This window comes from Kogia breviceps, chromosome 3 (genome assembly GCF_026419965.1).
Source record: "Kogia breviceps isolate mKogBre1 chromosome 3, mKogBre1 haplotype 1, whole genome shotgun sequence".
NCBI classification, from domain to species: domain Eukaryota; kingdom Metazoa; phylum Chordata; class Mammalia; order Artiodactyla; family Physeteridae; genus Kogia; species Kogia breviceps.
The window spans coordinates 29330838-29470647 of NC_081312.1; the positions used below are offsets into that span (position 1 = coordinate 29330838).

Sequence of the window (139810 nt, forward strand, 5' to 3'; positions counted from 1 at the left end):
AGAACCTCGCTATGAGGCTCTTTGAGGTTCGATGGGCTGATAACTGGGCCTCACCCAGCACCTCAGAAGAAACCCCAAGTGCTAATCCTAGAAAACTTCTGTTAATACCAAGAGATAAGTGGCAAAGTCTGCGGTTTTTAAAAAGTGCGCACATACATGCACAAAGCTTACGTGCTGGTAGGGCCAAAGAGGCGGCTAAAACATGTTTGAAATTCCTAAAACGTCCTGTAAAAACATTTAATACAGCTTTCATTCTGTAATGTAAACGTGCTAAAAAGAATTTCACTTATTAGATTATTAAAAATAAACTAATCAGGAATGATTAAGTTATTCAGTTTATGGACTATATGGTCAGTATCTATTTTACAGGCCTTTGTTTCCCAACTGCTTGCTTCTCAGAAGCCTTATAACTTATTCAGTATACAGTTATTGTGCCAGTATACAGTTATCTTGGTGCTGGGAGTATGGTAAATAGGAGGGAGACGTTATCTTTGTTCGGGAGAGCTGCAAACAACGCAGAATCGATGACAAACTCTGACTACTGCATATAAAATTGAACATATCGGTATAGTTCCTATCAGCTTTTCCTGTTTAGTATTACTCTCTCACACTTTCCTTATTTATTTTATGGTTTGTCTTCACATACCCCACTAGAATGTAAACTTAAGGAGAGCGAATATTGTGTTTTGTTCACTGCTGTGTATCTCCAGTGCCTAGAAGAATGCCTGATACATAACAAGGGCTCAAAAAATATACGTTGAATGAAGGAAATGATTATACATGGGTACCAACAGAACGTAAAATGCAGTGGGAGACTAATGTGAAACGCTACCAGTACCACCATTTGTAAAATTTACATCCATCTGTATTTCGGCTTGCTAGGTTTGTTACCATTAAGAAAGGTTAATAATACCTACTCCCCAGAGCTGTTTTAAGGGTTAAATTAGCTAATGCATGTGAAAATACTTTGTTCAGTAAAGCGCTAGTCAAATGCTAGTTATGTTTTCCAAATAAAAAGAGTTTGTGCCTTTTTTTTTTACAACCACAAGCATAAACAGAAATCCTTTCAGGTTAGGTTACTCTGTATCATAAAACAAAACCTTAGAGAGGGAAGTTGTCTCAAGCAACAGTTTGCTTTCCTGTAGTTGACATTTGTTGTTTATGTTGACCCAGCATCCATTCCCCAGCCTTTGGTAAAGGCACTCCAAATTTCTTAAAATAAAACATCCTTCCACTACTCCAGATCTTTGTAGTTTGGATAGAAAGTCCCAACCTTAGCCAGAACCCTTAGGACATAGGGGTGGACTTATGACCCAATCAGAGGTGGTAATTTAGCCCTTGCATTGTATCGGGCACTATTTTAAACATCATGCAAACATCAGCAACTTTAAACCTCACAGCCACCCAGGGAAGTAGGAGCTATTGTAATACAGATGAAAAAAAATTAAGTCTTGAAGAGGTTAACTAACTTGCCCAAGATTATAGGAATAGTAGGTAATTGAGGAACCAACCTAGTTCCTGAGTCCATGCTCTCAACCACTACACTATGTGCCTCATCCTATCAGGAATAATGCTTAAAGGGGAGAGGGGGAGGACTCCCTTTTTTCACTTAGTTTACATCTGGGAGGATTTAAACTTACAACTGGTGCGTATAAAATGAAACCAGCACAGAAGAAAGCAGAGCTAAGAGAAGGTGAGAGAGTTTTGACAATATCATTTGAAACCATGGATTCAGCCATTCTTTAAGCCAGTTATGCTTCTAGACTTCTTGATACATAAGCCAATAAATTCCTTTTCCTAAATCAGTTTGAATTGAGTGTTCTATCCCTTCAGTGGAAAGAGTCCTAAATAATACATTTATATATCACTTGTAGAGCATAGGCCAAGCCATTCATTTGTAATGATCCTCAGCCCCCTCCTGAGGAGTTTTTATCATAGGCCCTTGCTGAGGAATGTGGCTGTAGATAATTAATTTGGATATTGCTAACTGCATTATGTACATTCTGGCCTTATTCCTACTGCCGTATCTGAGCCAACTGGTCATCAAAATATCAGGTCACCTATGAGAAAAACATTATTTAGCTGGACCAAGCAGATCCTCTCAATTTAAACTGAAAATATATTGGAGTCAATGAATTGATAGCAGAGGAGAAATGCAGGGATTTCCCTGGCAGTCCAGTGGTTAAGACTCCACGCTTCCACTGCAGGAGGGGCGGGTTCAAACCCTGGTTGGGGAATTAAGATCCCGCATGCCAAAATAAATAAATAAAAGAGAAATGTAGTATAGGTGAGAAAGTAGGTGAATTATGTCAAAAACAGGTCAGAAGAATAGGCACCTTTGTGCCCTGGATTGAGAAGAGGAAATTATTGGAATTCTTATCAAGGCACCTGAGCTGTCATCAGAGCTGCTGGAGCTAAGGTGGTATCCTGATGAAGCTCTATTCTCCCAGAGGCCTACCCACGTAGCTTCCTGTATGATAGTCATCTGTTTGTCACATAGTTTCTGTATTAAACATTGAATTCCCTCAAGGAAAGGACCATGTGTTTATTCATTTTTAAATTGCCAAGCTAAATACATAGATTTTTAAAAATCACAGCATATCTTTAAAATACAGGAAAATAGTTTTAAACAACCAGATAATCAGTTTTTCTTTACATCTCTGCCTAGAGCTCCAATTTAGGCTACTTTGGCATCAAGATTTAGACTTTCTGTGAATTCAAACTGCTGTCACTTGGCATTATTAAAATATATATGTAATTATAGAAGATAGAGATATCCTTGTGTAAGGTCTAAAATTATCAAAGAACAAGTAATAACATTGGGTGGAAGAGGAGATGGGTATAAAAAAGGGCAGTCTTCTATATGAAATGATGAATTAGACTATGCTTTGGGATATAAAGAAGAGATAGTCAAGTAGCCTTGAAAAATGGAGGGTTTGTTAAAATGTAATGATAGAAATATGCAAAGTATTAGTAGCAGCACTTAGGTTAGCCTGAGGATCTGGGGAAGTCAGGGAAGGCTTCTAGGAGGAAGTATTATCCTGAGCTATGTTTAACTAGGACTGCAGAGGGAGGACAAATAATGAATAAGATATGAAAATTGTTACCATTTATTAGTAATCATAGAAATGCTAATACCATAGTGAGATATCTTTTTTTTGTTTGTTTTTTTGCGGTACACGGGCCTCTCACTGTTGTGGCCTCTCCCGTTGTGGAGCGCAGGCTCAGCGGCCGTGGCTCACGGTCCTAGCTGCCCCACGGCACGTAGGATCTTCCCGGACCGGGGCACGAACCTGTGTCCCCCGCATCGGCAGGGGGACTCTCAACCACTGCGCCTCCAGGGAAGCCCCATAGTGAGATATCATTTTAAAGTCGTTACAAAGTATGTAGAAAAACAGGAACACTTACGGATTGCTGATGGAAATGTATATTGATACAACTATTTTAGTATAACCTAGAAAAATAAAGTATGTGCTTTGTCTAAGACCCAGCAGTTCCACTCTTAATTTTATAGAGAAACCTTTGCATATATGCACCAGGACACATGTTCAAGAATGTCCATGGCACCATTGTTCATAAAGGAAAAAAATAATGGAAAATACTCAAATGTCTGACAGAATAAATATACATATTTTCAAAAATTCACATAATGAAAAAAAAAAAAAAAAAAAAAAATTCACATAATGAGCATTGTATAAAAATAGAATGAATAAACTACAGTTACATGATGTGTTGAGTAAAAAAAGTCATAAGTCTGTATATTGTATGATACCATTACTATAAAGATTTAAAAATGGTATAAGTAAGAACCTGGGACTTCCTTGGTGGTCCAGTGGTTAAGAATCCATGCTTCCACTGCAGGGGGCACGAGTTTGATACCTGGTCAGGGAACTAAGATCCCACATGCCATATGGCAAGGCCAAAAATTAAAAAAAAAAAAAGATATAAAAAGGGCTTCCCTGGTGGTGCAGTGGTTAAGAATCCACCTGCCAATGCAGGGGACACGGGTTTGAGCCCTGGTCTGGGAAGATCCCACATGCCTCAGAGCAACTAAGCCCATGCACCACAACTACTGAGCCTGCGCTCTAGAGCCTGCAAGCCACAACTACTGAGCCCATGTGCCACAACTACTGAAGCCTGCACGCCTAGAGTCCATCCTCTGCAACAAGAGAAGCCCCTGCTCACCGCAACTAGAGAAAGCCTGCATGCAGCAATGAAGACCCAATGCAGCCAAAAATAAATAAATAAAAATTTTAAAAATGGTATAAGTAAGAATCTATTGTTTAAAAAAACATGGTAAAACTATACTTTAAAAAAAATTAATGAAAAATTCAGAGTAGTGGTTACCTCTTGGAATTACTATTTCCCTTTTGGAGAGAGCGAAGGTGGAGATTGGAAAAGAACATATAGGTAGTGTCGATGTTTTGTTTTGTTTAATTTTTTAAATAAATTTATTTATTTATTTACATATTTTGGGCTATGTTGGGTGTTCGTTGCTGCGCACAGGCTTTCTCTAATTGTGGCGAACAGGGGCTACTCTTTGTTGCGGTGCGGGGCTTCTCATTGTGGTGGCTTCTCTTGTTGTGGAGCACGGGCTCTAGGCATGTGGGCTTCAGTAATTGCAGCACACAGGCTCAGTAGTTGTGGCACACGGGCTTAGTTGCTCTGCGGCATGTGGGATCTTTCCGGACCACGACTTGAACCCATGTCCCCAGCATTGGCAGGCAGATTCTCAACCACTGCACCACCAGGGAAGCCCAGAAATCTGCCTTTAAAACTGCTGCATTGTATTCCATAATACGGTTGTGTCATAATGTCTGGACCAGAAAGTTTTCAAAAACAAGAAACAAACAACTCACTCAACCTGGCTTAGCCAGTAAGGAAATGTACTGGCCCATTCGGCAGAAAGACTAGCTAGGCTGCCCTTCAGGGCTAAGTAATCCAGAACCTCAGTAATTTTATCAAGAATGAGGTTCTTCCTGTCTTTATTTTTTCCTACCTCTCTGCTCTACCATCTACAATGGGGGCCTTGTTCTAAGGCTAGCTCCCCTCATGGTCATACATGGCTACTTTGAGCCCACGTGCTTTTTAATTTAGGAGAAAGTATAAGTGGATTTCAGAAGTTCTTTTTAAAAAAAATTTTATTGAAGTATAGTTGATTTACAATGTTTGGTTAATTTCTGCTGTACAGCAAAGTGATTCAGTTAGACATATATGTATATATATATTTTCGTATTATTTTCCATTATGGTTTGTCACAGGATATTGCATATAGTCCCCTGTGCTATGCAATAGGACCTTGTTGTTTATTCATTCTATGTATAATAGTTTGCACCTGCTAATCCCAAACTCCCAATCCTTCCTTCCCCCACCCCCACCCCCATTGGCAACCACAGTCTGTTCTCTGTGAGTCTGTTTCTGTTTCATAGATATGGTCATTAGCGTCATATTTTAGATTCCACTTATAAGTGATGTCATACGGTATTTGTCTTTCTCTTACTGATTTTTTGTTTTGTTTTGTTTTTTTGTTTTTTCGTGGTACGCGGGCCTCTCACTGCTGTGGCCTCTCCGGTTGCGGAGCACAGGCTCCGGACACGCAGGCTCAGCGGCCATGGCTCACGGGCCCAGCCGCTCCGCGGCACGTGGGATCCTCCCAGACCGGGGCACGAACCCGCGTCCCCTGCATCGGCAGGCGGACTCTCAACCACTGCACCACCAGGGAAGCCCTCTCTTACTGATTTTAAAAAAAATTTATTTTTGGTTGCGTTGGGTCTTCGTTGCCAGGGGATTCTCATTGTGGTGGCTTCTCTTGTTGCAGAGCATGGGCTCTAGGTGAGTGAGCTTCAGTAGTTGTGGCACACAGGCTCAGTAGTTGTGGCTCATGGGCTCTAGAGCACAGGCTCAGTAGTTGTGGCACAGGGACTTAGTTGCTCCGTGGCATGTGGGATCTTCCCAGAACAGGTCTCAAACCCATGTTCCCTGCATTGGCAGGCGGATTCTTAACCACTGTGCCACCAGGGAAGTACTCTCTTTCTGATTTACTTCGCTTAGTATGATAGTCTCTAGGTCCATCCATGTTGCTGCAAATGGCATTATTTAATTCCTTTTTATGGCTGAGTAATATTTCCATGTTTTATATATATATATAAAACATATATATATGTATATATCACATCATCTCTCCATTCATCTGTCAATAGACATTTAGGTTGTTTCCATGTCTTGGCTATTGTAAATAGTGCTGCTATGAACATATGAATATAGGGGTGCATGTATCTTTTCAAATTATAGTTTTGTCTGAGTATATGCCCAGGAGTGGGATTGCTGGATCATATGGCAACTCTATTTTTAGTTTTTTAAAGAATCTCCATACTGTTCTCCATAGCGGCTGTATCAATTTACATTCCCACGAACAGTGCAAGAGGGTTCCCTTTTCTCCACACCATCTCCAACACTTATTATTTGTAGACTTTTTAATGATGGCCATTCTGACTGGTGTGAGGAGGTACATCATTGTAGTTTTGATTTGCATTTCTGTAATAATTAATGATGTTGAGTAGCTTTTCATGTGCTTCTTGGCCATCTGTATGTCTTCTTTGGAGAAATGTCTATTTAGGTCTTCTGCCCATTTTTTGATTGGGTTTTTTGGTTTTTTTGTTATTGAATTGTATGAGCTGTTTGTATATTTTGGAAATTAAGCCCTTGTTGGTTGCATCGTTTGCAAATGTTTTCTTCCAGTTCGTAGGTTGTCTTTTCATTTTGTTTATGGTCAGAATTTCTTCCAGAAGGTCAAAAGAGAACTTTCTAGAAGCCTCAGGAACCTGAATTGAATCACATCCTAAACTAAGTTTCTTGTTCTTGCCTAAAATAATAATTGGCAAGATAGATGCAAATACCCTTAGAAAATCAAGCCTATCCCTTGACATAAGAGTGAGATTGGCTTTCTATGAAATCTAAGGTCTGTGCTGGGAGAATGTGGATATTTGAACAAAATTAGAATTATGTTAGAAAAGAGAAGGAGGGAAATGGATACTGAGAAGGCAACCGTAGTCTACTATACAGTTTTTTAAAAATCATTTATTTATGAACATTTGTTTCCAATTTGTATGCATTTAAACAGTCCTGCAATTACCATCTTTATACATGTTTCCTTCAAAATATGTGTCCATAATTCTCTAGGACTGATACCTAGGAGTGGAAAGGAAAGGTGGAAGGGTATGCTAACTTCTAAATTTGAATAGATACTACCAAGTAGTTCTTCAAAGGGGCTATACCAATTACTTTTCTACAAATAGTTTAAACTTAAATACACATGTATACATATACATATATATGCACTGGCTCTAATGGGAGACAATGACATTTAATTTAGTTTAACGTACATTTCCCTGACTTCCCCTAGTGGAGGTATCTTATCCTACAATTGTTATCTCAGTCTGTTTCCTACCAATTCAATGAAACTATGCCTAATTTTTTTGCTAAGTCCAATGGACATTTCTTAGTCTTTTTTTTTTGGCCTTGTGGTATGGCATGTGGGATCCTATTTCCCCACCGGGAATGGAGCCTGCGCCCGCTGCACTGGAAGCACAGAGTCTAAACCACTGGACCGCCAGGGAAGTCCTAGCCTTTATCTTATTTTACTCCTCTAGTATTTAACACCTCTGACCACTACCTTTTTTTTTTTTTTGACCGCGCCACACAGCTTGTGAGATCTCAGTTCTCTGATCAGGGATTGAAGGCAGGCCAAGGCAGTAAAAGCACCGAATCCTAACCACTAGGTCACCAGGGAACTCCCTGACCACTACCTTTGACAAATCCTTTTTCCTTGGTTTCCATGTCCCAGACTCTTCCTCCTAGCACACTGCTTCCTCCTTCTCAATCTGCTTCGGAGGGTCCTCTTCTTATTCTCATATCTTAAAATGTTGATCCTCCTCAGTGTCCTGTTGCAGGCATTCCTCTCTCCTTATGCTACGTGATTCCACAGCCGACTCATCTACTCTTAGGGCTTCAACAATAAATCTACATATATAGATCTATTTCCAGATCTATATCTGTAGCCTAGATCACATGAATTCCCTTCTCTTACTGGCCAGCTACCTACTGAGTATCTCCATTAGGGTATTTCCTGGGCACCTCAAACCCAACTTAGGCAACACTACCCTCATTATAGTCTCCTCTGTTGTTTTGTTTTGTTTTAAAAGTAGAATTCACATAAAATTCACAATTTTAAACATTCTTAGGTCTACAATTCAGTGGCATTTAGTGTATTCACAATGTTCTACAACAATCACCACTAATTCCAGAACATTTTCATACCCCCAAATAAAACACTGTACGTTGAGCAGTCACTCCCTATTACCTGCTCCCCACAGCCCCTGGCAACCACTAATCGGCTTCTTGTCTCTATGGATTTGCCTATTCTGAGCACTTCCTATAAACAGAAATATAGAATATGATTTGTGCTTGGCTTCTTTCACTCAACATGTTGTGAAGTTTCATCCATTTAAACCATGTGACAGTACTTCATTCCTTTTTATGGCTGAATAACATGCTGTTGTATGGATATGCCAGATTTTATTTATCCATTTATCAGTTGATGGACATTTGAATTGTTTCCACTGTGAATAATGGTACTATAAACATTTGTGTACAAATTTTGTTTGAACATATATTTTCCATTCTCTTGGATATATCTCTGAGAGTGGAATTGTGGGATTATATGGTAGCTTTATGTTTAACATTTTAAGGAAATATCAAACTGTTTTCCGCAGCAGCTACACCATTTTACATCCCCACCAGCAAAGTTTGAGGATTCCAGTTGCCAGTACTTGTTATTTTCTGTTTTTTTTCCCTAATTATACCTGTCCTAGTGGATGTGAAGTGGTATCTCATTGGGTTTTGATTTGCACTTCTCTAATGAGCATCTGTCCATGTGCTTGTTGGCCATATGTATATCTTATTTGGAGAAACGTCTGTTTACATTCTTTGCCCTTTTTAAATTGGGTTATTTGACTTTTAAACTTTATTTATTTATTTTTGGCTGCATTGCACCTTCGTAGCTGTACGCATGCTTTCTTTAGTTGTGTCGAATGTGGGCTACTCTTCATTGCGGTGCATGGGTTTCTCATTGAGGTGGCTTCTCTTGTTGCGGAGCTCACAGGCTCTAGGTGTGTGGGCTTCAGTAGTCGTGGAACGCAGGCTCAGTAGTTGTGGCTCATGGGCCTTAGAGCGCAAGCTCAGTAGTTGTGGCGCATGGACTTAGTTGCTCTGCGGCATGTGGGATTCTCCCTGACCAGGGCTTGAACCTTTCCTTTTGTGACTTTAATTACACATACACTAGATTGCTTGATATTGTTCCACAGATTGCTGATGCTCTGTTCATTTGTTTTTCCAGTCATTTTTGTTCTAGTGTTTCATATTCAGTACCTTCTATGGCTGTTTTCCACCCTCTGTGGTGTTTAATCTGTTGTTAATCCTATACAGTATATCTTTCATTTGAGATAGTGTATTTTTTTTGAGATAGTGTATTTTTCTTTTGAGATAGTGTATTTTTTTAAATTATTTAATTTTTTTTGGCTGTATTGGGTCTTCATTGCTGCACGTGAGTTTTCTCTAGTTGCAGCGAGCAGGGGCTCCTCTTTGTTGCAGTGCACGGGCTTCTCATTGCGGTGGCTTGTCTTTATTGTGGAGCTTGGCTCTAGGCATGTGGGCTTCAGTAGCTGTGGCACACGGGCTTAGTAGTTGTGGCTTGTGGGCTTAGCAGCTCTGCGGCATGTGGGATCTTCCCGGACCAGGGATCGAACCCATGTCCCCTGTATTGGCAGGCAGATTATTAACTACTGCGCCACGAGGGAAGTCCTCTAGTACCTTTTTAACAGAGAAAAAAGTTTTAATTTGTTAACATCTAATTTTATCAATTTTCTCTTTTATGAATTGTGCTTTTGCTATCATGTCTAAGAACTCTTCACCTAGCCTAGATCTTGAAATTTTTCTCATATGTTTTCCTCTTAAAGTTTTATAGTTTTGCATTTTACTTTTAAATCTATGCTCAGTTTTGAATGAATTTTTGTGTAAGGTATGAGATTCAGGTTGAGGTTATTTTTTGCCTATTTTTTGTCCAATTACTCCAGCACCATCCTTCCTCTAAGATAGAGGAAAGACTTATCCTTCCTGTAAATGAATTGCTTTTGCAACTTTGTCAAAAATTAGTTGAGTGCATTCTCAAAGTTGAGAAATAGAGAAGGAAACAAGGTCCTGAGCATGCTATTTGACTCCAAGATTGAGACTTGGCAGAAATTTTAATCACCAGATTGTTCAGTTATGTGAGCCAGTACATTTCTTTTATTGATTAAGGCAGTTTGATTTGCAATTTCTGCCTTAACTACTGGAAGGAAAATATAGCTCATAGGTCAGTGGACTCGATCATAATCTGATGAAATATATTATCATATTTAAAAACTACCAACCAGAGTAGAGTAAGTAATTCATTTAAGTATAGAAAAAGCAAAGTCCTCTTAGTAAAATACAGGATTTCCTCTTTTGGACACTTGTTGTTATTTTGCAGTCCAACATCCCACCTCCTTTCCTATTTGTAGGTAGTCTCCCACTATATCATGCCTCCTACTCCAGAACTCAAGAGAAAAGATCCTACCTCTCTCCACTTTCCTTACATCCAGGCCAAAAATATGTGATCCATGTGAGCCAAGTAGATTTCCTGCCTAGGATTTTGAAGCTTGAGAGATATATAAAGATGCAGAGACAGTTAAAAAATTATTCAAAGCAGCACTGCTGTATTAGTTTTCTGTGGCTGCTGTAACAAATTACCACAAATTTATCGGCTAAAACAATATAGATTTATTATCTTACAGTTTTATATGTCAGAAGTCAGATATAGGTATCACTGTGCTGAAATCAAGTTGTTGGCAGGACTGTGTTCCTTTCCGAGGCTGTAGCGGATAATCTGTTTCCTTACCTTTTCTAACTCTGAGAGGCTCCCAGCATTCCTTGGCTCATGGCACCCTTTCTCCATTTTCAAAGTCAGCAACTCTGACTCCTGTCATCACATCTGTCTTTGACCACATCTAGGAAAGGTTCTCTGCCCTGTGATTAAATTGGGCTCACCTGGATAATGCAGGCTACTCTTCCTGTCTCAAGGTCCTTAAACTTATGGGATGAACATAAACACACTACTATATATAAGATCGATAACCAACAAGGACCTACTGTATAGCACAGGGAACTCTACTCAATATTCTGTGATAACCTATAAGAGAAAAGAATGTAAAAAAGAATGAATATATGCATATGTATAACTGAATCACTTTGCTGTGCACCTGAAACTAACAGAACATTGTAAATCAACTATACTCCAATAAAATTAAAATATTTAAAAAAAAGAAACAGGACCTCCACAGCAGTCCAGTGGTTAAGACTCCACACCGCCACTGCAGGGGGCGTGGGTTTGATCCCCGGTCAGGGAACTAAGATCCCATGTGCCGCACAGTGTGGCCAAAAAAACAAAAACAAAAAATATAAACCATATATACACATATATATACATATATATGTATGTGTACATATATATATATGTATGTACACACATAAAGAAACAAACAAACAAAAACTCTGAGGCGGGTGTAGCCCCCCAAAAATGAGCAGTGACCTGCCGGCCTCTTCTTCTTGCTCCTGGCGATAACAGTGGCAATCCTTTCGCCAGAGCTCCAGTTCCCTTACCCCGCCAGTCCTCACCCTAGTCCAGGGTGCTGTACGTGGAGGGGCCCCAGAAGTGCCCAGTTTTGAGTGACTGATGAAATGAACTAACAAATCCTGGGGCAGTGGCTCCACCTGCTGAGGTCTGGGGCTGGGCGTCCCTCCCTGAAATGATGGCTACTGGTCTTTGACGAGATGAACACAGAAATCGGAAGGAAGCATCTAGAAACTTTTATAGCAATTTGGCAGAGTCATTTTATTTCCTTTGAATCTAAATAATAATTTTTTAATTGAAAAAAAAAGGTCCTTACTCTTAGTCACATGTGCAAAGTCCCTTTTGCCATGTAATGTAACGTGTATACAGGTTGTCAGGGTCTGGATGTGGACATATTTGGAAGACCATTATTCTGCCTACCACAGTTGCCATCACTGAGAATGCAGTGGTGGCAGTAGCATAGAATGTACTGGAAAACGTCTTCAGGGGAGATGGTGCTAATGATGGTGTCCCACCTTGACCTCCTATGGTGAGAATTTGGTTGTGATTCCACCTAACTGCCTCCCTTGACTAGTTTTTGAGCCAGGTTTCCCAAACTTCTCAACAATTCTAAGATACCTTATAGCCTTCCAATAAAATAACTTCTTAATTACACAGAGTGAATTTCCAAGCTCTGTCTTAGTGGATAGCCATGTAATGTCAAGCAGAAAGGTAACTTTATATATATATATATATATATATATATATTTTTTTTTTTTTTTTTTTTTTTTTTTTTTGGTTGTGTTGGGTCTTTGTTGCGGTGCAGGGGCTTCTCATTGCAGTGGCTTCTCGTTGCGGAGCATGGGCTCTAGGCACGTGGCCTTCAGTAGTTGTGGCTCACAGGCTCAGTAGTTGTGGCTCACAGGCTTAGTTGCTTGGCGGCATGTGGGATCTTCCCGGACCAGGGCTTGAACCCATGTCACCTGCACTGGCAAGCAGATTCTTAACCACTGCACCACCAGGGAAGTCCAGAAAGGTAACTTTAGAGGAATTCAATTATTCTGGTTCCATGGGTAGACTCTATCTCTAACAGGAGGTCTATACATGTTAGCCTTTTATCATAAATATTCAATTGATTTGAATACTTCCCTCTTGGTTCTGATTCTGTACTCACCAAGCACTTTTTCAATAGGTTTCTCCTATAGGACTATTATCAGAGGAACTAATGTGCTGTGTTAATTTTGAGCATTCCAGTCTGGATAATACTAATATGTCATTGTAAACTATTGGCTTGGCATCCTCAGCCTGGTATACTTAGTGAGTGTCTACTGCTAAGAGATGGATCCATCTAGGTAGGTGATAAAATCAAATTTCTGTGTCTGCAAGGCCGAAGGGTGGATCTGGGCTCTGACAAACTTACCAAGGAAATGAATACCATCCCTTAGCACCATTTGGGAAACAGACAGCTTAATCACACAGGATACCTGGATATAGCCACACAATTTAGGAGTGTGTATTTTAATAGCTAAAGACCAGTGGTGTGTGTGTGTGTGTGTGTGTGTGTGTGTGTGTGTGTGTTTGTACTGAGGACTCCTTTTATGGGGGAAACCTGAAAACCTTTCTTCTACTTGTTTTGTATGTCCTGTTGTGGTTAAGACCTTTAAAATGCTGTGTTGAGTGACCTAAGGAAATTATTAAGTCCAAAAGCTTGGTTTGCTTACTTTGTAGATTCTACTTTCCAGTCACCTTTTACTTTATTCATTTTTTTCTAATTAAAAATTTTTAAATTTTATTTTATATGGTGAGATATGCAAATGGAAAGTATGAAAAACATATAAATTGTTGAAAGCAAAAGTATCAAGTGAACATTGGTGCAGCCACCACAAAGGTCAAGAGTAGAACACTGCCTGTGACTTTCTGTTTGAATAATAACTAAAAAAAAGAGTAGAACACTGTCAACAAACACCCAGATGTCCATCATGTGCCCTGATCATATTGGCTCCTCCCTGAGCTAACCACTAGCTTGACTGTTCTTTTTTGTATAATGGCTCATAATATGGCAAATTGGCCATCCTACTGGAAACAATGAAAAATGCTGGTAAAATAGTGAAGAGTCAATAAGAAGACAAGGAAAAATCAGACCAAAATCTAGGTGAAGGCAGGATCTAGAGAGTAAATAGAGCAATGATGTTACTTTTACCCTAGGGCACATGTCTTACTTGAGAACGTAAACTTTTTTTTTTTGTCTTTCTCTTACATGGCTTTTTTTTTTTCATATCCAGTTTTATTCTTTTATTGTTTTCAGGGCTCCTTGAAAATATATAATTTTTATTTTATTTATTTATGTATTAAAGTACAGTTGAGTTTACAATGTCATGTTAGTTTCAGGTATACAGCACAGTGATTCAGTTATACACACACACACACACACACACACACACACATATACTTTTTCAGATTCTTTTCCCTTATCAGTTATTACAAAGTATTGAGTATAGTTCCCTGTGCTATGCAGTAGGTCTTTGTTGGTTATCTATGCTATGTATAGTAGTGTGTATGTGTTAATTCTAACCTCATAATTTATCCCTCCTCTCCTTTCCTCTTTGGTAACCATAAGCTTGTTTCTATGTCTGTGGGTCTATTTCTGTTTTGTACACAAGTTCATTTGTATCTTTTTTTCTTTTTTTAGATTCCACATATAAATGATACCATATAATATTTGTCTTTCTCTGTCTGGCTTGCTTCACTTAATATGATAATCTCTAGATAAACCCATGCACCTATGGTCAATTAATCTATGACAAAGGAGGCAAGAATATACAATGGAGAAAAGACAGTCTCTTCAACAAGTAGTGCTGGGAATACTAGACAACTACATGTAAAAGAATGAAATTAGAACATTCTCTAACACCATATACAAAATTAAACAAAATGGATTAAAGACCTAAATGTAAGACCGGGTACTATAAAACTCCTAGAGGAAAACATAGGCAGAACACTTTTTGACATAAATCACAGCAATATTATTTTGGATCTGTCTCCTAGAGTAATGGAAATAAAACTAAAAATAAACAAATGGGACCTAATTAAACTTAAAAGCTTCTGCACAGCAAAGGAAACCATAAACAAAATGAAAAGACAACCTACAGAATGGGAGAAAATATTTGGAAACAATGCGACTGACAAGGGATTATTTCCAAAATATACAAACAGCTCATACAGCTCAATATCAAAAAAACAACCCATCAAAAAATGGGCAGAAGATAATAGACATTTCTCTGAAGAAGACATACAGATGGGCAACAGGCACATGAAAAATATGCTTAACATTGCTAATTATTTGAGAAATGCAAATCAAAACTACAATGAGGTATCACCTCAAACCCATCAGAATGGCCATCATCAAAAAGTCTACAAATATTGGGCTTCCCTGGTGGCGCAGTGGTTGGGGGTCCGCCTGCCGGTGCAGGGGACGCGGGTTCGTGCCCTGGTCCGGGGGGATCCCACGTGCCGCGGAGCGGCTGGGCCCGTGGGCCATGGCCGCTGGGCCTGTGCGTCCGGAGCCTGCGCTCCGCGATGGGGGGGTCCACAGCAGTGAGAGGCCCGCGTACCACCAAAAAAAAAAAAAAAAAAAAAGTCTACAAATATTAAATGCTGGAGAGGGTATGAAGAAAAAGGAACCCTCCTACACTGTTGGTGGGAATGTAAACTGGTATAGCCACTATGGAGAACAGTATGGAGTTTCCTTAAAAAACTAAAAATAAGAGTTACCGTATGATCCTGCAATCCCACTCCTGGGCATATATCTGGAGAAAACTATAATTTGAAAAGATACACGCACCCCAATATTCATTGCAGCGCTACTTACAATCGCCAAGACATGGAAACAACCTAAGTGTCCATCAACAGAATGTATAAAGAAGATGTGGTGATATACACAATGGAATATTAGCTGTAAAAAAAATGAAATAATGCCATCTGCAGCAACATGGATGGACCTAGAGAACTTAAACTTGTTTTTTCTCGGCCTAGGGGGCAAGTAGGACAGAAGGCTAAGTCCAGGGCCTGGTCGAATGGGGAATTCTAAAGCCGGGACCTCAGTGTAAGGGTGAATTGCAAGTAAACACACCCCCACCTAACAGATTGTAAAGAAAGTTGTCTTGGAAGGGGTGATTGTGGGGAGCTGTAGAGGGGTACTGTACTCATAAGCCAGCCCTCTCAGGGATATGTAGCCTAATATACATCTCTTGGTGGTTTAAAAAAAAAAAATCCCAAACAGTGCTAGTTTAAAGTTATCTCTACTGGCAGAAGCAAAACTAAATTCTCTCAGGAGGAATGAACGTTTATCTTAGCTTTCAAAATTCCCACAAATTATTTTCCAAGGAAAATGCAGCTCATAGTAAAAAATAACTAAGCACACAAAGAATGAGACTGAGTAAAACCACCCAACAACTGAAAGGGATCTGATAATTCCCATGATCTATTACAAGAAATAAAAGTAAAATAGTTTTTTTTCCATTATTGACATATTGCACTTAAACAGTAAGAAATTTCAAGAGTATAACTGTGTTTAAAAAGTCTTTCTTTTTCCTCACCTTAGTTACCTTCCTTGGAGGCAACCATTTTCCACAGTTTTAGGGGTTCTTATTTTAACTTAAAAAAACTTTAAAATGGGCACGTTGGGGGCTTCCCTGGTGCCACAGTGGTTGAGAGATCGTCTGCCGATTCAGGGGACACGGGTTCGTGCCCCAGTCCAGGAAGATCCCACATGCCCCGGAGCGGCTAGGCCCGTGAGCCATGGCCGCTGAGCCTGCGCGTCCGGAGCCTGTGCTCCGCAACGGGAGAGGCCACAACAGTGAGAGGCCTGCGTACCGCAAATAAATAAATAAATAAATAAAATGGGCACGTTGGTTTTAAAAAGGATTAAATACCATTTTGTTCTCAGGATATATTAATAGCCTTATTTTATAATTAGGAGTATGAAGCAAACTATTAAGGCTACAAAAAATTATAGTGGTAGGTTAGGAACAAAACCTTCGAGGGAAATTTTATGCTATGCTGGCCAGTCACAAGAGCCTAGCTCAAGACCTGTTATCTTAAATTCCTTTCTAAAATCCCTCTTTTCCTCTTCTCCCCTTAAAACTTCGAAATTGTAAAGTACTACAGATAGCTTAGGTCTTAGTATCCTTGTTTGTGATGTGGCATTTCTCAACCATTGTGCAGTTAGTCCCACTGTTGGCTATCTGCCCAGTCTTGAAGACATAATTTTCAGCAATATAACCCTCACACATGGCTGATTCATTATTATGTAGGTTTGGTTTTACTATTGGTCTAACTATGTCCCTTGAATCATAGTATACAAAATTATCTCAGTTTAAGTCAGGAGATGGGTTCTTGTCCCAGCTTTGTCAATAATTTGCTTTATGAGCTTGGCAAGTCACTTAACCTTTGTTTTCTCTCCTGGGTTAACAATTATCAAGATAGAATCATAGAACATTAAAACTGGCAGGGACCTCAGCGTTTACAGGATATAATCCTTTTATTTAATGGAGAGTTGTGTGATTTACCCAAGAGCTTTCTAGAACAAGCACCCACTCTTCAGCATCTCAAACCAGTGCTCTTTACATCAGGCTTTCTTTCAGTGTTCTAAGAAACAAACGAAAAAAACAAAAAATGAAAGCACTGAACAAGTATAAGACCATTTACGAAAAGCCAGATAACGGTGTTAACCATTAGCCTTACTGTAGCCTGAAAGCTTACTTGAATAAATGTACCCTAACTAAAAGACGATTTAAAATTTGGAAGTTCTTCAGGTATGTAAGGAAAAGTCAGAAAAATAAATTAATGGTTGGCTTGCAGAACACTCTTGAAGGGAAAACAAAACTCCCACAAGAGTACTTATATTCTCTTATAAATTCTTTCTGGTCTTTTCTTAGTGCAAGATGAACTTGGGTAAGAGGAGACTGCCTGTTTTTATACATTCCTGAAGGAATGGTGTGCATTAAGGGTTACTTGAAATCGAATTATTTGCCTCGCCTATAGTACATATTACATCAGTTCTCTAATTTAGTGCCACTCCTTCGCTGGCCACTACCCAAAACAACGTGCTGAAACCTGCGGAAACCACAGTCACCGCAAAAACTCCAAGTCCCATAATGCTCGAAGGGCAGTCTCTACCGCCTCTTCGCAAGAGCAGCGTTTTCGGTACTGGGAGTTGTAGTCATTCAGGGGCTTCACTTCCGGGAAGTTGGGGAAGGATGCGCCCCCGGAGAACTACACTTCCCAGGAGGCTATGGGTATCCTCCGCCCCCGCCTTGTCAGGCTCCTCCTCTCCTGCTCCTCCCTCACTGGGCTGCACCGCTCACGCCTTCCTGTTAGTCCGAGCAGGGAGAAGTTCACTCAGATCAGCTGATCCTAACTGACAACAGGAGAGGAGGAAGCCCGGGAGGCAGCGAAGGAGGAGGGGGGGTGGAGATGGAGAGGAGGATGGATCCACCGGTGCCCTGAGGAACAGCCCCCGTTTCCACCGGCGCCCCGGGGTCTCCCGACGCCGCCTCGCCGCAGCAGAGCTGCTTCGTGGTGGGGTTCCCGGGACGCCGCGGTCGGGGAGGGAAGGGCACGGCCCTACGCTGGACGGGCGCTAGCCCTGGAGCTCCCTCCTTCCCCGGGAGGAAGGGGGGGGCGGGTGCGGCGGGGGTGGAGGTGGGGGTGGGGTGGTATAAACAATGGATTCGTCTCTGGCCTCTGCCGGAGTGGGGGGGATTTGGGGGGACCTTCTTTGTTCTTAGACCTTGCTCCTGCCCCTCGGGTTGTGGTGGTGTTGTCCGGAAGGAAGGAAGGGTGAGGAATCCCCGGCTGGAGAGAGGCGTCGAGGTGGGAGGCCGAGTGGGCAGATTTTTGCTTGGGTCTGGAGGGCGGAGAGGTATCTTTTTGAAGGTTGGTTTTATTTTTTTCTCAATTGTGACAAATTTTGATTTTTATTAACGTTGTGTGAGCTGGTTGGGCACTTCTGTGATTAGGGTGTACATAAGGTCTCCTAGTCACTCCTTTCACCTTCCTTGTTTATCTAAAAATAAGATGGATAGATTGATTACTGTATGGGAGGAGTGAATACCCGAAAGGAGGGCTTTACATTTCCTTGGAGCGTTAGTTTGGGTGTCGAGGCGAAGGGGAGTTAGGAATATGATTGTGACAAAAAGCCCCTTTCTTGCCCCAGTTATCTATCTTTCTTTCTTTCTTTTTTAGTTATTTTAAAGTTGGGTTTTGAGTGACAAAGAAAAATTATTTGTTTTAACTCACTTCAGGCCTGGCTTTGCAGTGGGCCATAGTGGAGGAATTCTGTCTCCTGTTGCTCCCTTTTTTTGCAGTTAGACAAAAGGAAGTACAGTAATTGTTTTTAATTGTTTTTAAACATGGAATGGTGACTCTTGTTTCCAGGTTTAGAGTCGTTAATAGGCGTCTGTCTAGAGTTGAAGCAATCCAGTCACAGGGTTAATTGGATCTGCGCAGGACTTTGATGGAGCTAAAGTTTATTATTATTGTTTCTTTAGCTTTTTACAAGCGTCTTTCTCCACCTCTCCCAATTGTGGGGTGCAGGTAGGGGTGCAGAGGGTTGTCCCTCCCAGGACTATTTGCTTAGTGCTTTTGATGCTTAATAACTGAGGGAACAGAGAATTTCAGTCTGGGAAATAAAGCAACACAGTCTCTTAAATGCCTTGAGACTAGAGGTAGTGGTTGTTTTCAAAAGGAGCGGGCTTAACCATGATTTTGAGGAGAAATTTCTAGGATCAGAATGAGCCAGTGTGATTTTTACAAGCGAGAGTGAGAGTTCTCTTGGGAGTTTTGGCTTATTTAATCACAATCTTTTTTTTTTTTTTTAAGGTGCATTTTTGTTTTTAGATGAGTGAAATCCTTTTCCTGCCTCTATTCTAGGTATCCTTTGAAATACTGACTTGAGCTGGATAATATTGAAAAGCTCCTGACCACTCTCTTTCATTACCAAAACCTTGTGTCTGAGGCCTCATGCATGCGCCCACCTCAGTGAACCCATCAGATCCCTCTCAGATAGCCATAACAGACCCTCTCAAGTTAATTTTAACCACATATTTGCCTGCACTTTATGGAGGATGAAACTATCAAACCACGTCAACGTTGCTGCTGATTCAGTAGTCTTGGCAGCAGGAGATTAAACATCCGAACATTTGTAAATGTGTGAAGAATTCTAATAAGACATCGAATGTTTTTTTAAAAACATTTTTTTAAGGGTGTTCAGAACCCTGTGGAGGTGTGCTCAGTCTTCGGACTCAACGCCTTTGTCTTCACTTCTGGGGAAAGCCCAGGTACCGTTATATGGTAGGTGCTTTCCTTCCCGGTCTGAATATGAGTGCGCAGACTTCCCCAGCAGAGAAGGGCCTGAACCCTGGGCTGTTGTGCCAGGAGAGTTACACCTGCAGCGGGACTGACGAAGCCGTCTTCGAGTGTGACGAGTGCTGCAGCCTGCAGTGTCTCCGCTGTGAGGAGGAGCTCCACCGGCAGGAGCGCCTGAGAAACCATGAGCGGATCAGACTCAAAGCCGGCCACGTCCCTTACTGTGACCCCTGCAAGGGCCCCAGTGGGCATTCTCCAGGTATGAAGCAGAGGGCAGTCGTGAGGTGCCAGACCTGTAAAATCAACTTGTGCCTGGAGTGCCAGAAGAGGACTCATTCTGGGGGTAACAAAAGGAGGCACCCTGTTACTGTGTACCATGTGGCTAAGGTCCAGGAGTTGCTGGAGGAAGAAGGGATGGATGAGGACACCAAGAGGAAGAAGATGACTGAGAAGGTTGTGAGTTTCCTCCTAGTAGATGAGAATGAAGAAATTCAGGTAAGCGCTCAACGGTAGTAGGATTCATGTGGTGGCGGAACAGATCTGATATTGGCAGCTGGCTCTCAGGGGAGGTCCAGGAGGAGCTCGCATTTTAATCAGTAAGAGGCAAGACCCCAGAAAGCTTAAATCTAAATGGAGTCAGATTTAGTTTCTTACCAGCTGCATGACCTTGGGCTGAATTACTTTACCTCTCTGAGCCTTAGTTTTCTTATTTATAAACTGGGGACAGTGCCTAGTTCATTGGGTTGTAGGGAGGATGAAATGACACAGTGTTGGTAAAGCCTGTTACCTAATAAATGCTCAGTGTGTGGTAGCTGTCATTATTATTTTTAGGATTATTATCAGGAAGAACTGATTTAGAACCGTTTTCTCAGTGAGAGTACTTTGGCAAGTTGTGAATACATGTGAATGAAGAGGGACTGTGTGTGTTCAGGGAAAAACACTGACTTCTGGTGGGTCCCATAGGAGTGCAAAGCTATAAGTCGTCACCCTGCTAACTCCATTTAGAGACAGGTGTTTGAAAAGTGGCTTTTTGTAAGGGTAGTATCCTCTCCCGATGACCTCTTATTTTCATGTATTGGCTTCTGATCAATAGAAGCCAGTAAGGGCATCTGGGATTACAGAAGGACTGGAGAATATTTGATTTGATTCTGAGCTGGGGAGAGGGTGGCGTCTGATAGGAGCAAGTTGAGGAGATGGAAGTGTTTGACAGGGGCGATCGGGAAAGGGGTAGTAGAATGTTTATACTTTGCAGTGAAGGTAGTACAGTTATCATGTCTATACTTTCAAATGAAGACTGCTTCATTTCACATCCTGGTGTCACTCACTGGCTGTATAACCAAGGGCAAGTTATTTAAACTCCATGCCTCAGTTTTACTTCTACATTGCAGCTGTAGTTGAGAGGATTCAAAGAAATTAGGAATAGAAATAGAAAGGCCCTTATCACAGGGCCTGGCACGTGGAGTCCAGCACGACTTTGTTGTGTTTGTCAGTATCAGGGAGTGTTTGTGGTACATTCAATACTTTTAGCTTTGATGACTCCTCAAGTCTCCAGATTGGAGGAGTACCTTTGTAAGTTACCGACCGCTGGAAAATTTGCTAATTACCCAGTGAGTATTTTTCATCTGTCTTTTTCCGCCTTATATAAGGTTATGGAAATGAATTATGTCATGATTTCTGTGTACGTCTATTGTCAGATAAATACTTTGCTAACACAGGCTTTCTTGCTTGGTTGAGAGGAACTAATAGAGTTATGGAAGAGTGAGCCAGATCCCATTCTGCCTCCCTTGCTAGCAATAATGTCTCCTCGATGGATTCTGCTCTAATTGGGTGACATTGTGCACTAAATGTTTTAAAAATGGAACACTTTGATTTGGATGATTGGCGGCAAAACCAACAGTTCTTTTTAATGTCAGCCTTTGGAAAGTCATACTTCGAATTGTTGTCACTTTTGTAAAATGAGAGGAAGATTTGGGATGAACCAGTGGATATTGTGTTAGCACCAAAAAGAGTATTTTTTGAGGGGAGGAGGATGTATTTTCTTTTTTCTTTTTGTAGCACTGATACATATTTCTTAGCAGAGAATTCAGAAAATATAAGGAAGTGTACTGAAGCAGACAAATCCATCGTTTTTTCTTGTAGTGTGTAATGTGTATATAATTAGGTTGTTTTGTAAAGATTTTTCCCTTCATAAATATTGACCACTTTCCCGGAAATAACAGTTTATTAATTGTAAGAATCACTGGTTGGGACTAATGGATTGGACAAGAATTTTAGGTGGTGACTTGTTCTCATAGGGTCATGGTGGAAGAGTACTTGAAGAAAATATCTAGTTCACTTTTCTAATGTGAATGTCTAAAACAATTAGAGAGATGATTGTCTGATATAAATCTAGATGATGAATTCAGCTAAATTGTAGACTCCTGGAGAGCAGGACCATGTCTTGTGCCCTGGATCACGTACAATGGTGGGCATGCTGTCAGCGCATAAATATTTGATTGGTGATGTCACATCTCAACCTCAGTTTTTTAGAAATGAATATCACACACATACTTAGTAAAAAAACAAACGAAACTAAAATAATTTGAAAGGGCATACAATGACAAGTTTCCCTCCTATTCCATACCCATAGTCTCTTTCGTTAGAACAATCACTATTAACAGTTAACTACATGCACTTCTAGAGTTTTTTACACGTATACTTACGAATATATGTATGTATCCTTTTAATTTTTCAACAAAAAGGGAATCTGATATACTTGCTGTTCTGTCCTTGGCTGTTTTTCACTGAAGGATACATCTTGTAGAACTTTTCTTATCAGCACATTGAGGTCTACCTCATTATTTAAAGGCTGCCTAGTACTCTGTTGAATGGTTTTTCTATAATTTTAGCCTATAAGGGATGTTTGAGTTATTACAACCAAGGGTGTGTTGAATATCCTATAAATCTATTTAGAAATGGAATCTCTCTGTCAAATGATATGTACATTTTAAATTTAGATTGATATTACCAAATTCCTGAACCTTATTTTCTTAGCTTCTGCAGTACTTCTCTGAGTCTCCCCTGCATTCTGGTCTTGGCTCATGATAGTTAAAATTTAAAGAGCTCTTACTGTGGTGCTTGGCACTGTTCTTAGCATTTGAGCTCATTGAGTCCTGATGAGAGCTCTGTGTATTAGTTTCTTACTGTTGCTGTAACAAATTACCACAAATTTAGTGGCTTAAAGCAACACAAGTTTATTCTCTCATTGGTTGGAGGTCAGAAGTCCTAAAATGGACCCACTAAGGCTGTGTTCCTTCTGGAAGCTCTAGGGAAGAATGTGTTTCCTTATCTTTCTAGCTTCAAGAGGCCTCCTGTGTACTTTGGCTCGTGGCCCCATCATCCAGCTTCGAAGCTGGTAGTGTTAACATCTTCCAATCCCTTTCTCTGTCTTTTTTCTTCTGTTATCACTTGCCTCTCTGTGGCCCTTCTGCCTCCCTCTCACAAGGGTCTTTGGGGTTACATTGGATCTGCTTGGATAATCCAGCATAATCTCCCCACCTCAAGGTCCTTAATTCAGTTACATCTGCAGAGCCTTTTTGCCCAATGAAGTGACGTATTCACAGGTTCTGGGCATTAGGATGTGGACATCTTTGGGAGTGGGGTGGGGTGGGGGGCAATTTCAGCCTTCCACACCCTATGAAGTAAGTTGTATGTCTTAGTCAGTTGGGCTGCTATGACAGAATAGCATAGATGAGGTGGCTTAGAAACAACAGAAGTCTATTTCTCACAGTTCTTGAGGCTGGGAAGTTCAAAATCATGGCACTGACAGATCCAGTGTCTGATGAGGGCTTGGTTCATGACAGCTGTCTTCTCACCGTGTCCTCACATTGCAGAAAGAAGCTCTCTGGGGTCTCTTTTATAAGGGCACTAATCCTATTCATAAGGGTTCTACCCTCATGACATAATCACCTCTCACAGGCCTTACCTCCTAATGCCATCACCTTGGGGGTTAGATTTCAGCATATGCATTTCAGGGGGATACAAGCATTTCGTATATAGCATTGTATTTTCTAGATGAGGACACTGAAGCACAGAGAGGTGAAATGACTTGCCAAGATCAAGTTACGATTAGTGGCAGAGGATTTGCCATCTAAGATCCTTGCTTTATGATACTCCTGTCCTGTCTCACCAAGTCATTTAAACTTTCTAATCAAACTTCATTCTGGTCAATAGCATCAACTCACCAGTTCCTCATGGCTGCTGTGAGAATCAAATGAAACATAGCTCTATATAAATGCAAGATGTTACCATTGAAGAGCTCCTTCCTTGTAGCAGTGAAGATTCCATGATTTAGGCCCCAGCTTTGTTTTTCTTTTCATATTTCTAGGCATTTGTGAGTTTTGATCATTTTCAGTTTAGTACATAGGGATTATTTTAGTAGCTTGTAGGCTGTTACTCTTATGTGTGGTTCCCTCAAATTCTCTGGCCTAGAGTCTCCTAAGATTTGTTTGTGATTTGAGTATTATTTAGTTTCTTTTGGAAAGCCTAAAAGGACAAAAATCTTCCTTTTGGTGGTGACAATTTTATCATTACCTTGTTGCCATTTGAGTGTATAGTAGAATGGCAAATTTTTTTTTAAGATGTTGGGGGTAGGAGTTTATTAATTTATTTATTTTTGCTGTGTTGGGTCTTCGTTTCTGTGCGAGGGCTTTCTCTAGTTGTGGCAAGTGGGGGCCACTCTTCATTGCGATGCGCGGGCCTCACTATCGCAGCCTTTCTTGTTGCGGAGCACAGGCTCCAGACACGCAGGCTCAGTAGTTGTGGCTCACGGGCCTAGTTGCTCCGCGGCATGTGGGATCTTCCCAGACCAGGGCTCGAACCCGTGTCCCCTGCATTAGCAGGCAGATTCTCAACCCCTGTGCCACCAGGGAAGCCCTAGAATGGCAAATTTGAAGAGAGGTTGACTTTTGGTCTCAGAAGCAGGAACTCATTGGTGGCTTTTAAATGGACACATCTGGCCTACTAGCCAAAGACATTCATTCATTCATCACATTTACTGAGTATATGTTCTGGTGCCAGGCATTTTCTAGGCTCCAGGAAAGCAGAGTTCACACATGTCAAACACATAAAAAGGTGGTTCAGATGTATAATCAAGGAAGAGTGACTGGAAAGTCACTTTTGCTGGATAGTTAGGGAAGGTTTCATTGGATGGTTAATACTACCTGGGGAAATAGACCTTCAGACAGAAGGGAATGAGAACAGAAAGCAGGTGGGATGGCATGTTTGAGTAGAGAATGAATGCCTGTGTGGCTGGAGTGAGCTGGCAGAGAGTGGTGAGGATAGAGGTGCAGAGGTAAGTGGGTGCCAGATCCTGTGGGGCCTTGTAGGCCAGGGAAATAAGAGTGGATTTTAAGTGTATTGGGAAGCACCAGACTGCTTTATGCTAGAAGGTCACAGGAGCTGGTGTGAAGACTAGATTGTAGTGACTGTGGGAGGGCAAGAGGGAAAGCAGGGAAACCACGTAGGAGTCTATTGAAGATGCTGAGGGGAGAGGTGGCTTCAATTTGGTGTGGTCAGTGACATGGTGACATGGAAAGACATTGATGAATTTGGGACAAAGTTTGGATGTAAAAAGGGAATGCTGGAATATTGGGTGGAGGGGTGAGGGAATGAGAGAACTCAGTGGTGACTCCTAGGCATTTGGTTTGTGCAAATAACACCTGCTTAATACCCAAGGTTTTATTGACTTAAATTGATAAAACTTTAAGAACTCAATTCACACAATAAAGAGAGTTAAAATAATCTCATTTGGTATTGTCTAAAACAGTAGTTCTCAACCAGGAGAGATTTTGCTCCCGCAGGGGGCATTAGGCAATGTTTGGAGACATCTCTGGTTGTCACAGCTGGGGGATGGGGATTATGTGCTACTGGCTAGTGGATAGAGGCCAGGATGCTGCTAAATACCTTAAAAGGCATAGGGCAACCCCCACATGAAGAATTATTTGGTACAAAATGTCAAGAGTGCTGAGATTGAGAACACTCATCTAAGAGATGAAGTTTCGGTGTGATAGGAGATCTGGATTCCAGTGAAGTGGAAAACATTTAACCAATACGCCACTTTTTTCTCCCTCTTTTGGTTCTGTTTGTTCTTCAGAAGTAATTTAACTGAAATCAGTATTCTCTTTTGGCATATTTTGTAACCTTTCTAGTGAAATGGTTAGACTTTCTGTGTTGTATTCATTGATTTTTCTAGACCTTAGTGGAACTGTACTTGGAAAACCAAATGACTCATGGACCCATTATTTAGAGCCACAATAAGTAAATGATCCACACTGACAAGTCATCTATAGTCTCTTGAAGTTAGAGAGGACACCCTTAGCAAATAACTCAAAGGTTAGAAGAATAAAGTTCTAACAATCAGAGTTCTTAGTGGAGGTAGGGGGTAGTATTTTCCTATTGGTTGAGTCTTGTGAGGGATTCAGACATCTTGTCTTACCAGAATATTTCTAGTCACAGAGAAAAGGTGAAAAAAATCATAATATGTGTATAATAAAATTATATGTCTATATGTAAGTTTAATATATATATAAATATTTAAACCCCATACAAGTTTTTCTTTCACAACCACTTTATTCTCCACTGTCTCTTTTCTACAAACCTCCTATAACTTCCCTCTTTCCAAGAGAATAGAGCAGCACACTGGCAAGCAATTGCCCCTGTTTCATCTTCATGCTGACTGACCCCTGATGGTAGCAGATCTGTGGAGCTTTTCATGCCAAAAGACTCCTGAAGTTAAATCCCTCCTGCTGAACATGCAGGGTGATAGGGAAGCCCAGTGACCCAGGAGTGGTCAATGAGAAGCTAAGAAAGTGTCCCCTGGGGCAGGCCCTCCTGGACTCAGAAATAGACAGCCTTGGGCCCTGTCTGAAAGGGAAGGCCAAGGTGAGTCTTCAAGTCCTTCCTACAGTGAAGTCACTGGTGGACCTCATCTCACTGAGACCGTTCCTTTAAGAAGACCCATCACGTTGTTTGGCTGCTTCACTTGTTTACAGTCCCAGAATAGTGTGGCTCAAAATACTGGGACTTGGCTTTTTTTTTTTTTTTAATTGGCTAAAAGAGACATTATTCTAGTGGGATTCAGGAATAGCAAAGAGCAGAGGATGTTTTTGTACTGTATGAGAATCCTTGACCACAAACTGTCTATGCTGGTCTGCCCCATTTCTATGCTTCTTCTGTCTTAGACTCCCCTGCTGGTGACCCCTTGGCCTTGTCTTCCGCTTCCTGGTCTAGGGCACCTTTCTGGGGCTTGATCTTTCCAGGATCTCTGTTTCAAACAGGCTGGCAGAAACCCCTCAGGACTTAACTGGTCAATAGGTCAGGAGCCTGGGGATCATAATCTTCTAAATTGTGGAAATTCCCCATTTTTCTCTTTGAATGGTCAAACTTTTATAATGTAAGGACTAATTTTGGTTCTGTGGCTGGTTAGCCCTCTGGCAAATTCTGGTCAGAACACAAATAAATTTACGTTCAGTTATTAGGTGCCATGTTAAAAAATGTAACAAAAAAATTCCTATAGATCTGCTTAGGAGCTGTCTGTCAAAATAATAAGCAGTAGTTGGTAGAACAGCAAAGGCTCCCTCCACCTCCCCCACCTTTTACTCATAGAAACTCAAGTAAAAGCCCCTTTTGTTTAGTAATAGTAGTAAGGGGAGGGCATTGTATGTATTACTAGGAAACCAGGGTTGAGGATGACTCAGACAAACAGGAAGATGAAAGAGCCCCTATTATATGCCTCTGGTTTCTGCTCAGCATCTTCTGAGCTCTCTCAGCCTCGGGCTCATTCAGTTGTAACAGGCTCTTGGCATTTAACCTGGGAGGCTATTTTGTTTAGTCCAGGGCTGTTTAAAATTTGACGCATACAAGCCATCAAAACCACTGTGAGTCAGCTTTTCAGGGAACCTATCTTTAACTATTTCAAGTTACCTCCCGTTGGTGTGATTCTAATTTTTTCTGGTCTGTCAGTTCCTTGAAGTGATTGATTTTTTTCTGGAATTCAGCAAACATTTGGCTTTTTGAGTCAGGGTTAATATAAAAGGCAGATTTCTTGTTAAGTTGACAGTGTATGTTTTCCCTGTGGATGCATCTCCTGGCTGTACCGCTCTTGAGTTTATCCTGCAGATTGTGTCACATGGAAGGCTTCTGATGGCTGGCTGGACTTTTCAGGGGGGTCCTGCCTGCTTTGGGAAGAGCTCGCAAGAGATTATCTCTGGCTGAGGTTAGAACTGCTTAAATGTATTGAGCACATTTGATCAGTGAGGGGCAACCAGAGGAAAGCTAATGGGCGAGACCACAAAGGAGGGAAAGAAAACAAGGATGTAGAAAGTTCCAGGCAAGAAGAATTGGAAACACCTATGGGAAGGGACACAGAGGAACTTTTGGAGGCAGGAAAGGGTGGATGTTTCCCTGGAGGATGTTTTGTTCATTTTGTCCCTCTTTTCAATGGCTTTTGGCCAGTAATTAAGAGGCTCTCTTTGACAAGTTTGTGAGGTTAGCTTGGTGTCCTTGGGCAGAGAAGTATGTATACCCGCCATATGTAAGCACCTGACCTTTGGCTTGACTTCACTGGAGGATGATCTGTTTTCTGGTAGCTTCTGGAATTTTTTTTCCTCCTTCCTGATTTTCTTCTACTTGTTGACTGGATTATTGCTGTCTTTCCCAGGGAATTTGACTCTAGATGTTAGAGTAATGGAAGAGAACAGACAGAGCCCGATTCTGGCATGTAGACACAGACACCCCAGGTTCAAGTTAAGAGAAAACATAATCCCGAGCAATTCAGCAGTCTTAGAGTATTCTAGAAATTCCTCTACTTCTCAGCCCATTCTCCTGCCTGGCGAATATGTCATCTACATGGCTAAACTGTTTTCCATAATTTCTCATGACCTTTTCTTTCAAAGAGCTTAATTCAGTTTACATGTATCATTCAACAGCAGTCATAAACATTTATTGAGTGTCAATTATATGCCTTATTAGTTTGAGTAATCTCTTTGAAGAATACTTTAAAATGGAAATTCAGCAGTTAAGCAAGACTGGGGAGGGATGGCAGAGGCCTTCATTCCTGGGAAAGCCCCACTGTCTCTTACACTTGTCTCTGAGTAGAGGCTGTTTGAGAATCCTGTAATTCTTTCTGCACACCCTTTCTGGTCCTTGTGGCCAGTAATTTGTTCCACTGTGTGGATATACCGTGATATCTTCACTCACTTGTCGATGGACATTTTGTATACCATATATATTGTTTGATTATTGTCTTTCTTCTCTCCATTACAATGTAAGCTTTATGAGGACAGTGATTTTTTTATTGGGGTATAATTCATGTAACATAAAAGTAACCATTTTAAAGCAAACAGTTCATTGGTATTTGGTATATTCACAATGTTGTGCAGCTACCACCTCTGTCTAGTTCTAAAACATTTTCATCATACCAAAAGAAAACCCTATACCTGTTAAGCAGTCCATCCCAGAGGGCAGTGGGTGGTTTTTTTTGTCTTTTTTTACAACGTTTATTATTTTCCAATTATAAAAATAACATAGACTTATCATGTTAATATACTGAAAATACAGAACTACAGAAAAGTATGCAATTTTATCTTAATTTTACAATAGAAGAAAGCCACTAGTATCTCAATCCTTTTTAAGGTTGCATTTACTTTTTTCAAAAATAGTTTTATTGAGATATAATTCACATACCATATGATTCACCCGTTTGAAGTGTACAGTTTAATGGCTTTTAGTATATTCATAGATCTATGCACTCATCATCACAGTCAATTTTAGAACATTTTCATCAGACAGTGATTTTTTTTCCCCTTCTGTTCATCCTTATCTAGAACAGTGTTTGGCATATGGTAGGCACTCAAATAATATTTGTCGAATGAATAAAATGCATTAATGAGAATAAATCAGTTTAATCATTATTCAGCAAACATTTAATGAGTGCCTACGATGTGCTGACAACTGAGGGAGATAGAAAGTGGAACTAAGACACTGAACTCCACCATGAGGAGAGGACAGTCGAGCGGTAATAGAAAACAAATACATAGGGAATTCCCTGGCGGTCCAGTTGTTAAGACTTGGACTTCCACTGCCATTGACCCCGGTTTGATCCCTGGTCGGGGAAATGAGATCCCACAAGCTGCTCGGTGAGGAACAACAACCACATACATAGACGTAAGGTGGGGCTTCCCTGGTGGTGCAGTGGTTAGGAGTCCGCCTGCCAATGCAGGGGACATGGGTTCCAGCCCTGGTCCGGGAAGATCCCACATGCCACAGAGCAACTAAGCCCGTGCGCCACAACTGCTGAGCCCGTGCACCACAACTACTGAGCCCGCGCTCTAGAGCCCACGAGCCACAACTACTGAAGCCCATGCGCCTAGAGCCCGTGCCCTGCAGCAAGAGAAGCCACTGCAGTGAGAAGCCCGCACACCACAACGGAGGGTAGCCCCGCTTGCCGCAACTAGAGAAAGCCCGCACAGAGCAACAAAGACCTGACACAGCCAAAAATAAAATAAATAAATTTAAAAAATAAAAGAAATAAGGTGAATGACCTCAGAGCAGTACAGAGAGGCCATTATGGAAATTCAGAGGAGGGTGATATTGCTGGAGTGGTTACTATTGTTATTTAAATAGTTATATGCTATACTGTTACTTCACTAGGGCTCCACTATCACATTCCATGTAGAACAGAAACCAGGCCCCTTTCAGTGTCCACCTCAGACATCAAAGATCTCCTTATAAAGCTGTGTCATCTATTAAGATCTTCAACATAAACTGTGAGAAAGGCATTTTAGGGAGTCTCTAGTGTACTAATAATTCTTGGAATCATGTGACCTCATTGCTATGAAGAGTGAATGCTTTCTTATGCATAATATATGCATTATGCAATCTTATAGCAGCTTTTTAAAAAAAATTTGCATGCTGCGTGTGGACTTTCTCTAGTTGCGGTGAGCAGGGGCTATTTGTTGTAGTGTGCAGGTTTCTCCAGAGGAGGGATCTCCAGATCCTTTCCAAACAACTGAACATCCTCTAATAAGGGCTAAAGAGGGATCTTGGGTACATTTGACATAGCTGCTGCCACGAGGCATGACTAGCTCAGAGGCCACCCTTCAGGATCATCTCCTATTCAATTTGTAAGAAGGTTTGTTTTTTTTTAAAAATTTATTTATTTTGATGATGATTATTATTATTATTGGCTGTGTTGGGTCTTTGTTGCTGTGTGCAGACTTTCTCTAGTTGTGGGGAGTGGGGGCTACTCTTCGTTGCAGTGCGCAGGCTTCTCATTGCGGTGGCTTCTCTTGTTGCAGAGCACGGGCTCTAGGCGCCTGGGCTTCAGTAGTTGTGGCTCGCGGGCTCAGTAGTTGTGGCTCGCGGGCTCTAGAGCACAGGCTCAGTAGTTGTGGCGCATGGGCTTAGTTGCTCTGTGGCATGTGGGATCTTCCCGGAGCAGGGCTCAAACCCGTGTCCCCTGCGTTGGCAGGCGGATTCTTAACCACTGCGCCACCAGGGAAGTCCTAACAGCTTTCTTTTTCTTATTTTTTGCGGTACGCGGGCCTCTCACTGTTGTGGTCTCTCCCGTTGCGGAGCACAGGCTCAGTGGCCATGGCTCACGGGCCCAGCCGTTCCGCGGCATGTGGGATCTTCCTGGACTGGGGCACGAACCCATGTCCCCTGCATCGGCAGGCGGACTCTCAACCACTGCGCCACCAGGGAAGCCCCAGCTTTATTTTTCTAATTGACAATATACATCCTTTTGAGGGAGGGAGTGGTATGTGTTGAGTAAGTTTCTTCCTTGTCCCATTATCCCTGATTCTTTAATGAGGCATTTATTGGAAACCTTCCCTCAGGAGGGTTTTTGCTTGGGATAGATAATGTAATGAAATTCTGCTGTGGTGGTGATGAGTGTGGCCTAGAGGCAGACTAGGGCAACTGCAGCAGTAATGTCAGTCAGCACTTCTCTCACATTTACTGCATGCTTCCACTGCGCTGAGTGCTTGATGTGCATTAACTCACTTAATCCTCACAGTGACCCTGTAAAGTAGATTGCGTTGTTACCCTCATTCTACAGGAGAGAAAACAGAGGCCCAGAGAAGTTAAATAACTTCTTTTTTCTAAAGTCAGTGAGTGGTCGAGGCAGGTTGGACCCTTAATGGTAACACTACGCTGTTCCCTTCCCCAGAGGGAATATAGCATTTAGACGTTCTGTGCTGTGTCCATTCATTCATTTAACAAATAAGTGGGGCTTCCCTGGTGGCACAGTGGTTGAGAGTCCGCCTGCCGATGCAGGGGACGCGGGTTCGTGCCCGGGTCCGGGAAGATACCACATGCCGCGGAGCAGCTGGGCCTGTGAGCCATGGCCACTGAGCCTGTGCTCCGCAACGGGAGAGGCCACAACAGTGAGAGGCCCGCGTACCACACACACACACACACACACACACAAAAGCAAACAAACAAAAATAAACAAAAATAAACAAAACAAATAAGTGTAGATTTCCTGTTATGTGTCAGGCTCTGTGCTAGGGCTACAGTGGTGAACAACATGGCCCAGACCCTTGCCAGCCTGGAGTACATTGTAGTGGGAAGCTCGGAACCAGGAATAATGGGAAAATGTTATCAGAGATGGTGGGTGAGGAATGGAGGCTGTGAGCAAGGGTTGAGTAAATTGTCTGTAGTGTGATCCAGGCAGAGGTGGATCTGAACCTAGCTCTTTCTTTTTTTTTTTTTTCCACATCTTTATTGGAGTATAATTGCTTTACAATGTTGTGTTAATTTCTGCTGTACAACAAAGTGAACCAGCTATATGTATACATATATCCCCATATCTCCTCCCTCTTGCATCTCCCTCTCTCCCACCCTCCCTATCCCACCCCTCTAGGTGGTCACAAAGCACCGAGCTCATTTCCCTGTGCTATGTGGCTGCTTCCCACTAGCTATCTATTTTACATTTGGTAGTGTATATATGTCCATGCCACTCTCTCACGTCGTCCCAGCCTTCCCTTCCCCCCTGTGTCCTCAGGTCTGTTCTCTACATCTACGTCTTTATTCCTGCTGTGTCACTAGGTTCATCAGTACCATTTTTCTAGATTCCATATATATGCGTTAGCATATGGTATTTGTTTTTTTTTTCTCTTTCTGACTTAGTTTACTCTGTATGACAGACTCTAGATCCATCCATCTCATTACAAATAGCTCAGTTTCGTTCCTTTTCATGGCTGAGTAATATTCCATTGTATATATGTGCCACATCTTTGTTGGTTTTTTTTTTTTTTTGCGATACGCGGGCCTCCCACTGTCGTGGCCTCTCCCGTTGCAGAGCACCGGCTCCGGACGCGCAGGCTCAGTGGCCATGGGTCATGGGCCCAGCTGCTCCATGGCATGTGGGATCCTCCCGGACTGGGGCACGAGCCCACGTCCCCTGCATCGGCAGGCGGACTCCCAGCCACTGCGCCACCAGGGAAGCCCTGTGCCACATCTTTATCCATTCATCTGTTGGTGGGCATTTAGGTTGCTTCCATGACTTGGCTATTGTAAATAGTGCTGCAGTGAACATTGTGGTGCATGTATCTTTTTGAATAACGGATTTCTCAGGGTATGTGCCCAGTAGTGGAATTGCTGGGTCCTAATGGTAGTTCTAGTTTTAGTTTTTTAAGGTACCTCCATACTGTGCTCCATAGTGGCTGTATCAATTTACATTGCCACCAACAGTGCAGTAGGGTTCCTTTTTCTCCACACCCTCTCCACCATTTGTTGTTTCTAGAGTTTTTGATGATGGCCTAGCTCTTTCTTCTTAAAAAATTAAAAACATTTTTCCATTTGGGTTTATTATAGGATGTTGAATATAGTTCCCTGTGCTCAGCTCTCGTCTTGTGTCTAGCCTGGTGTTGTTACTGCTAGGTCCTAGAGCCTTTAACAGAGCTTGTGTCTGTTTTTATAGCTGGCCAGATATGGGTATGCTATGCCACTTAAAAGGGGGCCTCCATCTTCCATCTGGAAGCTCCTTGGAAGAGTTCCTTGAGGATAACGTGGATCTTGAGGATGACTTGGTATTTCCAGATTGTCCCGAATTCAGCATGGCTTTGGAAAGCTTTTTATGGAGATATAAATGGAGAGCTGAACTGGGTGAGTTGGGTGAAGTCAAAGAAACTGACCATGGTGCTAAAAATGACCCTTTTAAAAAAATTTATTTTGTGGGTCATCTCTACAGAGAAACATTTCTCTTTCCTGATAGAGGAGGAGGGGAGCTGCTGGCAGCACTGTGAGGTTATGTGTCAGAAGCACCACTGGTAGTTAGAAGACATGGGAGGAGAATTCCTGACCTCTCAAGTAATGGAACTCTTTGGGGACACTGGAGTGGATGAAAGTGATCTTTGCCCTTATCAAATGTGCTCCATGTGTTTGCGAGGCCAATCTTGTGACTTCAGCAGTCTTAAGAAAACATTTGATTGAGAAACAGTTGTTTTAACATGAAACTCTATTGACACATACATGGATAAACACAAAAATATACACTCCTTTGAGAATAGAATGAAAGGTAATTTTCTGAACTAGTTGGGTTGGGGGACACAGGCTTACTAGAACTTCCTGGCAATAGGAGTTTGCTATTGGAATGGAACCTCCTTTGGTTTTGACTTTAAAAATGAAGTGGCTACTGATCTGTATGACACTGTTTAAGTAAAATTCTGCCTGAAAATTAGGCCATGGACTTAAATCATTGGCTGGAGTTAGAGTTCCCTCTCTTTCCGCTTCTCCTTTCCTTCCCACAGAAGAAGGAAAATGTTACCTAAATTCTATATTTGTGCTGGTCTAACATCATTAGGTCATTGCCAGACACTAGATGAAGCTCAATACATGTCTGTTGATTTGCAGACTGAAAAAAAAACACACAGCCTAAAAGCTGAGAATTGTGTTTTACTCCGTGACCTTACTGAGGACTATAGCCTGGGCCACAGCGTCTTAGATGGCTCTGAGGAACTGTTTCATAGGGGTTAAGGGAGGAGCCAGGATATATGGGAGTTTTTGCTGGGAAAAAAATCCCCAAACCTTGTCATCCAACATCAAAAGATTACTGCTAATCGCAAAGAACAGACACCTCAAGTTAATGATTTTAGTGCTTTTCTGTGTATGGGAACATGCAAGAGCCTGGGCTTACAGAAATTATTCCTTTGATATACATCTTCACTATCTAGGGTCAGTATCCTGTTTTTCTCCATCCTGAATCCCCCTCAGGGTGAACCACTGGGGGAGGGGGGGAGGGGTGGCTGCAGTGACTGATGGCTTGATGGGGGCAACATTCCTTGTTTACCAGAATGGCAGGCAGCATTCTTTGTTTACTGAAATGGCAGGCAACTTTTTTTTTTTTTTTTTTTTTGTCTACAGATTAAATGAAGTAATCAAGTTTTAGTTTCCTTCTGGAATAGTGGTCCCAGTTCTGACAAGATCGAGAATCTGTTGGTTTCTTTGGGTTCTGTCTCTTCCTCTGAACTCAGGCAAAAACGGAATGAAAGAATAACCCACAGACCGTCACATAAAAGTAATTAGTGGGAACTTAACTTTGGGAATAATTTATTAATTTAGATTAATTTTAGAATCTCAATGGAGAGATAAAAAATCGTCTTTGTTGGCTCAGGGGTGGGATTTATCATGAGCCTTAGGTTCTGGTGGGGAGCAGCCACGCTTCCCTTAGCCCTTTCCATTACTTTGGGGAAGGGGCTGATTTTTGCCCTCAGTTAAGGGAACACCATAAAAATTTAGAGGACTGTCTGATTGTCGTTGGTACAAATCAGATTCTTTTCACCCAGAGAGACCAGAACTGAAAGGACCTCAGTGCGGAGCTTCTTTCCCTTGGAGTGTTTGCGGGTGTCTTTGGAGTTTAACTTTTAGTCTCTGTGCTCTGTTAAACTTTCTTCCTTCCAAGGCTTTTTACTTCAGTTTCTATCCCATCTCTTGCATTTCCCTTCCCAGGCCTCCTCAGAACAAAAAATGACCATGTGGTCATTCTTCTTGGAATAATTCTCTGATGGCTAAGACGGAATTTCTTTTTTGTTAAAATTTATTTACTTTATTTATTTTTGGCTGTGTTGGGTTTTCATTGCTGTGCACAGTCTTTCTCTAGTTGTAGTGAGCAGGGGCTACCCTTCGTTGTGGTGCGTGGGCTTCTCATTGTGGTGGCTTCCCTTGTTGCGGGACACAGGCTTCAGTAGTTGTGGCATGCAGGCTTAGTAGTTGTGGCACGCAGGCTCTAGAGTGCAGGTTCAGTAGTTGTGGCGTATGGGCTTAGTTGCCCTGCGGCATGTGGGATCTTCCCGGACCAGGGGTTGAACCCATGTTCCCTGATTGGCAGACAGATTCTTAACCACTGTACCACAAGGGAAGTCCCTAAGAAGGAATTTCTTGAGGGAGACTGTCATCATTCCCATTGCCTGCTTGGGGCAGAGGCGAGACACTAGATGAAGTGTCTTCGCACTGACTTTGCACTGCTGTAAACTGCTTTGAACTCTGAATTGGAACAGTGGAGATGATTGAGTACTGTTACATTTCATTTTAGAAACTCTCCTTGGAACTCTACACAAAGTGAAAAGCTTTGTGGGTGAGACAGTGATAGAGAGAGGGGTGTACTGTTTGGTTTCTTCAAGATGGATATGATATTAGATAGTACCTTGACTAAGAGTCAGCTATAAAGTCAGTATTAATAATACTATGTTGCTTTGCTTAGCGGGAGTGGAATGGAGTTACCAGGAGCAAGCAGTGAGATCTTTCATTTTCAGATAGAATCAGTTTAGATCTCACCACATTGGCTACTTTAGTCCCTGGATGAGCAACTTCAGAGCCACAAGCAGGCCCGGGCCCTGCTGCCATGCCCCTGGAGGCTTTCCCAGTGGGCTCGACTTTACAGATAATGAGTGATATTCATCAAGTGCCTACTGCTGCCAGGCGTTGTGCTGTGCCCTTTGTGTGCTTTATCATTTAGTCCTTTCAGTAGTATCTGTTATTATCTCATTTCCCTGAGGCTTCAGGAGTTAAGTAGCTTTTCCAAGGCCACATAGTGGCAAAGATGGGAGTGGAATTTGGGTGTTTCTGACTTGCTTGAGGTCCACGCAAGCTGGAGGAGGATGGAAGGCAGAGGTTGGGAAGGAGCCGCTTTGGGGTGTTGCTCCTGCTTTTGCTGTTATGTAAGGGCTGAGGACTATTTCCAACATGTCGAGTTGTGTGGGCTGGCCAGTTGGCAGGACTCAGAGTCAAGCAGCTTATTTCACTCCAGGAATGGAGCAAAGTGGGATCATTGATTGCGGACAGGAAGAACGAGTAGAGCAGCAGCCTAGTTCCCTCTGGCTCCTTCCTTCCTTCATCAAAAGGAATCTTCTTATCTTTTATTTTTTTAAAATAAATTTATTTATTCATTTACTTTATTTTTGGCTGTGTTGGGTCTTTGTTGCTGCGCACAGGCTTTCTCTAGTTGTGGCGAGCGGGGGGCTACTCTTTGTTGCAGTGCATGGGCTTCTCGTTTTGGTGGCTTCTCTTGTTGTGGAGAATGGGCTCCAGGTGCACAGGCTTCAGTAGTTGTGGCATGTGGCCTTCAGTAGTTGTGGCTCGCGGGCTCTGGAGTGCAGGCTCAGTAGTTGTGGCGCACGGACTTAGTTGCTCTGCGGCATGTGGGATCTTCCCGGTCCAGGGCTCGAACCCGTGTCCCCTGCATTGGCAGGGGGATTCTTAACCACTGTGCCACCAGGGAAGTCCTTCTTATCTTTTCTTGACCTCCTCCCCTGATTGAAAACCAGTCTTGCTACCACCTAGGCTGTTCTCTCCTTCCTGGCTCCGGGGAAAATGCCCACAGGGTAAGGATGAATTGAGTAGTGTAACAGGGAGCAAAATAATGTGAAATGCAGAAGGAAAAATGAAGCATGGTTTCAGTTTGCCAGGCATTTTCTCATTCATCTGTTGATTTGATTAGCAACCAATACCCAGTCAGGGAAGGCAAAGATGATTATATCCTCATTTTACATGTGAAAAAGTGCTATCAGTGCATATTAAATGATCATCGAGGGGCGGGCTCCTTGGTAGAAAAATCGGCCTGAGGTTTGAGCTCCACCTCCCAGAATTCTTTGCACTGGACCCATCTGCACATGCCCAACACATGAACTTGTATGTTTAACATACCCCAGGACACCTGATTCCAAAATAGTATCCCCAAATGCTGACTCGAGTGAGTTATTTCTATATATTATGTATGTCATTTGGTGGTACTTAATCAATATGAATCTTGAGACACTTAATTCTGTACCTAACGGCTCCTACAGGCCCCTTTACAGGTGCCCACTCTTGAGTATCCTGGATAGTAGTTGTGTTTTTTTTTTTTTTTTTTTTTTTTTTGTGGTACGCGGGCGGGCCTCTCACTGTTGTGGCCTCTCCCTTTGAGGAGCACAGGCTCCGGACGCGCAGGCTCAGCGGCCATGGCTCACGGGCCCAGCCGCTCTGCGGCATGTGGGATCTTCCTGGACCGGGGCACAAACCCGTGTCCCCTGCATCGGCAGGCGGATTCTCAACCACTGCGCCACCAGGGAAGCCCAGTTGTTGTTTTTTGGGTAACAGATTCATGAAGGAGTAGATTTCCAGGGGAGAAAACTCCTGGGTTTAGTCTTCTTCCCCAGGACTGTTTCATGGCTCTTGCAGCGGGCCACTCTGACCTTATCTGACTCCTTGCTGGTAGAGGTTTATGGAGATTTTGTTTTGTTTCTTTTGTGTCCAGCTTAGCAGCTTGGAACAAGGCTGACTGAGTGACACCAGTCCAGAATGGGCTGTTCTGTGTAACTTCTTGTTCCTCTCGGTTGCTTGGGAGATCAGTGAGCCCATTATCAAATGCTGCTGTGTGTTAAGCCCTGTGGAAGATACACGGTGGAGAAAAGTGGTTAAAGTACCTAGCAAGGTGCCTGGCATTCATTCATTCAGTAACTAGATATTGAACTCCTCTTATGTGCCAGGCTGTGTCCGAAGTACTAGGGATGTAAAGATAGACTCAGTTCTGCCCTCATGGATCTAGTGAAGGGCACTGTCACTGCAGTGGGCATTCAGTAAATGAAATTATTAATATTATCATTAACATTAAGGCTATTAATATAGCAGTAGTGATTTATTAATAGAATAATGAGTGGTTTACCATCTTGATGAAATTATGAGAAATGAAGACATCATATTATCACACCCAGTGGTCTGTCTGCATTTCTCTAACTTCTCTTTATCAAACCAGCAGACTCTTGAGAATCAGGGTCCTGTGTGAGTGACTTATTGTGGGTGGTGTAGGCAGGATGCAACCAGGCCTCCAAGGGCCACTCCAGCCTGGCCCCCAGGGGAGCTCTGGCATGTGAGTGGCCTCATAGCTTTCATGATGTTTGCAGCCATAGGTCATTTCCAAGGGTCATCCTCAGGAGCCGTAGCCTGATAACTGGCCTCTGAAGAAGAGTTGCAGGCGTGAGCCTTTGGAACAAAAATACACACAGAAAAGATTTGGGACCTGGGGAATCCAGCCGGAGAACTGACAGGGCCCCTCTGATTATGACTTGTACTGTATCTGACTGTGAAAAGACCTTCAGAAAGGGATGGCCAGCCTTCACTTCTGCCTTCCAAATTTCATGCACTTTCCTCTACGATTTCATGCACTTTCCTACGATTCTAACCCAGAATCGTAGGAGGAAAGGGATTCTAGAAATTTAGTTCCCAGCTGAACCGTGTTAATGACAGAACAATGACAGTGACAGTGACAATGACAGCAGTGTTTTTTCTCTTTTGGCTGGAGGATGCTAGGTGTAAAGGTTCATCACTCCTTTAGCTGGAGTAGAACACTGCCTATTTGAATTAGGAGCTTTGACCCTGGGGTTCTGTATTATAAGAGTCAGAGACCCTGAGTATCTTTCTGGAGCTGCAGTCTGGGATCTCACTGACACCAGGTCTCTTCCTTCCTGGCATGACTTTTTTTTTTTTTTTAAGATTTATTTATTTATTCATTCATTCACACATTCATGCTGCGCCGGGTCTCAGTTGTGGCACATGGGATCTTCATTGTGGCATGAGGACTTCTTAGTTGCAGCATGCATGCGGGATCTAGTTCCCCGACCAGGGATTGAACCTCGGCCTCCTATATTGGGAGCGTGGAGTCCTACCCACTGGACCAGCAGGGAAGTCCCCTGGCCTGACTTTTTACAAGGACTGCAGTGTTCTTTAAACTGTACAGAGGAATTATGGGTGGATGAAGTTTGACTAATAAGTTCTTCTTTTTTTTAAACAGTTTTATTTAGATGTAATTCACATACCATGTATTTGTCATCCTTTTAAAGTATACAATTCTACAATTCAGTGTTTTTAGTATATTTATAAAGTTGTACAGCCCTTAGCACTATCTAATTCCAGAACATTTTCATCACCCCAAATAGAAATCCTGTACCATTAGCAGTCACTCCCTATTCCTGCTTCCCCTAGCCTCTGGCAACCACTAACATACTTTCTGTCTCTATGAATTGGCCTGTTTTGGACATTTCATATAAATGGAATTATAGAATATGTAACATTTTGTGTCCGGCTTCTTTCACTTAATATAATGTTTCTAAGGTTCGTCCACGTTGTAGCATATATCAGTACTTCTTTTATGGTTGAATAATATTTCATTGTATGATATACCACATTTTGTTTATCCATTCATCAGCTGATGGACATGTGGCTTGTTTCCACCTTTGGCTATTATGGATAATGCTGCTATGAACATTCATGTTTAAGTTTTGTGTGGACGTGTGTTTTTAGTTCTCTTGGGTTTATACCTAGGAGTGGAACTACTGAGACATGTGGTAAGTCTATGTTTCACTTTTTGAGAAACTGCCATACTGTTTTCCAGAGTGGCTGTGCCATTTAACATTCTCACCAGCAGTATATGAGCATTGAAATTTCTCCATATTCTCACCAAAACTTGCTATTATCTTTTTGATCGTAGCCATCCTAGTGGGTGTGAAGGGATATCTCATTGTGGTTTTGATTTGCATTTCCCTGATGACTGTGGTGTTGAGCATCTTTTCATCTGCTTATTGACCATTTATATATCTTCTTTGGAGAAATGTCTATGCAGATTTTTTGCTTAATATTTAATTAGGTTATTTTTTTCTTGTTGAGTTATAGGAATTATTTCTATATTCTGGACCACTAGTCCCTTATCAGATATGTGATTTGCAAATATTTTTCCCATTCTTTGGGTTGTCTTTTCACTTGATGGAATCCTTTGCAGAATAAAAGCTTTTAATTTTGATGAAGTTCATTTTATCTTTTTTCTTTTTTTATATTGCTTTTGGTGTCATATCTAGGAAGCCATTGCCTAACCCATGGTCATAAAATTTCCTCCTGTGTCTTTCTTCTAAGAGTTTATAGTTTTAGCTCTTTCATGGCCACTAAGTTCTTATACTGACTGAGGCTTTAAAAGTTCCCATTAGCTGTTTGCTAGGGGTAAGTGCTGGGTGAGAGGCTTTTTATCCTGGGACTTCTTTTCCTTGCCACCTTGACAAGTCAATCAAGGGGCCCTGGGAAGCACTTGTTCTTCTTGCAGGTGTTTCTGGATATTTTGCAGTTTCCATATTTCATTGTCTTTTTTTTTTTTTCCTTTTTTTGGGAAGGTAACGAATGAAGAGGACTTTATTAGGAAATTGGACTGCAAACCTGATCAGCATCTGAAAGTGGTTTCCATTTTTGGAAATACTGGGGATGGGAAGTCTCATACCCTCAACCACACTTTCTTTTATGGCCGGGAAGTCTTCAAAACCTCCCCTGCCCAGGAGTCCTGCACTGTGGGAGTGTGGGCAGCATATGACCCAGTCCACAAAGTAGCAGTGATAGACACAGAAGGGCTCTTGGGGGCTACAGTGAATCTAAGCCAGAGAACACGGCTGCTGCTTAAGGTCCTGGCCATCTCAGACCTCGTCATCTATCGAACTCACGCAGACCGACTGCACAATGACCTCTTCAAGTTCCTTGGGGACGCCTCAGAAGCTTATCTGAAGCACTTCACCAAGGAGCTCAAGGCTACCACTGCCCGCTGTGGCCTGGATGTCCCCCTGTCCACTCTGGGCCCTGCTGTTATCATTTTCCACGAGACTGTGCACACACAGCTGCTAGGCTCTGGTGAGTAGACGGGGTACTGTGTAACACATCGACCTTCCTGTGTACATTGGGCTGCAGTAGCAACTTGGTGGTGGTGGATTGCCCAGAAAAATTTCTGCTTGGGCAAGACATAAGGAAGTGTCTCAAGAGGAATGGAGTGATTAACTATGTGAGAATCTGCTCATGATCAGGATGTGGATTGAGAATTGCCTGTTGGCTTTGGCGATTTAGAGGTCCTTGGGAATCTGGATAAGACTGTTTCTCAGGGATGGTGGGCATGAAAGCCTAATCAGAGTGGGATCAAGAGAACAGAAGGAGAAAACTTAAGGCAGTATAGTCACCTCATTCAAAGAGTTCTTTCTATAAAGCGAAGCAAACAAATGAAGTGATAGCTGGAGGCTGATTTGGGACTCCAAGGAGTTTTCCCTTTTTAAAAATTTAAGATGTGAGGTATTGCAGATACTTGTGTACTGATGGGAATGATTCACTAGAAAAGAAGTGCAGATGTAAGGGAGAGAGCAGGAGTGAGGTACAGGTGGAGGGTTGACTGTCGGGGCATGGACAGTTCATCCATAACAGCAGGAGAGAAGGTAGATTAGATGGACATGGTTACCGGTAAGTAGGTAGATGTGGTGGATGTGTGTGTGGAAGTTGTCTTATTGTTTCTATTAAAGAAATGGGAAGCAAGAGCATCACCTGAGTGGGAGGACGAGGGAGCAGGTGCAGTGACAGTGACTGGATGCAGGTGGGGACCGTAGTGTGGTTCATTCAGTCAACAAAGTCTGTTAAGTGCACAATGTCATGTGCTGAGCACTGGGGCCCCAAGCTGAAAAACAAAAAACAGTTCCCACCCTCGAATAGCTGATAGTCTAGTTGGAGAGACCCACATGTGTTCTGTTCTGTGATGGATGTAGGTCCTGGAGCTGTGAGAGTGCAGAAGAGGGATCCTTTACACCTCCTTATGGGATCTAGGAAAGAGGAAGTGACATTTGAACTCTAGAGACTCAGCTAGATAGAGGAGGGGAGTAAGGATGCTCCAGAAAGAGCAAACCCCTAGTGTTTTGAAGAGCTCATTGTGTCCAGGGAACTGTAGGTAGTTGTACAGTGAGTTCCTGGATTCCATCCTCACCCTCTTCAATGCGTCCTCCACAAAGCATGAGGAGTGATGCTTTTTAAAAGCTTAATTTATAATTTAGATCATGTCATACTCTTGCTTCAAACCTGCCAATAGCTTTCCACTAAATCAAAATAAAATCCAGGACTTCCCTGGTGGCACAGTGGTTAAGAATCTGCCTGCCGGTGTGGGCGACACGGGTTTGAGCCCCGGTCCAGGAAGATCCCACATGCTACAGAGCAACTAAGCCTGTGCGCCACAGCTACTGAGCCTGTGCTCTAGAACCCATGAGCCACAGCTACTGGAACCTGTGCTCCTCAACAAGAGGAGCCACCACAATGAGAAGCCTGCGCACCACAACAAAGAGTAGCCCCCACTCACTGCAACTAGAGAAAGCCTGCGCACAGCAACAAAGACCCAATGCAGACAAAAATAAATAAATAAATAAATAAATAAAAATCCAGGACTTCCCTGGTGGCACAGTGGTTAAGAATCCACCTGCCAATGCAGGGCACATGGGTTTGAGCCCTGGTCCTGGAAGATCCCACATGCCACAGAGCAACTAAGCCTGCGCGTAGCTACTGAGCCTGAGCTCTAGAGCCTGCGAACCACAACTACTGAGCCCGTGTGACACAACTACTGAATCCCGCGTGCCTAGAGCCTGTGCTCCACAACAAAAGAAGCCACTGCAATGAGAAGCCTGTGCACTGCAACGAAGAATAGCCCCCACTTGCTGCAACTAGAGGAAGCCCATGTACAGCAATGAAGACCCAAAGCAGCCAAAAAAACCTCCAAACTCCTACTTACGGTGTCCTCACTCTACCTCCTGCCTGTTTCTGAACTCTTTCTCTAGTTACCCCCTTTCACTCTCTCCACTAGCTATACCAGCCTTTTCTCTGTTCCCATCTTTGCATATGCTACTCTGTCTGCCTGGAACAGTCTTTCCCCAGTTAGCCATCCTCTTTCAGATTCAGCTCAACTCTCACCCCATTGGAGCCTTTCCCAAGTGTCTCCTTTAAAGTGGTCCTTCCTGCACCCTGGTGGTCACAGTCTTACTGCTTCACCTTGTTCATGTGCATCAGGGCACCCGTCGCTGTCTGAAATCATCCTGTTTGTTTGCTTACTTTTTTTGGCCTTTTCTCCTTGGAATGGAAATTCCATGAAGGCAGGAACCTTGCCTGTCTTATTCACTGCTGCCTTTGAAGAGCCTGGATGAGTGCTTGACACACAGTAGGATCTCATCAGATATTTGCTGAATGAAGGGGTTCAGTGTGTCTGAAGCATAGATGGTGTGGGAGGGAGTAGTGGACATAGGGATCAGATCATGTGTGGATGGCCTTGATTTAGGTCACAAGTATGACAAGAGCCCCTGAAGGATTTTAAACGGGGAGTTACGTGATCAGATCTGTATTTTCAGAAGATCCCCGGCGGCCTTTTGCAGGATGAACTAGAGAGGCATGCCTGGAGGCAGGGAGATGGCCAGAAGGTTATCACTGTACTAGGTGAGGAGTGATGGGGCCTGAGCCAGGGCAAGGGCAGTAGGCGGGAAGTGGACAGACTGGGACTGTATTAAGGAGTTAGAATCTGAAGGACCTGGGTCTAGTGGGAAGATGAGAAATCTAAATATTCCGGAATGGAAGAAGAGCCTCGTTAGCATGTGACTCTGAGATAAGGAGAGAGGGCTGGAAATGCTGACTTTAGGATGTCTCCTGTGATCAGCATTTTTATGCCACTTTGGATCTTTACAACTTTGGTGAGGGGAAGGTATAACTTCCAGTTCAGGATTTTGAAATAACTAGCCTTTCAAAAGTAACTTTTTTTTTTTTTTTTTGCTGTGTGCCATGCACTATGCTAGGTGTTTGTTCATTTGTTCTTTAAAAAATAAATGCTGAGGGCTTCCCTGGTGGCACAGTGGTTAAGAATCCACCTGCCAATGCAGGGGACATGGGTTCGAGCCCTGGTCCGGGAAGATCCCACATGTCACGAAGCAGCTAAGCCCACGTGCCACAACTGCTGAGCTTGCGCTCTAGAGCCCGTGCTCCCAACAAGAGAAGCCACCGCAATGAGAAGCCCGCACACTGCAACGAAGAGTAGCCCTCACTCGCTGCAACTAGAGAAGGCCCACACGCAGCAATGGAGACCCAACGCAGCCGAAAAAAAAAATGCTGTATAACAAAAATGACATTTAAAAATATTTTTTAGAATTTATTTTTTTAAATTTATTTTTATTTTTTGGCTGCGACACGCAGCAATGTGGGATCTTAGTTCCCTGACCAGGGATCGAACCTGCACCCCCTGCAGTGGAAGCGTGGAGTCTTAACCACTCGACTGCCAGGGAAGTCCCAACACTTTCTAAAAATAAATGCTAACTTAAGATATCTTTGTTATTCAACTCAGTAAACAGCAGCCATATTTTACAGATGAAGAAACTGAACTCAGCTTAGGTTATGTAACCAAGGAGGTTCCAGCTAGCAGGTTGCAAAATTGGGATTCAAAACAGTCTCTAACTCCTAAATCCAGAGTTGTTTCTGGAATACCATCACTGTTTCCTGAGACCTTGAGATGGAACCAAGACAGCCAGAGTTTATGCAGGATAGGAGAGGTGCCAGACTTGTGGGAAAATGGATAATTATATATTTTTCTGTCGTGTAGACTTTTGGATTTTGTTAGATCCTGGTCTTTTCCTGGACAGAGGATTCCTAGGTGGGAGTTAGTAGGCAAATGAATTATCTCTGTTTTACAGATGAGCAGACCAAGCTCCCATAATCATTTGGGAGCGATTACTTGTTCAGGGACAAGCTGTGAGGTGATGTTGGGAGAAAGTGAAGGTGGTTAGGCTTCTGGGTGCCTTTGGGAGAAGTCACTTGCTGATGGGCTGCTCCTTCCTTCAAGAGTGACTCACAGGAAAAGTTCAGGAGGAGATAGGGTTAGGGATTGACTGCAGAATTTTGGCTATTTCTCTTTGATGACTGTACCTTTAAATATGAGTTAAAACCACATTTTCAGTGTTAATTGGAGTGATTTTGTTGTTAAAGTATTAAAGGAAATTGTTAAAGTATTAAAGGAAATTAAAACAAAAAGTCATTCCAAGTTTTACCTCCAAAATATTTATTGCATCTGTTTATACTGCTACTCCCCAAATTTCTGGATAAATGTTGGTGAAACTATGGGGAGGCTGATACCCTCACACGTTGGCAGTGTGTCCACAGCTTCACCAGCATAAGACCAGCACTTTCAAAGTAGATTTTTATTTTATTTTATTTTTTATTTTATTTTATTTTTTGTGGTACACGGGCCTCTCACTGTTGTGTCCTCTCCCGTTGCGGAGCGCAGACTCCGGATGCACAGGCTCAGCAGCCATGGCTCATGGGCCCAGCCGCTCCGCGGCATGTGGGGTCTTCCCGGACTGGGGCACGAACCTGTGTCCCCTGCATCGGCAGGCAGATTCTCAACCACTGCGCCACCAGGGAAGCCCGCTATTTATTTAAAATGTTCATTCGTAGGTGACTGGTGGAATACGTCCATAGAATGGAAGACTGTGTAGCTGTTAAAAAAGAATAAGGAATGTCTCAGTATAACGTGACAAGGGCACATATTTACAGTATGTTATTAAGTGATGAAAGCAAGTTGCATAAATGTGTTGGTAACTGAGTAGGAAAAGAAAGTCTGAAAGGGTAAACATTGGCCTGTAGTTACCTTTGACGAGGAGGAGGAGGGAGCAGAGGATGTACATTTCTTTCCTTTTATGCTTTGACATGTTTGGATTTTTTTAAAAAAATTTATTTATTATTTCTTTTGGCTGCGTTGGGTCTTCGTTGCTGCATGCAGGCTTTCTCTAGTTGCAGCGAGCAGGGCCTACTCTTCGTTGTGGGGTGTGGGCTTCTCATTGTGGTGGCTTGTCTGTTGCAGAGCATGGGCTCTAGGTGCATGGGTTTCAGTAGTTGTGGCACGCAGGCTCAGTAGTTGTGGCTTACGGACTCTAGAGCTCAGGCTCAGTAGTTGTGGTGCACAGGCTTAGTTGCTCTGTGGCATCTGGGATCTTCCCGGACCAGGGATCAGACCTGTGTCCCCTGAATTGGCAGGTGGATTCTTAACCACTGCGCCACCAGGGAAGTCCATGTTTGGATTTTTTACAGTCAGCACATTTCTTTTAAAAAAGGCACTTCCTTGAAGTGTAACATACATACCAAAAAGTGCACATTATATCAAAAATGTATATGTGATGCATTTTCACAAGCTGAGCATACATGTGAATTCAGTACTAGATCATGACACACCAGCATCCATGTCCCAGCTTGTGCTCCCTTCTAAGCAAAGGTAACCTGAATTCCAAGAGCATAGATGAGTTCTGCCTGTTTATGTACTTTATGGAGTCAGACTATATATCCCTTTAATAATGAAAGACAGGCGACTTTTTTTTTCTTTTAAAGAGAGGCCACTGTTCACGTACCTGTTTCTGCTTGTCCAGATCACCCCTCCGAGGTGCCCGAGAAGCTCATCCAGGACCGGTTCCGGAAGCTGGGCCGCTTCCCAGAAGCCTTCAGTTCTATTCATTACAAGGGAACGAGGACATACAATCCTCCCACAGACTTTTCTGGTCTTCGGCGTGCTTTGGAGCAACAACTAGAGAATAACACCACCCGTTCTCCCCGGCACCCGGGAGTCATCTTCAAAGCCCTGAAGGTCAGTTGGCTTCTGCCCCAAGTGCTTCTCATTGGGGTACCAGTGGGTGGTAAGAACACTCAATTCTCCAGCTTTTGTCGGTGCTGGTGATTAGAAATCTGGGCTTGAAAGAGAGGATATATGAAAGGAAGGTCATGAGTGGAGTTTGCACTTGTTGAATGGCCTCATCTTGCCAGGAACACGAGTACGGAGGAATCTTGGATGATAGTTAAAAGGTGACAGGTCCTCATCTTGGAGAAGAACCTTATTTTACCATTCTTTATAATGAATTCAGCAAATCAGTTCCTGCCGGTTCTGCTTCCTTTTTTGCAGTTTGCTTTGTGTATACCTCTGTGTCACCATGCCTGCAGACTGAGTACAGAGGAGCAGGGAGGGAGCAGGGCCTTTGAGGCAGTGCTGGGAGTGTGGGATTTGGAGAAGGGACAGGCAAGTGTGGACATGAAGACTTGAGCTAGGGATTTGAGGGTGCCCTGAGGGTTAGGGCATAGAGCCTGAGACTGGAAGGGATAGGAGGAGTGCTTTTGCGTAAAGATAGGTCAGCCCTGGATTACCCAGGAACAAACTTTGGGCATATGCTGATTTGCTTAATCCATTGAGTTTAAAAAGTTTTCAGTGGGACATAATGTAAACAATTTATGAATCTGGGTAAATTGTATATGGGAGTTCCTTGTACTATTCTTTTTTATTTTTTTTTATTTTTTTTTTAAATTTGCGGTATGCAGGCCTCTCACTGTTGTGGCCTCTCCCGTTGCGGAGCACAGGCTCCGGACGCGCAGGCTCAGCAACCATGGCTCACGGGCCCAGCCGCTCCGCGGCATGTGGGATCCTCCCGGACCGGGGCAGAAACCTGCGCCCCCTGCATCGGCAGGCGGACTCTCAACCACTGCGCCACCAGGGAAGCCCCCTTGTACTATTCTTGCAACTTTTCTACGAGTTTGAAATTATATCAAAATGAAAAGTTAAAAAGAAAAAGGGGGGGTGATGGATGAAAAGTTACCCCTCAAAAAAGGTTTATGGTTTTTGCATAGTGCTTGGTAAAGGCTGGATGTTTGTATCCTCCCAAAATTCATATGTTGAAATCCTAATGCCCAATGTGATGATATTTGGAGGGCTTTTGGGAGGTGATTGGGTCATCAAGATGGAGCCCTCATGAGTGACATTATAAAAGTGCTCTTACAAAAGAAGCCCCAGAGTGGGATAGGGAGGGAGACGTGAGAGGGAGGGGATATGGGGATATATGTATACATATGGCTGATTAACTCTGTTATACAGCAGAAACTAACACAAAATTGTAAAGCAACTATATTCCAACGAAGATGTTAAAAAATAAATAAAAAGAAGAAGCCCCAGAGAGCTCCCTAGCCCCTTCCACCAAGAGAGGACACAGTGAGAAGGCACCATCTGTGAACCAGAAAGCAGGCCCTCACTGGAAGGCCACCATGTTGGCACCCTGATCTTGGACTTCCAGCCTGCAGAACTGTGGGAAATAAATTTCTGTTGTTAGTAAGCTGCCCAGTCTGTGGTATGTCGTTATAGCAGCCTGAGTGGACTGTAAAAGCTTGGGCTTTGGAGTCAGACAGACTTGTGTTAGAATCCCATTTCTGCCATTTACCTGCTGCTTGGTCTTAGGAAATTAGTTTGTCTTTTGTTTATTCATTCATTCAACAAATAAACGAGTGAATCTTTGTGCCAGGTAGAGTTTCAGGTGCTGGGAATACAGTGGAGAATAAAACAACAATCCTTGCCCTTATTGTACTTCTTCAGACCTTTTTCCATGTCTGTAAAAAAGGGGCAATAGTAGGATGTTCCTAATGAAGTTGAGGAGGGGATTAAATGAGAATGCATACTTTAAGAAGCAAAGTACTTGGCATATAGTAAATGTTCTATAAGTATTAACTAATGTGAACAATGTTAAGGGAAAAAAACTATGAAAAATGTTTATATTTGAATAATTCATGAAATACATATTTCTAATTAGAATTTGATGTTAAAGTATACTTAGATTTATTAGCTAGTGTCCATGTAATGGCTCAAAGGTAGTCAAGTGGAAGATTACACCCAAGTATTGCAAGCATTCTTAAAAGAGGCCGAATCCATGCTGTGTTATACAAAGGGCTGTAAAATCTGATCAATATGAATATTGATGACTAGGCCAATGGCTGGATTATAGAGTTCCTTAGGTTTTCTCAAAGCTATCCCAGCTTAAAGTTTAAGTAAGACCTTCAGGGACACTGAGTGCTCTAAGCAGTAGTTAGTGGTCAGGGATTCTACCCTCAGGTGTCTTGGATGTCCTACTCCAGGCCAGTTTGTTAGGTACTTAAAAAAAATTATTTATTTATTTATTTATTTATTTATTTATGGCTGCATTGGGTCTTTGTTGCTGCACGCAAGCTTTCTCTAGTTGTGGCGAGCGGGGGCTACTCTTTGTTGCAGTGCAGTGCGCGGGCTTCTCATTGCGGTGGCTTCTATTGTGGAGCACGGGCTCTAGGCACGCGGGCTTCAGTAGTTGTGGCTCGCATGTGTGGCTCGCAGGCTCTAGAGCACAGGCTCAGTAGTTGTGGTGCGCGGGCTTAGTTGCTCTGCGGCATGTGGGATCTTCCCGGACCAGGGATCGAACCTGTGTCACCTGCATTGGCAGGTGGATTCTTAACCACTGTGCCACTGGGAAGTCCCATCATTAGGTATTTTTGAGAAAAAGAGTTATAGTGTACTCTTATGAGGTGATATGATTCATGAAGCTTTCTGTGATTAAAATGAGTCTGGTCAGCTGGAGTTTTGAGGCTTCTTGGTAACTGCTGTCCTCAGAATTTACCTGGCTCCTATATTTTCTGTTCTCTGAGGCAGGGTCTGTGCTGTACTGAGATGTGGGCCCACTGCTCTGTGCATGGGAAGGAGTTACCTGTTTAAGCATGTGTTTTGGGCTCTCCCCAGGGTGTGGGCTCTTGGAACTTACTCAAATCTTTGAAAAAATTGTTTTTGCCTTTTTCTGGTTGTTGTTTTGTTTTTAATCCTCTTCTTTAAATTAGAAGTTGTTAATTCTCTGGTAATCACTCTAATAGAAAACTACCTTTAAAGTGTGCATTAGGCAAATTGACCCAGGAGAGTTTTATTGCTGTCAAAATACACTCTTCATAGTTCATAGCAGTGGATAATATAATGGTCATTTATTTTTCTCCACTTATTTTTTGTTTTGTGTTGTATTTTTTTAAAAAATAAGTAGCCTTGAATCCTTTTTGGATCAAAAGAGTAGGGATGGGGCTTCCCTGGTGGCGCAGTGGTTGAGAATCCGCCTGCCGATGCAGGGGACTCGGGTTCGTGTCCCGGTCCGGGAAGATCCCACGTGCCGCGGAGCGGCTGGGCCCGTGAGCCATGGCCGCTGAGCCTGCGCGTCCGCAGCCCGTGCTCCGCGACGGGAGAGGCCACAACAGTGAGAGGCCCGCGTACCACAAAAAAAAAAAAGAGTAGGGATGGTCATAAGCAGATAAATTATCAGTGCCAAATAACTTGTTCGGCTTTCTGTTTCTTCCATTTTTTTTCTTTCTCTCCTGGTATTTATGCTTTACCTTGTCCAGTTCCTCACTAACTCACTGAGTAAACACTTCAAGAAGCCTAGGAATATATTCCAATATGATTTTGTTTCCTATATGATTTTCTTTTTATTTTACATAAAATATGCAGGAATATTGTTAGGAAAAAATGTAAAAACCTTTTGGAAAAATGGAGAGACAAATCACATGGCAGTAAGACTGTGATGCACAAATAAAAAAATCTCAACTCTCTAGTAATCAAAGAAATTAAGACCACAACCATGCAAGGGCAAACACTGACAAGTTTGGCAATAAAATGTCAAAAAGGCTATGAAGCAATGTGAACTCTTACGTACATCCAGTGGAAGTAAAATTAGTACAACCACTTTGAAATGCACTAGTATAGGTAAAGATATTCATAATATATATTCTAACCATATCATTTCTAGGAATTTGCCTTAAAGAAACTCTCCCACAGGAACACAGAGCTATGTGAGGAAGTTAATAGCAGCATCCTTGTAATAGCAAAGAAAAAGTGTGCAAAAAATAGATAAATAAAAATGGGGCATTATATGATTCTTTGCTACTTACTTTAAAAAGAGAATTGGGGTTGTGATGTATATATGTACACTTATATACCTTTTTTTTGGTGGAACATTGAAGCCTAGCATTTTTTCCATGCTATTAAATATTTCTATGAAAACATTTAAAAAATAGCTGCATGCTTTTTCATTTATATGAATGGATCATTTTTTACATTTAGTAATTCTGCCCTTATTTTAATAGTAGTTTCCCTTTTTCCTTATTATAGTTTCCAAGTATTTAAAGGTATTGCCCACATTCTGCCTATTTCCTTAGGATAAATGACAACTCCCAGTACTACTGCTGGCCAACCTATCTGGAGTGTTTACTAATGCCATGTACTGTGCTCTGCACCACACGTGTATTCATTCTTTTAATCCTCATACAAACTCGGAGGTGGAGAAATGGAGGCACAGAGAGGTTCATTGATTGGCCTGGGATGACTCCTCTAATAAGTGGTGGAGAGTTTGAACCAGATAGTCTGACTCCCAAGTCTATATAACCCTGTGTTGTATTCCTTCTCAGTAGTTACTCGACTTTTAAGAAGGTCAGAAGGTGTGGTCATCTTTAAAGGTTCCTGATGCATATTGCCAGTTGCCTTTAGAAAGGACATTCTTATAAGTTGTATTTGTGTGTTTGGTTAATTTAAAAAGTTATTTTTTAAATTAGAAAGCAATGTGTGTTTGTGATAAACAACTCAAATAATACAGAAACATGTAAGGTATGACTTAAGTCCCTTTCTCTCCTCTCCCCTCTCACTGTATGATAACTGTTGTTAATACTTTCTTGTTTATGCCTCTAGAAAGTTTTGGTGCTACATAGTGCATACAGAAGTATATGTATATAATGTATATGTATATTTTCTCCCTAAATATATTGGATCCTAGAGAAGTTAAATCTTTTTTCCTTCTCCATATTCTATTTTCATGTTCCTTATTGAAAAGGAAATGTGATAATGAGAAAGATTGAGGAGTTTGTAGCATGTGAGTGTGAGTGTGTGTGTGTGTGTGTGTGTGTGTGTGTGTGTGAGCGAGCGTGAGTGAGAGAGAGATCTACAGTCTCTTTCTGCTCTAGCTGCTTGCCCCTGTGTTTCCCGATTCATCCTGCTGACCTGATCACTCTTCCTACCATTTAGCCATGTTGTGGTCCAGGCCCCAGTCCCTTTTTTCCAGCTGGGTTATTTCCCCCACTTCTTGACCACTCACTCCTTTGCTCTGTTTCCACAGTAGCAACAGCCCAGATACCTACCAGCAGGGCATAGTCTCACTGATCGAGTAAGTCTATTTAAAGAAAAGAGATGCTTAGGTCCCTACTGAATAAGGGAATTGAATATTGAATTAACTATTGTTGCCTGTATTTACAGTTCTGAATAATGGAGAGAACCATTTTAAAGTTGAATTCGATAGGTTTTATGTAATACCTCCTTTAGCCTCCGATCTCTAAATGTAGAAACTCTGACTTTCTAATTCTGTCACATCAGGAATCACCTATTAAGTATTTATAGTTATTATATTTTGGGGGGGTGGGTGGGTGGCATCATGGATTACATAAGAGTCTCCATTTCAAATCAGAAAATTCACTGCTAGCCTTTGGTGACTGGGGCTAAACTTACAGGTTCAGTAGTAAGAGCCCTACTGTTGCCAAGGTGACTAAAGTTCAAGATCATCTGGCCTCCAGGCAGCCTTTTTCAGATTGGCCTCAAGTGCTTTCCCAAGCTCTCTCAGGAAAGGTCCTTCCCTGCCTTTTAAGGCTTTGGACCTCAAGAGGAGAGCCCAAGAAACCCTGGAATGATGTGAAGTTTGGAATTTTTGAAGGACGAAGTATATGGATTAGGTGGTCATGTCCATGCTGGAAAGGAACAATCAGGTTATAGAGGAAGGAAAACAGTGTCTCTTCACCCTTGTATCTAAAACACGTGAACATCAGATTTTCTTTTTAACAGTTACTGTTTTATTCACATACTCATGATTCAGTAAGTCCTCCTGATGCTTCTAAGGTCTCATTCATTACTGACTGCCAGCTCTTCAGTGACTTGTGAGGGAAGTGAGATGCTTGTGTTACCCAGCATTTGAGAGGATGGGTGACCAGCATCGGAAGTGATGAGCCTGGTGGGTCTAGGAGTTCTTCTCTTTCTGATGTCACAAGAAGTTACTGTTGCCTTGGCCAACATAATGTCTAGGGCAGGTGATGATGGTGGTTCTGTGGAGATTTGTCCCATGGGAATCAGGCTGCAGATCGTTCACGCTGAGCCTTGAGACACTTAAAAATGCCCCCATTTTTCTGAAGAACTTTCAGAGAAGTGAACCAGGCCACTTGAATTTGGAACAGAAAAAACCTTGTGCTTATCACTATTATTGGGCTGCAATTTTATATTTATTGGGGAGTGGCATGCCTTCTGAATTCAACCCAGCTGTTGGATTCATGCTAAATTTGATATTATTTTTCCTAAGGAAAACTAGTACTTAGGTTACCCTTTCAGTTACCTGGGGCTAAAAATGCTCTTTGGTTTTCCGTATACTTCTTTAGTAACTTCTGCATTTCTTAGTTAGCTCTGCGTTTTTTCTTTCTTATTTTAACACTGATTTAGGTACATAAGCATCTTTTTGCAGCTAAATATTCACCGACAAATGCAAACAGCCATGAAGACCAATGAGCCATCATGGAAAGGAGAGAAGTTCTTATATCCCTTGTGTTACCTGAATTAGTGAGGGTATCCAAGGGAGGGAATAAGAGAATTCTCAGCATAAAAAATAAAAATGATATTAATAATGGCAGCTAACATTTTCTGAGCTCTCAGTCTATGCTAAGTGCTCTACATGAGTAACTTCATTTGATCTTCACAGTGTAATCCATGGAGACCCCTACTGAGGAAGGTACTACTAGCACCCCCATTTTATAGATAAGGAAATAAAGTCACAGAGAATGCAGAGCTGCCACCTGCAAGCTGAAATAACTTTGTTGGGGGTCTCATGTTGTATTTATGCAAATTTTCCATTTAGTTTCATACTGTATCCATGGTTTTTTTTTTTTATCTAAAAATAACTTCCTCCCCAAATCTTTCAACAAATTGTTGCATTGGGAAGATAATGCTCTATTTTTCCACCAGCTAGCCCCAGAAAGTTATGCACACAGCTGTTTGAGAAGTACAGCCCTAAGAGTTATCAGTGATTTGGCCAATCAGCGAGTAGTTAGCCATAAATTAGAGAGGGCCCATGGGCCTGGGATGAAGCCTGGCACAGAGGCAGGGCCAAGGTGAGGAGGAGAGGGCAGGGGTTGGTGTGCACATGGGGGTTGGTGCTGGGGCACTTCATTCCAGAGGTCCTAGTTGAGTGCTTGTTAGGACATTTGCTAGGAGTGAGAGGAGGATACAAAGGTAGGAAATGTCTTTCACGGTGTTAGTGATCTACTCTGGGAGGTAAAATACATATAACAGGCTCGTGGCTTTTGCCTCATCACCTCATCACTCAGTACCTGGTTCAGATGTTGAGGATGGCAGGTGCTCAGAGAAGGCAAAGTGTGGTCTTTCTAGAGTGGTTGGGAAGGCTTCATGGAAAAGGTGAGACCAAAAAGATCCCCGAAGGATGGGTCACATTCTGAAGTAAGAGGAGGACTGTGTAGGCTAGTAAGTGATTCTACTTGCCTTGCTTCTCGTTTATTCTCTTTAATATTCATAGGTATATGCCTTTATAGTCTCTCTCAAAATCTTAGTTGTTTTCCCTAAGTTACTCTTTACAGAATTACCCCCAAGAGAACAGGACATATATGTATTATTGTTAGACTGGTTTTTTTTTGGTCTGAGTCAAGGATTGGCACTTGGTCGGCCATCGCTGGCAGATGGTGTCTTATGAGCCTGTGCATTATCCTTGCAGGAGCTGAATTTTAATGCACGTGGGTGAGGCCCTCACCCTTAGTTTGACACATTCTTTGCCGGTACTCTTGTCTGAACACCTGACCTGGCTCAACGTTGAGAGCATGTGCTTTTGTAAACACTTGGTTGACAACTCAGGGTATTAGGTTTCACTGAAAAAAGGGAAAGGAACTTTAATAAATAAAAAGTTCTCCTTAAGGGAAATTCCATTTAGAGCTTGAGAACCTTAGTTTAAAACCTAATCTTCCCCTTTTCCAAGTCTCATCTTAAAATTTCTTTAGCCTTTTTACTAAAGGAAGTAACATTTTGTTTTAAGCTACTGTTCCTTCTCTTCCCCTGAATAGTGCCTGGCTGCCTCAGAATGAGAGATTGAGAGAAGCTTGGAATTGCGAGCATTTCATAATTTTTAAAGCCTGGAAAGCCCATTTCTGTTTAATTTATGTAACTTTTTCCACTGCATACGAGTAAGGGCCTGGAAGGAAAAAAAGCCAGCCTGAAGAATACTTTCAATATAAAGTAGTGAGTGAAAACAGAGGTTTAGAAATGGAAGCTGCCTTTAAACATAAAATTTTCAGTTTGTTTCTGCAAATACTTTTATCTTTCTTCTTAGCATTTATTTTGGCCACTTGCTGTCTTTTACATTACTGTAGTTGATAGAAGACTGCCAGAACCTATAATAATTCCTTCTTGCCTTTTGGCTGATAACTCTTACTCTACATATAGTTCTGTGGTTTCATCAACTCCAGTGAGCACCTTTGGTTAGAACTGGTGGAGATGCCCAGGAAACTCCCAGCTCGCTTCTCCGCTCTGCCTGCCTCTGACTGAAAGACAAGCCACCTTCTTGAGTGTTGGTTTCTTGGTCCCAGCTTCACAAAGATGAAGTGGGCATTAGTCAGTATCTGGTGGTTTTGAATGAAAGAGGGGGAGTGTGTGAGCTGTTTGTAACTTCCATGGTAATTAGGAGAGAACAGTAACTTTGTTTGCTTACTTCTGACCTCGTGGGAAATGGTTCTTTCTGAGGTTTCCTGTGGTGAGGATTGGTGCAAGTCGGGCCAAGAAGGTCTAGGGTAAAGAGCAGAAGTCATTGGCTTCCCTCTTCTAGCTGTGGAGCCCATAAGAAATAAGCCAGCAGTGAGGGCATATCAGAAGGGCAAGCATTGGGACTTCCCTGGTGGTCCAGTGGTTAAGACTCTGCGCTTCCACTGCAGAGGGTGTGGGTTTGATCCCTGGTCAGGGAAGTTCCACGTGCTGGGTGGTGCAGAAAAAAAAAAAAAAAGAAGAAGAGGGCTTCCCTGGTGGCGCAGTGGTTGAGAGTCCGCCTGCCGATGCAGGGGACACGGGTTCGTGCCCCGGTCTGGGAAGATCCCACATGCCGTGGAGCGGCTGGGCCCGTGAGCCATGGCCGCTGAGCCTGCGCGTCCGGAAAAAAAAAGGCAAGCAGTGCAAGGGCCAGAGCTCTGGGTTGTCTTCCGTGTCCCTTCATGTATCACCTTCCCTCCACACAGGCCCTGAGCGACCGCTTCAGCGGTGAGATCCCCGATGACCAGATGGCACACAGCTCCTTTTTTCCAGATGAGTACTTCACCTGCTCCGTCCTGTGCCTCAGCTGCGGGTAAGTCCCCATCTTGGGCAAAGAGACTCAGAACGGTGCTTCGCAGACTTCACTGTGCATGCAGATCATGTGGGGTCTGGTTAAATTAGATTGTGATTTAAGGATGGGGTGGGGGCTGAGATGGGGTACTTCTAGCAAGTTCCCAGGTGATCCTGATGGTCTGGGGACCATACTTTGAGGTTGCGGGGGATCCCAGGACACATGGTTATGAAGAATCCCCTGAAGATTCCAAGCTGGTTTAGATGTGAAATTGACTGGTTTGGGTAATTTTTACCACAGAAAACTTTAGGTTGCCTGTTTTTCTGTTTCTCTCACCAGAGCTTTCAATGGTAGTCATTCCATCCATTCAACTAATATTTGGTAGCCCAGTGTGTGCGAAGCACTAGGGTAGGTATCATTCCTAGTTGACTGCTTTCACAATGAGGGCAGATGCTTAGAGCACATTAGAATTATCCAGGGAGCGTTCAAAATTATTGAGGCCTGGGCCTCACCTCCAGGGATTCTCATTTAATAGATCCGGGGTGGGGCCTCAGTATTGGTGTATTTAAAAGGCTCCTCAGGTGATTCTGATACGTAGCTGACTTGAGAGCATTGAGTTAGGGCCGCATTCTCAAACTTTAATCCGTGTATGCGTCACCTCAGGATTTTGTTAAATGCAGAGTCTGAATCAGCAGGTCTGGGTGAGATTCTGCATTTCCAACAAGCTGCCAAGTGATAACCCGTGCTGCTGGTCCATGGATCACACTTTGTTACAGGGGGAACAGAGCAGTGATTCTCAAATGTTAGCATGCATCAGAAACACCTGAAGGACATGTTAAAACAGATAGTTGGGCCTTGCCCCCAGTTTCTGATTCAGTAGGTCTGATGTAGGGCCTGAGAATTTGCACTTCTGATAACGTTCCCAGGTGATGCTGATGTTGCTGGATGGCGACCACACTTTGAGGCTCACTGGATTAATTTGAGCTGTTAATGGCTCTTCAGTCACAGTCTAGTGACTTGTCTGATGGAGCCCAGGGGATTTAAATGCAGTGTGTCGGGGTCAGATTGCAGACTCTGTCTTGCAGACACTCCCCCAGCTCTCCATCCCCTTCACCACTGCAGTGTCTCTGCTCTCATCAGGACTTCTGCTCCTGTCCTTCACATTCGTCCATACGGAGGAGACCTGAACCTTTTCTGTTATGAAAGGCCTTTTGGCATTGACCCCTGTAGTCTACCTGCTGGGTCACCACCTTGGCTCTGGGTTTGTAAAAAGGACTTGGCTCTTGGATTATACAGTCTGGGCTACGGAGAACTGGGCATTGTCTTGGAGAGGAAGGAGGGATGGTAATTGCCAGCGTGACTTGCCTTCCTCTAGCGGGCCCCATGAGCCCAGCAGGAGGCTTAGGCTCTGTTAGATCATCACTTTTCCATGCTAACTGTGCCTCACTGGGGTTTCCAGAACTTTCCCTTCTATCACAGTGAAATTCTAAAGTCCTGATCCCTGGTTTTGTGTTGTCAGGATAGCAGAGCTCACTGTTCATTTGGAAGGTTTTCTTGTTCAGCTTAAGCCTCCTCTTAATGCACTGCCAAATTTTGAGGGTCGGTTTTTGTTTTACATCTTGGCAGCCTGTTCTGGTTAAACTTCCCATTTCATGCTGTTTGGATTTTTGAGTTCCCTGAGGGCCATTCAGGTTTTATCTCTGGTCAAAGCGGTGTCTTCTGGCTCCTCCGTTCCTAGTGAGGGACCAGGTGGCTTTCCAAGAAGAGATTACTCCTTTGGCCCTTTCTCCTCACACAAGAGTAATAGTTGCTTTACCTGTGTAGTGATGTTGATTGCAAATATGAGAGAGGCACGTGGGTTTCTGAAACAAACTGCCCTCTCTCTGCTCAGTATTCAGGGCCTGGTTAATTATGGAGCTCTGGTTTTGGCCCTGGGTCTGGCTCAGGGTCAGAGACTCTTCAGCGTTAAGTGGCGCTGGCTCTTTTTAGCAGCTTCATTGTCAGCTTTTGGGCTTCACTCAGGGCTGGATGTAAGAACAGCATGAATCACGGGAAAGAAGGAGTACCTCATGAAGCCAACAGCCGCTGCAGATACTCTCACCAGTATGACAACCGGGTTTTTACCTGCAAGGTGAGCACCCAGCTTCTTCTCTAGCAGCTGGCTTGCTGGCCACACTCTCTTTTTGGGAAGACTGGCTTGGGACCATTCTTTGCTGCATCCCCAAATATTTGATACTCAAATTGAATATCTCTGGAATATCTCTGGAATATCTCCAGCTCTAACCATAAGAACTCACATGTTTGTTGCTGGAGACTCCTTGGTTTATTTTTTTAAGCTTCAATCCCCCTTATTTGTTGAGCTTATATATGCAAGGGTCATCTACATTGACTATCATTCTTTTCTTTCTTTCTTTCTTTCTTTTTTTTTTTTTTTTTTTTTGCCACACCACGTGGCTTGTGGGATTTTAGTTCCCTGACCAGGGATGGAACCTGGGCCCTTGGCAGTGAGAGTGTGGAGTCCTAACCACTGGACCACCAGGGAATTCCCATACATTGACTATTCATTCTTAAGAGCAGAATTGCTGTTCAGAAACCCATTTTTTTTTTTTTTTTTTTTTGCAGTACACGGGCCTCTCACTGCTGCGGCCTCTCCCGTTGCGGAGCACAGGCTCCGGACGCGCAGGCTCAGCGGCCATGGCTCACGGGCCCAAGCCGCTCCGCGGCATGTGGGATCCTCCCAGACAAGGGCACGAACCCGCGTCCCCTGCATCGGCAGGCGGACTCTCAACCACTGCGCCACCAGGGAAGCCCCAGAAACCCAATTTTGATGGATTTCTCCTGTCTGTGACAGGGATATAATTTATAGCTCAGTTTTGGGGCCCGGGATGGGTATACATTCAATTCATAATCATTTAGGGCACTGACTTCCTTTTTTTTTTTTTTGAGATTTTTTTTTTTTAACATGTTTATTGGAGTATAGTTGCTTTACAATGGTGTGTTAGTTTCTGCTTTATAACAAAGTGAATCAGCTATACACATATACCCCCATATTTCCTCCCTCTTGCGTCTCCCTCCCACTCTCTGTATCCCACCCCTCTAGGTGGTCACAAAGCACCGAGCTGATCTCCCTGTGCTATGCGGCTGTTTCCCACTAGCTAGCTATTTTACATTTGGTAGTGTATATTTGTCAATGCTACCCTCTCACTTCATCCCAGCCTACCCTGCCCCCTCCCTGTGTCCTCAGGTCCATTCTCTACATTTGTGTCTTTATTCCTGTCCTGCCCCTAGGTTCTTCAGAACCATTTTTTTTTCTTTAGATTCCATATATATGTGTTAGCATACGGTATTTGTTTTTCTCTTTCTGACTTACTTCACTCTGTATAACAGACTCTAGGTGCATCCACCTCACGACAGATAACTCAATTTTGTTTCTTTTTATGGTTGAGTACTATTCCATTGTATATATAGGGCACTGACTTCTTTAGAGAAAGACTTTTTTCTGCTGTGCTAAACTCAGGGTCTGTAAACCCTCAGCTGGTCTGGTTTGTGGGCAGTGGGGCTGGACAGGGATGTGGAGAGGCCAGGGGGTCTGGTGGACAGAGCAGAAGCTGGCAGAGTGCTCCATGTTTCAGGCCTGCTACGAGAGAGGCAATGAAGTCAGCGTGGTACCCAAGACGGCTGCTTCCACCGACTCCCCCTGGATGGGTCTCGCAAAATATGCCTGGTCTGGGTGAGTTTCAGCTACCGGTTGTTTGGTGTGTTTGTCTCTCCAGGCACCTGGTGGGGTTACAGTATCTATTTGCCTTCCTTGTAGGTACGTAATTGAATGTCCCAACTGTGGCGTGGTCTATCGTAGCCGGCAGTACTGGTTTGGAAACCAAGATCCTGTGGATACAGTGGTGCGGACAGAGATTGTGCATGTGTGGCCTGGAGTAAGAGCTGTTTTATTTTTCTGTTTTCTCTTGTATTATCCAGTCCTATGTATGGGAAAGCAGAACTTGTTTACAATTAAGGTTAACCGTGAATTTCAATATACTGGTGGTTTAGGAAGGTGTGATCTGGAGAGCCTTTCTTGTTCTAGACCCTTGAATTTTTTCCATTTCTTCTTGCGTAAATATTAGAAGCACAACTTTATTTATTTATTTATTTAAAAAAATTTATTTATTTGGCTACACCGAGTCTTAGTTTCATCATGCGGGCTCTTAGTTGCAGCATGCGGGATCTAGTTCCCCGACCAGGGATTGAACCCAGGCCCCCTGCATTGGGAGCATGGAGTCCTAACCACTGGACCACCAGGGAAGTCCCTAGAAGCCCAACTTTAAATAAACTAAAAATTGCTGTATAGTTATATTGCCTTAGCAAATAAAACTTTATTTTTTCATATTCTCACTCATTTTCGATATGTGTATGTTTGTATAGATGCAGTTACAATTTATGTGCCACTTAACTGCTTTTTTCTCATACACAATTTTGCTTTGTTTCTACATTGTTTTCACTTTTCACAGTTCTCATTTGTAATCACTGTGTAATATTCTGTCTAGTATTATAGTTTGATTTCGTTCATGCTGTTTATGATTTTTTTTTATTATCGAAGAAAATGCTATAGTGACCATCTTCATGTAAGAGAGACTTTGTTTTGGAGTATATATTTTTTTTTTTTAGTTTCTACATCTTAAGGTATTTTATTTTTTAAAAATTATTTTATTTTATTTTATTATTTTATTTTAATTTTATTTTTATTTTGGAGTATATTCTTCTTAAAGTATATTCTGAGAAGTGGAATTACTATGGACCTTTACTGTTTTTAATTTGACTTTTGAATTCCAGATGTTGGAAAAACAAATCTGTTCATGAGGCAGTGATATGGTGCTTTCATTCTGCGTTAAAACACAATTCACACTTGGAATTACCCATCAATCACAACACATCCAAAACCTTTTTCCTTCACGGAAGAAAGATAAGCGATTTTCTCTAAGGGACTTATTTTACTTGGTGGTGTTCCCCTTGCTGGGTGATTTCCGAAAGCCACCAGTCAGCCTAATAGGCCTATCTGCAGATCCACCTTTGAGCTTTCCTGGATCCTGCAGATACCAGAGAACTGAAGATTTCCTTATTGTTTTGTCATCTTCTTTCCAGTTTCCAGCTCCACTGGAATTGGTTACTGCAGTGTGGTCTCATTTCTGCAGGCTGCCCCCTTGACATGATGGTCCAGGCCATTCTGTCCCAAGGATTTAATATGGTCTTGAGCTAGTATAACTTTCTCAGTAGACTTCTTTGATCAATATCTTTTGTCTTTGATCTGTGTTCTTTCTTGTAAAAGCTGTCATCCTTGTGGTAGTTTATATTCTAAGAAAACAGTAATACCAGTTTATTTTTAGGCTGTCTTCTTCATAGTCCTTGGGATTAGGGAATATAGGCTCTTCCCCTTCTCTTTGTTCACTCATTCATCACCATACGTTGTTGAGTACTATGTGCCCAGAATTGAACTAGATACTTACAAAAAAGAAAAAGGATTATTGTTCTCAGTTCAGTCTAATAGGAAGTTGGATGCATAAAGAGACATTGCACTTACATGTGGAAATAGGATTCCTAGAGATGTGCAGATATTAGAGGAACTGAGATGAAGGGTTCCTAACCCAGCCTGGGGTGGGAAGTCTCCTGGAAGAGGTGTCCTCTTTTTTATTTTTAAATAATTTATGTTAACCCTCTTATTTATTCACTTATTTTGGCTGCGTTGGGTTTTGATTGCTGTGCTCGGGCTTTCTCTAGTTGCAGCGAGCGGGGGCTACTCTTCATTGTCGTGCGCGGCTTCTCATTGTGGTGGCTTCTCTTGTTGTGAAGCACGGGCTCGTGGGCTTCAGTAGTTGTAGCACGTGGGCTCAGTAGTTGTGGCGCACGGGCTTAGTTGCTCCACAGCATGTGGTATCTTCCCAGACCAGGGCTCGAACCCGTGTCCCCTGCATTGGCAGGTGGACTCCCAGCCACCGCGCCACCAGGGAAGCCCCCGAGGTGTCCTCTTTACGTAAGTATTTCCTGGGTTGTGTATCTCACTTACAGGCAAAGTAAGTTCTGAATTGAACAGTTGTGCACCAAGTCTTATGGTCACCTTGAAGAGAAGAATAATATCAGCAATGACTCATGGGTGTGATATTGTCTAGAAGCCAGAGGGATTCCTGGCCTGTCCCCATTCTTCGCTGCCAGGGAGTTTGTGGTTCTCAGTTGGCTGTGATGAGTGTATAACTTGTTTGAGACCCCTCCCTCTCCTTCCTTTTACTCCCTTCACTCAGAGCATGATGGGAGCCTGCATTTTCATTTCAGACTGATGGGTTTCTGAAGGACAACAACAATGCTGCCCAGCGCCTCTTGGACGGGATGAACTTCATGGCTCAGTCGGTGTCTGAGCTTAGCCTTGGGCCCACCAAGGCTGTGACGTCCTGGCTGACAGACCAGATCGCCCCTGCCTACTGGAGGCCCAACTCCCAGATCCTGGTATGGTGTGGCAGGTTGCCCTGCATCCCTGGCACGGCCCATTCTGCTTGTGCTGCTTTGTCCTGTCCTAAGCTTGCTCTGTGAGCGAGGCTCTGCATTTCTCTCTCGGATCAGCTCTCAGACTGTTGGAAAGGGTGGGGTATGTTGAGGCAGCCAATGTCCTCTTTGCCCACTGATTTCCCTTTGTTATTTTGCAAGTATTTTCCTTGCGGTGGATTTTAGTTTCTTTCCCTGCAAGGGCCAGTTATTATTGGTCAGATGTCTGAGGTCATACATATAGAATGTGGAGGAAAAGGGGCCTTTAGAGGTCATTTAGGGTCATCCTCAGCTTGAGACATAAACCTCATGGCACTTACAGCAAGGGAGCACCCAGCTTTGGCCCAAGCACTTACGACAGGAAACCCGTTCCTCATTCGCTTCCCAGAGGCTCTTTTGAGAAGCCGTGAAAGCCGTGAATCCTCATTGCTCTCTTAGCTAGAATTGGTGTAGTCCCTTCTGGAACCCTGTAACTCAGCCAGATGGATTTGGTACCTTTCCAGGCACTTCTTGGAAGAAAACGTTAATCACAGCTGTGCTTCAGTAGGGGCATTTTCATGTGGCTGGAGATCTTAGGTCCCATCCTTTGGGATCATTGGGGTCCTGCCATTCCCAGATGGTCCTGGGCATCTCCCCCGGGTTGACTTTCTCAGCTGAGCAGACATGAATGTTACCTGCCTCTCTGTTTTGGGCTTGGAACAGAGCTGCAACAAGTGCGCTACATCCTTTAAAGATAACGACACCAAGCATCACTGCCGGGCCTGTGGGGAGGGCTTCTGTGACAGCTGTTCATCCAAGACCCGGCCAGTGCCAGAGCGGGGCTGGGGCCCTGCTCCCGTGCGGGTGTGTGACAACTGCTATGAAGCCAGGAATTCCCACTTAGGTAACGTGGGGCCCGGGAACTGTAAGGGTGGAGGGGGAACCTCTCTCCTGGGCACTGGGTGTTGGGAATGGGACTCCCACCTGTCTAACCCTGTTCCTCACCACGTCACTCTTCTGAGAGTAGTTGCTCCCCGGTCTTGCCCAGGCATCCTCTAAGCTCTTTTTTAACAGGGTCCTGGGGTGCTATTCCTTATGGGGCCGGGGGGAGGGGGCGTGTTAAACCTGTCCTGTGTTTACCGCAGGCTTTAGACTGAGTCTTCTCCCTGGAGGAGGTTCTAGGTCCTGCTCCTTGAACCCTTCTGGCTCACTGTAAAGGAAGGTTATAAAATAGCCCCAGAGGGTTGAGGTAAAGGACTAACAGATCTCACCGGCTGCAGTGTTGGTGCCCACAGCCCAGACCCTTGCCATCCTTGCAGGACAGCACAGGGGTACCCTGGGAGAAGCATCCAGAATGCTCTGCTGTTGCCCCTGAGTTTTCCATTTGGGAAATGACTAAGAGATAACAGCTTTTCCTTCATCATTGTCTGCAGATGTTACTGAGGCACAGGCGGACGATGAAGGCGGGACGCTGATTGCTCGGAAGGTGGGCGAGGCCGTGCAGAACACTTTGGGAGCCGTGGTGACAGCCATTGACATACCACTAGGTGGGCCTGGCAGTGCCTCTCTTGGGTGCAGTGTACGTGGGATGAGGGCTTTCATAGTGACTTGGGCTGTCGTTTTGTCAAAGTCTCACTGACCTAGATTGAGTTGGGCAGCAAGGAGGTGACTGAAAATTTACATTTGCTTCTGCTGAATACCTTGGTGGTTTCATGTTTATTCCTGGAGGCCATCCTCTTACATCATTTATTGCTACATAACAAACTACCTGAAAATGTAAAGGCTTAAAACAACCCGCATTTTATCATGTCTCACAGGAAGGGCAATTATTTTGCTCCAAGTGGCATTGACTAGAATTACTGCTTGATTTTCCAGTTTGGTAGCTGGTCTGGTCTCGAGGGGCCAAGCCAACCTCACTTACATGCTGGGTAGCCTGGCAGGGATGCCTCGAAGGCTGGGCTCAGGGGAACTCCCCCCCATCATTCCCCACATTCTCCAGGCCTCTCCACGTGGTTTCTCCAGTGGTAGTGGGCTTCTTACACGGTGGCTCAGGACTCTCAGAGACAGGCCTGGGCCTAGAAACTAGCTCTTCTACTACAGTCTGCTGTAGTCACAGAGCCTGCCTAGATTCGAGGGAGGGGGCAGGTTATCAGAGAATTTGTGGCTGTCTTTCATCCACCACACCAGCCAAGCTGTTATTAAGATTTAAGACAGCCACTCACCTCTGGATAGCCAGGATGGGAAGAGGGGGAGGAAGGGAAGCGCCGCCAGCGTGTGGAGGGCTTAGGCAGGGCTGGCCGGGCCTGGGGTATTTAAGCCCACTGGAGGGGAGAGACCGAGGGTTCCTGGGTGGGTGTGATGAAAATTGCTTGGATCAGATTTAATCACTGTGGCTCACGGAATGAGCTGATGATGAGTTTTTGACTTAGGGGTGTGGGAATCGATGGATTTGTCGAGGCTCGGTGCCCAGGTTGCATCTGCTGTCGGGGGTAACCGGCAGAGGCAGGGGCTGCCCTTGGCACAGAGCCCAACTGTGCTCACAGGCGCCCACCTGCTGAGCACTCACTGGCCATTGGGTCCCAGTGCATCAGACACAACATTTCTTGTAATCCTGTAACCACTTTTGAAGGTGTGTTGTTAAAGAAGGGTAAACTAAGGCCCTGAGAATTTAAGGAACTTCTTAATCCCACAGCTACTAACTGACTCAGGCTCAGTGGAACTGGGATGAAGGTATGTCCTGACTCCAAAGCCCAGACTTCTTTATTGTTACTCCATTGGTTCTTAATTCAGCCCCACTTTAGGCTCACTTGGAGAGCTTAAAAGATACACAGATGTCAGCGCCTAGGTCCCAGCCCCAGAGATCCTGACCTGGGTGGTAGGCGGTAAAGGAGACCGGGGTGGAAGGGGGTGATCCGCGTGCAGTTAGAGCGAGAGCCAGTGAAGTGTCTGTGGATGGCTTCTTGCCTCGTGGGACTCGGGGTGATGGGTCCCACGAGTGCCGCCTGCCATGGTTCCTTCCGTGCTGCAGGTCTGGTGAAGGATGCGGCCAGGCCGGCGTACTGGGTACCAGACCATGAGATCCTGCACTGCCACAACTGCCGGAAGGAGTTCAGCGTCAAGCTTTCCAAGCACCACTGCCGGGCCTGCGGACAGGGCTTCTGTGACGAGTGTTCCCATGACCGCCGGGCTGTCCCCTCTCGAGGCTGGGACCATCCTGTCCGAGTCTGCTTTAACTGCAATAAAAAGCCTGGTGACCTTTAACCCCAGCTCCCTCTCCGAGTCCTTCACAATTCCTTAGGTTCTCAGGGCTAGCAATGAAATCTCGCTGAGGCAGGCCCTCCTCCTGGTCACCTGTTGTGGTATGTGTCCTCTCTGCTCATCCTGAGGCCACTTTCCCACGGTGGGGGGTAGGACAGATGGCGAGCCAGGGTGAGCCTGGTGGCGGGCCTGTAGGCACGAACCCCTCAGGGCAGGGGACCGAGCAGCTTATAGCGAAGGGGAACGAACCTGAATCCATCACATTTTATTTCAGTTAAAAATTATACATATATATAACACACACACACACACCTCTGTCTCTCTCTCTCACACACACACACACACACACACACACACACACACCTCTGTCTCTCTCTCACACACACACACACACACACACACACCTCTGTATATACATATGAAAGGAACGTGGAGTGTATTCAGGCTGCTGCTGGCTGTGAAGACGTGCAGTCTGTCCCCAGCACAGAATCAGGTGGCAGTGGCAGCAGGTCTTCCCCACAAAACCGAGCCATGTCCAAGGCCACTGCGTTGCTAGGCACCTTTTGCTGCTTCTCTGCGAGCCTTCGAAGCCCTCATGCCCCTCAGTTGCCGGGGCAAGCGAGCTTCCCGGGTACTTCGCATTGGGGGCAGCCTGTGGAGGGTCTCCCTCGGCCCTCCAGAGTCGGATCCCAACTCCTTGCCTAGGCCTGTTGTGGTCAGACCCCCCAGCTTAGCATGCAGGTCACGGATGGGTGGCAGGTGGGTGATATGGTCCTCAGACCTCAGAGGTCCAAGTGCAGGTGACACGATGGCCCTCATACAGGGGGAACACGGAAGGAGATGGGCCTCCCCCAGCAGTGTTTTCCTGCTTGTTGATGCTTCCGTCTATGCGACCACTTGGCTTTCCCTGCCCAGAAATAGAGCACCTGCTTCCCTCCCCTGCCAACCCCCTTGAGCCCACCATCTACTGAGTGTTGCACTAGGGTTTTTGCTTGTTTTGAAGTGTCTTAATTCTTTATTCCCAGACACACGACCCCTCTAGCTATTGGAGGGGTGATCATGAGAAATCTTCCCAGGGAAACAGAGCACAGAATGGACTGTTAGTGGGTTTTTTTTTTTAAAGTATATATAAATATTTCAACAGACCATTAAGAATGAAAAAATTCTCTCTCCGGTCCTGGCAAGAGAAGTCAGATGAACTTAGTTTCGCAAGAGCTGGGACATCCATTTCTACCGTGACTGGAAAGAGACTGTCGTGCTGAAATCCTGTCATCATGGTGGATTTTACCGTCAGTGGCCAAAAATGAAGAATTAAAGGTGACATAGTTCTTCACTGAACTGGCGGGTGGGCCGAGCTTCACGGAGGTGCGTGGCGGTCATTCTTGGCGTGAGTGTTACTGTGATGTGAGCCCTGGAATGTGTTGGTCCCTCTCAGACCTGCTTCCTTACTGCCTCCTATGGCCTATGACCGAGGCCCTGCTCTAGTACTGTGTATTATTAAATTCGCCGTTATAAAGGAATCTTCCCGTGGAATATGGACTGTGCTGCTTCTTTCCTTTAACTTCATCAGTATACCTTGCTGCCTCTTTCTAGTTGGTAAGAAAGTAGCTGGTGGCTTTTAGAGCAGAAGCCAAGTGAGAGGTATATTTTACCTGTAATACCTCAGTTTATTCCCCGGCGAATCCTCTATCACAGAAGAGAGTAGGCCTTACTAGTGACCTATGGAAACACTGGGAAAAGACTTTTCTCCCTTTGTATCTGTCGCTCTTTGTTCCTCTGCCCCGCCTTGCTTTGTCTGTTCGGCTCCTGTTGAACAACCGCTATCCACCGTCTCCTGTTGTGTCATTCAGGGGCACCCCTGAGCGTGGGAATCTGCTGGACCACATAGGGAGGATGCAGAAAAGTCTCCCGAACTCTCTTCCTTACACTAATCAGACCGGTAGGGGAAACGAAGGTAACCCGGTGTCAAAATAAACAAAGGTTCTCTTTTTCTTGCCCTACATACCCAGGGTTCATCTTTTTCTTTTTCTTTTTAAAAAACATTTATTTATTTTTGGCTGCATTGGGTCTTTGTTGCTGCTCACGGGCTTTCTCTACTTGCGGCGAGCGGGGGCTACTCTTCGTTGCGGTACACGGGCTTCTCACTGCGGAGCACAGGCTCTAGGCGTGCAGGCTTCAGTAGTTGTGGCACACAGGCTCAGTAGCTGTGGCTCATGGGCTATAGAGTACAGGCTTAGTAGTTGTGGCACATGGGTTTAGTTGCTCCGCAGCATGTGGGATCTTCCCGGACCAGGGCTTGAACCCGTGTCCCCTGCATTGGCAGGTGGATTCTTAACCACTGCACCGCAAGGGAAGTCCCCGAAAATTATCTTAAGGAGACCTTAAACTTCCAGAGGAAAAGTAAAAATTCCATTCCCTCCAACACATGGGGCCTAATAGATTTCTTGAGCAGGAGACCCTGTTGGCTCTACTTATTAGCAGGAGACCTTGGACAAATTGCTTTATTCTGTTTTTTTCTTTGGTATATAGGAGTGACCTTCACGTGCTTCATAGGGTTCTAAGAATTAAGAGAATAATGCTGGCAAAAATTGTTCATTCAACATACGAAGTGTCTAGATGTGGCAAGTGCTGGGGAAACTAAGCTTCCTTGCGGTTTCTGTGAAGCTGAGACTCAACAGATGAAAGGAGTGGAGGACAGCTTGAGCTGAGGCCCAGATGACAGAGGGACTTGTAACGTGTCCTGAGAGCACCAGGTGGGAGGTGGAGAAGGGGCAACAGGGTGAGGCACATGTGATCAAATCTCAAGATGCTGCACATTTTATTCCGAGGTACAAGAAGGCGTTGAGTGCAGGGATCTTTGGGAAGGTCATTCCCGTGGCAGTGGCCATGTGGTGGGTGGCCTGGAGAGGCAGACTTAAAGGAGTGGGCCCAGGGAATTCCCTGGAGGTCCAGTGGTTAGGACTCTGCTTTCACTGCCAACGGCCCAGGTTCAATCCCTGGTTGGGGAACGAAGATCCCACAAGCAGCGTGGCGCGGCCGAAGAAAATAAAAACGAAAGGAAAGGTTTTACTAACTACATGAATGGAGAAATGGAAGAAGAAACTGAGTTTAGCCTGCAGTTGTTTTCAGAGGTGGTTACATGGAAGATTTAGACCAGGGCAGATTGAGGGCTGACAGGTAAGTGGGGCTAACTTGGTCTCTAGGTGCCCTTGTTGGGGGACACACCGAGTGTTGATCTGTGGACATTTCTGGTAACCAGTTTGTGCCACTGTTCTCATCTGTTTCGAAGGCTACAAGCAAGCAAACAGCAAAGGGTCTACTGGAGCTCAGTGCTGCTGCCACCACCCCCTGCTCATTCGCTACCTTTCACTGTCACTTGGGGAATGGGGCAATGCCCTAACAGACCTGCAAGTGAAAAATGCTTCCAGACTGTGTAACATACTAATCTTTGGGACACTAAGAAGCAAACATACCAAAATGCTTAATCAGCTTCTCAGCTGAGTTTAACCACTTCTCATATACTCTAGACCAGGGGTCCCCAACCCCCAGGCCGCAGACCCATATTGGTCAGTGGCCTGTTAGGAACTGGGCTGCACAGCAGGAGGCGAGCGAAGCTTCATCTGCTCTTGTTCCCCCGCCCCGCCCCCCACCCTGGTCCGTGGAAAAACTGTCTTTGGCAGAACCGGTCCCTGGTGCCAAAAAGGTTGGGGACCGTTGCTCTAGACCAAACGTTAGGCGCAGTGACTGCGCACTAAAGATAAAGAACAGATTTTGAAGATGTCCCCCACCTCCTTTTTTCAAAAGCCTAAGGGAAACCTAAAACTAATTCTTTGACAACTGTATTACCTAGCAAGAAGTGTGGGCTATGGCACAGCTGATGAGTTAGGAAGGGCTATGGGGATAGAGCTCCACACGTCAGAACTCACCAGGTACTCTGAGTAGTCAGTTGTCTCCACTGTCTATGAGAGATCAAAGTTGGACTGAATAGCCACAGCTCCATTGAAATAGTACAGAATAGTGGCAAAGGCTCTTCACCAGAGGTGCAATACCAGTGACTCTAAAGGGCAGATCATGTAATGAACGAACTAGTATGTCGTGAGAACTTTCAACTTTGGGGGCAAAAGTACGAGTGATATTAGGGACATGGCTCAGCACTTACGCTTTTTTTGTGCTCTTGGGGAGGGTCATGTCACCAAAATTAATCCAAAAGACCCTGCTGTGACTGCAGTCACCAGGACCCTTCAATCATACAGCTATTTCCTGGGACCTATGTGCAGGTCAGTGTGCCAAGGCTGTAAAGATACAGGGGCGATGTCTCAAAGATTAAACAAACACCTAAGAAATTTGGTAACTGGCAAGCTTCTTATAGTCTTTGGTGAGCACCAGAAAAATTCATTTACAATTAAATATGAAATGTTAGCACTGCATGTTTACACTCGCACCAAGCCACTTTGTGATTTCTCCTTAGCACTAGCTGTGTGTGATACACAAGTACTGTCAGCAAATGGAGGAGTGTGGAAAGTAGAGAACGTGATCTCTTCTGGTTCCAAGTCCCAGCTCTCCACTTAACAGGTCTGCATTCTGAGGCAAGTCATTCAGTTTCTCTGTGCCCAGAAAATGATGCTAATAATTTTTATATTATTACTACTATCCTACCTCCTTCATATGTTGTTTTAAGGATCAAGTCAGCTAAGATGGAGGAAAGTTATTTATAAAACCTAAGGCACTAAAAATATTTGTTGTAACATATTGCTCAACCACCAGATGACCAATCTGATACTCTCACGTTTTTTGGATTTCTCTCTCTGTACATTAAGTTGTAGTAGGGTTCTGGCAGGACACAGATGCATAACACTCAAGGGGGTAACCAAAGAGAGTTTAATTGGTGAAGCATCCTGGGCTAGCAACAGTGAGATGCAATTATCAGCTGTAGGTCTGAAGGGACAAATGGAGAGAAGTTACTGGAATCCAGAGAGCTGTGTTCCAGCAGAAGCTGTAGACTTGGGTAGAGGAACACAGCCACAGCCCACCACACCCCAGCAGAAGGGGAGCCAGGGAACTAACAATCCCTCAATCTTCTGCCCTCTGCTTTCCTGCCGCTACATCCCATAGGCTGAACCCACCCTGGGCCAGGGAGCCTGCTGAGGTAGTCCATAGCTTCTTGGGGCCCAAGAGCAAGTGGAAGCTTTCCAGCAAAGCCATTAAAACTGGTCTCAGTCTCTTCCTCACACAGGGTTTGAGTAGATGTTACTGTAGTTGGTTTGATGCTACGGCAGCCAAGCATCATGATCTTCTAAACCATTAACAGAAGCAACATGCCATGTTCTGGTTCTTTCTACTTTCTAGTTTATTGTTTGGTAAAAAGGCTCTTTGTATTAACGCGTTGTATAAACATCTCACAAACTGCTTCTCCTAGATTACAAAAAGTCAAAGCCAATTTTCTTTGAGATGGGGCCCTTAATTCTGACATTCAAGTCTCCATGATAGAAACAGGAGCTGCTGTACCTAACATTGTGGAAGGTACTTCAACATATGCATGCTAAAGCCTGTCTAGCGTCTAAAAGGATCCATCTTTCCTTACAATGCCTATACATGGTAATGAATGAGAATCCCAGAGATCTGACACTGGTTATCGAGTGAGTTTGAGAAGGCTAGTTTAGTGATTCCCAACTCAGTCGTAAAATCTCTAGAGACTCAGAGAAATGACTCCTCCTTCTCTCCAGCTGGCTTTCTCAAGTATAGATGCATGTCTTTCTGGGACGCAGGCACTGACTGTCAACAGTCTCACCCAGTCTCATCATTAGGCTTCTTGAAAGGGCTTTTGGTGAAAGTAGCAGCTTTAGTTGTCAATCTTCAGCCCTTAGAAAAGTATTTTTTGTTTTAAAAAAAAAAAAGGTGGAGGAACTATTCTAAGGAATTCAACAAGAAAAGGAAATAGGTACCTTTTATGAAAAGGACTTTTAAGCTTCTTAAACCCACAACTTAACTGAAATAACTGAAGTGTCTCCACATAAAATATAGCACCTTTTCCCCAGCAGCTGGATGGATGGGATATGCGTACACAAGAGCATCCATTTGAAATGCCCTCATTGAAAATGGCAATTGTGGCAAAAATATGGCTACCTATGCTCCCCTGAGTCACATACACGTCCCTCCAGGCTGCAACCTGCAGAATTAGCTGTAGGAGAAGCAGTAAAGGTCCTGCTGGATGGCCATGAGCAGCCCTGGTGCTCCCCGGAAGCCCCCAAGCCGAGAAGAGAAGGCCACACTGGGAATGTCGGCCTTGGAAGTGGGGTGTGGGGAGGGTATGGTTCTGAGCAGCTGGGCATCATGGAGGCTCCAGATTCTCGTGTAGCAGTCCTGGCCCACTAAGAAAGAGGGAAGACACGCGGCAAATTAGTGAGAGAATGCAGAGAGCCTGTGTACCTGTGGCCCTAGCTTCTATGATTCCTAAGGGCTAAAGGTGATTTCACTTGAGCCAAACAAACTCACAAATGGAAATTATTTCTACTGATAAGATGTCCCTTTTGAAAATTAAAGTTACAGGACTTCCCTGGTGGTGCAGTGGTTAAGAATCCACCTGCCAATGCAGGGGACACAGGTTCAAGCCCTGGTCCGGGAAGATCCCACATGCCATGGAGCAGCTAAGCCCATGCACCACAACCACTGAGCCTGCTACAACTACTGAAGCCCGCGCGCCTAGAGCCCGTGCTCCACAACAAGAGAAGCCACCGCAATGAGAAGCCCACGCATTGCAATGAAGAGTAGCCCCCGCTCACGGCAACTAGAGGAAGCCCGTGCACAGCAACGAAGACCCAACGCAGCCATAAATGAATGAATGAATGAATGAATGAATAAGAAAAAGAAAATTAAAGTTACAGGTCACCCTAGTGCTCTAGAACCACTGATTGCAGGTGCTCAAAGTGACAAGATACACTGGCTGGCTGTGACACCCTGGGGTGTTCACGGGGCATCTTGGTTATCAGGTGGCCCATTCTGCTTTTCTTGGTGACAAGGGCTATTCAAGAGGGAGCCCAGGCCACCTGTTCTAGATGACATGCAGCTGATTTCCTTTTTATGAGAGAGTAACCAGGAAGATCTCATAACTTCATGACATTCTGGGGACAAATCAAGTGACAACTCTCCCCAGAGCATTTTCTGGTTTAATGGTTTAGTTCATAAGACTTCATAGTCTTTCAGGGTTCATAATTGAGAGGAATCTGACACCTGACACCACTGGTTACAGCAGCTCAGATAGACAATATGTGCTACTGGAGATCTTCAGCGGGAGAAGGGCAGACCTTAGGCGTCACGGATTTTAGTGTGCTTTTGACCATCTGAGTTGACTCTATGACCTTAGGTGTGGTTCATTCAGGTTGTACAGTTCAAGGATTACTGCAGCCAGCCCACTTCCCCATATCTGCCTCTCAACAAGGCTCATATCTTTTCTACTGTCCAGAACACAGAAACTCTCTGGAGATGAAAATTTGTGGAAAACAGACTTAAGGAAGCTAATTGCTGGTGGTGGTGACAGTAGTAAATAAGTCTAAGAAAGTTCTAGCAAAGTGATCCTTCTTAGCCACAGAAAGTTTCATAGCAAATAAATACTTTCCGTAGGAATATTAGAAAATTTGACATCTGGGAAGACTGGAAACATATTCCTTAATGCCAAGGGCCTACTATTTCGTTTGTCAAACTTCCAAATAATCATATAATCTGTGATCAACTTAACTCCTTTCAAGGGGGTTTGGTGCTAGAAAGCCCTACTTCTATTCTACAAATCATGGGTTCAAGCAGTGGTGTTAAAGGAACCAGGTTCCTTTACAATGACCTCCATCTCTTTTCTTAGCATCCTCTGGTGGAAATGGGAGCACAAAGAACAGGGAAACCAAGCTTTTCAGGACAGCTGCACGATGGGATTGAGGGTCACACTGAATGCTGACCTGGTGAACAGGCTTAAACTCCACACCCAGGTCTCCTAAGCCACTGTTTTATTGCTCCTCACTGGCCTGTAACTGAAGTGACATTTGCCCAGTCACGTGGGGACACAGGGCTATCCACCTGTTGAGTGTTTAAACTGTTGTTTATTAATGTCCAACTCTACGTCCCATCTTAACTCCCTGACCCCAACTGTCCAAAATCCCCTTTATTCAGTTTTGTTTTAGAGTAATTTCTCCCTTATCTGCTTAAGTTGCTGGCACTCCTAAGGGACGGTGTTTGATGGGATGGATCTCCTCCTCCCCAGGTACCTGCCACCACGATTCCTTCTTCCTCATGCACGTGCAGGGGCAGGTGTGCATACTCGTTCACGTGCCCTTCGTACTGCCTAATACACTTAGTGGTCCTCAGGTCCCACAGCTTGATCTGTGGGAAGAAGCCCAAGGGGCGGTTAGGGAGGGTCCAACAGGTACACTGGTGAAGCCCAGGCACGAAGCCAGAGAGGGCGAGGTGGTCTCCAAAGACCTCTTCAAGTTAGAAAATATGTCTCAAACCCCCAAGCCACAGAGTCCATCAAAAGCACCATGACTAATTCCACATCTGTTTAGACCAGATTGGGCTCCCAGCGGGCAGCACAGCAGCTGCCCCACACAACTCACAACTCACCTGGTCTCCAGATGCCTTTCCCCTGCTGCTGTCTGATGTCAGGGTCTCTCCTGCAGAGCCCCTCCCCCCACCCAGAGCCAGCTCCAGTGGCTGGAGAAAGTCAGTGGTACCCGTACCGTTCCAGCCATGTCAGATGCCATCAGGCATTGCTCTTCTTGCAGGATTTGCACAGAGGTAACTGCTGAGTCGTGGAACAGGCGGGTGGCTTTCCAGCCCTTGCCCTGATTTGGACAACGCAGATCAATGGCAAAGATTTCGCCAGAACGACAGCCATTAAACAGCAAAGGAGCCTGCGGAAAGGGGGCTTGCTCAGTTCCTCCCTCCCAAGGCTGGGAGGGGTGTGCCCTCCAGAATACACCCCTGCCTCCCCTCCCCTATCCCAGCCCCTAGGTCAGAGGTATGCGTGGAGCAGGTTGGTTAGGGTTTGAGCCTCAGTGGAGATGGAAGGGTTCCTTATCAAAGGGTCAAGAACTGGACACCATGTGTCCCTCCAGTGTCCTCCCCACTGGCTGCAACTGGCCCCTAAGGCCTCACCCTGAACCCCTCCCTGTGAAGTGAGAACTGGACACCATGTGTCCCTCCAGTGTCCTCCCTGCTGGCTGCAACTGGCCCCTAAGGCCTCATCCTGAACCCCTCCCTGTGAAGTGAGAACTGGACACCATGTGTCCCTCCAGTGTCCTCCCTGCTGGCTGCAACTGGCCCCTAAGGCCTCACCCTGAACCCCTCCCTGTGAAGTGAGGGTGTGCCCTTGCTCCTCCCAGGTCGTTAGTGAGAAGCTGGGTGATGAGAGTGGAGTAAGAGAGATCAGAAATCCAGGGAAGGCATGGGGTCCCAAACTGAGTGGGAAGATGGCTGAAGAAACCTGAATAATGAATTTTGTGCTTATTGCCCAAAGCAGGTTGGCACATCTTCCACACTTTTAAAGAAAGGTGGCATTTTCTATAGGTCAAGTCTTTGAAACATAGTAGTGACTAGAATTTTGATTTTTAAATTTATAAAATGTATAACTTGACAGCTGCAGATAAAAGTGTTATGAATTGGGACATACTTAATTTATACATTAAAACATTTTACTGTCCTGCTGGTTAATCCAAGTACTTAAGAATTGCTAACGATTCGTAAGTTGTTTAAAGGCAGCTGAGCCACGCCCTTCTGGATCAGCCAAATTTCATTCAGTGCTGACTTATTCACCAAGTAACCTGTTAATCACTTCTGGTGCCCTCTTTCTCCCTGTAAAAGAGGGAGGAGGACTAGATTCCACACAGGGGAATCCCATTCCAATCCAGCAAAATGTCCACTCTTGGGAAACTTTGTATCAGGCCCTTCCCAGTCCAACCAACCATAATAGCAAACTGCTGGGCCAAGACGTCACTGCTGGTCCCAAATGACTGCCGGTGTCCCGTCACCACGCTGGTCACCAGGACTCGCCGAGACAAGCCTGACAGAGATGGAGATGGGCGGACAGTGTCACTCGAGGTCTGGGGAGAGGCTGTGGACAGGGGTTTAGAGTCTGTGAAATCCTTTACCCTGGGCACCTGGGGAGGCAGCCATAGCTCACCTGTACTAAAGCAGTTATTTGCCTGGATGTTCAGGGACCATGCACAGGACCAGGCCCCGGGGATCCGGAAACTGCAGAGCATGCCAGGCCGGTCTCCTGCTGAGGGGACAAGACTAAACAGCTATCAGGGAGGCAGCATGGTGTCAGATAGGAGGGCTTCAATTCCAGCTATGTGGTCTCAAACTTTTTTCAAAAATAATTTCTTTAAATTGATAAAACATAAAGGGTACAAATCATAGTATACACTTTAATGTATACTATGTAAAGTATAGCTATGTAACCACTACCCAGGTTAAGAAATAGACCATTCTAGTACCCTGGTACCCTTCCTGTCCCCTCCCAATTACTACCCTCCTCACTCCTCCCTAAAGGGAACCACTATCCTGAATTCTCACACCATCTCTTCGTTTTGTAAGGGAAATTCCGAACCTCTTTTTGCCTCAGTCTCCTTGACTGTAAAATGGTGATAATATATACTCCCACCTCATAAGCTAGCTGTATGATGAAATGCCAGGCACCAGGGTAAGTGTGCGTTAAATCATTTAATCCTCCATGTAACCTGAGGGGGCAGGTATTTACTTTAGAGAGCTTAAGCGATCTGTTCAAACTGGTAAGGGGCACAGCTGGGATTCCTGCAAGGTCTGCCTGAAGCCTGCACTCTTAGAGGCCTGATCCTTCTCTAATTGATCCTAATTCTCTGAAAGACTGAAAACTTAATATCCAGAATGCTGCCAGGCAGTTGGACTGCCTTCAGCCAAACAGATAAGTATCCCTGACAGAACTTGCCATACAGTAGGAGCTTAAGAGATACTCTCTGGGCGATCTGTATAGGCAGCCCCAATAAATATTTTCATCTCTTATACTGGTCACACACACTTTTAACTGTTCCGGCTGCTGAAATGACCCAAAAGGAGGGGATAAGTGAAGATGCACATGCTTCTAGTACAAATCCTGGGTCAGGTTTAAGAAATCCTCCCAGGTGCTCTGCAGACTGTCCCCACCCTGCGAGTTCCTACTTGGGCTCACCAGCCCATGGTTCCCACCCCTCCTGTCCAAGCCATCACCACGGAGCTTATGCTGCTGTTGGCTGCAGCTCCTGGGAGGCAGAGGACAAAGATGTCCCTTAGCACCTCCTTATCCAAAGGAGAAGGACCCCTTGTACCTGGATGACTACTGACAAACAATGACGTTGGGAGCAGGGTGGCACAGCCTGGAGTCTCTGCAATTCCCATGAGGCACAGCCTGGAAAAGCCGTTAAGGACAGCTAAGTACAAGCCTCCTCTGGGAGGAGAATGGGCTGCTGTACCCTTCAAAAAAGGTATAATAATACCCACCATCCACATTTAACATGTTTACATTTTCCATATTGTTTCAGATTTTTTAAAAGGAAGAAAATGTCACAGATACAGTTAAAGGGCCCCTTTTAACTCTCCTCCACCCAGAGAGAATCGCTATTCTAAAACTGGTCTGAGTTCTAGGCCTTAATATTTCCACTACACAACATTTGTCCATGAACAATATAAAGAACACATTTATGTGTTTGATTTTAAAACGCACGTAAATGGCATCACACAGAATCTTCCAGAAGGCTCAATCTGCATTGTCTTCTAGATGCAACTGTATTCATGTTTGTAACTCCAGTTCATCTATTTTCACCACAGAGCATTCCTTTGTATGAAGAGACCACAATTTATTTATCCAGTCTCCTGCTGATGGGCACTGAGATGGTTTTCGCTTTTTTTTCCCCCTCTGCTGCTGAAATGAGCCTCTCTTCCTATTCTCGTCTTCCACTCGCACGTATGGGAGGCTTCTCTAAGACAGTTTCTTACATCTGTGGTTAAGAATTTCATTTTTCACCACAGTGTGGTTTTTTTTTTTTTTTTTTGCAGTATGCGGGTCTCTCACTGTTGTGGCCTCTCCCGTTGCCGAGCACAGGCTCCGGACGCGCAGGCTCAGCGGCCACGGCTCACGGGCCCAGCCGCTCCGTGGCATGTGGGATCTTCCCGGACCAGGGCACGAACCCATATCCCCTGCATCGGCAGGTGGACTCTCAACCACTGCGCCACCAGGGAAGCCCCACAGTGTGCTTTATACACACAAATATTTGAAACAAAAGTTTCATAAAATATTTACCCTTACTAAATATGAAACTGATATTTTCTAACCTATTTCATTAAAAAAAAAAGCTGCTCAATAAGTTGATTTCCTGGGCCAGAGTTTATAGGATAGGTCATGACTCACAGTTTGAAAACACTGCTATACCTAGAGTGGAACTGGGGGGTTGTAAAGTACATGCATCTCCAACTTGAAGTGTCTGTATCGTTTACTTATACCAGCATTTCCCCCCATTCTCCACCTAGGCCAAAACTTGGCACTATCAGACCTTAAAAATCGTGTTTATCTGAATGGGCATAAAATATCTCCTTTTAATTTGCATTTCTCTGAACTACATCTGATTATAGTTATTTGGGTTTCCCTTACTGTGAACTGCCTCTTTATATCCTTTGCCTGCTTTTCTATCGGACTGTCTTCTGATTGATTTGGTTCCTTTCCCTTTCCCTTCAGAGCTTCAAGAGGAGCCTGTGTTTATCCCCACTTCCGTGCCTTTCTTTTACTCTTCAACCCACTGAAATCCAGGTCAGACCCTCACCTTTCCAGTGAAATGTTCTCCCCAAGATCTCCAGTGAGCTCCTAATACTAAATCTGATGAAGGATTTCCAGTCCTACCCCAGGCCATGCAGCACAATTTCTACCTGTACACTCCTCCTTGGCCTCCACAACCACTCTCCTGGCGTTCCATCCTTGGACTCTCTCCTATCACCAAGATTCCCTGGCCTAGGTCCTAAGCCTCTTAAACTCGTGTCTCTCCTCCACTCCTGCTCATCAGTTCACACCCTCTCCACCACCGTCTTTAGTCTTGCAACAGCCTTCCATCCAAGGTTTCACCCTCACCAGCCTACCACCTTCACTGCTATATGAGAAATGAATCCATGACTACAGTCCTCCAGGGGCATCCCACAGCCCCAAGGATTTGGTTTTTTGCAAGGCGCTACCTAGGCAGAGATGTCACTGATACCAAACCACTTATTGCTGCCAAATGTGCCAAGCTCTCTTCTCACTCTTCTAATGGGAGCTCCCTGCCCTCCTTCCCATGTGGGAACCACCTCCAGGAAGGCCACCCCAATCCCTGCACCCTACAATTCCCCAATGACATCACTGCAAAGACTGACCACCTGCTGAGGTGCCCAGCTCCAGCGCCTTGCACAGGGATTCTAGATGCCCAACAGATGCTGGTGGAATGAACACACACACCTCGCTGAAAAATGTACATCTTTGCCAAGCAATCAGGCAACAATCTTGACCATCTGAATGTGTGATGTGTGGGTATCGTGTTGCCTTGGGTGGTAAGCCCCATGTTAAATATCTCTAGTATAGAGGCTGCTGAAACTATAAATGAGAACACTATCTGGGCAGCTCAATTCCTTTTGAGATAAATCTCTTTTCCTTCTACGTTTGTAGGGCAAGGATGTGGGGAGAAAGTCCTTACCCATGTTACTATGGCTGAAACCCAGGTTACACTCAATCTTTGTATGGCACTTACAGGGCCAGTATCATAGAGCTAATCCTTTAAAAGGCCACAGGTCAATGAAGAACCTGGTAAGTGTAGAAGAAGTTCAGTCTAACCTCCCACCACTCTTTGGGGAAAAGCGCAGAGTGCAGGTCTGAACCATGTGTCATTTTTGTAAAGGGAGCAAGTTTAAGACCTTCAGCAGAAGCATCAGATGCACAAAAGCCTGACGATTACCTGAAACGACCACCAGAGGGCAAGCCGCTGATCAGACCACAATAGACCACACTCGTTTCTTGTACTGTGCTTTCCTTTGCTGCCCCTCGCAGATAGTTTTTTTTTTCTTCAAATTGAAGATATGTGGCAACCTGGTGTTGAACAAGTCCACTGGTGCTATTTTCCCAGTGGCATTTGCTCATTTTGTGTCTTTGTGTCACATTTTGGTAATTCTCACAGTATTTCAAACTTTTTCGTTACTATTTTGTTAATGGTGATCTGTGATCAGTGATCTTTGATGTTACTATTGCAAAAAGATTATGACTTGTTGAAGGCTCAGATGATTAGCATTTTTTAGCAACAAAATATTTTTAAGTTAAGGTATGTACACTGTTTTTCAAACATAATGCTACTGCACACTTAACAGACTACAGTATAGTGTAAACGTAACTTTTCTATCTACATCTGTACCTATCTCTGAGGTATGCCTATATATGGATTTTTTTGTGTGTGTGTGGTACGTGGGCCTCTTACTGTTGTGGCCTCTCCCTTTGCAAAGCACAAGCTCCGGAAGCACAGGCTCAGAGGCCATGGCTCACGGGCCTAGCCACTCCAAGGCATGTGGGATCTTCCCAGACTGGGGCACGAACCCGTGTCCCCTGCATCGGCAGGCAGACTCTCAACCCCTGTGCCACCAGGGACGCCCATATATATGGATTTTTATCCTCACAAAAAAGAAGCATGGATAAACGCCATATTGTCTGAAGATCAGAAATGAGAGCGAGGTTCTTATTTTCTCTCTTTTAAGGCTTGATCTCTTCTGCCCTCTGATAAGACCAAGACAGTAACAGGTGGTCCCGTCACCTAACAAACCCCACCAAATGAAAGCCACATAAAACTTTCAATTTACAGAACACACACAGTTTTGTGTTTGTCTTACATAAAAGTTATAATCAGATTTCTAATGTGCTTTAGGCTTTAAAACCCTTTGAGGAACTTCCCTAGTGGTCCAGTGGTTAAGACTCCATGCTCTCAATGCAGGGGACCTGGGTTCGATCCCTGGTCAGGGAACTAGATCCCGCATGTGGCAACTAAGAGACCACATGCCGCAACTTAAAAAAAAAAAAAAAAAAAAAAAAGAAAGAAAGAAAGAAAAAGATCCCACGTGCTGCCAACTAAGACCCAGTGCAGCCAAATAAATAAAATAACAAACAAACAAACAAAAAAAACCCTAAACCAACAGATTCCAATTCAGGCATCATTTGTTGAGGACTCATGACTTGGCCAAGCACTGTGTTAAGTGTATTCACAGATGTTAACTAGTTAACCTTATGACAACTCTGAAACTGGCGTTAGGTATGACAAGTGGTCACATAGTTTCATTTATGTGAGCGAACTGATTTATTATGGAAATGAACCACAACAAGACTCATTAACATGTGGCTTTGGCTTTGGGTCAAACAATATCACTCCATGAAGGACACAATGGACAGCTATCCTCTGCATCATCAAGAGACCCCAGGGATCGCAGCTACCCTGACACTGTACTGTGTGGTCCTACAAAGCCCAGATAGCTCTCTGGGAAGGGAAGGAAGAGACTATAGAATGAAGAGTGTTCTAAAGAAGGCCATCTCTGGGCAGGGAACCTAGAGAGCCCACACTCCCAGTCCGATGTCAAAGGAACACCCTTCTCTGGTGTGTGCCCTCAGCCTCCCTGCCTTGGGAGGCTCCTCCTCCTCTGCTTCAGGAGGATTTGGGGTTCCTTTTCAAGGCTTTACTGTTCCTTTCTGCTCTGTTCCTCTGCTAAAGCACCAACTTTCAAGTTCCAGAACAGTGTCTGGCACCTGGTAACATTGACATCACTCCAGGACCTCAGCTACTTCTCTGTGATCCACGGGAATCCTTGTTTTCTAGCGGGTACACCGCTCTTTCCTACAAGGTGAGATATTCGTGCAGAATGGCCTAGACGTCTGGACACTAAAACACCATCTCACAAACCCCACAGATGCCCCGGTCTACATCAGGGCATGGCCGGCCCACCAAACCTCTTCACCTGCCAAAAGATACAGAATGTGGGAATCCAGGTGATTCAGCGAGGCCCAGCTCACAGCGTTCACCTGGTGAGGAAACACAAAGCAAGATGGAAAGATTGGTTTGATGCCAACTTATGGAGAGAAACAGAAAAATACTTTCTTACAGAACAGACATGTGACTGACTGCTTTCTTCAGGTCTCACTCCTTGAATAGGGGCTGGAACAAGCATTCTGAGAACAAGGAAGCTCCCTGCCCCACCGTGCAGAACCTTGAGGGGAAAGAGAAGTAGTAGCCCCCAGGCCTCAGTGCTTCATCATCAGCATGGGCATCACAATGAGCCATCTGGTATACCCTCTGGTATAGGCCAAGGATAAATTCTCTGCAATGCATCTCACTTCACCCAGAAACCATTTTAAACCTGCGTCCATATTGTGGCTCATGTCTCAACAGAATAGAAAATGACAGCTTCTTATAGATGCAGCCATCACCCACTGCAATGTTAAAAGTTGCCCCCTAGACAGCGAGCTCCTTACATTTACATAAATTTCAGTGCTGGCTACAACTGACTGGAAGATTGACACAATGTTCTGACACATTGGGAGAACCCTCCACCCAGCCCTCTGTGGCCCACCCTCCCAGGAACTCTGTGCTTTAGCATGGGCTCCTTTGGATCAACTTAACCCTCCTGGAGGGAAGTCCCTGCAACAGTTTAATTAAAGCAGCACTGCTTCAAGTCCTCCCCCATGTAAATTCATTTCTCTTCCAAGACGAGAAACCAATGAGGCCCTTTTCTTCCCCTATGAGTTCTCAGGATCTAAAATTCCATTTTTTTCCCTTGAGAAAATGAGGTAACCGAGCCCTGCCTTCTTCACAAAGCTCTCTCCTCTATTCTGAATTTGGCCAATTACCGCAGTGCCCTGGATCCAATGGCAGAGCAGGCTGCCATGGCTAAAGGGAAGGGCAGCATACCTTCCGGTTGGTGAAGTAGAGGTTTTCATACATGTGCACCCTGAGCGTGGGGATCTTCAAGCCACGCAGGCTGATGATGCCGTACTTGGAGCCCCCGACTTTGACATCGTTCACGGTGAAGAGCCGCTCACTGTTGGTATCCGCCTGGAGAAGGGAGGCGGACTGTGGGTGGCCTCCCAGGCTGAGCCACGTGGTCTGCCAAAAGACCATCTACCCAGCTCCCACGCTCTGTGTGTTTTCACCAGGTGAGGGTTCTCGCCCATGAGGAAGTGCGGAATGACCTGACTTGCCCCTACTTGGTGTAGCCATCACTGGGCAAAGCTGACAGGCATCTGGTCTCACAGTTCAGGAGCAAAAGAGGCAGTGAGGGGGCATGGCCAGTCTCCACAGTGACCCCTCTGAGAACTGGGTTTGGGAGAGTCCTAACGTCCACCCAAAGGAGTTCAGATGAGTCACATGGTGACAGGGCATGTGGCCATCATGAAAGCCACAGAGCAATGTGGAAAATGCTAATTATAACTGCCAAGGGATAAAAGAAGAAAGCAAAATTGTATTCTTATTACATAGGCATTGTGATTATCACCAAGTAAAAAGAAAGGCATCGCATGCGGAAAAAAAAACTACAATAGAAAAGATGGCACTGGGATGTGGGTTATTTTTAAGATTTTCTTTTTTCATTTAAAAAATGTGGTTAATAATTATTTCAAAGCAAAACCTTTATATGTTTATGTGTTTTTAAAATATATTTATAAATATAACATACACAAATACACATGGGTTTGGGTGCTGGTGAAAACTCACTCACTTTGCAAGTTTACTCAGCAAGAATAGTTATATTCCTGAAGAAGCATTACCAGTGACTAGAGTCAGATCTGAAAACTCTGATCCCTGGGTGACAAACTGCCCTTCCCCCCCCTCTGGGTCACACCAGCCATCCAGTCATCGTAACTCTGGATCATGGGAGGGTCTTCCAAACACCAGCACACAAAGCATGAAGACCAGGTGCTCAGGCCATGCTAAGCAGCAGGTGCACAGTGCTCTCCACTGTCCCCACCCGGTTTACTGAAGAAGCCAGGGAAGGGGCTCCTGAGGGGAACCCACCACAAGAAAGTATTCTACTTGATTCAGGTCAAACTGTACCCCAAACACAGGAGAAAACATGAGTCCTGGCCCCCGACACTCCTTCCGTGAAGGGCTCTGTTGTAGAGGTCCTAGGGCAGGACCCCAAGGGTAAATTCCGTAGCCTCAGCCTCCAGTCCTGTCAGTAGACCACCAGGCTGAGGCTCTCCATTTTGTGTCCTTCTCTCACTCTCCTTGGCTGTCCCTCAGCCTCCAGGAAGGCCTCCAGGAGTCGCCAGTCTAGCTGAGAGGTCTGGCTACTTCTGTTTGCAGTGGACCCTCTGATCCTCTGCCAACATTTCTCTGCCCCTGGCTTCCAGTCCGGGTCTAACCAGAAGCAGAGAGATCATTTTCTGCTCCCCGCAAATGATGCAATGGAGGTGTGCTGGATGTGCAGGCCCACAGACAAGGCCTGCAGGCCCCTGTTACTGAGATCAGGGACAGAAAACAAGAAACTAATACACTGTTGCTACTGAAGGACACTGGTGGTTCAGGTTTGGCCACCAAATCCTGTCCAGTATGGAAAGGATCAGAAGCCCCTGATCCGCCATGTGACTTTTCAACTGTATACCCATGGGAAAGTTACTTTGTGATGGCTCTCTGTCAGCATGGGTGGACCCCGGCTCTAATGTCAAATGACAGAGCTGTAGTGGGGGTGACAATGGTCACAGCACAGCCTGTCCTGCCAGCTTGGCATCTGCCAATGGGTAGCTGGTAGGTGCTTGTTAAAACCATAAAACCTGCTTTCATGGCTAGTGGCTTCTACACAGCCAGGCTTGATGAAAACAAATGCAAAGCCACGAATTGTCCAGGGGATGGCAACTATGTCTCTGGAACCCACAGATGGCTCCCTCCCACTCACCAGTATCAGGTTAAATCGGTCACTTGCCAAAGCGGAGGGATCCAAGCTCTGAATGTGGACCTTCTTCCTCTGCATGCAGCTTACTCGCAGCTCATGGGCTAAACTGCAGAGGAGAAAGAGGGGGGCAGGGGAGGTATGGACATCACACCTAGATATCCATGAAGATGCAGGGGTTCTGCTCTGTCCCACACCCCGAAGACCACCTTCTCTCATCAGCTCTCTCTCCATATTAAATCTCAGCAATGGAGCTGAGCAAGGCCCCAAAGGATCTCAATTTTAGAACTCTTTAGGAAAACTAAAGCAAAGAAATGGGTGGCTCATTCACAGTGTCAAAGAAAGTCAGAACTAGAAGGACTTGTTTTGGATCATCTAGCGCAACTCGTTCTCTTGAGATGAAGAGAATGTGCCTGAGAAATGAAACAACCTGCTGAAGGGCACACAGTTCATGAAGAGCCAGGCATGCAGCTGCCCATCCGATTACCCCTTTTCCTCTCTACCAAAGACCGAGCATGTTTTAGGGTGAAGAACAGATCTTTCTAACTATATCTTTAATTCTTTTCCCTCTCAGAAGGAGAGAAACACAGGACAAGCACACCCCTACCTGCTCTGGCTGACACTGCCTGCAGGGTTGGCCTTCCCTGAGTAAACCACCCACACTCATGTTGTTTCTTCACTGGCCCAGGTAGAGCGGGAGGCAGCAGAATGTAGGGGTTAGGAGCTCAGGCCGGGGAGTCAGACAGATCCCCCCGCTTTCTAGCTTAACCTTGAGCAAATCATTCCACTCTGAGTCTCAGTCTCTTCTTCTGGAGCCTGGTTAAAGTGTCAACCTACTCACAGGGCTTTAGTTAGAATTGTATCAGACATCACCAGTATTTAAAGTTTAGTACACATCCATTTAATGTTCCCTTTTTGGTGACAACTCATCAGAAGGAGAAAAAGAGGCAGAAGGCTGACGGGATGAAGTTAAAGGACCTTCTACTTAACTAGGAATGATTTACAAGTAACAAAGGAGTCATCCTGAGAAATTTCTGCCCAACTTCTCTGCCTAGATCCCCTCTCCTCTCTCCCTGGCTCTAAAAGAAGGATGACTCTTTCTCTCAGGGCTGATTTCAGCAGCAGAAGCAGGCTGTCGAGCTGAAGCTCCTCAGTTGTGAACACTCCTCACGGAGTAGCTACATGCTCTATCTTGACAATTCTTGGATCATGGAAATAAGAAATAGGAAAAGAACATTCACGAAGAAAACACAACAAAGAGGCATTATCTTACCGGCAGTAACTGGTGACGTTGAGAAAACCCAGCTTGCTTTTTTGTAGTAAGGAAGATGCATTAAATCCCAACCTGGCTATTTTCTAAATTAAAGAAAGAAAGATTCAGTGAAGTTTTATGTTATTGTATAATGAATTATGTTTTTAGGATTCTAGCCTTCTCTCCTTGGAAAGAGGAAAAGCCTATCACAAAGAAGTATGTGTGAGATGGGAAGTCTGCTCAGCACCTCTCCAAGTCCCCCATCAATTTATACCTGAGGAGATGAGGCCACTGAGCTAGTGAGTGCAGGAATGGCACTGAACACTCAGGTCTGCAACATGCTTTCCATCCGACCTACGGTTACCGTGGGGCCCAGACTTTCCATTCCATTGTCCCCATGATCACGGAAATGTCCTGGCATCTCATCTCCAGAAGGGGTACCAGAAACCCTCGTATCCAAACCACACACTCTGGTTTTCTATTTAAAATACAGAGTTACAGAGGTTGTATTGGGCTGCTACCCAAGAGTCTCCTGGGGAAGGACAGAATGTAAGAATTCCTAATGAAACCCAGCAAATAAGAAAAGGGGGGTGGTGGTGGGAGGAGATTTCTTGCCTGTTCTTATTCCCTTCATCAGGTTCCTGTCAGGGAAAATTCGACGCCACCCTCCTAAAGTGTGCTACGCTGAGGGTTACAGGGGCGTTTAATTGGCACCTCCTTGCGGCTGTGGGTGGATGCTGGCAGGAGTGGAGGGGACAGGGCAGCTCCCGGGGCTGTGGAGCCTACCTTTCCCTGCTTGTCCTCTTCCTCTAGCAGCTGCAGCCTTTTGCTCTCCATTTCCTTCTGCCGGATGCTCTCCTTCGTGAGGGGGTTGCAGTTGTTATGTCCAGGGAGCAAGCGGAAGTAGCGTTTCTTTTCAGGGTCAAAGTAATAACCTGGTAGATCTTTAGTCAAAAGAAATAAAATCCAACTTAAAACACCGTGAACCGAGCCACCCAGCGAGGAGCCCAGGGGCCTGCCCACCACCCCTCACAGTTGCCGGTCTTTCCCGAGGGGCAGGAGGTGGGCTAGCACTGCAGCAAGTCATCATCCCGGGCCCAGTTCAGTCCTGTGGGGAGCTGTTTGCCTCAGGATAATGGTTCTTGTTTCAATTTGCTCCCAGAATTTCCTCCAAGCCAGGAATGGGCTGATGACACACATGGAGTGTACCCACACACAAGTGAAGACACACAGGACTGAGAAGGAGGGCAGCCAGAACAGACATAACTAGATGACAAGGCACAACTAGGTTTCATCTTTCCCCACAGGCAGGGCCGGAGGAGCCCCGTCCAGCAGGCTGCCTTACCTGGCACAGAAGAACTGCCAGCTGTGCTGGAGGAGGTCGACGGGGCCTCATCATCGCTGTGGCTGCAACCCTGTGGGCTTTGCTGTGCCCCTGTATTATTCCTGTTGACACACAGTCAGGGTTAACTTGCAGCCAATGAGTCCCAGTCATTCTTTGACTCTGGAGTCCTGCAGCTCCATAGCCTTCACCCCAACCCTTGATTACTTGGGGAGCACTGACCCCTCTTTTTCTTGGAAGCAGTTTACCTACTGCAAATACACCAAAGTTAGGGCACGGTTTTTGGTTTCTTCATCCTTAAGAGGATGCAGGTCACAGTAGTTCCTCTTTTGTATCTCCTCACTTGAGCATTTTGTGAGGTCTTTTGGAATTTTCCAGATGAAAATGAGAACAGAAATCTTGGCCAATAAGAATTTTACCAGCTGGGCTCATTTGTCAGCTCAACAGCAGTTACAAGGCCAGGTGAATTTCATTTTTTATTGGATTCAGCAGTACAGAAGTTTAAATTTTACTTGGCTACTCAACCCTGCAGATGGAGAAACTGGGGTTCAGGGCACAGAGGTGATTTGCTCAGCAATAACCAGGATAGAGCCATGGTTTAAATACTCATTTTGCAAAGCTACAAGCGGCTTCTGTAGCAATTATAGGCTGAAGGATGTAATGAAAGAACAAAAGACCTAATTTTAGAATTCTGGTAAAATCCACTTTAAAATCAAGAACTTCCCCTGCCCTCTATAACACCAAAAGGAATACAAACTGCAAAACTAGGTTAAAGGAATCAAAGAACTCTCTCTTTTGTCTATCAATACTAATTATGCACAGTTTCAGAGAAAATTATTTATTCTCCCTTTTTACAGGCCAGAGCTTCCTGAGGAAGCTCACCTGTGATCAGCAGCAAGAGGAGGAAGGATTAAGTGTTATAACAAACGTCTACATCTCTAGCCCAAGGACTGCTGTCCCATTCTTTCCACGGGGAGCCCGGAAGGCGGCTGTCCAGCCGCTTCCACGCGACTCTGCCAAGCTGAATCAAGACTCTCTCCCTGCACAGATCACAGTTTGCTGCACGACGCGCTCCTGAGGGAAGGCCTGGGGCCCAAAGAGTATCCATGGTTCTCCTCATAAAACATACAAACATTGGGTATCTGTCCTGATCTTTCTACAATATGGGTCATGTTGGGGACTTTGGCTCAGAGTCCCTATTATTCTGCACCAAATGAGGTCCACCATATACACAGGGCGTACTCAGAGACAGGCAGCCTGATGGGGCTTTACATACATTATTATGAACCTCACAAGAGAAGTATGGTACAAGGAGAGTGACTCAGGGTGATTAAATAGCTTGACCAATTTCACACAGGAAAAAGTAGAGCATTAAACCCAGACTTCCTAATTCCAAAGCCCTTGTTTCTTCCACAACATTCTGATGCTTTTTTTTTTTTTTTTTTTTTTCAGTTAATCTGTTCTAGAGAAGCATACTGGCATTCGACATCTTCTGACCCTATAGCTAGAAATCTGTCCATTTCAAAACGAGATTTGTAGTGTGAAAGAGTTTTGAAATTGGCATACGGGGCTCATCTGGTGAGGAGTGCTGTGCAAAGACTTCCTATGGCCAGAAGTCACATCAGCAGCCCTGAACTGTGAAGAGGTATCCCCTCCTGGGGTGGGGTGGGGTAAATCATGTTCTGAGATTAGACTGTATTTCATTTATGCAGAAAAATAAGTAGAGTGTGGAAAATATTTATTATGGGTATTTCACCTAAGTATATACTGTTTTATTTTTCAAGCTGGGTGGTAGGTACCTAATATTCATTGTATTATTCTTTATACCTTGTGTTTATTAAATACTATATCATATTATATATTATATAGCTTTACTTAGGATTTAGGCTGAATTAATGAAATTAGGTTTCCAGAAAGCTATTTTCATAGGCTGAAAAAAAAGAAAAAAGACTAAAAAATGGAGAAAGAGCTCCCCAGTTGTATCAGATGTTTACTTCTAAGCCTGTGGCTAAGGCTCCAGCCAGAAGTCACGGTCACACTGAGAAGAAAGACAAGTGTGGCCACCTCCTCACTACTCTAAGTGTGGCAGGTGGGCTGGCCCCCAGCAGACACCCCCTTGGGAGCATGTGAGAAGCACAGACTCTAGTCGGCCCGACCTCAGAGCCTGCATCTCGCTGAGACCCCCAGGGAGTCATGTGTGTGTGAGGGTGCTGTCAACGCTAGGAAGACACTGGACAACAGCACTTGCCTCTCATTAGAACCATGCTGTCTGAACCAAGGGTTGTGTCGGTGGCTCCTTCTCCCATGTCTTCTACTCTGCCCCCTGCTTTTGTGCATTTCAGCTGCTAAAAGAGAAAAAGAAAGAAAATTACATACAAAATCACGTGTGCACACCTTTCTCTTCTGTTTGCTTCTTGATAGTTCCTTCATGCTCAGAACTAGGCAAAAGGATGGCCCAACCTGGGTTATCATTAAAGCCGCCACCAAGCCTTACCTGTAGGACTGCCACCAGGTGGACACAAATAAAACCCAATGCGTCTGCAGCCATCTCTCTGGCTGCAGTCCTCTTACCTCACAGCTGATACCTGGCCTGACAACCTGCCAACCTCCATTCCCCAGGTCACTGTGTGACGTGTTGACAGACTCACAATTACTTTCCGACAACAGTTTGAACCTGGCATGAGATCCCTCCTAAGCTAGTCTTCTCTTCCTTACCAGATTAACTCCAGAGCATATAATAATTTTTCTTTCAATCCACACACACCCCCATTCACAGAGAATAGTTAATCGTGAACACTATCTCTTCCTCGGTTTCAGTATCAAGCAGGAAAAATTGTGAACCAATTAAATGGGGCCAGTGGCATGTGACTTCTCAATGTGCTTTAGAGAGTGTTTTAGCTTCCTGAAGTACACTAGCTGTTAAAGGGAAGGATGTGCACATTCATTTGTTGAAATAAGGAATGATGTCTTAAAGACACTGATGTTGCCATAACTATTTTGAGTGGCTTTTTCAAGTCTTATCTTGTATGGCCTGAATTTATCAGTTAATCATCAAATCATCACAAGTTTTAACACTGGGAATCACATTAGGAATTCTTAAAGAGACCTAATTGTAGTACACAGACCAGCTGATGCGAGTTTCATGCTTTCCCAACACCTGGTGATCCTTTCCCCACTCAGTGGAGACATTGTGACATCTTACCGAATGCACTTTAAAAGTATATTCAAACGCTGTTAATAAAATTAGAAAAAAATTTCTAGGGCTGAATGCAACCAAAGAATAGATTAGAAAATCTATTTGCTTTTATTTTCCAACTTCTACTTTTGAGTAGGAAGTGCCTGTTAGCATCAAACAGAGCACCAGAAGTCTGGACCTACATTCCAGAATTCAGTATTTACCCAACGACTTCTGTGTCAACCTATGACTGTGAGTTGGGGCTATTCGATACAAAGGAAGAGATATTTAGTGAGTAGAGTACTTAACCAAACATTTAGTGAATTCTGTAATGAAGTCCTTGATTTGCCTGTTTCAGAGTCAGTGGGAAGCAGATTCCACAACCTGGATTAGTTTAACCAGCCACTCTCTAGTCCTGTGCCAGAATGAATAAGCACTACTAAAGCTCATCAATATAGCCATGCCGACTTGGAGTCATCACAAATGTCTCACTTTCATCCTCTACTGGGACATTATAAATTGACCTAGTTTTATTTATTCCTAGTCTGATTCACTCCTGACAATGCAGGGTGTTATCACTCTCCTAAAATCCCTTCCCACTTCCTCCTAGTCACACTTAGTAAGACAGCAAAGCTCCCTACCTCACCCAGAAGAGAGATGTTACCAGTACGAATACCCCCAACTTCTTTTTCATCCCATCCACAAATGCCTGCCTTTACTAATTCTTATCATCTTCCTTTTTGTCTTGGAGAAACAGGTGTCCCTGTGCCTTTTCCAGGCAAACCCATCCCTCCTGGCTGTTGATCTCATTTCCTTCTCAAATTCTGCAGATATCTGTGTTCATATATGTTTAATCAATCTTCCCCTCTCCTTATCTCAGCTTATAAACACGCTTAGGTTTTTCATTTGTATGTGCTCCACTTCCAATCCAAAAGGACAAGAAATGTTCTGGAAGCATGGTCTATATGTACACACTCCACTTCTTTATTTTCCAATCATTCTTCAACTCACTGCAGTCAGGCCTCCTCCATCCTCACCGTTCTGCTAAAATGCTCTTGCTGAAGTTAATGATCATCTACTTGCCAAAGTTAGTGGTCTCTTTTTAGCCCTTATTCCTACAACACATGACACCACAAAGCTTCACTCTTCCCTAGGTTTCTGGAATATCTTTCTCTTGGTTCTCCTCGTACTTGTCAAGTTCATCTTTCTCTAGTTTCTCTTGGGTCACCCACTCTGTGTTTACCTACATTTTGTCCTAGATCCTCTTCATTTTATACTTAATACAATCTCACCTGCAAACACTTTCATCTCTAACCTAGCATCAAGTTCTTATAAAAAGGCTGCCTCCTGTCTACTTTCACAGACCATGTTCCAAAGCGAGTTCATGATCTCTCCCTAGTTCCTAGTCTGCTCTTTCACCTATCTGTATTTCCTTTCTCTGAAATTCTACCATTGCCCCACCCCTATCCAAAAATATAATAATCTTATTCATTTTCCTCAGCAACCACTTTAATGGCTCCTGAATACCACATGCATAGGTTTCCCTTTGGATCAATTATCTTAAGCCTCAGACAAAGAATAAAGTTGTATTTATTAATTAGTTATGTTACAGGCTAAAGGCACTGTGCACAGGAAGGGAAATATGTATGGATGGTGATAAGAAAACTGTTAAGAAAAATAAGCCATACTGACATAAGATTATCATTATTACCAACCAACTCTACAAAAAAAGATGAAAACTTATTTAGATTGCACATTCTGTACATGATTCCAGTTTGCTTTAGTTATGAAATGATGCATGAATAGTGGAAAAGCATAGGTAACGTCGAGTCAAAGGCGTCAGATCACCCATCAGGAGGCAGGGCCATTGGCCCACTTGCACCACTGTCCTCGGTAGAGTGCTGCACAATCAGAAGGACATGGTAAATAATGAAATGAATGGTGAGTGCTGGTTTTGGCCAAAGACAAGATTTCTAAACCACCACCTCACACAAGCACAGGTGCAGGCACTGCAGTGGGAGAGAAGGGAGTGATGGCTCTGAATGGAAGAGCCAGAGGGGAGAGTGAGTTTGAACCCAGTCAGTCAGGCAAGGTTGGCAGAGGGAGGGGCCTGCAAGCAGTTTGGTATGGCCCGAGCGTAAAGTACAGGGGCTGGGAGGTTAGGCTAGAGAGGCAGGCAGGGTCAGATGCTGAGGTCTCTGGGTGCTCGGTAAGTTCGCTGAGTAACACGACTAGACCTGCATTTTAGAAAGGCAGCGGTGGAGGGAATAAGTTGGAAGTTAAGGGCTGCTGTAGCAACTCAGGTTACATGAACCCACCAACATGGAAGTGATACTTGGGATAGAGAATCCTGAATTTAGAAAGATTTAGGAGGTGAATTTCATGGGAGAGGTGGAGAGAGAGTAGCTGAAACCTGATAAATGAATAACTGGTAGTGTTCTGACCTGAGAGACAAGGAGGAGGAGCAGTTTGGGGAATGAAGACAGTTAAGTCTGATTCTGAACCAATCTCAAGATGTTTGTAAACAGGGGTCTGGGAATTCAGAGGGAAAATGAGGCTAAAGATATAGATTTGAAAGTCACCAGAACATGGTAACAGAGTGAGACAAATGTGGCTCCAAAGCCAAATACATATACATATATAGCAAAGATTAAAATTCAAAATTAGAGACAAATTTATTGGACAGTAATATAAAGTCAGCACAATCAGATTTTAGATCGGTGTTTCTCAACCAAGGGCAATTTCACCCACCAGGGGACATCTGGCAATGTCCAGGGACATTTTTGTTTGTCACAACTTGGTGGCAGGGAGGGGTGGGCTGCTATGGCATTTAGTGGGTAGAAGCCAGGGATGCTGCCAACCATCCTACAATATAGGACAGCCCCTTACAACAAATTATCCAGCCCCAAATAGTGCTGAGGTTAAGAAACCCTGCTCTAGATAGGAAGCGCTCAATTATAATTTTCTGGGTGAAATGTTGAATTCCAGCTCCTCTGGAGCCACTCTGCTAGGCACAGACATTAAATGTGTTGTGGAAGGCTGAGCTTGGCTTTGCCTTTTACACAAGCTTTCAAGTACTTGAAGGATAAAGAATAATAATTTCGAAGAGACCGTTATTCTAGAAAGACAATGTTAATCTCAAACAAATAAACAAACATGATTTAACTTCTTGGAAAATGACTGAGCAATACTTATCAAGTAATTCAAATGTACATGCCTTCTTCTAGGAATAGATCTGAAGAAAATAATCCAAAAGGTTGTAAGAATTATATGCAAGATATTTACTACAATTTTCCAACTCACTTTCTAAAGCTAGTAGTCCTCTGTTGCCAAAACCAGACAGAGGTATCACAAGACAAGAAAACTACAGATCAACCTACCTTATGGACACAGCCACAGATCCTCAACCAAATCCTAGCAAACCAAATCTAGATGCATATAAAAAGGATAATACACTATGACCAAGTAGGATTTACCCCAAGTTCAACATACAAAAACCAATCAATGCCATACACCATATTAATGGAATAAATGAGGGGAAAAACCTCCACATGATTTTCTCAAGAGATGCAGAAAAAACACCAAACAAAATCCAATACCCTGTCATGACAAAAACTAGGCACAGAAGTAACTTCCACAACTTGATAAAGGGCATCTACCCCACAGCTAACATCATAATAGTGAAAGATTGCAAGCTTTTCTCCTAAAGTTAGGAACAAGACAAGGATGTCTGTTCTTACCATTTCCATTCAACATTGTACTGGAAGTTCTAGCCAGCGGCAATTAGGCGAGAAAAAGAAATAAAAGGCATGCAAACAGGAAAGGAAGAAGTAAAACTATTTCTATTGGCAGATGACATGATGTTATATATACAGAAAATCCTAAAGAATCCACACACACACACACACACACACACACACATACAAACTACTGGAGCTAATAAATGATTTAAGTAAGGTTGCAGCATACAAGATTAATATATAAAAATCAGGACTTCCCTGGTGGTGCAGTGGTTAAGAATCCGCCTAACAATGCAGGGGACACGGGTTTGAGCCCTGATCTGGGAAGATCCCACATGCTGCGCAGCAACTAAGCCCAGGCGCCACAACTACTGAGCCTATGCTCTAGAGCCCGCGAGCCACAACTACTGAGCCTGCGTGGCACAGCTACTGAAGTCCGTGAGCCTAGAGCCTGTGCGTCATGAGAAGCCACCGCAATGAGAAGCCCGCGTGCTGCTGAAGAGTAGCCCACGTTTGCCACAACTAGAGAAATCCCACGCGCAGCAACGAAGACCCAACGAAGCCAAAGATAAATAAAATAAATAAATAATGTATAAAAAAATCAACTGTACTTCTATACACTAGCAATGAATAATCTAAAAATGAAATTAATACAAAACCATACAATAGCATTACATTACATTAGCATCAAAAAGAACAAAGTATTTAGGAATGAACTTAACAAATAAGTGCGTAACTCATACACTGAAAGTATAAGACATTGTTGAAAGAAATTAAAGAGGACCTACATAAATGGGAAGACATCCATGTCATGGATTGGAAGACTTAACATGGTCTACAAATTGATGTACAGATTTAACACAACCACTATCAAAATTCCAACTGCCATCTTTGGAGAAATCGACAAGCTGATCCTGAAATTCATATGAAAATGCAAGGGATACAGAAGATTGAAAACAATCTTGGAAAAAAAAGCAAAGTTGGAGGACTCACACTTTCCAATTTCAATGCTACAGTAATCAAGACACTGGTACTGGCACAAGGATAGCAACACAGATCAATGGAGTAGAACTGAGAGTCCAGAAATAAACCCATATATCTATGCCAATTGATTTTTGCCCAAGAACATTCAGTGGGGTAAAGAATAATCTTTTCAACTGCTTGGATACCTGGACACTCACCTGCAAAAGAATGAATCCAATCCCTACTTCACATCACATATAAATATTAACTCATGGATCCAAGCTCTAAAACTGTAAGACTTTTAGAATAAAACAAAGGTATAAATCATCATGAACTTTCAATAAGCAATGGTTTCTTAAATATGACACCCAAAGCACAAGAAAAAATAGATTAAGTAGACTTCATCAAAAGTAAAAACTTTTGTGCAAACACACTATCAAGAAAGTGAAAAGGGGGCTTCCCTGGTGGCACAGTGGTTAAGAATCCACCTGCCAATGCAGGCGACACAGGTTTGAGCCCTGGTCCGGGAAGATCCCACATGCCATGGAGCAACTAAGCCCACGAGGCACAACTACTGAGTCCGCACAGCTAGAGCCCGTGCTCTGCAACAAGAGAAGCCACATCAATGAGAAGCCTGTGCACTGCAACGAAGAGTAGGCCCTGCTCACCAGAACTAGAGAAAAGCCTGCGCACAGCCACAAAGACCCAATGCAGCCAAAATTAAATAAATTAAAAAAAGAAACACCACCATTCACTTCAAAAAAAAAAAAGTGACAGGACAACCTACAGAATGGGAGAAAAAAAAAATATATATATATATATTTTTTAGTGGTACGCGGGCCTCTCACTGTTGTGGCCTCTCCCATTGCAGAGCACAGGCTCCGGACGCACAGGCTCAGTGGCCATGGCTCACGGGCCCAGCCACTCCGCAGCATGTGGGATCTTCCTGGACTGGGGCACGAACCCGTGTCCCCTGCGTCGGCAGGCGGATTCTCAACCACTGTGCCACCAGGGAAGCCCGAGAAAATATTTTTAAATCGTATATTTGATAAGGATCTAGTATCCAGAATATATAAACTCAATAAGAAAAAAATAACTCAATTAAAAAATAAGGAAAAAAAGTCTGAAGACATTTCTTCAAAGATATACAAATGGCCACTTAGAACACGAAAAGATGCTCATCATTAGTCAACAGGTAGATGAAAATAAAAACCACAATAAGATACCACTTTATACCTACCAGGATTGTTATAATAAAAAACCAAACAAACACAAATAACAAGTATTGGTGAGAATGTAGAGAAATTGGAACTCTCATACACTGCTGGTAGGAAGGCAAACGCTGCAGTCACTTTGGAAAACAGTTTGGCAGTTCCTCAAAAGGTTCAACATAGAGTTACCATATGACCTAGCAAAATCCAGCAGAAATGAAAACATATGGCCATATAAAAATCTGGACAGTAATGTTCATAGCAGCATTATTCATAATTGCCCCAAAGTGTAAACAATGCAAGTTTCCATCAACTGATGACTCAATAAACAAAATATAGTACATCCATACAAAAGGATGTTATTCAGCCATAAAAAGAATGTAGTACTGAGGCATGCTACAATGTGGATGAACCTTGAAAACACTATGCTAAGTGAAAGAAGTGGGACACAAAAGGCCACACACTGTATTATGTATTTGATGTATATGAAATCTCCAGAATAGGCAAATCCAGAGAGGGAGAAAGAGAGAAGTGGTTTTCCAGGTGCTGAAGGAAGAGGGGGTACAGAACAGGGAGTATAAAGGTTCAGGTCCTTTTTTTTATAGCTTCTCTAAAGTCTACTTTTCTGTTATGAATAATTGCTTTTTCCAGTTACCCCAGATGAGTTGATAAAGACTCTTGATTAAATTGTTTTATGTTTCCAAAAATAACTGTTACATCTTTTTATTATCTAGGTGGTAGCTTAGAAAAATTTTTATAGAATTTTAAATGATTTATGGTGTTCCATGTGTTCTAGTTTATGTTTTTTTAGGCAACACTCCACCAAATTACTAGCTTTCCAAAGGCTGTAGTACCATATATACTTTAGTATGACAACAGTTTAAAAAAATTTTTTAATTGAAGTATAGTTGATTTATAACGTGCTAATTTCTGCCATACAGCAAAATGATTCAGTTATACATATATATTCTTTTTAAAATATTCTTTTCAATTATGGTTTATCATAGGATATTGAATATACTTCTTCGTGCTATACAGTAGGATCTTGTTGTTTATCCATCCATTCTATATATGACAGCTTACATCTGCTAACCCCAACAGCCCCCCACTCCCCGCCCCCTCCCCTGGCAACCACAAGTCTGTTCTCTGAGTATTAAAGCCAGAATCAAGTTGAATGTGACTCTAAACTAAAATTTATGCTTTGTTCATTTGTAAAACATGGATATATTGGTGTCATATTTCCTTTATTCTGTTTGATTATACACTTGTTGAAAGGTAAATTTACAGATCAAATGATGAAACTTCATGTTTCAGTAAAAGTTTTTTCAAGAAAAGAAAACTTGTCTTTTTATTGAAAGCTTTATAGGACAGAATTTATATTTAATCAGAATGACTAGATAGGATCCTTTTGCGGAGTCAGTCTAAAAGAAGCTAAATGGAATTGGTAGACCTTTTTTTTTTTTTTTTTTTTTTTGCGGTACGTGGGCCTCTCACCGCCGCGGCCTCTCCAGACGTGCAGGCCCAGCGGCCACGGCTCATGGGCCCAGCCGCTCCGTGACACGCGGGATCCTCCCAGACCGGGGTACGAACCCGCGTCCCCCGCATCGGCAGGTGGACTCCCAACCACTGCGCCACCAGGGAAGCCCTGATCTTTTGGTTTTTGATATCTACTTTACTATAGGATTCCCAACCAGGGACAGTACATTAATATGAAATACTTTGAAACCCATAATCTTAAAAAAAAAAAGTGTGGGAGTTATACAAAAAGATCATATATCACTAGGTAGGAAGTTGAAATGACTGGCCGTGTAATATTTTTTAAAACCTTCATTTGGGATCAGCAAAAATATCCTTCCATTTTTCTCCCCTATTTTCAGTAGCATTCCATTTTGATGTTTAGCATAGCAAGCCAGAATAAAGTTTTACAATTCAGCAATCCTGAATTCTGAGTCATATTAAGATAAAAATGGAAATGAGACATGTACTGAGGAAAATTAATTTTCTTCTTCTGTAATGTCTAATTCATCTTCTTCTGTTGATCCCCTCTTAGTCCACAAGTGGACACCTGTCCTGTTGCAGACACTTAGCGAAAAAAATCTCTGAAAAGGCAACTCTGAATTTGCTCTTACAATATACAAGTGAGATGGATAATCGGGTGAATACCTAGAGCTTCTGAAAACCTCAAATCTTCTCATCAATCTTCTGTATATTTTGGTAGGCACCAGTGTATACCTCTGAAGCTTTGCTCTGAAATAGCATTTCAGTAGTGATAAATTCTGAAAATACAGTCTTTATATCCTTTACTTTCTACTTTTCAAAACTGCCAACAGTTTCTTCCAGATGAGCGTTGTTTGCACAGCATCCTGGGTAGCTCTCTGTAAGTGGGTTCGCCATGAAATAACGGGTCCAGCGGACGGGTGTGCTGACTTGTCCTTTCTACTTCAGGTAGCTGCTTAGCTTCTCCATTCCTTGAGGTTGATGTCGCTGTGAGGTCATCCCGTTTCGTTTCTACAATGGTTCCTTCAGCCGCAAGTCTCTCAGCTGCGGTGGCATAGCGATTATCCTTAAGTTCGGCACACTCCTCAGCGGTTTTTCCGGTCCTTGTTCAAATCTGGGGTCTCTACGGAGACCCTCTCGCAGGAGAGTCGGCTCTGCCTCGCAGCCAGGCAGTTTTCTGCGCAGGTGCGCCGAAGACTTGGCACAGCTCTCCGAACTGCTCCCGGTTTGAGCGGCCCGGTTTCCGGGTACCGCTTCCTTCCCCTCCCCCAAGACGCCCTTCTGGGCCTGGCGCTGAGGCGCGACGCGGAAAGGCCCGGCCTGGGGGCCTCAGGCTTGTCGGGGTGGCGGGCAGCCTCCCTCCCGGCCTCTGTGAGAGGTGGGCCCAGTCTCGGCTGCGGCCCACAGCCGAAATTCAGCACGGGGCAGAGGCTCCACTGCCCGCACCTGAGCAGCCGCCTCAACATCCTGCCGAGCATGTGGCCCGGTGCCCCGGGCCTGGAGCCTAACAATGCCTCGGCCTAGGCCGCGCCGGGGCCACAGTGCTTATTTTAGGGGTGATGAAAATGTTTTGGAATAAGATGGTCGCACGACCTTGCGAATATTCTACAAAACCTGCCAAACCGTACACTGTAAAATGGAGAATTTTATGGTGTGTGAATTATATCCCCCAAACAAAAAGAGGTTTTCTACTACAGCAGTACTATACCATTTATGAGTGAGGCACATGCTAAATATCCAGCGACAGGTTTATGGGGATCATAGAGGGTACTGGCGGACCGCGTGGAAAACGCTAACGCCACTAGTTTGAAAAGCCCTACGCAAAATGGCCTCCACAGGGGGCTTGCCGTGGCCACCCTGCATCGGCGTTTATTTAAAACTCTACCTCACAAATAAGGAAAAGGAAGCTTAGAGAACCAAGCATGGTGCCCAGAAAGACACACTGCGTGGGTGAAACGGCATTCCACCCCGGCTGGTCCGGCCCCAGGACACCACCTCAACTACAATCTCCACCGTTATTTAAAACTGGAGTGTGGGACTTTGGACTTTTGTTTCCTCCAGGAAGCTGTGGCCTCAGTCTTCTTTCCTTCGGGCTGTTTCTGCGTCTGCCAAGGTCTGTGGACCACACCACGCCCGTCCAGGGGGACGGGGTGTCATGGTTTCTAAGGACAACTGGGGAGACGACGAGGTTTCCTGGACACGGCGAGCGCTAGCGTGGAAGGCGTGGCTTTGTCGCTACCGTAACTCGGTGTGAAGGTTACCTCAGGAAGCTTGGGTTCATCCCACGGCTCCGTCACTCTACTAGTTCGCAAGTTACCTCGGGTAAGCGACAACCTCACTAGGGCTCTTCTGCGTCTGACGGAGGTATTACACTACCACCAACCTCACTGGGCTGGTGTATGGAAAGCTTACTTAACGCCTGTAAAGCAGTTGGCAGTGCCTAAGCACTCACGAGGAGCTTGCGATAGCTGTTATGCTGACCTGTCTGAAAAAATCAACCTCAACCTGAACTTTCAGGTAAGCCGCCCCCAAGGGCTTGCAGTCCAGCCACTGGCAGGTGTTGGGTGGCAACTTCACATCAGGATTTAGAAAAACGCTCCTTCAGGGCGGACACGGAGCGGCGACACTCGGGGCCCCCCTCCCCCCGTCTTTACAGCGGCAGATCCGACAAGACGCGCGAGCTCCACCCGCCCACCGATTCCTCACAGCCGGAGCTCGCCGGCCCAGCCAGCCAGCCACGCCAGGGTCGTGCCGGCGTTCCACGTGCTCGGCTCCTCCCCGCCCCTTTCTCGGGCCTTCCCCCCACCCCCATCCCACCCCGAGCTCTGTCGGGGTAGCAGCAGCCGCCCCTGGACCGACGTCAACAGTACTTCAGTCAGCGTAGACTTACTTGACCAGAGGGGCCTTCCCGGATCTCCCTCGGGTGCAGGGTCGGCAAGAGCGGGAGCAAAGCGTAGAAGGACGCGGAAACACCGAGGTCTAGAATTTGCCAGTTAGTTGTGTGTGTTCTCGCGTTGTCGCAGTGGATAGGGCCATGGCGGCCGCCCTTTCCTTCTCATTGGGCGCGTTTTCTGACTGTCTACGCCAATGGGGCGGATCTTAGGGAGGGGGAGGGGATTGGGAGCTCGGCTCCTCCCTGGCCTGGCGACGCGGCAGCGAGTCGGCTGCAGGCTTGATTGGGCTTGGCGCGTTTGGGGCGGGGCCGGGCGCGCTTGGGGGCAGGGCCGGGGCGGGGCCGGAGGCTGAGTTCGGACCCTGGGAGCTCCGCGGCTACCTCTTCTCTAGCGGTGGGAGCCCCACCCAGCACCGGGTATTTTCTGTGTCCAACCCGGTTGACAGGGAAGCCCTCTCGCCGCTGAAGATCCCTACCTTTAAAACTGTTACTTAGGGAGGAGGAAAGATTGTGTTGTGGAAAGGGCGAAGGAGGCTCTGAGATGACTGCGAGGAAAAAGCAACACGTGTTGAACTGGTGGTGACGTGTTTGGTTGTGACCTCTGGTAGCTGAGGCTGCTCACCCTAGGTCTGCGTGGCTCCAAGGTGCAGAGCAGCATGCCCTGAACTTCAGTCAGGAGGCATTAGTTCTAGATCTAGTTCTGGTTCCTTCTTGCTGTGTGACCTAGGGCGAGTCTCTTCCCTTTCTGTGCCTTGATTTCTTCTGTTGAAACAAGGAAGTTGATCTAACGTCCTGATGTTCTCTCCAGTGCAAAGTTTGTTCATACCACTAAAATTTCCAGAATGGTCTCTTTAGTGCTGTGCCTGTTCTAGGTATCAGTTGACAGCTGTCAGATCTAAAAGAAAAAGGTAAATCTGGGCTTCCCTGATGGCACAGTGGTTGAGAGTCCGCCTGCCGGTGCAGGGGACACGGGTTCGTGTCCCGGTCCGGGAAGATCCCACATGCCGCAGAGCGGCTGGGCCCGTGAGCCATGGCCGCTGAGCCGTCGTGTCCGGAGACTGTGCTCCGCAACGTGAGAGGCCACGTACCGCAAAAAAAAAAAAAAAAAGGTAAATCTGTGACGGGCCCTTGACCAGAAGTGACAGTTTGTTTGTTTGTTTTTTTAATCTAGATCTGGTTTATTTTTATTTTTATTGAAGTATAGTTGATTTACAAGGTATTAGTTTCTGGTGTACAGCAAAGTGATTCAGTTATACATATATATATTCTTTCTCCTGTTCTTTTCCATATGGTTTATTACGGGATATTGTCTATAGTGCCCTGTGCTATGCAGTAGGACCTTGTTGTTTATCCATTCTATTTATACTCTGCTAACCCCAACCTCCCACTCCATCCCTCCCTCACCTGCCTTCCCCTTGGCAACCACAGGTCTGTTCTCTATGCAGAAATCACAGTTTTGTGAGGAGAGCTGGGTTCAGATGGGTCAGGCTTAGTTGTTGCCACAAGCAGGCCTGGGACACCATGTGACCTGTTAACCCAGGGCCCTGTGAGTGGCTAGACCCATTAGAAAATAGGTTGTGGGGTTTATCAGTTGTACCTGTGTGTGAAAGCATTTCAGTAAATAACAAGGAAAGTAGGATTCCGCCTCTAAAGGATTTTGTATAAGAAAGGGTGTGGAGTGGGAAGAAGTGATGAGGGTAAGGAGAGAAGTGAGTATAGTCAGAATAAAGGACAGCTTCTTGAAGCTTGAGCTGCCTGGAAGAGAGAGCAGAGAGAGAAATTCTAAGCTGAACAAACAAGCTGACTGGAAGCCTGTTCATGGAGTAGTGAAGCATTCGTTTTGGCTGGATGGGTAGGGAGTCTTGGAAGCAAAACTGGAAGAATAGGTTGGGTCAAATGTCAAGGGTAAGGAGCTGGCAGAGGGGAGCCTCTGAAGGTTTGAGAGTTGGGGAGTGATAAGACTAGAGCTGTGGTTTAAGGAAATCACCAGGGCAGCACTGTAGAAGAAACTGGAGAGGAAAGATTGTGGAGGCAGCTGGAAGCTTCCTTAGAAGCTTAGTGCAGCTACAGCCCCTGCAAAAGGTAGTCAGGGTTGAAACATAGTGGTGGCAGCTGGGATGGAAGGGAGGGGTAGAGTTGAGACACATTTCAGAGGAGGGAGAATCTGTAAGACTTGATGAACTCTGTGTTAGGAGTCAAAAGGGTTTCCAAGCTGAAGAGCCAGGGTCACGGGAGGAAGTCAGAAGGAGTTGGCTTGGGGCTTGCTGAGTGAATGAATGGCAAACAGCCAGCCAGAGGGGTCTCTTGAGTGTTCACTGAGAGAACTGAGTACAGGAACAGGATATGCCTTGGGGACCTGCAGCAGGCATGCCAAGAGAAAGGATTAAAGAATATTTGCAAATCAATGCACAAAGGAAGCTTGACCTTGGGCAACTCTTTTGACATCTCTGAACCTCAATTTGCTCATAGGTAAAATAAGGATAATGATACCTGCTGAAGCGGGGTTTTTTCCCCAAATATATATATAATATTTAAATATATGTTTTAAAATTTATTTTATTGAAGTATAGTTGATTTACAATGTTGTGTTAATTTCTGCTCTACAGCAGAGTGATTCAGTTAGACATGTATATATTCTTTTTCATATTCCTTTCCATTATGGCCTATCACAGTTTATTGAATACAGTTTCCTGTGCTATACAGTGGGACCTTGTTTATTGAAGAGAGTGGTTGTGAGGAGTAAATGCAGTGACCATAAAGCACCTCACTGCTTGGTCTACACTCCCATGGACTGGGCACCCTTTATTATGTGGATGGCTTGGTATGTAAATAGTGCATATTACTTATCAAAAGTGAGAATAATTTCTTTTTTTCACTTTATCTCCAGAATTTGAAGCCAAGGCAAATATGTTTTTCTTTGAAACGGCACCTAAAATGAATCAGTATTAACTTTGACTACATTTAAAAAAAACCCACAATACTTTTTATAGTCCTTGTCATGTGCCACATATTTTCTAAGCCCTTTCCATATATTGTTCTTTTAATTACAACAACCCTGTGAGGCAGGTACTATTAATATCACCACTTTACTGATGAATTGAGTCGCAGAGAGGTTAAGTAACTTGCTCAAGCTAGTGAGTGGCAGAGCCAAGATTCAAACCCAGGTAGTTTCCAGAGTTTGAGCTCTCAAGGCGAAAACCATCATAATGAAAGTCAAAAGACATACTCCAATTTGGTATAAAATATCTACAGCTTGTATCACAGAAAAGGCTAATTTTCCTAAAACATAAAGTGCTTCTACAAATAAACTCAATAGAAAAAGGAGCCATGGCTATACTAACTATGCAGAAAAGGAAGTCAACATGAAAGGATGCTCAACCTCACTCAGTGTAAGGAAAATATAGTTTAAAACTCCTCTGACATATCCTTTTTCATAACCAGATAGGCAAAATCCAAAAGTTTGTTAATATTCAGTGAAGCTCTCATACAAGCTCTAAGGGAGACAATTTGGCAATATATCAATATTTATCAAAATTAAAAATGCATATACCTTTGACCTAGCAATCGCACTACTAGGAATTCATCCTAAAAATATATTTGCTTATGTGAAAAATGACTTAGGTACATGGAACATCATGTAATAGTGAAAGTTTGGAAGCCATCTTAGTGTCCATTAGTTTGAGACTAGTTAAAAAAGTGATGGTACATTCAGTCAGTGGAATACTGTGTACTTAAAAAAAAAAGGAGGCACTTTATATACTAATGTAAAATTACCTCCAAGATAGATTGTTGGTGAAAAAAGGAAGGTGAAGAACAGTACATAAAATATTACATAGTGTGGGCTTCCCTTGTGGTGCAGTGGTTGGGAGTTTGCCTGTCAATGCAGGGGACACGGGTTCAAGCCCTGGTCTGGGAAGATCCCACGTGCCTCAGAGCAATTAAGCCCGTGTGCCACAACTACTGAGCCTGTGCTCTAGAGCCCGCACGCCACAACTACTGAAGGCCGTGCGCCTAGAGCCCGTGCTCTGCAATAAGAGAAGCCACTGCAATGAGAAGCTGGCACACCGCAGCAACAAAGAGTAGCCCCCGCTCGCGGCAACTAGAGAAAGACCTCGCGCAGCAACAAAGACCCAACGCAGCCATAAATAAATAAATAAAAATTTTTTTAAAATTAGGGTGAAAAATATGTGTGTATGTATGTATATCTCCCTGGAATGATATCAGTTACCTCTAGAGAGGGGATCTGGGTGGTTAGGTGACAGGGATGGGAGAGAGCTTTTCACCCCATTGTACCTTTTGAATTTTGACTACTGGCATATGTTACCTATTAAAATATAAAATTTAAATGTTAATTAAATCTGCATACTGTGCACAGCAACCAACTGCAGAAGTTGCTCATTTTAAGAGGTGACATGTAAATGAGTTATTAAAGGAACTAAGACATTTGTCAAATCCCATCATGGAGACACTGATCCAAAATATAATCAATACAAGAGAAATATAATCAATACATGAGAAACATAATCAACATGTCCATTATGTGATAACAGTCCACCCAGAGCCCAGAAAAAGATTTCTTTTCATCAGAATTTACCAATGTTTATTCAGTAGTATCCAAGGGATGTGAATGTCTTGGTCACTGGAAATCTGGATCCAGAGTAATTCTCCAGTCCTTTCCCTAAAGTGAATTAAACATCCCACAAAACTTTCCAAACCCCTTATTATGATTACATGTTCACTGAACAGCTGATGCCTGATTCTATGACTCAGGACATGATTCTGGGAAGGAGGGAGCCCTGAGTAATGGGCAAGAATATTCTAGACACCAGGAAGTTATATATCCCAGTAATAATTAACCTATAGTATTGGTATTCTATGTACTTGGGTGGACTGAAGCAGTTTCCAAGGGTCTGGTCCAAGTAACTGATAACATCAAATGTTGGAATCCAGAAACCCAAGGATGAGACTTGTGGTGCTTCTAAAATATTATTCTTAGCTAGTTAGCAGCCTGACCAATTTAACAATTAATAAAAACATGCTTGATTCAGAAAATTTAAGAAACAGAGAAGCATAAAATAAAAAATATACCCAAATTACCTATGATAAATCCATACCTCCAAAAAACCACTGTTAATATTTGGATATCTTTATTTCTAAGCATGCATTTGTTGTAGTTGTTTAAATTGTTCATTAATTCCTTCAACAAATATTTATTGAGCCCTTGGAATGCCATGCCTGTTCTAGGTGCTAGAGATGTAGTTGTATTTTTTTAATAATTAAAAAAATGTCTTTTTGAAACAATCACAAACTAATAGAAAATTCCAATTATGTATAGAGAACTTTCACACTGGAATACTTTTAGTTATATTTTCTGCAAACAAGGGTATTCTCCTACATATTCTCAAGATAACCATCAAAATCAGGAAATTGACATTTTTAGACCACTACCATCTAATCCTTGGTCCCACTCAAGTATCACCCATTGTCCCAATACTTTTCTTAACGGCAAAAAGATCTATTCAGAATCACATGTATTTAGTTATGTCTCCTAAGGCCTTTTAAAATTTTCACAACCTTGACACTTTTTTTTTTTGCGGTGCGCAGGCCTCTCACTGTTGTGACCTCTCCCGTTGCGGAGCACAGGCTCCGGACGCGCAGGCTCAGTGGCCATGGCTCACGGGCCCAGCCGCTCCGCGGCATGTGGGATCTTCCCGGACCGGGGCATGGACCCGTGTCCCCTGCATCGGCAGGCAGACTCTCAACCACTGCGCCACCAGGGAAGCCCACCTTGACACTTTTGAAATTACGGTCCAGTTAATTTGTAGAATGTCCCTCAGTTTGGTCCCTCAATTTGGGTTTGTCTAATGTTTTCCATGATTGGATTCAGACTGCATGTTCAACAGGAAAATCAGAGAAGTGACACGGCATTCTTCTCATTGCATCCTATCAGGTGGCACGTGATTTTGGTTGGTCCCATTATGGATCACGATCACGTTAATTTTCACTTCTTGATTAAGGTGATGTCAGCCAGGCTTCTGCGATGTAAAGTTACTTTTTTTTAAATTTAAAAAATAAAAATTAAAAAAAATTGAAATAATTATAGACGCACAGGAAGTTGCAAAAATAGTGCAGAGAGGTCCCTGTACCTTTCATATAACTTCCCCAGTGGTAGCATTTCATATAACCATGGTGCAATATCACTCTTTATCTTTTTGTAATTTGGCTAGTATTTGTAAGTCTTTGTAAATATCCTACTCTTTATCAAACATTCAATTAATTTATGGGCTTATGGTTTCCTTTGTTATTCTGTGGGTTAAATCCATGCTTATCATTTATTTTGATGCTCAAATAGTCCCAGTTTTGCTAGTAGAAGCTCCTCCTACCTACTTCTGTGTTCTTTTGACATGTTCTCATCATTCTTTTTTAAAAATTATTAATTTTTATTTATTTATTTTATGGCTGTGTTGGGTCTTCATTTCTGTGTAAGGGCTTTCTCTAGTTGCGGCCAGTGAGGGCCACTCTTCATCGCGGTGCGTGGGCCTCTCACTATCGCGGCCTCTCTTGTTGAGGAACACAGGCTCCAGACGCGCAGGCTCAGTAGTTGTGGCTCACGGGCCCAGTTGCTGCACGCGGCACGTGGGATCTTCCCAGACCAGGGCTCGAACCCTTGTCCCCTGCACTGGCAGGCGGATTCTTAACCACTGTGCCACCAGGGAAGACCCTCATCATTCTTTGATCATTCTTTTCTGGCAAAAGATGTTCCAGGCTCATCTTGTACTTTTTCTGCCCCGGTCTGTAATGAGTCATTTCTCTAAGGAGTCCAAGTCCCATTTAGTGGAAACTGGTATTTAGAAGCCAAGATCTGAGTGCCAAGTGTACTCATTGCTATTAGGGTATCCCTATTCCAAGGATACTGGAACTCAGGGTTGCAGTTGGGAATATATACACACACACTCCCACACACAACACAAACATGCATCTGCATTTACACCTACATTTATCTATCTATCTTGAAAACCATGAGTTCACACCAATACTTCCAATTGTAATCCATCACCACAGGGCTCATTCAAGTTTTTTCCCTTTCTATATTTGTGTGTCTGTTCTCCAACAGTGAAGTTCCCATTATCTTTTTTTATTTACTTATTTGAACAGTCCCTCTGTATGTGGCCATACATAGAGGAGTCTCTGCCACTACCCCCTCCCCAATGCAGATGCCCTCCTAACCCCACACAGGTTCTGAGAACCTGTGCTGGGACATACTCTCCACCCCCCACAAAGAGGATGCCTTCCTCACTCCTCCTGGGCTCCAGCCCTCCATGTGGGAATATAGTTTTGGAGAGACAAAATCCTTAATTTCAAGGAGCTTACATTCTAATGGTGGGGGGAGGGGAAAAAAGAAATAAAAATAAAACATGAGGAAATGATAAGTGCAATTAAAAGAAACAGGATAATGTGATAAGAAGTGACTGGGGTGCTACTGTGGCTTGGTGATGTTGATTATTCTCTTTATGTACCCCCCCCATCCTTCTTTGCCCTGCTCTCTGCATACCTACAAAATGTATTATGTTGGCTCCTCTGCAGCCTGCCTTCTGATTGAGTTCAACAAGCAGGAGATTGGTGAGTGGGAGGAGAGAGAATCCCTTGCCTGATTTGGGATGTATTGTCTGCTTGCAGCCCCTCCTCTGGCTCCAGCTCTCATCAGGCTCCAAAAATTCCATTTCCTCCCCTTGTCCCTTCAAGGCTCCTAGTGGTAGTAGGTTCCCACTGTTGCTAGCTTGTGGGTGACCCAATGAACTTGTCTCTTTTTATTCTGCTTACACCTTTTTTTTAACATCTTTATTGGAGTATAATTGCTTTACAATGGTGTGTTAGTTTCTGCTTTATAACAAAGTGAATCAGTTATACATGTACATGTCCCCACATCTCCTCCCTCTTGAGTTTCCCTCCCTCCAACCCTCCCTATCCCACCCCTCTAGGTGGTCACAAAGCACCGAGCTGATTTTCCTGTGCTATGCAGCTGCTTCCCACTAGCTATCTATTTTGTTTGGTAGTGTATATATGTCCATGCCACTCTCTCACTTTGTCCCAGCTTACCCTTCCCCCTCCCCATATCCTCAAGTCCATCCTCTAGTAGGTCTGTGTCTTTATTTCCGTCTTGCCCTAGGTTCTTCATGACCATTTTTTTTCTTTTTTTTTTTTTAACATTCCAGTATGGAGGTTCCTTAAAAAACTAAAAATAGAACTACCATATGAGCCAGCAATCTCACTACTGGGCATATACCCTGAGAAAACCATAATTCAAAAAGAGTCATGTACCAAAATGTTCATTGCAGCTCTATTTACAGTAGCCAGGACATGGAAGCAACCTAAGTGTCCATTAACAGATGAATGGATAAAGAAGATGTGGCACATATATACAATGGAATATTACTCTGCCATAAAAAGGAACTAAATTGAGTTAATTGTAGTGAGGTGGATGGACCTAGAGTCTGTCATACAGAGTGAAGTAAGTCAGAAAGAGAAAAACAAATATCGTATTCTGCTTACACCTTTGTTAAGAGTACCTTCATTAAATTCTTTTGAACCGTCGAGTTGGATTCTATTTTAGGAAAGGGCTCTTGGAGGAAATTACTCTTTTTGTTTAAACAATTATTGAGAATCGTTTTTCAGGTCAATACATATTCTTATACAATATTATTTTCAAAAACTCAATTTGATCAGTTGTACAAGGAAAACATTAGCCAGGCTTGTCTTTCTGGAATTGTGTGCAGAATGGATTCTCCTGCCCCTGACCTGAGGCCTAAGAAGCTTGAGTTGTGCTTTCAAGGAGGGGATATGCACACTGTTGTGACTCTACCCCCAAGGCATCCAGATTAGCCAAGAAATGCGATTTTTTGGCCTCTTTATGATACAGACAGTATTTCCTTCATCAGAATTTGTCCTCAGTTGTGCATTTCTTCAATCCCTGCACACTTAGGGAGGGTTCTCAGCCATCAGGAGTCAACAGAGCCCTTTCTTGGATCGCAGCCCATTGCAGGAGCCTCCTTTTTCTTTTATTACCTTGTCTTCTTAATGCCAAGAATTGTACCATTTGGAGGATTCTTCAAATAATTTTAAAAACTTTTTTCTGCCTCTGTTAGACATTTGCAAGACTGCGGGGTCTTCCCAGGATGGTCTAGATTGGAGAGTGAGAAGGGGCTTGAGGAAGAGTACCCTGCTATAGCTTCCAGAAGCATCATTCATTTCCTCAGCAAGACTGAAGGACATTAAAGAGATGTGCATTGTTTCCTGTGACTGGCTTTATCAGTGTCAACAGCTTTATAGAAGTAAAAAGCTATAGACTGAGAGAAGGAAAAAAAATATCCTGCAGAATAAGAGTAGAAAAAAAAATTCAGGCATTTTTAATTGTTCCAAATCTTACTGCCTCCCTGGTTTCCCCTGCATTTGAATTTCTTTTTTTTTTTCTTTTTTTTTTGCGGTACGTGGGCCTCGCACTGTTGTGGCCTCTCCCGTTGCGGAGCACAGGCTCCGGACGTGACGGCTCAGCGGCCACGGCTCACGGGCCCAGCCGCTCTGCGGCATGTGGGATCCTCCCGGACCGGGGCACGAACCCACGTCTCCTGCATCGGCAGGTGGACTCTCAACCACTGCGCCACCAGGGAAGCCCTGGATATCTGTTTAGCACTGATAGGAGGGTTGCCTTTAGGGGATACGAGAAAGGGAATAGGGACGAATTCGGTTTCAGTTTAGATTTAGGAAACTATAGAAGGACTTGAAGCAGAACTGAATTCATCAAGAAACCCATATGTACTTGTACCTGGGGAGGCTTTTAAAAAATCTGGTGAGAATGTTGTTCCTGAGCCCAGGAGAGGAATCTGTTGTGTTTTCTGGAATTATGTACATAGACTGTCAGGTAAACCAAGAAGGCTGAAGTAAGAAAGCTCTTCAACCACATATAGTGTGCCCTCCCCAACCCTCAGAAGCTACGTGCTCTCACAAGATTAATTTCTTCCTTGTTTTGTCCCAGATTTCACTACCTAGTCCTCTGTTAAGCATAAAAGGAGGTAATTTGAGGTATTGTGACCCCACTTTTCCAGATTAGAGAAATACTACACTATGGATAAGCAAGACAACATATTTGAAGGTGTTTTGTGTATTGGAAGGAAGACACTTTACAAATAATGTTGCTTATTATTGTTAACCATCATCTGAAATGCAGTCTAGAGTTTAAGACTGTGTGCTGTGGAGCCAGTCGGCCTGTTTTCAAATTCCTGTTCCCTCACAGTTTAGCTGTGGGACCTTGGGCCTGTTTCTTGACTTCTCTGAGCCTACTTCCCCAAATGAAAAATGAGGATACTAAGGGTATCCCCTTCCACATGAGGATTAAGTACACGTGGATTATGCAAAGCACTTAGAACAGTGCCTGACCCACCATGAGCACTTGAGAACTCAGTGGAACAGGACCCCCAAAGCTGCATTGTAACCTTGTTCACACAATGGGCACCCCAGCAGCTTAGCTGTACCCTCTTGAGAGAGCAGGAAAGGTAAAGGAGAATCGCAGAGGGAGATTTCTTCCCAGGCATCTGTCTTCCCATTTTGAAGCATGGGTGTGATTTCCCTCCCTCTCCTCTGAAGAGGCAGCTCCTTCAAATGAGGCTAAGTGTCAGCCATGGTGGGTTTTGCTGCAGAAGCTTTAAACCACTTCATTTTACAGTGGAGGCTTCAGCAAAATAAGCTTCTCTTTCTATAAATGGCTTCGTCTCACTGCACCTTTGTGGACAGTGTCTAATGGTGGGGTTGGCTCATTTTCTGGAGCCGAATAAACATTTGTTCACACTAGCCCCATGGTGATAGTACCACTAGTAATGAGCGGCCGCATTGCCCACTGCTGCAGGAGCCATTAGGGAAGCCCTGACAGAGTTCTGTTGATTGACAGGGGAGGTGTCAGAGGCACAGATGGGGCTTTCTGCCCCAAGAAGATCATGCAGTGCAAATAGCCAGACCAATCATTCTTAGACTTGTGAAGTCAGGATATAAATTCTAAGAGGAATAAAAATGGGTGAGATAGAGGATTTGAGGTCTATGATTTAGAGTCATTTTTCAGGTTTCTGAAATGTTGAATAAGTTAAGGTAATATGACAATGCAATTGAAAGGACACTTCATAAGAGGGTAAAAGTTTGAGTAGTTCCACATTAAGGAACGAACTCTGAGTTGGTTTCCTTGTCAGAGTTTGCATTCTCTGGGGGAAGCCTACATTCTCTGGTGCTCAGTAAATATGCACTGTAGGTGCTGAGCTGTAGGGGAGATCTTCAGAATGAATAGGACCCATCACAGTGCAATATGCACAGAATAAATATGACAAAATCCACTGGTCCCTGAATTATGACCAAACCAGCCTCTGCAAATACACTGGGATTGTGCATGGCCAGCTGGTTGGCAGAGAATGCTGAATTCATACAAACATGAGATTGCTACGGGAATAGGTGCTTCTCAGAATTTGCTTAAGGCAGGCTGGACAATCCATCATAAAGCATTTGTAGGTGCTGATTTTAGTTGAGTATGTTTTTGGCTAGATGGACTGAGATTTGCAGATGGATGTCCTAGTCACTCCTCTTTGTGCAAAGTACCAGAAAACCTGTCAGGTTAGCACAAGCCAAAGTAGAATTTAGTGGAAGGATTTTGGGATATGTTGTGGTATCTAAGAGGTGGCGGACCTGGAGTTAAGAACTGGAGTATCAGGAACCCAGGTGATTTTCTCTCTGCCTTTTGAGAGCTATGTGAAAACTTTCATCTCTGCCTCTCTCTGCACATCTGATTGTACTCCTTGACACAAATCTCTGCAGACTTGTGCCTACTCACATGAGCAGTAAAGTTAAAAATAAAAGGTCTAACAGTGCAGGAAGGTTCCCTTTTCTCCACACCCTCTCCAGCATCTATTGTTTGTAGATTTTTTTGATGATGGCCATTCTGACTGGTGTGAGGTGATGCCTCATTGTGGTTTTGATTTGCATTTCTCTAATGATTAGTGATGTTGAGCATCTTTTCATGTGTTTGTTGGCAATCTGTATGTCTACTTTGGAGAAATGTCTGTTTAGGTCTTCTGCCCATTTTTGGATTGGGTTGTTTGTTTTTTTGATATTGAGTTGCATAAGCTGCGTGTATATTTTGGAGATTAATCCTCTGTCAGTTGCCTCATTTGCAAATATTTTCTCCCATTCTGGGTGATGGCTTTCTGTCTTGTTTATAGTTTCCTTTGCTGTGCAAAAGCTCTGAATTTTCATTAGGTCCCATTTGTTAATTTCTGATTTTATTTCCATTACTCTAGGAAGTAGGTCAAAAATGATCTTGCTGTGATTTATGTCATACAGTGTTCTGCTTATGTTTTCCTCTAAAAGTTTTATAGTGTCTGGCCTTACATTTAGTTCTTTAATCCATTTTGAGTTTATTTTTGTGTATGGTGTTAGGAAGTGTTTTAAATTCATTATTTTACATGTAGCTGTCCAGTTTTCCCAGCACCACTTATTGAAGAGGCTGTCTTTTCTCCATTGTATATTCTTGCCTCCTTTGTCAAAGATAAGGTGACCATATGTGCGTGGGTTTATCTCTGGGATTTCTATCCTGTTCCATTGATCTATATTTCTGTTTCTGTGCCAGTACCATACTGTCTTGAACCCTCCTGCACTGTTGGTAGGAATGTAAATTGATACAGCCACTATGGAGAGCAGTATGGAGGCTCCTTAAAAAACTAAAAATAGAAGAACTACCATATGACCCAGCAATCCCACTACTGGGCCTATACCCTGAGAAAACCATAATTCAAAAAGAGACATGTACCACAATGTTCGTTGCAGCACTATTTACAATAGCCAGGACATGGAAGCAACCTAAATGTCCATCGACAGATGAATGGATAGAGAAGATGTGGCACGTATGTACAATGGAATATTACTCATCCATAAAAAGGAATGAAATTGAGTTATTTATAATGAGGTGGATGGACCTAGGGTCTGTCATACAGAGTGAAGTAAGTCAGAAAGAGAGAATCAAACACTGTATGATAACACACATATATGGAATCTGAAAAAATGGTACTGAAGAACTTAGTGGCAAGTAAGGAATAAAGACGCAGAAGTAGAGAACGGACTTGAGGACACGGTGGGGGGCGGTGAAGGGGAAGCTGGGACGAAGTGAGAGAGTAGCATTGACATATATATGCTACCAAATGTAAAATGGATGGCTAGTGGGAGGCTGCTGCATAGCACAGGGAGATCAGCTCGGTGCTTTGTGACCACCTAGAGGGGTGGGATAGGGAGGGTGGGAGGGAGGCTCAAGAGGGAGGGGATATAGGGATGTATGTATACATATGGCTGATTCACTTTGTTGTACAGCAGAAACTAACACAACATAGTAAAGCAATTATACTCCAATAAAGATATTTTTTAAAAAGTCTAATAATGTTTTAGAAATGAGGAAATATAACTAAAAAAACATATTAAGGAAAAGAGGCCCCTGCCGAAAAAAAAAGTAGAACCCAGAGTTCAAGGAAAATGAAGAAAGATTCAGATTTCCTTGGCATCAGTTGGCATCACTAGGAGGGAAGAAATGTCCGGGTACCCCAATGATAATATGAGAGTGGAGGGAACCAGGACTGTCACACTTCCCTGAGTGAAGTACCAGGAAGGAACATGGGTGGAGTCAAGAGGAAGCAGAAGGAGGAGAGACTCATATCTTAATAAATACCGAAATCAGGTCTGTGTGTTTGAGAATTTTTTGATTTCTGCAGGACTGTCCTGCTGACTCAGATCTAGGCAATACGGGTAATAAATTGGACATATCCTTGCAGCCTCACCTGTTTTTCTAGTTGGCATTGCTACTAGAGAAAGCTGTCCTGGAAAAGGTGAAAAATACCCTGTAAGAATGAAGGTGAGATTTAGTCCAAAAGTCATTAAGTAAGGCTAAGCAAGATAAGTAGCCATGTGATGGGGCTGTCAGATCCTGAGTGGGACAAGGAGGGCTTATACAAGGGGTGGGATGTTAGTAGCAGCAAGGTTAGCCCAGTGTGTGATATTAGAGCCTGAATGGGGTAAGGAGGCTATATATACTCAGCCGAGGGGCGGGCTGTGGAGAATGGGTGGGGTGGTGATGGGAGACTGGTTACAAGCTGGGGCAGGAGTGGGAGGGTAAGGAAGGAGGGCAGGAATTGATCTGTATTAATTTGCCTGGGCTTCCATAACAAAACACAACAGACTGGGTAGCTTTAAACATCAGAAATTTATTTTCTCACGGTTCTGAAGGCTGGATGTCCAAGATCACGGTGTTGGCAGGATTGGTTTCTCCTGAGGCCTCTCTCCTTGGCTTGCAGATGGCCACCCTCTCACTGTCCTCACATGTTCTTTCCTCTCTGCATGCATTCTTGGAATCTTTCTGTGTCTCTCAGATTTCCTCTTCTAATAAGGACCCCAGTCATATTGGATTAGGGCCCACCCTAAAATTAAAATTAGGGCCTCATTTAAACTTAATCACCTCTTTAATGGCCCTATCTCCAAATAGAGTCACATTCTGAGGTACAGGAGTATGGTTAAGGCTTCAACATATAAACTGGGGGTGGGGGGAGGATGCAATTCGGCCCATAATATGATTCAATAAACAATAACATGATTCAATAAACACATATATTGAGAATAATGGGAGAGAGGGTCCTTACTGTTGGAGAAGGGAGCTATAAATATAGAAAGATAGAAAACTACATTGGAATTGAGGAACTAAAGTAAAATCGTTGTTTTCAGTATATACAGATATATAGAAAAACAAATACAGATGTAAATGTGTGTGTGTACACATATGCATACATTTCATATCCCTGTCCACTGAGAGGGCCTAGGAACAGCAACACCCGAATAGCAAAAAGCACACTTAGTGTTCAGACCTTGGTTCCTAAACACTATTTTCTAGTAAAAGGAATCTGTTTTTCTTTCTCTTTCTTTCTTTTTTTTTTTTTTTTTAAAGAAATGCCTGATTCCAGGGTTAGGGCAGAGAAAGTCTAAGATGAGTCTGGAATATCCAGTTTGAAGGGACTCCTACTGGTTAAATCTGGGGCAATTTGAACATCAAAATGAATGATGGTAGTAATGGATTCTAAACCATTGAGTAAGTAGGAATCATTGAGTCCATACTGATATAACTAAATGAATAAATAAGTGAAGAGAGGAGACAACTTTTTCTAACAGTAGAATGTCAACAAATGGAGAAGGGATGGTGGGGTTAGAAAATCACTGTCAACCATATAGAAATAATTCAGCAAAGAAACATCAATGGATACTGAAACTGGAGGGTAAAAGTTTTTTTTTTAATTGAAGTATAGTTGATTTACAATGTTGTGTTAGTTTCAGGTATACAGCAAAGTGAATATATATATATATATATATTCTTTTTCAGATTCTTTTCCCTTATAGGTTATTACAAAATACAGTTCCCTATGCTATACAGTAGGTCCTTGTTGATTATCTATTTTGTATATAGTAGTGTGTATATGTAAATCCCAAACTCCTAATTTATCCTTCCCACCCCCTTTCCTCTTTGGTAACCATAAGTTTTATTTCTATGTCTGTGGGTCTATTTCTGTTTTGTCAATAAGTTCATTTGTATTTATTTTTTTTTTTTTTAGATTCCACATATAAGCGATATCATATATTTGTCTTTCTCTGTCTGGCTTACTTCACTTTGTATGATAATCTGTAGATCCATCCATGTTGCTGCAAATGGCAGTATTTAATTCTTTTTTATGGCTGAGCAATATTCCATTGTGTATATATACCACATCTTCTTTATCTATTCATTTGTGGATGGACATTTAGGTTGCTTCCATGTCTCGGCTATTGTAAATAGTGCTGCAATCAACATTGAGGTGCATGTATCTTAAGATTTTTTTTTGTTTGTTTGTTTGTTTTTTTTTGCGGAATGCAGGCCTCTCACTGTTGTGGCCTCTCCCGTTGCGGAGCACAGGCTCCGGACGCGCAGGCCTAGCGGCCATGGCTCACGGGCTTAGTTGCTCCGCGGCATGTGGGATCTTCCCGGACCAGGGCACGAACCCGTGTCTCCTGCATCGGCAGGCGGATTCTCAACCACTGCGCCACCAGGGAAGCCCGAGGTGCATGTATCTTCTCGAATTATAGTTTTCTCTGGATATATGCCCAGAAATGGGATGGCTGGATCATATGGTAGCTCTATTTTTAGTGTTTTAAGGAACCTCCATACTGTTTTCCATAGTGGCTGCACCAATTTACATTCCCACTGACAGTGTAGAAGGGTTCCTTTTCCTCCACACTTTCTCCAGCATTTATTATTTGTAGACTTTTTGATGATGGCCATTCTGACCAGAGTGAGGTGATACTCAGTGTAGTTTTAATTTGCATTTTAGAGGGTAAAAATTTGATGAGGTAAGGATATATACATAATTTCAAGATACTGCCTAATAAAATACTTGTTAATTACATAGTGGGAAAGGGTAATTTATACAGTGGAGAAACCTGGCAAATACCACCTTAATCAAGTGACCAAAGTTAATATCACCTGTAATGACACAAATCTGGATTGGGTACCATCTGATAATATGCAGTGAGAAGGGGACTTCCCTGGTGGTCCAGTGGGTAAGACTCTGTGCTCTCAATGTAGGAGGCTCGAGTTCGATCCCTGGTTGGGGAGCTAGATCCTGCACACATGCCGCAACTAAGAAGCCCGCATGCTGCAACTGAAAGATCCTGCATGCCACAACTAAAACTCCTGCATGCCACAACAAAGATCCTGTGTGCTGCGACTAAGACCTGGCACAGCCAAAACAAACAAACAAATAAATAAAAATGCAGTGAGAAGAACATAGCATCACTTTTGTGGTATTCCTGCCCAAAACACATAACTTGAAACTAATCATGAAAAAACACCAGATAAACCCATGTTGAGGGACATTCTACAAAATAACTGTCCTGTAATCTTCAAAAGTTTCAAGGTCATGAAAGACAAGGGAAGTCTGAGGAACTATTCCAGGTTGAAGGGGACTAAAGAGACAAGACAATTTTATGCAACATGTCACCTGAATTGGATCTTTTAGTTTTCTAGAGAGTATTATTGAAACAATTAGCAAAACTTGAATGGGTCTCTATATTAGTGATAATGTGTAATATTAATTTTCTGATTTTTATGTTTTATTTTGGTTAAGTATGTGGAATGTCCTTGTTTATAAGAATTATACCACAAAGTGTTTAAGTATGATAGGGCTTCCGGTTGGCAACTTATTTGCAAATGGGCAGGAAAACAAGAGGTTCTTTCTTTGTCCTAGTTTTACAAATTTCTTTGCATTTAAAATTATTTCTAAGTTACAAAATTATCTAGACAAAAAGTGAAGTGAAAATAAAGATATTTTATTGGCCAAACAAAAACTGAGAGCTCATTATCAGCACACCCACTAAAGGAAATTCTAAAGCACGTTTTTTTTGTTTCAGGTAGGATGAAAAAGATCTCAGGTGAAAGGTTAGAAATACATTAAGGAATAAAGAACAAAGAAAGGGATAAATAAATGGGTAATCTAGGAGAATATCGACTGTAGAATTTCAAAGTAAAATACATGACAATAATAACATAAATTAGAGGGAGATATGTGGAGTTAAATGTTCTAAAAATTTATTGAATTTTGGGGGAGGAAGGTTAGATAAACTGATTTCATTAGATTTTGATAAGTCATGGATATGTATTATAATTTTTAATGTATACACTAAAAGTAAAAGAATAGAAAAATAATATAGAGCTTCAAAGTGTGTAAGAAAATAAAATTATAAAAAAATGCTCAGTCAATCCAGAAGAAGGCAAAAAGGAGAGAAAAAGGAACATAAAACATATGAAACAAGAAACAAGCACATAATAATGTAATAGACTTTAATCCAAATATATCAGAATTTACATTCACTGTATGTGGACTAAGTGCTTCAGTTAAAAGACAAAGATTATCATACTGGATAAAAAAACAAAACAAAATCTAACTATCCACTATTTACAAGAGACACATCTAAAACATAAGGATACAAAAAATCTGAGAATCAAAGGAGAGTAAAAATATACCATGTTAAATAGAAGAGACAGTTGTATGGCTAAGTACTGAACAACATAGATTTATTTTAAGGCAAAAAGCATAACTAGAAATAAAATGGTCACTTCATGATGATTACAGGTTCAATTTACTAGGGTGAGATAATAAATCCACCTTTGAACGTATAAAATTATATAAAACAAAAATTGATAGAACTAACAGGAGAAACTGGCAAATCCATAATAATGGGCTATTTTAATGTATGTCTCTCAATAATTCATAGGACAAGCAGACAAAAGTCAGGAAGCGCATAAAAGATTTGAACAACATGATGAGCTAACTTAATTCAATGGACATATCAGTATGCACAATACTGCATCCAATAACTGCAGATTACATATTCTTTTCAAGACCAAGTAGTATTTACTAAACTTGGAGATATCATGGGCTACAAAGCAGTCTCTGACAGACTTGAAATGATTGAAATAATAGTGTGCATTTTGTGACCACAATGCAATTATACCATAAATCAATAACGAAAGGATACCTAGAAAATAAATACCCTTGTGTATGCAAATCATATTAGGCATCTTTAATTAGGTTATCCTGCAAATAAACAACCTCAGACTCTCCTTGACTTACAACACATTTGTTTTCCATTTATGTTAATATTTGCCCTGTTGCAGCTCTGCTCCATCCGAGCTATGGGTTAGCTTTAGGTCTGCTTTCTGTGTCTCTTTATTCTGGGATCCAGGCTGAAGGAGCAACCTCTAAGTGGGACATGCCATTCTTGTGGCAGAAGGCACTGGAGTGAAAAAGGCCTAGCCAAACCACACAATTTAATGTAAAAGCTCTGCTCCAATATAGCATCAGTCCATGGGCCCAAGAAAGCCACATGGTCAAATCCAAGGTGAATGGGCAAGTATTATCCGATTACAGTTTAGGAGGGAGTGACTAACTGAGAAAAATAATATATCTATGCCTTAAGAAATCCATTTCTACATAACCCATGATTCAAAGAAGAAATAACAATGGACATTAGGTAAAAAATTGAATTAATAATGAAAAAACCCAACGTATTAAAACCTTAGGATACAGCTAAAGCTACAGTTCTTTGAGGAAGTTATATACTTAAATGCATATGTTAAAAATGAAGAAAGACTGAAAATTAATGGGATAAGCATTTACATCAGGAAGTGAGAAAAAGAATGCTCCATAGTGGTTGTGTCTTAGGAGGTTACTGAGTGGCTGGGGGACAGGAGTAGAAAGAATTATTTTTCACTGTATATCCTTTTCATCTTTTAAATTTCATACCATATGCACTTATAATTTATTTTTAGGAAAACACGGTATTGAATATGGCTCACAATGCATCCATTTCTCATATACATTTGTCTTGAGGGGATTGAAAGGAAAAAGAGAAAAAACAGAAAGAAACTAGTTTAGGAATGAGAAGGGAGACATAACCATAGTACAAAACAGAAAGATCAAACAATTTTGAGAGACTGTGACATACAACTCTATGCAGCAAATTTGAAGTCTTAGAGAAAAGGATTATTTCCTATCAAAATACAATCAAATTTGACCCTAGAAGAAATGAAAAACCAGAATAGATTACTTATCATAGGAGAAATAAGAAAGATGATTCAAAATCTACTATTTTAAAAATCTACTTTTTTTTTTTTTTTTTTTTTTTTTTTTTGCGGTACGCAGGCGTCTCACTGCTGTGGCCTCTCCCGTTGCGCAGCACAGGCTCCCGATGCGCAGGCTCAGCGGCCACGGCTCACGGGCCCAGCCGCTCTGCGGCATGTGGGATCCTCCCGGACCCGGGCACGAACCCGTGTCTCCCGCATCGGCAGGCGGACTCAACCACTGAGCCACCAGGGAAGCCCTAAAAATCTACTTTTTAAAAAGGGGGGCCAGGTAGAGTCAAAGCTGAATATTACCTAACCTTTAAATAATGGATGATTCTGAAGTTATTTAAAATATTCCAGGCTACATAAAAAAGGTAAAATCCACCAATTTGTCTTACAAAGCCAGTATAATTTTACAACCAAAACTTGATAAAGGTAGTACAAAAGTAGAATTATAGACCCATCTCACTAATGAATATGTATTTGTAGATATCTTAAATAAAATATCAGCAAATAGAATCTAACAAAAAGAACCTAGAAATCTCTCTCTCTCTCTCTCTCTCTTCCTGTCTGTCTCTCTCTCTCACACACACACACAGACAAAACAACAAGAACAAACAACAGCAACAGAACCCTGCTGATATAACCAGGATTGGGAGGGCTTTGTTAAGGTGATTCAATATCAGGACACTTTTCAATAAAATCCATGATTTAAATAATGGAGGAAAACCATATGATCATATCAATAGCTGCTAAAAATGCATTTGATAAAATTTATCTCATTCCTAATAAAACTCTAATAGTAATAGAATGAAACATCTTAAATACGTTGAAAGCTATTTACCAAAAACTAACAGCAAATATTGTCCTCCATGGTGAAACATGAAAATAATTTCCATTAAAATCACCATTATAATTTGACTAGCAAATTGGAAAACAAGAGAAAAGTTATCTTTTTGTTTTTGATGATATGATTAAATACTTAGAGAAACGGTGAGACTCTAGTTAAAAAAAGATAATTTGGTAGTGTGGATAGATTTTAAATAAGTATAAAGATCAGGAACTTTACTAAATGTGGAAATGGAAAAAGTATTGCATTTATAATAGCAACAAAAATAATGAAATACTTGGACATAAATCTAACAAGACACAGGACCTAGATAGAGAAAAATACAAAATATTAACATTAGTAGTATAAAACCACAAAGATCTGAATAAATGCAAAGCCATATCATGTTCTTGGATATAAAGACAATATTTAGAATGTCAATTCTCCACAAAATAGTATATACATTTAATGCAAGTCCACTTACGGTGCTCATAGTTTTTTCTTTCTCTTTTATAAAATTATTATTATTATTATTATTATTTTGGCTGAGTTGGGTCTTCGTTGCTACATGTGGGCTTTCTCTAGTTGTGGTGAGCTGGGGCTACTCTTCGTTGCGGTGCGTGGGCTTGCTTCTCATTGCGGTGGCTTCTCTTGTTGCGGAGCACGGGCTCTAGGCATGGGAGCATAGTAGTTGCAGTGCGTGGGCTCAGCAGTTGTGGCTCGTGGGCTCTAGAGCGAAGACTTAGTAGTTGTGGTGTTCGGGCTTAGTTGCTCCGTGGTGTGTGGGATCTTCCCAGACCAGAGGTCGAACCCATGTCCCCTGCATTGGCAGGCAGATTCTTAACCATTGTGCCACCAGGGAAGTCCCATAAGTTTTTTCTTAATTAGATAAAATAATCTTAAACTTTACACAAAGGATAACTGAGATACTGAAGAAAAAAAGAATATCAGATATAAGAACTTATTGATACAAGGATTGATGTTGGTATAGGAATTATTAGAGCAGTGGACCTCAACTGAGAATCCAGAATTGGTACACATAAGAGGTTAATACACAATAAAGAGACATTTGAATTTAGTAGATAAAGGATGAGCATGTTTAAATAATTTTGCTTCAGCTGGTTATTCTGCCAGAAGAAAGTAAATTTAGACCCCTATTTTACTTCATATCCACAAATAAATTCCAGTTGGAAAAGATAAATGTAAAAAATAAAATAAATATTTTATAAGATAATTTAGGATGCTACATGTATTTTCCAAGGATCAAGGAGATCTCTTTAACCAAGACTGGAGATCCAGAAGTTATAAAGAAAAGATAAATATATTGGACATAAATAAAACAACTTTTATATTATAAATGGTACCATAAACTAAGTTAATGGGCAAATGATAATATCTGTAATGCAGATGAAAGTCAAAGACTTAATTTCTATAAAGTTAATCTTAACAAATTTCAGCTCATAAAAATTGACAAGAAAAATACTAAGTAATGCAATAGAAAAATGAGCAACAGATGTGAAGAAAAAATTCACAGAACAAGTGCAAATATCTTCTGCCATATAAAAATATGCTCAAATTTCTTGGTGGTCAGGACAAGGCCATTGGTAGCACCTTCCCATAAACTAGAAAAGGTCAGGGAGCTTCCTCCGCACTGAGCACAGCAGGGATACTTGGTTTTGCAAGCCATTTGTGGACTGGATTTCAGCCCCGACAAACTGTGTGCAAGCTGTACAATGCATGCTGTGGTCCAGACTAAGAGAAATGCAAATTAATCATGAAATATTGCTGTAAATCCATTAAACTGGCAAAAAGTTGAGCTATGGTACCTGTTGCCAGCAGGGGTGTGGGGGAAGTGTGCTCTCATACATTGGAGTTGTTCCAGCCCTTTTGGAAGGCAACCTGGCAATATCTATTAAAATTAAAAATACATATTCCCCTTGACCCCAGAATCCTACTCCTAGGAATCTATTCCATAAAAATAAAAGTGCTAATTTGTAAGGACATGTGTGCGAGAATGTTTATTGCAGCATTGTTTGTAGCTGCCAAGAACTGGAAGCATGGTGAATGGCCATTAATCAGGGAATGGCTGAAAAATTAAAATATATTACTCCATAGAATATTACATGGCCATTAAATGGAATGAATTATAGCCTTGCCAGATGTCTGAGAGAGATTTCCATGAGATACTGGTTAGTGAGAAAAGCAAGATGCAAAATGAGTGTAATATTCCGTTATGGTAAAAAACAGAACCAAAAACCCTCCCTATATATGTGGGTATATATGAATATGTATGTGTGAGTGTGTATGATAATTAAAGGAAATCTATATGGACTCTAGATTGTTAATGTTGCGAGAAGAGAGGAAAAGAGGGAAAAAGTTGCCCATGATAAAAACAGCAAGTGTGATATAATCCCATTCATGTAAAATTTTGGGACTATCTGTACATAGGTGTGTATGCACGTACATATGTGTGTATGTAAATGCAGCAAAGGAAGTTCACCTCAGTATTACTGGTAGGATGTGAGATTTCAGTGGACTTTTATTTTCATGATTGTTTCTTTATATATTGTTCCAATTCTTTATAATGGACATGTATTATTTTTATATCCAGGAAGAAGATGAAGTTATTTTCATTTTAAAAATAAAAATAACAATGAAACCCCATTAAACCCCAAACTGGAAATACTAATATGACCCAGTAACACACACATTCTTATTTATAGTTGGCTGGAGGGGACTCAGCTTGAAAAGGGGATGGAAAAGAAAGAACAAAGCGAAGGTCTATTGCTCTGAAGTATTTCCTCCATCGCAAATTATGGGGCAGTTGGGAAAATGTTCAAGGTCACACATATATTTGTTACAGCACCTCTTTTTGATGGTTTCACTGTGTCAGCAGAATTATTTGCTGCTTTTTGTAAACTTTTAGAAACTTTCAGTAGAAGTTTGATGTTTTGGTATTTGTTTTTTCTTTATGGGAGAACACAGCAGGGCGGTGGAAGGTCATGAGAGGTAAAGGACTGTGTAAGGAAGAGGTTGGGAGGCCTCTCCAGCAGCTGGGGTCACTGGCTCAGTGTTGCTTGCTGCTTTGAAGGGGTACAGGGGTTTTTTTTGGCCTCACCCTGTAGCATGCGGGATCTTAGTTCCCTGACCAGGGATCGAACCCCGTGCCCTCTGTAGTGGAAGCATGGAGGCTTAACCACTGGACCACCAGGGAGTTCTCTGAAGGGGTACAGTTTTGTCTGTTTGAGAGAGATGTTTCCTCCCTGCTTTACAGATGGCTAATGAAAATAGCATTATGTGATGTTACAAACACAGCATTGCACATTTTAGATTTGAGAATGAAATTCATTTTTGTGTTTGGGACTTGAGCGAAGAGTCTATGCTGGTAGTTAGCCTGGATTTACTTTTACTCAGTTATCCTTTCGCAAACTGAGAAAAACAAGGGAAATCTTTCCTGCCCTTAAAATGAGCATCCTGAGAGTATGGCCAAGAGTTGTTGAGAGATTTAAATGGGCTCATATGGATAAAGTGCTTTAGAACAGAGACTGCACTTGGGAAGCATGCCATAAGTATTGATCTTATTATTATTACTATTATTATTATCAGTCTTTTCTCATAGGTTGGGCTTGACTGTCTGGTTACACAGTGTGCACTTTGGTTTTGTTATTTTGGAAATGGCTAATAATATACTGTATTGATGTAGTTTAAGATTCTGAGATGCTGTGTGAATTACTTTGCATATAATACTTCATCCGACACCATGAACTTGAGGGCATTAAATTCTATTTGGTGGCAAAATTAAATCAATGGTTACTTATAGTCGCCTCCTAATGACACTTAGGGATTTAACAGGATATAAAAAATATTTTTGGCTTCCTTAACTAAATGTGGTTTTCAATAAAATCAGGTGTTACTGATGCTCTAGTTGGGATAGGACACATAGAAAGTATAGGTCTGCGGGATATCTAGCAGTTTCTGTCAAGGGTGTCTTTTTCTTTTTTTTTTTTTAAGGATATCTTTTTCTAATAATTAAAAAAAAAGAACCTTTTACAACATCATACGATGAGGATGAATTAAGGGGTTTTGCTCTTGGGTTTGGTATTTTGTTTCATCCAGATATAATGTCCCATCACCTATGTGACCTCTACAGTTCTGAGAGCAGAGTCTTAGAATACCATTACTAACTCTTTGTACCTCCTTCACCCTCCCTCGAGTTCTGGATTAGCTATTTTTTTAAATTCATGTTCCTTATGGAACCTTTTTTATTGAAATATAAATAGCTATTTTGACCCACTCACTGGGAGAGCACTCCTGGTATTGGAAGGTCAGGAACCCTGAAAAGAAAGCAGGAGATGAGAGGGCCTGATTCCTCCTGCATTAGCTGTGAGCCAGCAAACCTCCTGCGGGGCTTCCAGATTTAAAAAGCACCCTGGTGCTTAATGACAATTGTGTGAGTGCAGAGCAAATGCAGGAAGACGCTGTCCCTCTCCAACTCATTCCATTTCTATTAAAATAGAAACCAGTCAAATGTGCTGACCAATGGTAGCCTCACTTTTTACTCCTCGTGCTCACCTGCCTGCCTTACTTTTGGAAATGTTGAGTAAGTTCCAGATTGTTTTTGGCATCTCTCCTAAAGGGCTTTGTCTGGAGGACAGATTTGCATCCCATTCCTAACAGTACCATTTGCCCTTGATTCATTTGAGGCATCTGGTCTCCCTTTATTCTCTTGGTACTGGAAAGAAGATTGGGAACAGTCTTTTGAGTTCTCAGTCTGTGCTCTGGGCACCTCTCTCCAGACTGTCTGAGGCATAAATGGCTGTGACTTCTAGGCCAAATGAACAGTTATCAGAAGTATCAACCTTCAGGAGATGCGGCCTATAGGGCTTTTCCAAAAGGCAGGGCAGGGCATCTCAGGTCATTCTGCTTGATATTCAGTTTCAGGTAATTGACCATTCATCCAGGGGACATAAATAAGGGCTGTAGATACAACTTGGCATTCCCATAGAAAGAAGTAGAAGTTGTTGTAGATTTCATAAGCGAAGGAAGTAATATGGCGTGTGTCGTATATTCACCCTGAAGTTGTATAGGGATTGTCTCTCTAAGTTCTCAAAACAGGGAGAATGCAGGTTCCATTGTATTACTGGCTGTCCCAGAAATCCAGGTACTCTGATAAAAGTGGATCATTGCATGCTGGGGCTGGGTTTTTTTTCTCCTTAAGAAAAAATCCTTGCAATCCTCCTGGGCAAACCTGGAATAACCAGGGAATATTTGCTCCATATATTGTCGAATCCACTGAATATAAGTTTCTGGCAACAAAAGAAACTGGCCTGGCAAGCAATTTGAGGTAAGTGTGTGTGGTGAATTTTTTCTTCCCCTCACAGTGAATCATAGATATGATGCCAAAACAGCTTTGGCTATGGAACTGGGCATTTTTTTTTCCCACCTGACTCAGCATAGGTGATAAATAAATCAACTATATTTTACTGTTTTAACAGTATGTGGGATCATGGGTTATCTTTCTTCATAGGCAAGCCATGTTCCCCACTTACCCCAGCTTTGCAGATGGACTCACCAAAGCTCATAGAGGAAAAGGTGACTTGCTTTTATTGACAGCGTGCACATTTGGTAGACCCAATGGAGCAGTTCCTTAATTTCAAACAGGTGACCCTGCCATGGTTCTTATTCAACTGTATCACTCAGAATACATTCTAAAATTTGAACAATCAAGTTTTCCATTGCTATACCCATTTGACAGGTGGCATGTTCATTACATGTCAATACCCTGATGTGGCATTAATTCAGGACTGTTTGCCATGGACCTAATGCCATTAAATCATTCAACAAACATCTTGTGAATACCTACGATGTTCATGACAGAAGGACTCACTTGTATTATCTTGATTATTTTTCAACCCTTTCCTGCCTTGGAGGTATCTGTGTAAGCATCGCCGGTTTGGCAGTTTCTTCCAGGGCTGGGACCCTGTAGGGTTTCCCAACTTTTGCCGCTTTCAAAGTCTGTCTTCCCCACTAACTGACACTAGAGGGCGCTCAATTGCCAGTAACAAATTTGGGCGGGTGGACTTCGTGCATTTTTTCAAGACTTCGGTTTTATTCTTTTAAGTAAAGAACAGTCGCACAACTCCATCCTCCTCCTAATGGGCTGTCAAAAGAGGAGACACTCTAACGTTGACTAGATGCTGGCTTCCATGGCAGCTTTCCCCCTGAAAATCCAGGCTTTTGAAATATCCCTGTTAACAGTGAGTAACTCGCTAGTACACACATCCTGGATATTACGTTTAATCACATCCTATTGTCATCCACCACATCCACATCTAATCCCTAGATATCCCAAAAGGAAATTCTTGAAAGGACGGACTCCTTTATAAACTCAAAGAATTTACTGACAGACCAATTTGCCTCATTTTGCTCTCTGTTACATCTAAAGCCCTTTTTCCTTGCGCACAGGCACGTCTTGCCTCCCATTTTGGCCGAGGATTATCTGGCTTCAGCAGATTAGAGGACCACATGCTGTTTACCTCAGACTCCCCCTAACTCCACTGTCCCTTATCTTCTGTTCTTTCCCTTCTTTGTACCTCTTAAGCACCAACGAGCACTCTATCTTTCATCCTCTTCCTAAGGAGAAGGGAGAAGTATTTCTCAGGTGCTTTTCCTTACGTCACTTATGCTATGACATGTGTTCTTCCCAGAAACCCTTAGGAGCTGGTATCGATATCCCCACCTTACAGATGAATCAACTGAGGTACCGGGTTAAATCATAGGGCAGAGGTTGTATATCTTGTAAGTAGTCGAGCCAGGGTTTAGTTCTGAGGTTTTCTGATTATGCTTTCCTCTGTACCTCCCTCCTTACTCTTCAGTATTGTCATCAATGTATCCAGTCATAGCATTCTTTGTCACGTTCCTTGGTTTTACCATAGGAGAGTTTAACCAAAATTCACAATTTATGATAAACACTAGCTAAAGACATTACGAAAATGAAAATAGACCCCAATTCTGATTAAATTGGCCCTCCCACCCCCTGTATAAATAAGGATTAGAAAGAAATCAAACTTGGGATAGGAGCAGCTTTGGTCATTAAGTAAAATAGATTCTTGGTTCAGCCCCCACTTTATGAGATTTCACTTTAGGAAGCACCCCAGAGAGACTATTATGCAAGATCACAACACTTATATTTGACTTTATAGAAAGACCAGAAATCCATCGGCCTTCAGAATCTCTGTTAATGAGCTCATTTGTTTGGTCATAGTTATAGCTTCAATATTTCAAGCTTTTCATGGCAAGGAATTTCTCTCTGTGTTACTTGGTATACAGTAAGAGGCTAACGTGAATATAGAATTATCCAGTTGAAGGTTGAATTGTCTCCAGTAGTCGACGTTTTCTACTATCTGATGCAGTTCTCAGGAAGAAAGTGGCCATAGAAATTTCTGGGTTAGTGAGCTTCTGCCATTATTATGAGTAGAGATCAAAAAATACTTTACTGAGATATAAATTTATATATTGTACAATCACTCATTTAAAGTATACAATTGAATGGGTTTTATTGTATTCACAGATATGTGCCACCATCACCACTGTCAACTTTAGAACATTTTCAGTTCAAGAAGAAATCCAGTATCCTTTAGCTATTACCCTCCTGTTCCCCTGCACCTGCCCTCTCCAGTCCTAAGTAAATCACTAATAAATAATAGTTTTAGTCTCTATGGGTTTCCCTATTCTGGACTTTCATATGAATGGAATCACATAGAATGTAGTCTTTTGTGACTGACTTCTTTCTCTTAGCATAATATTTTCAAGATTCATCCATGTTGTTGTATGTATCAGTACTTCATTCTTTTTTATGGCTGAATAATATTCTGTTGTGTGGATATACCATCTTTTGTTTTATCCATTTATCTGTTGATGGACATTTGAGTGTTTCCACCTTTTGGCCATTACAAATAATGCTGCTATGAACATTCATGTACAAGTTTCTGTGTGGACATATGTTTTCACTTCTCTTAGATCTATACCCAGGAGTGGAATTGCTGGTTCATATGATATATTTAATTGTTTGCAGAACTGCCAGGCTGTTTTCCAAAGCAGCTAGACTATTTTACAATCCTACCAGCAGTGTAAGAGGGTTCTTATTTCTCCATATCCTCGTCAACACTTGTCATTTGACTTTTTGATTCTAGCCATCCTTGTGTGTATGAAATAGAGTTGTTTTTTTAATAGGGTGGGATTTCTATTACTAGATATAGTTATTTATGCTTTTATTTATTGTTTCAACTACCAGGTATTAACCATCTGCTAGGCTTAGGGCCAGGCTCTGGAGATTTAAAGGTGCCATACCTGCCTCCACATTTTGTGGGAGACAGAAAATGAGATACTCTAAAATACAAGTGTATTTTCCTTTCTTTCTTTTTTTTTTGGCCATGCCATGCGACACACGGAATCTTAGTTCCCCAACCAGGGATTGAACCCATGTCCCCTGCAGCGGAAGCACAGTCTTACGCACTGCACCAACAGTGAAGTCCCTTGAGATCCATTTAATCCACATAGGTTTATATCCTATACCCTACCAAATGGGTATGATTAAAATATTTAATATCAGCTTTATAAAAAGCCTTTTTAGAAACATGATGGTTTTCAGAGTCGTTGTGAGTGAGCCCACTTGTGTTTAGAAAATAACCCTGTTTTTCAGAATTGTCAGTGAGTCCCAACTATTACAAAATGGCAATTATACAAAGTTTTGTCTGTTGTGCAGGGATAAAAAAATTTGGTTGGTGAGAACAGAGAACATATGGTGACTCTGGGAATCTAGGTACCAAAATAAATTTCATTTCTTGTCTAGACCTTAATAATCCCCTTTCATTGGATTTTTGCTTCTCCTCTTTACAGGAACAAATCGCTTCCATTCTGTTTTCTTTACTAGCAGTCCCAGCTCACTCACCCTCTATCATTATTTCATTTGGGTTCTGGACCCTCTTGGAGGAGCTGTCCCCAGGCTGGCTGCCCCCGTTGGCTTAGATGCATTTAAAATGTACTGGGTTCTCTGTGGACTTCAGGAACGTTTTCTCATCTCCTTCGTTTTTCCTCTTGAGTAGAGTAAACATGGAGCTGAGATCCTTCTGCAGCTATGCAGGCCAGAGTTCATCGCCTAGAGCGTCAGGGTAGAAAACATCTGCAATTCAGCAAGCCTCTGTCCCCTTCTTTGCCAGAGTGTGGGACATTTTAGGTCCTGTGGCTTCTGTCCATCTCTCCTGCTTGTGGACACCTATTTTTATATTCTGGTGTAAATATATGCAGAACACCCAGACTTAGTATATTCTCCTGTGCTTGGCTCTTCCACTCTTCCTGGATGAGTCCTGCCTAATGACAGAGGACAAGCCCGAGGTCATGTCAGTGGTGTGAGTGAGGGAGACAGGTGCCTTGGAGTGTTACCACACGTAAGCAATACCCCGAGGAAAGCCCTCTTTGGGGTCTCTTGGGGCAGCCATTTTGCAGATGAAAGGAAGTTTCTTTACCCAGGAAATGGCTGAGGGGGTGAGTTTATTTCTTTATGTGTGGATACAGTCTGAAGGGAAATTGGTTCATTTATGTTTTGGTCCAAACAAGGTTCTAGTCACTCCCTGTGGTGGTAATGGTGGAAGCAAGTTCCCCCCTCCCTGCTCCATTCTTTTCTTCTCTGCAGGAGGACCTTGCCAGGTGCTTTGATTTAGGATGCAAGAGCTGCCAGGATTTCAGATATGGTGTCCATGTGGATGAGCCGAGGGCGGACTTGGAAAATTTGGGCTTGGCAGTAGAGAGAGGAGTTAGCTATCTTAAAAAAAATAGACTTGGTGAGAGCTCTATAACCAGTGCCTCTATCGGGAAGAACGGAGGCGCACTTGTGATTGTCTGGCATTAGTGAGGGAGAAAAGGGGCCAGGGCCAGTCCTCAGAGTAGACTGATTACTCCCTGTGATTTGAGTGGAGAAAGCTCTTGTGTAAAAATATCCCATTCGCTGCCTTTCCTGGTGTCTGTGATTCTAATCAAGCCACTGCTTCTGCGTGTGTGCGTGTGTATGTATGTGTGTATATCTCATGAAGTCTTGACCCCTTTCTTGTGAAAGTTTTTTTTTTTTTTTTTTTTAATTTATTTATTTTTGGCTGCGTTGTGTCTTTGTTGCTGCGCGCGGGTTTTCCCTAGTTGCGGTGAGCGGGGGCTACTTCTCGGTGCGCGGACTCCCCACTGCGGTGGCTTCTCTTGTTGCAGAGCACGGGCTCCAGGCGCCCGGGCTTCAGGAGTTGTGGCTCGCAGGCTCTGGAGCTCAGTCTCAGTAGTTGTGGCACATGGGCTTAGTTGCTCCATGGCATGTGGGATCTTCCCGGACTAGGGCTCGAACCCATGTCCCCTGCATTGGCAGGTGGATTCTTAACCACTGCGCCACCAGGGAAGCCCTCTTGTGAAAGTTTTGAGGTGTCCTAGAATCCCCTCTTAAGATGCAACTACCCAGGAGGAGTTGCTTCTTTAAGCCGATTCAGACCATGCCCTGAAAAAAAGGGTGGAGATTAGCAGGAAGGGATTTGGAAGATGCCCTTAATGGAAGGTAGAGTCCATTGAGAAAGGAGAAAAACCAGAGGAAGGGGGTATAAGAGAATCCCAGCCTAGGTCACCATTCTCCCAGGGGAAGAGATTTATACTAACATTATGCGGGAGTTTGGATGATTTTTAGTAAGGCATGCTCCTCTCCCACAGTAGAAAGTCCTAGGGCTTCACTGGCCTCCAGCCTTCAGGCCTTGACCTTGACTTCATATTTCTGTAGTCAAGGTGAGCTGGCTGCTGGCATTCCCAGGAGCCAGAAACCTGGCATTATCCTGGGCCCCTCCCACCTCCCTCAATCCCACAGCAAGCCAGACACCAAGTCCTGCAGGTTCTACTTCCTTAGAAATCACCGATCCTGCCTCTTATCTTCACCCCAGTGCCACCTACTAGCAGGTTCCCTGCCCTCCAGCTCAGTATCTTTCCAATCTGTGGTCATATTGCTGCTGAAATGAGCTTTCTGAAAAGGCAATCACTTCATTTTCACCCCTAGCTTAAAATCTTTAAGTGTTGGGCTTCCCTGGTGGCACAGTGGTTAAGAATCCGCCTGCCAATGCAGGGGACACGGATTCGAGCCCTGGTCCGGGAAGATCCCACATTGCCGCGGAGCAACTAAGCCCGTGCGCCACAACTACTGAGCCTGAGCTCTAGAGTCCGCGTGCCACAACTACTGAGCCTGCGAGCCACAGCTACTGAAGCCTGGGCTCCTAGAGCCTGTGCTCCACAACAAAGAGAAGCCACCGCAGTGAGAAGCCCGCGCACCACAACCAAGAGTAGCCCCCGCTCGCCACAACTAGAGAAAGCCCGTTCACAGCAACGAAGACCCAATGCAGCCAAAAATAAAAATAGATAAAAAACAAATAAATAAACTTATTAAAAAAAAATCTTTCAGTGCTGCCTGATTGCCTTCCAGATAAATCTCCATATCTTTTATTATTGGCAACAGCCCCACCTCTCTAGCTTTTTCTGTCTCATTCGTCCCCCTGCAACTACCTTCCTACTACGGGATCCCCTGAAATCATGATGCCCTGTCACACCTCTGGAAGGTTTTATATGTGCTGTCACCTCTGCAGGGACATCTGTCATCCCACAGGTCATTGGGGACTCAGCTCGGGTATCACCTCTTTTTTTAAAAAGTAAATTTATTTTATTTATTTATTTTTGGCTGTGTTGGGTCTTTGTTGCTGTGCGTGGGCTTTCTCTAGTTGCAGCGAGCGGGGGCTACTCTTCGTTGCAGTGCACGGGCTTCTCATTGCAGTGGCTTCTCTTGTTGCAGAGCATGGGCTCTAGGCATGTGGGCTTCAGTAGTTGTGGCTCAGGCTCTAGAGCGCAGGCTCAGTAGTTGTGGCAGCTGGGCTTAGCTGCTCCGCAGCATGTGGGATCTTCCCGGACTGGGGCACGAACCTGTGTCCCCTGCATCGGCAGGCGGACTCTCAACCACTGCGCCACCAGGGAAGCCCGAATTAGATGTTCGTAGGCTATGTTTTGGGTCTGGAAGGCCTTTTACCCCTTGGCTCACTTCTGAAATCTACCCAACCAGGGCCCAAATTAAATGTGACCGTCTCCATGAAGTCTTTCCCTCCTACAGCGTTAGAGGTACTTGCTCCTTCCATTGAGGTTCTTTGGCATATATCACTTCTCCCTTGTTTTATGCCAATTTATGAAAATCTCAATACCATGAAACCTTGAAAACCAAAAGGAGTGAATGCATTCAATAAATACCCAAGGGGGAATTCCCTGGTGGCGCAGTGGTTAAGAATCCACCTGCCAGTGCAGGGGACACAGGTTCGAGCCCTGGTCTGGGAAGATCCCGCATACCGCGGAGCAACTAAGCCTGGATGCCACAACCACAACTACTGAGCCCGTGCGCCACAACTACTGAAGCCCACATGCTCTAGAGCCTGTGCTTCACAGCAAGAGAAGCCACCACCACAATGAGAAAGCATGCGCACCGCAATGAAGAGTAGCCCCCACTCGCCATGGGTAGAGAAAGCCCCCGTGCAGCAACAAAGACCCAACGCAGCCAAAAATAAATAAATAAAATAAATAAATTTATTAAAAAAAATAAACACCCAAGGATGGGATTATGGGCATCATGCCAGGAAAAGGCGAGACTGGATGGGCAGACAACTTTTCCCTTTTAAGTCACATCAAGTAATTACTCTGCTTGCTTGTAGGGTTGGCCTACTATTTTTATTCTCTCTCCAGATGGATGGGAATTGCTTTTTTTGAGGGTTGTTTCCACATCTGGTTTATTTTTATTTTGCCACCTGTGCCTAGCACAAAGTCTCCCTTATAGAAAGCCTCCGATAGATGAGTGAATGAATGTACAGAGTGAGTGGAAGCAGCGTGCATTGGTTTCAATTCGACTCTCCCTGAAACAGGAGGTTTCAGAGGTCTGGCCCTAGGAGCATCTCCCATATCCAGATTTTGATTTTTTTTTTCCTGTGCTTTGAGATTTTGTAATGGATTAAGAACCCCTTTACCTCCATCCCCAAGAAGAGAGCAAACTAGATTACAGTTTTGATGCCCCCTCTTCAGCTCAGTGCCTAGAACATAGCAGAGCTGGTTCTGGATCTCAGGGAACCAGCATGGCCAACCAGCTGCCAAGGCCATGATTGATTGTTCTGTGGATGAATGGAGGGACTGAGGGTGAGCTTGTTCTTGTTTTTTAAATACCCACAAGACTTCAAACTCCTACAGCTCCCAGAGCCCGCTGGGAGGAGCTGCCTTTATTTTGGATGGCTTTTGTGGTGAGCTTCCTCTTTCAAATGAACTCTTTGGCTGTTTATGAGGCCTGCATCTCCTTCTCTTACCTCTCTTATTTCCATATGCCTTAAAGAAGTCAGCTGGAAAGGCTGACACTTGCTACAGAAATGCCACTCTTCCCTGCTTCTGGATGAACGTCTCCTCACAGCTTTGATTCATTGTCTGCTGTAACAGTCTTCACACTTTCTTTAAGAGAAAACAGATTCCAGTGCCCCTAGTGGTTCAGGTACTTGGGTCCTTGGTCACACCGCAAATGGTCCTCTAGATGGGTGGCGTGGAACACATACTTAAGCGGGACCAGGGAGTTTTGCTAATGGATGTCAAAGCTGAGTTTGAGAAGGCTACACAGGATGGATTAACATGATTGAGAGAGGCCTCATCCTTCTTTCCCAGGTCACATACACTGTCTAGAGCAATGCTGTACCATAGAAACACAACGTGACTATTTTAAAATTTCTTAGTAGCCACATTAAAAAAGGTAGAGGTAAAATTAGTTTTAGTAACATTTTTTATCTAACCCAGTAAATCCAAAATATCGTCTTTTCAACATGTAATCAATATGACAATTATTAATGAGTTACCTTACATTCTTTTTTGGTCCTTAGTCTATGACATCTGGTGTGTGTGTACACTTACAGCACATCTGGATTCAGATTAGCCACATTTCAAATGCTTAGGAGCCACATGTGATTTATGGCTCCCATATGGGACAGCACAGCTCTAGATTCTCCAGGTGGGGTGGGGAAGTGTTTATTCTGGACCTACTCTGTCCTCCAAATGAAGCCACCTAACCAACAAATCATGATGAAAGAGATGGGGAGGGATGGAGTGTATTCAAATATATGACTATCTGTAGAGCTTTAGAGATGGGATTTCAAAAGTCTCTGGATATTACTGTCAATAAGAGGACATTTGGGAGGTTTAAGTAGTTAAACCCCCAAACTGAACTAGTCCAATTTATTATTTCGTTCTCATCAAAGTTGTTCTTTGCTTATTTTTCTTGGATTAATGAGTTTAAAATCTATACTTGATGGACAGTTTCACTTTCTGATGTGTCTTTTTATTTGGATCTCCTTCATTCCTTATGCCAACAGGAAAGAATTAAATATCTATATAAAAATAATAATCAGCATGTATTGAGAGCTCGCTATGCACCAGACACTTGACACGTGTTACCTCATTTAAGTAGGTAAGTAGGTTCTATTATTACTGCCATTTGTCAGATGAGGAGACTGAGACATTCAAGTTCCTAAGTAAACTTGCCCAAGATAACCCAGCTGGCAAATGGTGACCTCAGGCAGGCAGATTTCCAGAGTCCACACTTCTAAACCGTATACAGCACTTCCTTGCAAAATTAATGTAAAATTTAACATTCTCCCCAAATTTTTAGAGTTCTTGTCTCATTTAAACATGTCTACTCTAAGCTCCTTTGCTTTTGGGCATTCTGGCAAAAAAATATGTGCCTTTTTTGTGAGGTGAGATCAATACATTTTAAGTCCTATTTGAACAATTTGGTCTCATTGTAGATGGGATTAATCTGCCAATTGACAGACCGTGCCTTACTATAGAAAAAATCTTGATCTATGACATAAAAACCAAAGTTAAATTAATAATAACTTTTATATGTCTTATAATTTGTAAAAGGTGAATTCACAACAATTCTGTTTATTTAAAAGTCATACCTGTGTTGACAGAGTTAAAATGACATTCCATTAGATTATAAAAGGCAAGGCTATCGTACTTAAAAAACCCAAATCCTGTCTTTAATTAATAATTTTTTTTTCAATTCAATCATTATAAAATGTAACTTAAATGTTTAAACTCTGGATTAGTTTCTCAAAATGAAGACATATCTGGTCTGCCATTTTCAAGTGCGCTGGATATTTAGAAATTATGCTGATTTCTGCATCTTGGCCTTAACTCAATAAATGACCATACATGCTTAGAGTATGTATTTTTTCTTTAATATTCAATATAAATTTGTTTTCCCTTTCCTATTGTAAGCCTTGTTCAGGGAAGGCACTACCTTTCCTGCTTATTTATCTAGCTTCATATATTAAAATGCACTGTTGTCTTCTAATCTGAATTGCTGTGCTTTTGATATCTCAAAGAGGCTTTGGGAATTCTGACTGGTAGTTCAAACTCCTACTTCTTGGGTCAGAAAACAGTGCTTGCTTTTTTATGTTGTCAAGGCCCATCCCAGAAAGTATTAGCTTTTGAACCAATCCCTTGACAAATTAATAAGGACAGGATTTTTTGAACTTAAAGGGGATAACTTTTTCAAACTGCAAGATGCTGTGCAAAGAAGTTACACAGGGAGGTTGGGGTTAGCAGATATAAGATGCAGATGTAAACGATTATATATAGAATGGATAAACAACAAGGTCCTACTGTATAGCACAGGGAACTATATTCAATATCCTATGATAAACCATAATGGAAAAGAATATAAAAAAGAATGTATATATATGTATAACTGAATCACTTTGCTGTACAGCAGAAATTAATACATTGTAAATCAACTATAATTCAGTTTCAAAAAAGTTACAAAGCAATCTATACAACTTGACTCTGCTATTAACTAGGCAGAAAGAAGGGGTTAAAAATGTCAAGTCTTACAAACATACTGATTCAGTCCTGTTCTGTTTATCTGTAACTCTAATAGTGTATGGAGTTGAACTCTGAAAGTTGTGGAACGTAAAAAGTTTTTTATTTTATTTTATCCATTGCTCTGAGGGGAGAACTGAGAAAGGAAGTGAGAGGGCACAGCTTTGAAGAACTGGCAATTTGGCATCTCCTCTCCCCCCTTTTCACTCCTCCCCCACTATCTTAGCTATTTGACCTGATTAAACAACTTTGGGATGGTAGCCAGATTTCTGTATACTGACGAGGCCCCTATTCATGATTTAGTGCGATTTCATCCACCCCGACCTTCCAGGCTGCCCAGTGGAAGCTTGGCTTCGCAGAAGTCTCCTGATTTTGTCAGGGGTTCGCCAGTGAGGCGTTCGCACTGACTTGAAGCAGAGACTCTCTGAACGCTTCGGGTCACATCGTATTATTCATTAGCAAATTATTTTCACCTTCTATCTAATCAGTTAAAGTTGACGCCAGAATCGCGTGTGCTACTCCCCTAAAGAGAGCCTGGCAACACCCAGCCTAGGTTCCACAACTTCTGTCTAGTTACTCGCTTTCCTAAGGGGTAGAAAGCGTTTCCAAAGTTCCCTTAAACCTCTCCTCCCCTAAGCCTAAAGGTCAGAGCGTCAGGCCCCAGTTAGCTGTCAAGCCAGCCGGAATATGACCGTTTCAGAAGTTTCTGGTGTGTGCGAGAACAGAAGAGGTGGTAGTGGGGAACCGCCAGAGTGACCACCGCGCATTACGTAACGAAAGCCCAGGCTGCAGGAGGGAGTGAGCCTGACATTGAGACATTGCAGGGAGAGGGGAGTTGCTGTTCTGGACTCGCCAGGAACGGCGGCGGCAGTTTAAGAAACCAAGAGAGGAAGGTGGTCGAGATAAAGACAACACTTCGGGAAGGAGAATATTAAGAAGCCGCAGGACCCAGAGTATTAGCAAACGGCAGGACACGTGTAG

General features: G+C 43.3%; 2 protein-coding genes and 1 pseudogene across 10 annotated transcripts; 1 reads left to right on the top strand and 2 right to left on the bottom strand.

The window, feature by feature from the left end:
- The first annotated feature begins 18032 nt into the window (after positions 1-18032).
- On the top strand, positions 18033-68865 carry ZFYVE1 (zinc finger FYVE-type containing 1). Of its 6 annotated transcripts, none has more exons than XM_059055810.2 (13): positions 18049-18262; positions 19616-20545; positions 41722-42226; positions 47788-48002; positions 57485-57591; positions 59593-59701; positions 61203-61300; positions 61385-61502; positions 63889-64059; positions 64798-64978; positions 65508-65621; positions 66767-66804; positions 67103-68865. In XM_059055810.2, the coding sequence occupies exons 2-12, from the start codon at positions 20033-20035 to the stop codon at positions 66775-66777; spliced, it is 2142 nt and encodes a 713-aa protein (XP_058911793.1). In that variant the 5' UTR covers positions 18049-18262; positions 19616-20032; the 3' UTR covers positions 66778-66804; positions 67103-68865. The 6 variants fall into 6 exon arrangements, with proteins under 6 accessions (XP_058911787.1, XP_058911793.1, XP_058911789.1 ...); XM_067028199.1 differs by having other exon boundaries at positions 18057-18556; positions 67103-67335; XM_059055804.2 differs by lacking the exon at positions 66767-66804 and having other exon boundaries at positions 18033-18262.
- Positions 68866-72655: 3790 nt separating this feature from the next.
- DCAF4 (DDB1 and CUL4 associated factor 4) lies at positions 72656-102447 on the bottom strand. Of its 4 annotated transcripts, none has more exons than XM_059055851.2 (14): positions 102327-102447; positions 91099-91195; positions 88854-88954; positions 88295-88452; positions 87530-87612; positions 86263-86365; positions 84282-84425; positions 83346-83395; positions 78657-78736; positions 77495-77593; positions 77277-77374; positions 76053-76226; positions 75582-75696; positions 72656-73700 (listed from the first exon to the last, which is right to left on the bottom strand). In XM_059055851.2, the coding sequence occupies exons 2-14, from the start codon at positions 91185-91187 to the stop codon at positions 73507-73509; spliced, it is 1488 nt and encodes a 495-aa protein (XP_058911834.1). In that variant the 5' UTR covers positions 91188-91195; positions 102327-102447; the 3' UTR covers positions 72656-73506. The 4 variants fall into 4 exon arrangements, with proteins under 4 accessions (XP_058911834.1, XP_066884304.1, XP_066884303.1 ...); XM_067028203.1 differs by having other exon boundaries at positions 77495-77590; positions 102327-102437; XM_067028202.1 differs by having other exon boundaries at positions 91099-91192; positions 102327-102400.
- On the bottom strand, positions 99934-101299 carry LOC131752785 (CBY1-interacting BAR domain-containing protein 1-like; annotated as a pseudogene).
- Positions 102448-139810: the final 37363 nt, after the last annotated feature.

Excerpts from the sequence above, each read along its gene's own strand:
- ZFYVE1 (XM_059055804.2), top strand. The coding sequence starts at position 20,033 with ATGGTAGGTGCTTTCCTTCCCGGTCTGAATATGAGTGCGCAGACTTCC. Across the intron at positions 20,546-41,721 it reads ATGAGAATGAAGAAATTCAG|GTAACGAATGAAGAGGACTT; the intron begins GTAAGCGCTCAA and ends TTTTTTGGGAAG. Across the intron at positions 57,592-59,592 it reads GTCCTGTGCCTCAGCTGCGG|GGCTGGATGTAAGAACAGCA; the intron begins GTAAGTCCCCAT and ends GGCTTCACTCAG.
- DCAF4 (XM_059055851.2), bottom strand. The coding sequence starts at position 91,187 with ATGCACAAAAGCAGGGGGCAGAGTAGAAGACATGGGAGAAGGAGCCAC. Across the intron at positions 76,227-77,276 it reads CCCAGCAGTTTGCTATTATG|GCTCCTTTGCTGTTTAATGG; the intron begins GTTGGTTGGACT and ends CCCTTTCCGCAG. Across the intron at positions 73,701-75,581 it reads AGAAGGAATCGTGGTGGCAG|TGGGCCAGGACTGCTACACG; the intron begins GTACCTGGGGAG and ends CCTCTTTCTTAG.